Source organism: Megalops cyprinoides, chromosome 9, assembly GCF_013368585.1.
Source record: "Megalops cyprinoides isolate fMegCyp1 chromosome 9, fMegCyp1.pri, whole genome shotgun sequence".
NCBI classification, from domain to species: Eukaryota; Metazoa; Chordata; class Actinopteri; order Elopiformes; family Megalopidae; genus Megalops; species Megalops cyprinoides.
In genome coordinates this window covers 21,328,964-21,473,142 of record NC_050591.1, presented here as the reverse complement: position 1 = coordinate 21,473,142, position 144,179 = coordinate 21,328,964, and the positions used below count along the sequence as shown (strand labels likewise).

The following is a 144,179-nucleotide window of genomic DNA, read 5'->3' as shown; positions in this document are numbered from 1 at the left end:
GCATTCGAGAAGACGGCAGCGGGAGAGGGACTGTTCCAGGAGCCATGAGAGAATACAAAGTAGTCGTGCTGGGATCTGGCGGAGTCGGTAAATCAGCATTGACTGTTCAGTTTGTGACGGGATCCTTTATAGAAAAATATGATCCTACGATCGAAGACTTCTACAGAAAGGAGATCGAAGTGGATTCGTCGCCCTCGGTGTTGGAAATCTTGGACACCGCGGGCACCGAGCAGTTCGCCTCCATGAGAGATCTGTATATCAAAAACGGGCAGGGCTTTATTTTGGTCTACAGTCTGGTGAACCAACAGAGCTTCCAAGATATCAAACCAATGAGGGATCAAATCATCCGAGTAAAAAGGTACGAGCGGGTACCCATGATCTTAGTAGGGAACAAGGTGGATTTGGAAGGTGAGAGAGAGGTCTCTTCCGGGGAAGGCAAGGCTCTGGCCGATGAGTGGAATTGCCCGTTTATGGAAACTTCAGCCAAAAATAAAGGCTCGGTCGACGAACTGTTTGCAGAGATTGTCAGACAAATGAACTATGCTTCAGCGCCAAACGGGGAAGACCAGTGCTGCTCGTCGTGTGTTATTCTTTAAAACTTGTTTTAATTCTCTTTTAAAGTTTGCAATGGTGAGTGACTCTAATATACTTAAAACAAAAGAGAAAACTAAGATTGGAGACTAACAAGCTTGCAAGCAAACAAAATATATACATGTTCTGGTATTGACTGTCCATCATTATACGAAAGTGTCCTGCTGTCTTGCACACTCATCTTACGAAAAAAAGACAAAAACGTAAAAAAAAATAATTTTACAACCAGTGTTTACATGGCAGAATACTTGAATGTCGTAGGATTTAGAAAATAAAATGCAAATCTTAAACGGACACTTGCATTTTTGAAACATTTTGCTCGGTGCCTAGCTATGTGTTGATTTAACTGAAAAGAGGAAACAGACGTTTTATTTCATCGGTTTGTTTTTGTTCTGGAAGTGTGTTGCAGGGATTCTTGACTGAGTTGAGTTCTTCGCGTCTCCCGTTGGCCTGAGACGGAATGTGAGCACTGCTATGGGAGGGTCCCTCCTAGGAAACCTGGGAGAAATGTCTCTCTCTTCAGGAATTCGGCGTGATTGGAGTATCTTTGCAGTACTCTCAATGTATATCATTGATGTCTACAAAAGTGGCGAAGTTTAAACTCCAGTCTCAACTTGCACTCTCAACTGGAAGTAAACCCCAACGCGGATGTCGAAACTGAGACTTGTGCACCAACGTTTCTTCGAGGGAAGAAGAAAATAAGATCAAATTTATATTTTATAACTGCTGCATTGAATTGGGGTTGGAAAAATAGGTGGTATTTTTTCCCTTCATGAAAAGTACATTACGTAAAGTTGTATTTGTATTTTTCATTTTGGTGGTGACGTCAAAATATGAGACTGCTTCAGTTGCGCAAGGACCTTACTGTCATGACGTGAGGACGCAGACCGCCCCACGTCTAGTGCCTTCCAGTATCAGTCATTCTGTTTAGTGCCAATCCGAGTCACCACAAGAATCTCATTATATGGCAATCCACAGAGTACTTAACTGTTTCACTCTGGTTAATCTCATGGAGGTAAAAATCTAAACAAAAGGCCTATTGTGAGTGGAATGGCGGTTTCCCCATTTTCTGTGTTTTATGTCAGTTTGGCCTTTGAAATGTACGTTTTTATATTTGGTCATATTCTGACTGAATTTTAATTTAAATTCATAGGTACTGCAATCCCCAAGGTTGACTCAAACAAACCATGTCTTTTCTCAGACCAGCTAAAGTTTTTTTTTTTTTTTTTTTTTTTTTTTTAAACAGAATGTGATGTACCATTGAATTTCTAACCCAATTGTAATTTTAATTTCAGAACAGCCTTTTAACAGCTGTCTGTCTGTTTTAAGACTTTTAATACAAATTGCATTTTTTAAAAAACGTATGCATACATGATGTCTTCTTTTGGTCTTCTTAGTCACTGGCTCCATTTTTGTGGATTTACACATATTGTGCAAACTGTATGTGTGGTTCTGTATCCCTGTGGTGTTGAGGACTTTGTGGGGATTCCTGCTTTTTTTTCCTTTGTGGGGATTCCTGCTTTTTTGTGTTTGGGGGGGGGGCGGTGGCTGGGTTCGGGAGTTGATTTCTAAGCACCAGGGATGAGTGGTAACAAAAATGTTGGAGAGAGTAGGTATTAGTAATGGCACTGGTAAAAAGGGTATGCCCCAAACCTCCTAGCATGGAGCCAGTCCCAGATGTGGTGAATCAGAAGGGTTAAGCCTTCTCCATCATTCTGTTGTGTGTGTGCGTGCATGTGTGTGTGTGTGTGTGTGTGTGAGTGTGTGTGTGTGCGCGCTCGTCTGCATTTGCGTTTGCAACAGGGGTTCGAAAATGAAATGTCAGACAGGTATTCAACGACTATCCCATTGATTCTTTCTGCCCATCACTTATATCTGTAGTCTGCGTTCGCAAGTGTTGTGCGCCATTCCGTACAATGTGGGGTTCATTTTCTCTTGGGTCTCCTGTCTCTTGGTGAATTGGTATGCCTGTTTTTTCCCCTTTTTTCTTGGCCAATTTTGGTTTCATTTTATTCTTGTTCTTTGTTAGCTCTCTGCTGAAAAAGAACGGGGAAAAAAGTTCTCTGCTCCCATGAGTGGCAGAACACTCCTTACTGTCTGTGGGCGCTGAATCCCAGTTTGAGGAGTTGTGTTTACACTATGCAGGACTTGAATAAATCTCCATAATAAATCTGTGCCCCCCTCCCCAATGCACAGCAAGCAAGAAAGAGGGGAGAGGGCCTTCATTTGGCAGGCTGTTTTGTTATTGATAAACAGCCACAGGAGTTTGAACTCACACAGATGGATGTGTATTGCAGCCAGTGGAAGGTGCACTGTGAATGTTTCTGTGAGCCTTCCAGACTACCCTTGCTCTTATTTGTCGAGAAATCGCCAGCTCTCTGAAACTGAAAGAGCTGCGTCAGTGCATAGCAGTTCCTGTTTTTCTGTTTTGAAGGGCAGCTCTCAGTTCCTTCACTCATTACCAGACATTGACTTAATCACAATGCTCTTATGCAACCCTGGCCTTTAAGGTTTATAATATCTACCCATCTAAGTTCTGTCAAAGGCTAGTATCTCTGTTCCTGTGGGTGCAGAGTGGGTGGCATAGTTAGTTTCATAGGCCAAAGGTTACCTTTTTGATGAAAATGTAATTGCTTGAAGAGATTTCCTTAGAGAGAAAGGGGAAACATTGCACCATTTCCAGTGTACATGACATGCATTTTTGGTAGTTCCTGACTTTCTTAGCGATGAAGTATGTGTTTGAATTAACAAGGTTTGTCATTTACAGGATGAACAGTGGCACTGCTGAAGCAATTGAATGAATCATTTTTCATATGTGTGTATGTTTATACATATCTATGTAGTCCTCATTGGCACATACCAGTATGCACGCATAAACGCATGTATATTGTACAGAGGGCAAACAAAGCAAGCATTCATATGATTAGCTATGATCATCAGCAGTCTCTCTCGGAGTGTAGTGGATGTTCTCGAAATTGTGTTTTCTGTGGTACTGTGACCTCTGAACTGTGTGCAGCATGTAAATGTGTCCTCTGTTAAATCTCAGAGTCCCACTTTATACTGGCCCTTCATCTGTGAAGAGCTTTTGTGGTCCATAGCTCTGTTTAGGCTTGACAGCAGTCTGCACTCGAGCTGTGAACGGAGGTTGTGTGGGCGTCTCACTGCGTATGCTGAGTGTTTAGATTCACATCCTAATCAGCAAGCTGGTCCGTGAATTTTCTCTGCGTCTCGTCTTCCTCTTTTCTCTGTCTCCCGGTCCCCCTCCGTTGTGTGTCTGTATCCCTCTTTCTCTCTGTCGTTGTCTTGCTGTCTGTCTTTGTGTTGCTCTTTCTCGTCATCTATCTCTGTCTGTCTGTCTTTACCCTGTTCAGCTGATGGGAGCTGTTGTTTCACGGAGGTACATACAACAGTGAGGCCTGCCTCTTTGTTCTGATCTCTGTTCATCCTGAGTTGTCAGGAATGCCATTGCCCTGTTTGCTGTTCACCATTCATTTGGAAACAATGCTGTCACAAGAGCCTTATGCACAAGCATGCTTTTGACAGATAACGTGAGAGTTGACATTTTTTTTAAATGGCGGAGTATTGTTAACACTGTCATTAAGAACTGAAGTGTCGCCATGACGACACAGTTGCAAACCGTGACGATCTCTGTGTCAGACACGCCTCGGGTGCATGGTGCAGCTGATCATTGGGGCATTCTGGCCTCTGAGTAAACTACCAGGTGAGCTCTGACCTCAGTGTTTCCAGTCTGTGAAGGGGCCTGTATCTGCTGCTCTGCTCAATTGGGAGAGAGCTCTGCTCTGCTCTAGACTAGTTAGACTGTCGGGAATACCCTAGAATTCCGGTCATTTTTGTCATGCCTCTCACTTGACTGTCTGGGCTTGTCAGAGACACAGGCCGCAGTGCTGAGTGGGGCTTGTCTAAACACAGCACAGAACCCTGCCCCGTGACAAGATGGACACCTCACAGTACTGCATCAGCTTGGAATCTGCTGTGCCTAAACATGCTGTGTACCATTTGCTGCTAACCACACAGCTATTAGAGCAGTAGACAGCTAGTAGTGTTCTATAGGCCCTGGAGGGAGATGGAGAACATTATTTACTGTAACTTAAACAGAGTAGTCAGAAATCTACTGTATGTGTCATTATTGTCAGTGGTATTTGTTTGCTCCACCTGTGGGTGTACTTATTTGTATATGTCTAATATTGTACATATTCAGTTGTACATTCATACAGCTGAAATGACACACGAGCAATATCAGTGAAATACCTTGTTCATGGTTGACACCTAGCATTCACACCCATTACCTTTGTGACGAAGACTTTGTTTCCTCAAAATGGATCTCCGGGGTGTCACTGGGCTTTACTAAGGCTGTTATGTTGATTCAATGGTCAGTGTTTTGTCGTGCTTAATTCTCTCTACCTAGTGTGAGATTGCTCACTAGGTGCAAAAGTAAAAAAAATCTGTCCGAGTCCTGTATGCAGATGCTAGCTCCAGTGATCTCCACTTTCCCTGCTTCCCTGTCGCTTGTGGTTTGGTCAACTGCAGGAGCTTCATTGCAGATGTAAGGGTCTTTTTGTGGTTCAGTTGTGCCATGTGATGTTCTTTGAAATAAAATGGAACTCCGGGAATAGCTTTGGTAGAACCTACCTGGTATTCATCAGCCATCCCTGTAAGGGCTGTCCACTTGCTGTGTGCTTTGTATGTCTGGCCGAACACATTCCTATTGCTTAATTTGCCTTTGAAGCTTTTTTATTACAGGGGAGCACACCAAACCTTGCTGTTGTAAGAGAGGTCTTTTCAGAAAGGTTTACAGGAAAAAAAAAAGCTTGCTACCATTCGCTTCCTGCCTACAGAAAAGACAGTGGCCTGTGTGTGTCGGGGCCAGGGCTGGATCGGCAGCACAGGAATCTACAAGACAAGCATTCCTCTGCCCAGGATCGACCGCTAGGCACTTGTGGTACAGTGCTCCTTGGAACAATCCTGGGGAACGTTGACACACCTTCAGCTGGTGGTTGGTTTGAATCATTGTGCTAATCACATTAGGGAGTTAGGGCATATGAGTGACACTATCCACCCTTTCTGCGAATAAGTTAATGTGAGTGGGTGAAACAGCCCTGGGGTGAAGCGAAGTGGAATGCATCAGCGGTTAGACTCTCATCTAGAGGTACGCTGGCCGGGAGTTCTACCAGGCTGTGCGGCTAACATGGCCATCGTGTGATGGGGTTGGTCGTGTGACTTTTTGCCTTCACCTTGTCGCTGCTTTTTCATCAATATACAGCCCTGGTTATCAGAGTAATGTGGCATGATGTGCTCGTAGTCTCAAAACCCCCGCTCTTTAGGATATCTCAATATTTGCTTTTGATTTTATGTTTTCCTTAGGTGGCTGGTTTGTGTGATTAGACGATTTTCAAAAGTGTACATCATTCACATTTTATCACATGTTTAACTGATCAGAGAAGCTGCAGGTTGATCTCTAATTGTTGGATTATATGCAAATGAAACTTCAGTTGTACAATGGCAACTTTTGTTTGCGTAAGTGTTGCCAGCCTTTCAGAGTTATTTTTGGAAAGGTGGACAGGTTGGTCATGTGATCAGTAACAGGGGGGGAGAAATGAGTGCTGTTTGATTTGCCCAGCATGCTGGCCTCAATCCAGAGTCCCCCCTCTGAAGAACTGGCATCTTATCCCCAAACATTGATGAGGTAGAAGAGGTCTAAATATAGAATCACACCCTCCAAAAAAGCTGGTCACCTGCAACAAAAAAGGATCCTTCTGTCTTCACAAGCTACCTGGTGATGTCATTACCAAAAAGCAATGTTACTCATGACAATAAAAGGGTGAATCAGAGTTAATCATCAGACAGGGGAAGCTGGGGAGGTAGACATTTTAGTATTTTACACACTCATTGACAGTGATTTTTGAATAACTGTTTATAATTGGTGAATGTCATGGTGGTCAGGGCAGCAGTTTGGAGCTGAAGTCAAATGCTGAAATGTGACACGGTGCTCATAGCTTCAGTATCTTGACTTCTGCTACGTTAAAAAAATTCACATACATGAAAGATTTGTACTGTGAAACAGGAGGCAGTGTAAGTCACTGTGGGTAAGGACAATAGCACACAATTGAATTTGTTATAGTTATTGTTAAAACATTAGCGACATTTGCCATTGTGTGTGTGTGTGTGTGTGTGTGTGTGTGTGTGTGTATGTATCTAAGTAAGTTCAGTGCTATTTTATCGTGTAAGCTTGCAATGTGTAACAGTATGTGTGAGTTCACCTGCATAGCTGTGAAGAGGTATTTGTATGCTGCTGCTGTTTACCTGCAGTGTTATTTTTGATCAGCGTCTGTCTCTGTGTGAACATGCATGTGTGTGTATGAGTGTTGTTGTGCCAAAATGCAGAGACCTTATTCAGCCCTGACTACTGAAGTCCCTCTTTAGGTAGGGGAACATTATCTTTTGTGAATTTGGGGAAATTGCAATTGCAATCATCCAATAGCTATTTTGTGAATGCCAAAGATCCCCATTTTTAATCCTGAGGGAGACAATGTGAACAGAAGCCCAAAAGGTAAACATTTTGTGTTTTGTCAAACCGTTTGAGGAATTAAGTTGTTTGCATATACAGTGCTCTGCGATTTTATTGGAAGATAAGTTGGTTCTTTGTGTGAAAGGCAATATAAAATATTCATGTTTTCTTCAGGCATCTGTAGAACCACTAAAATCATCTTTTCACCTCCACCTTCCTGTCTCCTGGCATGGTTTTGCAGAAATGGAGAAGATGACAGCGAAAGTTAAGCTTGGATTTGTGAAGATTCCCCATTGTCTCTTCCCTGTGATTCTGTGAAAGTGTTTTTTTAGTATGAATACTTTATCAGAGAATAGTTTGTGGCTGCCTGGAAAAAACACACTTGCAATGCATTATGCAGTACGTATGCAGACATTATTGCACAGCGGTACTGGATGGTACTGTATTTTATTTGCTTTAGTGTAATATCAGCATAGTAGTCAAAACTCCACAGAACAAGTGGGTGATGACTGGCAGGCAGCATTCGTGAAGTTAGATCAAGCTGTGTGATAATATAATCCGTGACTATTCTTTTTTTACACCAGGGCTATGTGTGTAAAAAAAAAAAAAAAAAAAAACGCATTTTCTCAATTAACATTGTTGTGTATTATCATTGATTTGCAGACACCCTTATACAGTGACTTACATGGCTTAGGTTTTGGTATTTTCCATTTGTACAAGTGGATATTTACTAAAACAACTCAGATTAAGCTCTTTACTTAAAACAGCACTGCCCTACTCAGGAGTTAAACTTGCAACCTTTAGACCACATGCCTAGTGCCCCAACCACCAATCCACAGTGCTATTAATAATCTTCGCATGTATCATTTTGTCTGGGTGACTACATCTGAAGTGATTACATCTGAAAGTGCCACAATTACTGTGAATGTCTTTTCAGCCGAGCCTTGACTGTGCAGTCTCCACACGCACATCGGGTATGATGTTTATGTAAAAGTGTTTGTGGAGGGGTGCATTCTGGGTAGTGTCTCAGTGTGAATGTCTGGTGCGTGTTCTAACAGCTCTGACTCACAAGCGATGGAAACAGGAAAGCAGCAGACTTTTTTTTTTTTTTTTTTGCTTAAAACATGTAATTAATCTCTCCAAGACCACCTCCTCCTACAGCAGACCCATTGAGTGTGGCACGTTTTCAGATCGTACCTCTCTGGAATTAGCCCTGATGGCTGACTGGTTTTACTGGGTGCAAATGCATTGTCACACTCAGGGAATGACCACTATGATTTATAAATGGTCTTTGTTGAATATGACTTTTGATTAAGTTATGCATTCAGCATGTTTACCCCAGTAATCAGCTGATGGTTTGATGTTACAGTCCTGGGTTTAGGTCACAATGGAATGTAACAAACAGTAGAAAAACAAATTTCAGAAATGTTCAGAAACAGTAACATCATCCACGTCAAATATATCTTACAAATTAACATAAATGAAGTAAATAAATGCAATAAAGTATTATAGAGCTAGTAGCACAATACAAATTAATCTCCCTTGACATCTCAGAAGATTAGATTATGAAGTGATATTGTGTGATATTGAAAATCCAGGCCATGAGGAATTTATGTGTGTAGTACAAAATTAAAGGAAGAATGACTGCCAAATTGAGGTCTCCTTGTATCCGCTGTTTCCATAGTTGAGAGATGTTGCCCAGGTAACCTTACCTGCTGGTACAGATTTAGCAGGGCTTGCTCCTTCGGGCAGTCAGTGTGGGGCAGTTCTGTTGCTGGTGGGGGGTAATTCTGAACATGGGACACCTCCCTGGAGTTGAGATACTGTCTTCATGACCTCACTGACTTCCTGTCGGAAAGCACTTACACTGTCATCCCTGCGATGAGCCGTGCCCTTATGTGACAGCACTGCCAAGTACTTTTCACACTCCTGCAGGAAGTAAAGAAGAAAAAAAAAACAAAAATGAAATGCAGGCAACTGTGACAAAACCAGATTGTGCTCAGGTGACTCAGCCAAAATGTTTCTTTCAGGTCCAAGGCTGTAAAGTTTTTATCCTTTGTTCTCTTCGGTTTTGTTTTGATTTGCTTGCATTTTTTCCTCTGCCACAGTAAGCACTGCAGATGGGACAGAAGGTCTTTTGTTTTCTGTCATTCTCCAGGTCACGCAGTGAGGCCACAGTACTAATTTCCTTTGGGGCTTTTGAGAATTGAGATAAAAACCCACTGTATTTCCTTCGTAAGTGCAGGAAGAGGATGTAGCCCTTCTTATGACATACACGATCTCCAGTCGACTGACACTCATTAACTTCATTTTGACCTGGGAATAGCTCCTGTTCTTTAAAGTTTCTCTTTTGCTAAGCCTTGTTAGCTGCTCAGCTGTCCAGGTTTGTGAGATGCATATTATCAGTACCTTTGGAATTTTGCACATCCCATGGGGTAAACTTCACCACTGTACACGTTGCACTGGGAGAAATAGCCCACTGACTGCCCTGCACTGACCTCTGAACTCTGTCTGCTGCCTTCACTACACTGTGCCGCTCTGTACTGCCCTGTACTAAATTTCCCTGTGTTCTGTGTCAACCACTTCTGGGCCACACTGATCTGGGATCTGCTGTGTATTTGTAATATGCCCTTAGCCATTTGTGCTTCTTCCGAGAACTGGGCTGTCCCTATGCTCTATGACTGTGCTCTCCTGTTGGTGTTTATGCTTGGTGTTGTACTGTCCTAAGCTGTGCCCATGCTCAATGCCTGTGCTTTGTGTCATGCTTGCCTCTTTGAGCCCTAAACTGTACCATTGTGCTGTCCCTGCCATATTGCTAGGCTGTGATCTATGCTATACAGCTGTGCCATCTCTGTGCTGGCTCACTGTGCTTTATTAGGGCTGCCCTGCATAGTTCTAGGAGCACAGTGTTGCGTCAGGAAGGAAGGGTGGATCCATCTGAGACTTCCTGTCTCGCTGTGACTCAGCGCTGCATGGTGTGGCTCTCTGACCCCCCGCTGGCTGACTTGCTGTGAGCATTGGGGGACTGTGGCCCCCTTTCTCTGAGTACTCACAAGGGCCTCTCCTGCATCTCTGCGTACTGCTGCTGCAGTGTGAGGAATTTGAGGCGGCTAGAGGTGAGGCCCTTGTGGAGCGAGCTGGGCGTGGGCGCCTTGGTCAGCTGTGTCAAACACGTAATTTATCACAATTTTGTGAAATGCATGGATCATATCCAACCAAAGCACTTTTACACATTTTTACTTAAAGTGTATAAAGGGAGAAAGTCAACTTTTCTCATAAAAATGAACACACCAATTCTTTATTTATAAATCCCTCCTTCTATTAAACCCAGGTTGGTTCTAAGAGAGTGGAACAGTCTTTGTATGGACATACCAAGCATTTTTACTTCTCACATTGAAGAATCATTTGCTTAGTACAGATACTTTCAAATAAACACATTTGCAGTGTTCATCTTTACAGTTTTCAGGTTTTTCTAGAAAAAACTGGAAATCAATTTCAAGCTCCAAGTAGATAAACTTCTTAAATTGTGATTGTAAGGCAAATTTCTGATAACTTTCAGATGACCCTATGAGCACATTAATCTTTTTTCCATGCTATAGTTTGAAAGAAATTTTAACTATATGAATATATTTTTATATACAGAGAGGTTGTTCTTTTGGGAAATTTTCTGTACCAGTTAATCTCTTTAATGCTTCTCTTGATGGCATGCACTAAGCTAAGATGGGTCTACAAGGTGCTTCATCTGGAAAGGGAAGGAGTGTAATTGAGTTTTTTCAGAGGCCAAGAGAGAGAGGAGAGAGTAAACTCGAGAGCTTGCGGGGCGTTTGATATTTCCCAGGGCTGGTGGTGTAATTTCATTAAAGAGGGGAGCAGGCATATCATATGACAGTAACTTTGTTGCAACAGTTTATTTACTCATCCAGTGTGAAGCAGACAGTTTTTCAACAGGATGTCATCTAAAATATGGTCATGCCTTTCCCACACTGTACAAGTGGAGCCTCTCATTGGCTAAGTGGTCCTGCCCACCCCAACCCCCAAGCAAACACTTCGATACTGTGTTCTTATTAAGCCTCTGTTCCATATGGGTAAATTTGACTTAATCCCCCCACCTACCCCTAACAGTACAAGCCTTCCCCATCCCCAGGGCATAGAGAAGGAATCCAGCAGAACCACACCACCAGCCTAGCAGTTGCCTTCATGAAACAACTCTATCTGAAGACTGAAGTGTGCATTTGTGTGTGCGCACAAATATATGTGCCTGTGTGTGTGTGTGTGTGTGTGTGTGTGTGTGGTATGTATGCATCTTTCAGTGAACGGTGTATGCTGGAGTCCTAATGGTGTGTGTTGCATCATTGGAGGTGTATCTTGGGAATGTGGAAGAGGTTGAAGGCTCTGCAGTGCCTCAGGCTCTACCCCTGTTCTCTGTGTGCAGAGTATATGTGTTGTGTGTAGGGTGTGTGATAGAGACTGACAGCCCTGCAGTAGCTCACACTCTGATCCGGTTCTCTGTGTGGGTCTGTCAGGTTGGGACGGGAATGCCGCTGTGTGATCCCTACTTCCTGGGGCGCTGCCCGGGAATCAGAGAATTTGTGGATTCAGGAACAGATGGCGTCCCTCCGTGTCCTTAAAAAAAAAATGGTTTTCTGTCAGGATGCAGTGACTGCCAGCAGAGTAACGGTGTGATTGTACTCTGACATATATGCTGCCCAGTCTTATCTCTGGCTATTCTGTCTGTGCTATGAGGTAGCAGGAACTGAAAGAACATGTAAGATATACTGGGGAAAGGGGGCAGGGGGTCACAGTCAGCAAAGAGGCACGAGAGAGGGAAACTGCAGTAATACTCAGTGTAGCTTTGGTGCAATTCCAGTTTGGTGCTGGTCTGAGGAGTGGTCTGCAGCACATGCATCTGGGAAGCTTTAACTGGGCCCACTGTAGTACCATTGCAAGGGCCTGCACAGTCTGCAGTGCCTGAATATGTATTGTCACTAGTCTCTGTGCAGCAGCAGTCTTTTTCTAATGCCATGGTCTGTGTCACCAGGCTGGGAGTTTTCCTATACTCAGCAGGTAGAGCAGCACCATATGGTCCCCACTACCCAGTACAGAGAGGGCTGAAAAAAAACGTCTTACCATTTAAGACTGTGCTTTATTGCTTTGTCTGATGTTGTTGTTTTTTATACCCACAGTTCTGAACACTATGAGGTGAGAATTCACACATTAGTGGTAACTTCAGAACCCAGAGACAACTGTAGATTATCAATGTGAACGCGATATACAACAGCTCTGTACTACCAAAAACCCTTTTAGTACCTGAAGCACTCCTGCATTTTCTGTCTAGAATAGCCATATACTGTACAAAACAACCCTATATTGTCCAAAACATTCCTGAACCATCTTAATAGTCCTACAATCTAAAACAACTCTAAACTGCTGAAGCCAGCCTTATACTGCCTAGCAGAGTCCTGTACTGCAGATAGTGTACCTGATACCCACCATATAATTCTTGCTGCCTGAGGATGTTGTGAACATGTTTCTTCACTTCAGGCTGAAAAAGCGCCTACACACACACATCCATCAGAGTTGGGTGTAGAGTCTGTTCTAGGAAGCTAATATGCTCTCCATGTCCTTGCTTTCTGTTCCTAGTACAGACGGCACAGTGTTGGCCCTTTAATTTAACTCTTTTTGTTGCCATTTCATTTTCTGTTTATCTTCTGTGCGCACTGAAATTGCATTTCGGCAGAATTTAATTGAGTAATCAGGTGATGAAATTGTACCTCATCTTAACACCTTAGATGTTGAAGTGTGTGAGGATTTATGATTGGCAATCGCGCTTTCGAATTGCTCTATAGAGATTTTCTAAATCTTTAGAAATCTATGGGGGCAAACCCCCGAATAAATTAATTTATGAATTGCAGAAGCACCCTCTTACATCACTGCATGTAAAAAGCATGTAACACACAGCTGCAGAGCCATAGACATCAGTAACAGTACTGGAACGCACCCACTGCGCTTCAGTGCGAAATCCCCCAAATTGTGTAATTCATCAGTCCAGCTGCCAGGACTGCCCTTAGATGAAAATGTGGCCCTCCTGGTGCAGTTTCAGGAAACAAAACAAATGCATGAAGGAATCATGTAAGATGGAATTAAGAGTATGTTGGAAAGTCATGCTATATTTGATTAAACACAATTAACTATACAGTCGAGTTTGTGAAGACTTGTTTGAGCGGCCTCATTATGACCCTGAGCTCGATAAACCCCAGCTGCATCTTTTAATGCTTTTCAGAACACATAAGGATTCTATTAAGTTTTTTCCAATCCCTCCCTATCCCCTGGAAGCAGTAATAAATAGTTTGACAGATCCACCAGCGTTGATTAGAAAAGTGTTTTGTTCCTCGCTAGTTTTTGGTTAAACAAAGCAAAATAAAAAGTGGCCAGTGGGACTAGCAGCTTTCAACTTTCTGTGTTTCTATTCACCAGTGTAGAATTTCAGGTTGTTCCACTGTGTGCCTGCAACATTCATAACCTCTAGAGACTTCCTGGTTAAATAAAGGTCAATAAGTGTTTAAATTGGCGCATAATTAAGTGAAAATTAGAACAGAATAAAACTGCTCATATCCTGGTGGTGAGACTGCATTGCAGTTGAAAAAATGTATGTGTTTCTGGGTGTGCTGAAGAAAATGGGTGTCTCGCTCCATAAGGCAGGCCTAAACTGTTGAATGCTGGATGGGTAATTGCTAATGACATTATGGGTTTTGAAGTGTGGCTCATAGGAGGTGTCCAGAGCTCCTCAAACACATTGCGCAACCTCCAGCTATGGATTTCTCTTCCCATCATCCCCTCAGTGACAGATTCTTATGTCTGGTGCTCTGCCTTTTGAATATCTACTTATCGAATAGTACCCTTGAAAATCCTTTGAACTGATACAGTCCAGCTACTATGTCTGTTTTCCCTTCGCTTAAGAATAAGTAAAGAGCTGGAGGTAACACAGTTTAAGAAGTGCTGCACTTCACTTCCCAACAGCCCCTGTGTGAATCTTTATGAGGTGTTCTAAGTTTTGAATACCTCATCTCTACATTAGACAGGTAAAGCAGCCCTTGTTGAGTTTCCTCTCTTTTGTCCTGACCCTCCTGCATGCATGCACGCACGCACGCACGCACACACACACACACACAGTGTGCTGTTATCTCTTAGAACTATAGATTCAGCTGAGAGGAGCCTAATTATTTATTTGTTGGTATTTTTAAGAAATTCATTATATATTTGTCATACATGTAGTCATTTGGAGTTCTTTCGCTTGGTCATGGGCTTATTCTGAATTAAAGAGAGAAACGAAGGAGGTGGGGGGCATATGTTCCCTGAGATAAGGGAGTTGACATTATATCAGGCCCTCACAGATCAGTATGATAAGGCAAAACATGTCAAAACAATAGGATGTTTTTGTCATTGGAAGTAAGATAACATGAACACATTAACACCTTTTACAACTGTGTACTACAAGGACAAATTTCATTGACAATAGTTAAGAGTCAAATTCAATGGCGGGCAATGGAACAATAATATTGGTGTAAGGACTATTCTTCTGCTGAGTGCACAAAGGAACCCTTTGGAAAACATTTAAATAAATGATCAATTATATATGAGGAAGTACACCTGGTACCTTGCTAGCTAGGGAAAGCGGTGTTTAACTTCAGTTAACTAAATATTTGGAGTTCAAGGATTGTTTAATGGTAATGGCCTGCTGTCTAACTATTGCTTGCAATACATATTGATAGCCAGCTAGCCAGTAACAAGTGGGTGATGGTACTCAATTGCTGTAATGAGGTGTTCTGTGTGATAACACATTTAATTCAACATTATTTAGAACTTAAAGAAGGGGGGTGGTGTGGTTGGGTGCACTTGACCTTCCTTGTGTGTGGGTGGGTATAACGGTATAAGAATAAGGACCACATCCAGGTTTCCCAGAGTGTTTATACATTGATGTGTATATGCATGACCATTCATATGCACGGGCGTGCTTATCCTTTGTGTGGAGAAAATGTGTATGGTCATTTTAATTATGTGGACACTACTTAACCATGTGTAAATGGAGGTTGTGTGGGCATCGGAGCTCATATACTGATGGTTTAGATCTCTGCCCCTCAGTCTGTTTCTCAATCATTTGGTGTATGCCTGTTGAGAATGTTTCCTGATTATGTTAACAGTTTTCACTCTGACAATTCACCTGAGAGCATCTGAAAGCAAAGTGTAGTGTCGTTTTATTGGGAGCATTCTGTTGGTACCACCGATTTTACTGCGAATCTCTGTGATTGCAACAATTTTTTTCAGAATGGGGAGGTGGAGCGGAGAATAATAACAACTGTATTTAAAGCAAAATGCCAATTTGACGCACTTCCATGGTGGTTGCCATGGAAACTCCACTGTGACAGGAATACGCAGGCTGATGGTTTTGGGAGGTTCTTGGTTCTTTCCCTCCAGCATTAGCCTCTGTGCAGCACCCAGGACAGACAGGAGAAGAGTCTCCTGCCACCACCTGCAAGGACAATCATCTGGCTGGCACTAAGAGTAAGCCTATGAGTCAGTCACATTAACACACAGGAGTCCCACTCATCCAGGTCCCACACAGCATTGCAGTTTTTCGTGAGGCGTGAATTTGCACAACATTGGCAGATAACGTGATTTCTCAGGGGAAAAAATATAACAATGAATTCACTCCATGAAGATCCCTGCCCCATAATCTATCCAGCTAATACAGGTCTGCACTGCAACCCTGGGCTGCCTGCCAGCACTGTGTTCAGATGGGCATTTGTGGCAGTGTTCATAGCAATGTGGACAGGAGGACAGCAACTGAGTGCATTGTTTTGTAAGTGTTTGAATGACCCATGGAGACATTTCCTTAGCAATATAACCAGTTTTTTTGATTGATTTTTTTTTTCTTCATTTCTATACCTCTGGTGTACATAAGCACTTATGGGTGAGGCATTAAGTGGCCACCCATGCTGACGAGACCACCCTACATTCTCAGTTTAGGTAGAACTGGATCATTGTGTGCTGACTGGTTGGTGCTGACTGTTGACCCTTGTGTATGTGTGTTTCAAGTGTCTCTGTCTCTTGTCACATTGCAGGAGTGTGGAGTATATTCATCTCTGCACTGTTTCACATCTCTCGAGATTGGTTTCAAAAGCAGGTAAGTGTAGCCCTATGATGCACCCCTTTGTGGTATCATACTTCCTGTTCTCACATGATTAGTTCCTACTGACCGTGTTTTTCGCTGTGCTGGCACTTTATGCTTCCTCTTGCCCTCTGACCACTTGCTGTGTCAGAGCTACAGTGACTGGGTGCTTCTGGCCATGGTCTGTGAGATCAGGTAATTTGGTTGGCAGTCAGCCTCATAAAGAATGACTTACATCAGCTTGATTATACTGTTTAATTGTTTTGAAGTGTCAGTGGAGAAATTCAAGTCTGACTATCTGACTCAAGCCTAAAAGGGAGTGGTTCTCAGTTGGCTTTGTATCCAATGAAAGATACTAATACTGATTCAGGGCAAATTATGTTCACACTGCTGACCAGAAATTCAAATCATGAAATTGGAATGTGGATGAACCAACGGATGCAGGTATTATATCTGAGCAAAAAGACTCATGGTAGTGGCAGCTGTTACACCATCATCAAACATAACTGACTTCACATCTAAGGAAAGCCCTGGGGAAACTCTTGAAATAGGATCCTTTCCCTATTTCAAAAGTAGTTCCAGGGTAACGTGTGGTTCATATAAAAAACTGAAAATTATATGAGTAAAAATTAATGAAAAAAGATGACATATATATTTTTTCAAACCATGTTGCGCATCAGCAATTTAAACAAAAAACTCTGTAGACTAAAGGTGCCTGGTGCATTCATAAACTGTGACAGTTGCACAAGCAGGTTATATAAGGTCTAATCAGCAAAAAAAGAGAAGTTAAGCGGCACAAACATCAATTCGTGGATTTGACAACAATAACTGTACAGAAAGAGGTTTAAATGCCTCAGCCAAGTCTGTGTTTGAATCCACCTTCATTTAAAGCTGTGGGGATCCAGGGAGGTATCATCACAGAAAGTTCTCTACTTCACAGCTGATCGGCCCAGACCGTTTAACAAGGCAGAGCACAGCCTACCACTCTGGGTATTCCGTATTGCCTTATCTGATCATTTGGATCGCAAGGAAACTGTGAGGAAGTGATAGCACTCACTTCACCAGGCAGCAGGCATCTGGAGTGCAATTGAGGTGTTGCCACAGAGAACGAGCCCTTCAGCACAACGCCTCCTCACTTCCTGCTTCCACCCTCACACAGGAAGCGGTCAGGCAGCACCAAGATTTAATAATTAAGGGCGACAAATCCTCACTGAACTTAGGGTGAAGTATTGTAAAAACCTTGTGAAAATGGCACTCTTGTCAAACCGCAGGCTACATCACGGTGATATGTTCAGCCTTGCAGAGTCAACATTGCACCGTTATACCTCAGGAGGAATTCAAAGGGTAGTCAGTACAAGCTCAGCGGAAATAATTTAATTACTTCTGTAAGACACCTTCCACGCAAATCTCAGTTTACAACATCTTCACTAATTGGGTATCATTACAGAAAAACAACTGAGAAATTACCTGTTACCATTTGTAATATTTTCAATAATAAAGAGCAATTTAATAGTCTACATTTCAATAAAAATGCCACGTTAGAAAATATGCATACTGAGAAGGGCATTAAACAAAACAAAACTGATGCTGCTGGTGGCCTCTGAGCAAGAAATGTGAGAACCAAGAATCAACCTTAAAAGTTTTCACAGTCCTGACTACTTATGATTGATTGTTGTGAATAACAAGCTTGCCAATTTTATAATATTATGTGTTAAAGTTATTAGTAAGAATGATGTGCAGTATTTCACAATGTTATATAATAATGGTTATAGAGAACAGATGGCTTTGTGCAAACATGGAGATTTAAAATAAACAGATAGAAGCCTATCCCTGATAAATCCTCATCAAACTGGAAAGTACTGCTGTATGCGTTATTTACAAAGAATGTATAATTGTGTTTAATCACCACTTATTCAAAAACACACAAATTTAGTTCAGAAGAATCCTGATAAATTGTGATAGATTGTGCTGTTGTTTATTTTTACTCTTTCGATAATAAAATGTTTCATACAATTTAAAACGACAAAACAGCAATAAACCAGAGCAGACAGCATCTTTGGTTGTTATTAAATTTGCCTGCCTCCACGCACTGTTATAAGTGTGAAAATTTGTTCAATGGCTGTAGAAACAAAGGGGGCCGTTAGCTTGCTGTAATGTCTCTGAGTTGCTGACGCTAAGAGGAAAGTAAATTTTTTTCCCTCCCTGGGATTTTGCTCGCCATAAACAAATAACATTTCTGTGATGTGTGAAACAAAGCCTCCTATTCTCTATTATCATCTAACAAGCATTTCCTGCTGGACTAGAAACAAATACAATGGGATCAAATCAGTGCAAGAAGCACAGCTGAGGATACATGGATATTCTTAAAATGTTCCTTTCACACACTCAGGCAGACATGCACACAGACATGTGCATACACACACGCGCGCACACACGCACACACGCACGCACGCACATGCGCGCACACACACACACAAACACAGACACACACACACACACACACACACACACACACACACACACACACACAAACACACACACACACACACACACACAGTAAATCTTTGTAGCAGGCATTGGTTCTTGGCCAGTGACTGAAAAAAATCAGGATGACTGGCAGGCTTTCCAAAGGATCAGGAAAACGTGCACTCAGACTCTTTGATTTGTCAAAGTCCACTATTACAACAATTACTCTTCCCTTCAAGTATTACAAACAGCCTTCAAGAGATTTTAGAGCATGGTTAAATTATGGAAAACAAGTCAGCTCAGTTACTGTAATAAAGAAAAATGCTTTTTACATATTTAGCCAGCCCAGATCAGGTCTTTATTGTTGAACATAGTTACATATAGTCCACATTTGGTTTAAAATTCCTCCCACTCTTTGGATTGTACATTGGGGTGTCCTCTGAGTTCCATTGCCATATTATGCATGAACACATGTTCTTATCATGTTCACGTGTTGGTCTGGAGGAGGTTTTTGTGAGTATTTTACCACAAGGTTAAAAATGTCAGATTGTGACAGTGTTTAAAAGACAGGTAAATCAGTTAAAATCCACTGTCATGTTCCATCACGTCAAGATTTCATCAGAATTTGTTCTCCCAGAAAAAGGCAGATCAGATGAGGAACAAATTCAACACTACAAGAAATTCAAATTCATGTCGTTTACAGCACACATCACGGTCAAGACTACCAGGTGGCTGACCATTTGACAAAGCTAAAAATAGATGCAGGCAGCATAGGGGTTAAGGAGCAGGACTCGTAACTTAAAGGTTGGTGGTTCGATCCCTGCTGGGATACTGCTGCTGTACCCTTGGGCAAGGTACTTGAGCTAAAATTGCCTCAATAAATATCCAGCTGTATAAATGGATAATAATGTGAAGAACTGTACCCTATGTAAGTCACTCTGGGTAAGAGTGTCTGCTAAATAATGTAATGTAGATGCTTACAGTTGATGACAGATATTATGAGGATAATGCAAACCAATGGAAAAACAAACAAAAAGCCACAACAGTTGTTTTCATTATAGTTTAGTTAATTTCAATTTCCATGTACATCAGGAAAAAAATCAATCTCTTGTTAAAATACAGTCTCACAGGCAATTGCTTTTTATCATACTGCAGAAGTGTGGAAAGTTGCTCCATGCTTTCAGCCATGGGTCAGCTGTTAACATGTGATGTCTTCATAATGATGACCTCTGATCCCACTGACAGGAGAGACACCTCTGTCTTGGTTGGTCTCTCTGGTTCACTCACTTCTCTCTGCTGAATTTGACTGGTGTAAATTCTGGGGTGTGTGTGTGTGTGTGGTTGTGTGTGTGTGAGTGTGTGAGTGTGTGAGTGAGAGTGTGTGTGAGAAATGCCTGCTGGGGCAGAAACAGGCCTGGTGCACACTTCCAGTGTGTGTCTGGCTCTCAGCTGCACATTCCTCCGGGGTGGTCTCAGTTCTCATGGCTTTCTCATGAGACTGAGGATCCCCTCCCTGTGTTCAGCTGAACCTGATAACACGGAGCCACACCATACCAGATCAACCACAGAGATGAGACTGAGGGTGTCTGTGTGATGGTGTATGGGTCTGTGTGTGTGTGTGTGTGTGTGTGTGTGTGTGTGTGTGTGTATGTGTGTGTGTGTATATTGACCATTGTAACCAACCATCTGGACTCAGTCTCAGATTCCTGCACTGAGTGGGTACTTGTGTCTTCTCAAACACGACGTGTTTCCTCCCAGAGAAGGGAGAAATGGATCACAGCGATTCAATGGGTGACAGTGGGGTAAGAGCACTACCAAGCACCATTGTCCCAGTGCAGATAAAGACTCCATTTTCCCCTGTACACACAGAGGGTAAGGCCTTGTTATTCTTTTCTCCCAGTACAGTCAGGGCAATGCCCTGATAGTCCTCTGGGTAGTGGGACACACAGTGGTTCATTTGTCAGGATGAACCCTTGTCTTGAGAGAGAGAACCCCCCAGTCTGACCCATTCTACAGCTACAGAGAAGCAGAGTTGCTTCTTGCTCACCATGGCAGAACATTGTTCCATAAGCACAATGCATAAAGACGCAAAGACAGTCCCAGGGGGCTGCATCTGTGGGGACAATTGGGACAGAGTCTTGTTGTCTGGGGGTCACTGAGTGCGGATGTTAGGAGAGCAATGGCACGACACAGAGGACGTTTCAACACAGCCTGCAAAAACACCGCCCTCGATCTTGGTGCAGTGCAGACTCGAAAATATCTTAGTGTTTGCCCTCTTCATTTTTCAAAATGATGCAGTCTCAGGAGGAGGCTGCGTTTCACATTGTGTGCATATTGGGTTTGGTTTGGCTCAGCCTGGCTCAGTTCGATTTGGTTTTGTCCTGCTCTGGATTTCTTCTTTGAACAGGCCTGGAAGATGAGGTGTCAAATTGAAATCACCCTGAAAAAGGTCTTCATTCCAAAGTGTGCTTTAAAAGACTGTACACACTCTTTTGTAATTGGGTCAAGATTAATTTCTTTTGGTGTAAAAGGGAAAAAAAGACAAAGAAATAGTGTTTTTCATTTTCTTTCCCTGAGTCCTTGGAATTAAGAGTGTGTCAATCAATGAGTCATTCTCTGATTCTCCAGCAGCAGTCTTTCATTAGGAACTGAAATAGATTTCTGCTCCTTGTCTGCTGTGTGTGCGGAACATGGAGGGGGTGGAATCGTTGAACACGCAGTCACTGGAGTTCCTTTACAGACAGGGAGAGAGAGAGAGAGCTGCTTTCAGCTCCCACACTTATATGAAAAACACTCCTATCAACATCAGAGTAAAATGATCTATGTTTAATATGCATTTGCTGTGGTCACTGTTTCGGTGTGTGCATGCTTGTGTGTACCTCTGTATGTCTTTGTGTTTGTGTGTGTGTTTGTGGGTGAGTATGTGGGTGGATGAGCGGTGTGTGTGCAGTGGCCCTGCAGGTGGCTAGAGAACAGGTCACCCTGTCTTTGGCAAGCGTGGTTCTCCTCTCTCTCCTCTCTCTCCTCTCTGCCATTTCCTCTTCTCTTTCTCTGCTCTCCAACCTGTCTTTTCCCCCTCTTCCCTCACTTTCCATATCCTGAACTCTTTGCACAGGTCCATCTCTCTCTCTCTCTCTCTCTCTCTCTCTCTCTCTCTCTCTCTCTGTCTGTCTGTCTCAGTTCAAACCAGTGGTACATTATTGACAGGCCCATCAACATGTCTTGGTGTTTCTAAAGCAGTTATGCAGAATATTAAATGTAACTAGCCAAGTAAGTGTAAACTCTCTCTCTCAGTGTGAGATTTAAAATGGTAATTCAGGTTGGCTGTGTTGGTAGAGACAGCGGCACCTCTCCTGGTGCTGTGTGGGTGTGTAAATGAACAGGGATGAACAATGTGCTACAGCTCTGTCTGAGGGCCAGCTATGCTATTTCAGGACTAAAAGTACTGATTACGGTGTTCACAATCAACATCTCTCTCTCTCCCTCTCTCTTCTTCTTACTCAGCTCAGTTACAGGCGCTATATTGGCATACCGGAAATACATTTGCATTGCTGTGACATGGACACAAATAGCAAGCACATGAATCAAACAAAACATTAAAATGATAATTATGAAGACCATCAATAAATTTTCAAGTATCAGAAAAGGGTAATTAACTCTGAAATGAAAACTTAAAAGTTTTCTAATTGTGTGTGGTGCATTGTGTCACTCAGTATTTACTTGGGAACATGACTGGGAATGGGAATGTATTGGCCTGACAGGACCGTCAGACTCTGTCCCCTCCCCCCTTGGGCAATGGGCAATTTATACATGCCCTGCAGGGTAAGACATTTTCGACTATGCTCTTTGTCCTGCCGTGAGAATTCACCTACATTTCACCCACATTCATTATCTGTCCTGCAGACTTTCTTTCTGTGTGTCCTCTTGAGTTATATTAGAGAATACTATTAACAGTACTGGGCACAGCCCAAGTCATGCTTGTTTACATATAGATGACACCTGTTGTGATCAGTTTCAATGGAGACAAAGTTTTCCTGGGTTGTCTGACTCAGGGATACTCTGGCTGGTGTATTATTGCTTCTTTTCTTTAGATACTTTTGCTTGAAGGGAGAGGTCTCGGATTACAGGCATGCTTCCAAGATAATACAGATGCTTGAGTGAAAGGTTACAGCAGATTTGTTAGTGGTTCTCTCATCAGATGTGATGTCATACAACACGGCTGAGTTGCATTTTTCATTGAACACAGCTTGCAGCCCTTTCTGATTGGCCTGAACTTATCCTATACATTGTGTCAGGAAAACAAAGCAGCAAAGCATTGCTATTGATCTACATTTTGTTAGGTGATATCAGTGCTGCCATTATGTGCAGTGATTATCCAGCAGTGGCTCCAAACCAAATTATATCATACAGATGACATCATTTCCCTGCAGTATAGTTTTCCTCTGTATCCAGTGATTGGCTAGTGGTGGCCTCAAAATGAGTAATGTCACATAAAATGAATTTGTTGTTGCTCCCTATTTGGCAAGCTGGTCTGTCATGAATTCTTATTTGACTCAATGTGGATCAGAGGAGTTTTAGTTCAGTTACTGTGTCTCTGTATTCCTTTGTCTATCTTTGCAGTGCTGGTGTTGCTAATGTGTGGGACCACAAAGCGCCAACTTTGTACAACATGCCCACGCAACAGAAAATTTTTAAAACAGGGTTTTGGGTACTTCTCAGCTTCCTGACTAAGGGACTTTCCGAGACCGAAGTATTGTGCGTCATGACATAACAATGCAGACACTTATGCATTCTGATGATCAGTCACATGCCATAGCACAATAGCATTAAATTGCAAGTGGCTTCACAGGTGCTGTACATCATGTTCAACCGCCCACCTCCCACTCCATGTGACCTGTCCCTCAGGCAGGTAAGCATAGGTTAGGAGGAAGTTAAGAGTTTGTGTCCTGATGTTATTGACCAGGATACAAACTCTTGGAACCACATGATGATGGACTGGAATGTGTTTGGAGGAAGTTGGAAGTTCCCAGCATGACCAGCCTCAATGTGATGATGAAGGATAATTTAATTCAGTATTTTCTGTTGAGACTATGACTCATAGTTTTGGGGCAAATAGGTCATCACAGCAGGTTATGGCAGTTAGGCAGCATACCTAAATCTGGTGCCCCACATTACCTCAGCAAACATAAAGATCTCATAGCACACCTGTATCTTAGTAGTCTGCATTTGTTGGTATAGACTTGGATTTTTTCTTACCTTTGACTTATAAACCTAAAACCACAAATTTCAAGCAGTAGTTTTTTGCTCCTAACCCCCCAGAAAAATTAAAAATTTGGCATTTGATTCATGACAAGAGTTTAAATTCTTTTGTAATAAAATTTTCCGAAAGGATTTTTAGACGTAAAGACGGTGAATATGTATCTGCACTCAGACATATTGCTAACATTAGACTTGTTTAAATACATTCTTTTAAAATCCCCTGACTGCAGTGCTGGAATGTGTGCAAACAGAACCCTGCCGGGGTGTTTCAACACACTTCCTGCTCGCACAGTTCTCTCTGTGTTACCAAGTTGTTGCTCCATCTTAGGGGTGTGGCCAGAAATGGGGTCAAGGGTCAAAAGCTGAAATTGCAGGGCTTGAGTCAGCACTAATGAGAAAGAAATTAATACCATTTCTTATTTCAGAGTGAAATGAATGATGATGCTATATCTACTATGTTTGTCATTCAGGACTGGTGCTCGCTTATCTCTGAGATTCTTTCTCTATACACATTTCACCTGAGTCCTCCCTTCTCCGTATACCAGCCTTACATCATGATTCTAAGAGGTGTGATGATGTAACTGCAGACAGGTAAAACGGTAGACAGGTCTAGCAGACAGGGTAAACTGTGTGTGAAGGAGGGCCATGCTGGAAAACAGAGAATCTGCATAGCTGCCAGTCTATTGTTTTTTGGGTCATAAATAATGACAGTAATATGGGGCCCATGGGAGGATTTCAGTGAGATAGGTAGAAAGAAGAACTGCTTGAAGGTTAACTTGGTGTGAGTCAGCTGTGCGAGGTGTGTGTCTGTGTCTGTATTTGTGCATGTTACTGTGAACATAGGTGTGTCTGCTTGTTTGCCAATGTGAGAGTAGCTGTGTGTGTGTGTGTGTGTGTGTGTGTGTGTGTGTGTGTGTGTGTGTGCGTGCATGCATATGTTTTTCTGTCTGTCTTTCTGTCAGTGAGAGAGTAGGTATTTGTGTGTTCTGTTTGTCTGCCTGTGAGTGTGTAGATGTGTGTGTGTGTGTGTGTGTGTGTTTCTGTGTCCGTCTATTTGCCAGTGTGAGATTAAGGTTGTGTATGTGTTGTGTCTGAGAATGTGAGAGTAGGTGTGTATGTGTCTGTTGAAAGGTATTGTGTGAATAGCTGTGTGTGTGTGTGTGTGTGTGTGTGTCTGACTTTCTAGCTTTGTGATAGTATCTCCTGCAATGTCCAATAAGCTATAAGGCCAGACCCTGACTCTGCATCTGTCTTGCTTGTGACAGACAGGTGTGAAGCCCACCCCCCTCACATCCCCCCACCCAACATGAGCAAGTCACGGTGTCATGCCTCTGATTCACACATGGTTACTGTGACGATTCTCAGAACTGGCTAGCTGCCCCGTCAGTGTCAATAATTATGACTTCCCACCACTGTCTTTTTTGTAGTGCAGACACATGTCAGCTCAGCACGCCAGCATTACTGGAGATTACCCTCTTACAAGCAAGTTGTGGGTGGAGTTTTCAAGATACTGTGTCAGTGTGAAATGCTATGAGAAGATGAACATGGAAAGGAGGAAGGACTATGCCACCATTGCTGATCACAGCAAATAACCAGAGACATAAATAATATGGTGTCTGTCTTTTCAAGGAAATGGCAAACCGAGTCCAGACGGTCGCCTTAATCTGAAAAGACAGCAGCTTTAATGCCCTCCACATACTGTATGATTTTGTCCATTAACACTGTTTTGCACTATGATTGAGCACTATGATTGAGCACTAAACATAGCACCTTTCACACTACATGCTCAGGCATTGTACAATGTACCATACTGGCTTTTGAAGTATAGTTGTCATAGCAACACATTGACATGGCATCCAAGTTGGTGAATTAGCTAGTTATTTAGCCCACCTAATTTTCTCACCCACTCACCTGTTGCACCATCTTACCTTTCTGCTACGACCTTACCTGTCTCACATCCTCATCTCTTCTGCTCCCTCACCTGGCCTACCCCAGATCCCTCCCACCCCTGATCTATATCTGCCCCGCCTCATCGCCCCTCACACACCCTCATCTCACTTATCTCCAGTTACCTCTCATACCCCCTCCCAGCACATCTGTTGTTCTCATTCTGCGTCTTCCTTTCTCACTTCAGTGTGCCTCTCTGTGCAGATGCTGTAGCACCTCGACTTGCTGCAGTGCTACCAATGTGCCTAATCGCCACCCACTCGCTCTCTGAGGGTCCAGGGTGGGACGTGATTCCCTGCTGACAAACCCTACAGCTGGGAGCTGGTCCCACTCTCAGTCAGGAGAGAAGGGGGTGGGACTGTAGCTGACTGTTTGACCGTGACTAACATGCTAATTACAGAGGTATGCCTAGTGATACAGGAATACTGGCAGTTTTGGATTAAGAGGGTATATGTACTGTATGTATGTGTGTGTCTGTGTGTGTGTGTGTGTGTGTGTGTGTGTGTGTATATATAATAGATTTATTTTGCATTTTTGCATTATATTTCCTCTGCTGTGTTTGTCAGAGATGGAGAGATATTTCGCTCTTAGGGATGATGCAAACTGAAAAATAATAAAGTTGAGAACTGTATGCATAATTCTACCTTGTTTTCTTGGTCCCTTTTGGCTGTACCTGAATCTCGCCATGCCACTGAAGCCTACGTAATGATAAGAAGCTGTCTAACTGCATTTCACTTGTCTTTTTCCTGCACTCATTGCTGACCCCAGAAATGTTCCAGCCTTCAGAAGCCCCTGGCTCTACCCATTTCATTGTTTTCTTCAGTTGTCAAAACGATGTGGAATGTAGTTTCCATACTGAACTACAGTTCCCTACATGTAAATATGCTGCAGATTTGCATAACTGCTATGAGCAATAAGATCACTGAAGGCAAATAGGTTATTTTGTTTGAAAATAGGATTGCAGTAAAATCATACTACTATACTATGTGTCTGGATCAGCATAATGGTGCCAATACTAAATGTCTGGAACTGTAGGCTAATTCAATAGCGTGCATTAATTACAAACTTAATACAAAATTTTACAAAATTAATTATTATTATTCAGTACCTGAACAGCATAAAGATAATCCACAGCATAGACTCCAGCCATTCCCACTTTTCTGACACCAAAGAGTATTTTAATGGTAGCACATCAGGGAAAGCAAAAACCATGGAGTGCTTTTCAGTGGATTTATTGGATTTATCATTGCAGAATTTTTTTGTCAAATCATCTGTCTTGGAGGAGGCTGGAATTCCAGTGCTTCTCATTTGCCTGGATTTCACATTAGTGCCAGTATTCCTCTACTGAGTACAAAGGGAGGAACTTACAAATTTTGATTGCGCATGTGAAAGACCAAACACAACTTTTTCTGATGTCTGTTCCCATGGACTGGAATGAAAAAATTGTATTTCCCTCAAGCCTGTATTTGTTGTCTCTCCAGTTTCACATAACTTACTGACTCTTGTGTAGGGTAGAACGATCAAGTGTTTTGTTTTGGTTTTTGAAACATGGTAAAATGCAGGAGTCAGTCAGGTTAACAGACGGCACAGACAAAGTTCAAAAAAGTATAGGATGTAGGTGTGAAAGCATCGCTTGCTTGTCAACTTTAAAAACAGCTGTGAAATGTTTATCAGTGTTTAGGCTGGGATCAGCGCCTGTAACAGTGTGTTGTGTTCCTCTTACGTAACAGACAATTGGTTGGACAATTACCTCAAACAAAGAAATTGTGCAATCTGATGATCCATTCCAGAGTCAACACGCCCGATGAGCAGCCAAAGGTTTGTGCTGACGAGCAGGTTCTGAGAGAATGTGCGGCACGGTTGTTTCCTGTCCAATTTACCTGTCGACTTATGTAAACACGGTCTCTCACCTTTTGAGCAGAGAGTCTGTGTCTGCCTGCATCTGTCCATCATTTAGATAATCGGAGACCCCAGGGCTTCTGTTTCAATAATCAGAGTCCCTTGAGTGTCCCTGCCTCATTTATTACCTTTATTCTTTCTTTCTCACCCTGTCAGCTGCACTCTGGCACAGAGACCTGCCTCTCAGCGGGAGGTTAAGTCAAACCTGAGGGAGAGGGCTCAGCAGGATATGAAGATATACTGTGTAGATCACTCATACTGTTAGAGACTTGTCTTCGCCTGGGGGTGATGCACCCATCATACCCCTGATAATGCCAGAAGATGCAGCCTATTTTCACTATTCCACTATTTATGTATGTATGTATGCATGCATGCATGCATGTATTTACGTATTTATTTATTGATTTGTGTATTCAGTATATACACTGTTATGCATATATTTCCCTTCCTATGTCAGTTTGAAAGAAAATAGCCTGGGGCATATTGTTTATTCCATGAGTGTACAGTTTAGGCCCAGCTCTGATCATGGGACAAGTGCAGGAGATATACAAGCTCTTCCTCTCACACATACAAATACAATAATCATCCGCACACCCAGATGCAGGTCGTATGGAATTATTGTGACAGCTCTAAGCCCATTGAATGTGGCTGCCATTCTGCCAGTTGTTTGTAGAACACATTTTAAATGGTTATTGATTCATTTTTGATAGTCTAACTCATGAGCACCTCTATGAATCACTGACTCCCTGTCTAGCGCAACAGGGTCTCCTATGCAGACCCTTAAACTGTAAAATATTTTGCTGGCCAACATCAGGGCTACACATATTGCTTCTGTTTTTTTTAATCTAAAATGTTTTAATTGTTTTTTGCTTTATCATATGACCCCATTTCTATACTTGTGTTTCTACTTGTGCTTGTTTTGTTTTGTGCTTACATGCCAGCTGCTTCTATTTTTTATGTTTTAAATGTGCTTTAAAATGAATTTGCTTATTCGTATTTGTATTCGTTATCAAACAGATGGACCGGGACCTGTGGAACTAGTCTCTCCTCAGGAAATGCACATCACAGCTTGAGGGGACTGAAAGAAGTAAGTGCTGTTGAAAAAAAGTGATCTTATCTCTCTTTCTCTCCTCCTCCCTTCCTCAGTCCTTGGTGTTCTGGGACAGTCAATTAAGCTATGGCTATGGGAAACAGTCACCTGTACTGGCCTGAGACTCTGCTGATTTCCTTTCCCCTGTGCCCTGATTCAATCCAGAACTTTGATCTGAGTAGATTACTGCAGGATCACACACACACACACACACATACACACACACACACACACACACACACACACGCACATTCCTTAGGGTCCTAGGGCTTAGGCTGTATCAAGGGCATCATACCATTCCAAAACCATTACAACTTTTCTAAATGGCTTATTTCCTGACTTCTTTTTTTTTGTAAATTTTCCTTTGGGACTACTAAACTATAATATGGAGAAAATGCTCTATTGTTTAATCCAGTTAACAAAATAGGATAGTAAAAATAATATAGTTGAGTGGCTTTATTTACACAAATTCTGAATTTAAGCAGGACTCTGCTTAAATTCAGAATTGTGGAATTGTGGAAGACTTTGAAGCACTAGTCTTCCACAATGGCTTTTTGTGATTGTGTACGTTAAAGCTCTGGCAAGATGGCTGATGTTGGCCTATATAACTTGATGACCCTGGATCCTGCTGTATGCCCTGCTGTGTCAGTCATACTCTGCTGTTTGTTGGCCTTACAAAGCAATCTGATGGCGCAATCTGATGGCACAATCTGCAACAAAACCTGTGAGTCCACAGAGAAGATTTGCAGCTCTGTACAATACTGAAAAATCTAGCACTGCAAACCCTCAAACACAGTTGTTATGAGGAAGAATAAATGTGTGACCTGACCCAGTCTAGTCATGTGGCATGATCCCTGGGAAGTCATGTGACCTGTGAGCTCAAGGACTTATATGGACTGTATTTTTCTGTCCTGCAATAATGTAAATGGAAACCACTTAAAAAAGGAAGTAGAAATAACGTGAAGTATCGGTCTGCCTAAACAATACCTAGAAAGTTTAAGACAACAATAGCAGCAATGATTCTGCTGATTATGAGTACGATTATTGAAGAATGATAGCAGTAACAGAGAGTTCAGACTGATTCAGCTGAACAATTACCTTCATGGGGGGGGGGGGGGGGTGGTCTTGGATGGAAGTCATTCTCTGGTAGAGAGGATAATTACCAGGCCAAAGGGGTAGAGGTGTTGTCATAGGGGGTGATCTTTAGGGGTTGGATCTCAGATGAAGGGGTGAACATTCAGCAGTAGCAGGGTTGGGGCAGGGATGGCAAAGACATGATAGAGAAAGAAGGGGTCATTCTCTGTGGACAAGCTGGGTGGAGCACTGCTGTACATTGTAGGGGGTTCATGGTGTGTGGACACAGCACTGTAATTGATCTGTTGAACAGACTGCCTCGAACCCTGGGGGGTCAGGAGGCACGCAGAGATCCGGCTGAGACAGAGATGCGCAATACTGACACAACTCCCCAGCGGTCCCTCCCAGTGGACCCCCCCACCACCACACACGCATACATGCACACAAATGCACACTAGCAAAGAGCCACGATATGTTGCATATTAAGACATGCCCTCACAGCGTCCCAGAAAGAGCAGATATCGGTTTGTCTGCTTGGGAGCTGCATTCTCACTTTGCGCTGGACCACTGTCAGCTGAACCAGCTGTTGTTCAGTCCACAGTCGGTGTCTGGGGCCTTCTTCTGCTGCAGCAGATGCATTCATCACGACTCATTTTCCTATTAACACTCCATATTTTTGACCGTGCCCATTTCCATTCTTTGTCTCACAATAGTCAGAGAAATGTGAAATCCATCAGCTTCTTTTCGTGATTTCCCACAGTCACGCAACACCGCCCGCCCATTTGGAGGTTATCTTAAAGGATGTGATTTTATCAGCGTTTCCTGTGTGTATGTGCACATGTGCCTGTGTGTGCGTGCACATACATGCTGTTAAAAGAATACATTGAAATTTGCTAAATGATGCTATCAGTATTATTCTGTGTTTTCATTTATCACCATTAATAATATACTTTGTAATTAGTTCTGTTGATTTATCTTGTGAACGAAAACAGTCTTTGAGGATGTTTTTACCACCTCCTTTATAGCAGGTCAATCTGAAACAAGTTCACTGTGACTTAATGATTCATTATGGGCTCACATTTGAGGGCTGGTCTTCATCTCCCTCGCTAAATAAAAATTGGAAAGTTTGCCGGTTCAAAATCCGGAAGTGAGGACTTGACATCTCATGGAATATCTTTAAAATTAGCCCCTCGTCTCTGCAGAGCTTGACTTCTTGCTTGACAGTTTGAGGTCATGGGGAGGACACATGGGGCCTCGCTGTTCCCATCGTTCATTTCCATTGGTCATTTCAGCGGGATCTTTGATTTCACTGGCCTATCAGCCTAGCAAAAACAGGCTTGTTTGGGGTGCGGCCTTTATATCCTTAGACCCTGCACAGCCCATAGATGAAGGAAGCTGGTGGCGTATCTACAATAACATGCTTGGTATTCAATGCTATACTTGTGTAAACATGGGCCCCACATGAGGGACATGTTAATTTTGGTCAAACTGAGGTAATCAGCTGGGAATATCTAGTGTCTGTTCCTTTGAGATTTCCTAGATAGTATCTTAGCTTTGGTAAAGGACTTCTGTTTCCTTGACAAGACAATCACTGCACCATAAATATACCATGCTTACAGATATGGAATTCAAACTATACAAATTGTGCCTTTTCTGTATTGCATGTGTTGGGGCCTTGGGGTCCGCAGTGGACAAATGATTACTTTGGACATGGACTATTGTAGGTTCTAAACTCAATTTAAACTTTTTACATTTTCCTTGAGCAAAGCGGACCCATTCAATGATAATGTAAAAATCCAGTTGTGTTGGAGTGTCAGAATGAGGCTGTCTGCAACAAGCACACATCACTGATCTTGTGTGATAAAATGTCTGCAGGTTACCCTTTGAAATGCAGAATGTATCGGATGGTCAGAACCGACCATCACCTACCATCACCACAAAGTGATTTCCACATTTATGATTTTCCAAATGATCACTAGTCAGACAATTGGTATTGTGTTTCAGGCATGCTTATACATTTTTCCTCTGTATCTCTACGTGTCTTAGTGGGTCTCTGAGTCCTTAGGTGTCTCTGTTCCTCCTTGTCTCTCTGTGTCTCTTCGTACCCTCTCTCTCTCTGTTCTGCATCTCTCTACACCCTCTCTTTCCATCTGTGTTTCTCTGTCTCTGCCCGGTTTCTCCACTTTCTGTTTTTCTCTGTGTATCTCCGCATGCTCCATGCTGGCAGTCCTCTCCTGGGCCCCCATACGGAAGCTGTGTTCTGGGAAATCTCACACTCCTCGTGATCCAAACACAAAATGTCAGGAAACAGATCTATATGGAGATGTGTGATGTGGAGATCAAACACACCCACACTCTTTTGAAACTTTTGCTTTCTATAAATAAAAATGGATCGATCCATAAGGACTGTAAACTCTGCACCAATTGAGAACCACAGTTGCTTCCCCAGGTAAACAGTATGTTATACTTTTCAATCTATGTAGGCTTTCAATTGCAGCTCAACTATATTGCTACACACAAAGCACACCCCATTTCTCTTTCCCATTCTTTCTCTCTCAGTTTCTGTCTCTTTCTTCCTTTCCCCCTTTACTGGCATTAGTCAGGGAGACTTTCCCCATTCACTTCTCTCAGATTTGATATTGATTGTAGCCTCTGTTTGGGTATAGTGGTCAGTAGGACCCTCATTCTTCTGGGATTTTCCCACAGGTTTAAAGGTTACTGTAAAAAACGATTAGACAACATAACCTTATTCATGCCTTTCAGTTTTATTTTGGAATGACTGAAATATCTATAATGAAACATAATGTCGTGTAAGGCTTTGGTTCCAGAGTGTATCTTTCTCTCTTCATTTCAGTTGGTTTGAAATTGTAAGTTTTTTATGAGATGTTAACATTCAAGGGCCGGATAAGATACTGAGGTTAAAGGAAGTTTGATAAAGAAGGTGATGTTAAACGGTAGGTGCTGTAGTTCAGTGTTGTACCAAGAAGTGATCAGCACAAATTTCAGCCCCTCTAGAGCTGCCTTTCATCCATGGGTCAGCTGTCAGCTGTTAACATGAGACATTTTTATTTTGATGACCTCTGATCCCACTGACATGGGTGCATGTGTAGCTTTCACAGTCACCTCTCTTTCTCTCTTGCCTGCTTCTCTCTCTCCCCCTCCCCCTCCCTCTCCCCTGCTTCCCTTCTGTCCCCACCTCTCCTGCTCTCTCTCTCTCTCTCTCTCTCTCTCTCGCTCTCCTATCTATCTATCTCTCTATCTTTCCATCCCTCCCTCTCTCTGTCATTTTTGCATGGTGGACCAAATGAAGCATATTGGGCTACTCAGCCAGTGCCTCCTTCTCTTTCTTTGTGATTGGCTGTTCAAAAACGTGACTGACAGCTGTCTCAGGGCCGCTGACCAGTTGGCTGGGAACCACTGTAGCTTGATTTCACACCTGTGTGCCAAGTAAATTTTCCCCAGTGAAAGCATTGTCTGCAAAGGCAATCTACACAATCAGAAACTGAGTTCTGTTCTCCCACAGAGCAGAGGCTTCTGAATCAGAACCAATGAGAATCTGAATATAGCATCAGTGTACACATTGGTCATTTCATCATCCTATGTAAATGTTTCACACTTATATGACTGGTGGAAAAAATGCTCTTTTGTCATGGATGTAATGTGACATGTGTGAAAAAATTTCATCTCCTCATCCAACCAGCAGCTGGGCACATTGTTTCAACACAGAGGAGGAAGACACATTAGTATTCATGGTTTATGTAGAAATGTACAAAAAAGGTGCAAGCTCTGTGATTTGTCTGTGGTATAATCAAATTTGTGGGGCGTCCTCAGGCAGACAGAGAGAGGCTGGCGACCCCGGGGGAGGGGGTCGTCACAAAGGCGACAGGCGATTTGAGTGGGTAATTAAGAGGCTCGTTAAGAGGATTTTGAAGAGAGTAATTAGTTGTCTTGATGAGTGCAGTGGAGCGGAGGGAGGGCCTGAGTGAGACTGACAGCCGGCGACTGTCTCACGGTGAGGGGTCTCTATGATATACAGATCTCTATCAGCCATGTTAGCTAGCGGTTAGAGCAGCATGGGACTCAGTCAGCCATGTTGGTAAGGGGTTAGAGCAGTGTGAAACTCAGTTAGCCTCTCTGGGGAGGGATTAGAGTGGTGTAAGACTAAGTCAGCCATATTGGTAAGGGGTTAGAGTGGTCTGAGACTAAATCAGTCATGCTGGGGAATGATTACAGCGGAGTGAGACACAGTCAGCTATGTTGGTGAGGGGTTATGAGGACTTGAATGAATTGAGGGCATAGGATACAAAACTGTTAAAATTTCCTTTAATGGACTATGTTTTCTTGCAGCCCGTATACATATACGTATAATTACGTATATAATTTTTCTGTTTTCCTTAGTAAAATAGACTTTTACTGCAAAGTGTAATGCAATTATATCCTGAATACAAAATACAAGATAAAGGTAAGACTATAACAGTTGCCTGAAACATTAAACATTTTGAAGTATAATTATAGTATAATTATGGGTGAACCTTTGAATCCTGCAATGGGGTACTTATCTTTATTAAAGATGTTATAGGTTATAGAGTTTAGGTACAGTAGATGATTTTATCTGTCAATTTTAAGCAGAAAGTCTTGAGTGCCTTCAAAGCCTTGATTGAAGGATCATTATTTGGCCAGTACTGGTGAACAATAAACAGTTTTATCTTTGATTTGTTATGACAATATGTACATTTTACTCAGAAAAATGGTAGACTGTTCAACAGAAGATTGTCTTTTCTGTTCGCCCTCTGACCTCAGTATATCCGTGTCCAGGAGGTAATCAGAGATTCTGGTACTATCCACTCTGCTGTGCTAGCTGTGGATATTCTGTAATTTGACCACACCTCAGTTATTAATATTCATTACAAGTCAGCAAATAACAACACTTTTGACACCAACAAAACATCTGATCAGTAAATAGAATGTCTGTGTAAATTGATTTTCATTATCTTCCTTCTTGTTGTGCCTGCAAGGCTACTCTGTGTCAGAGAATGTCTGCAGATATTGTGTAATAAACACTGGAGTTCTGTAAACATGGTGCCGCCAAACAGAAGCATCTCTGGTTACCGAGGTGGCTGGTGACCTATGAGTCACCTCACTCGCTCTGATGGGCGTGATGCGTTAGCCACTACTTCCTACAGCTGTCTGCCTGAAGCATGGCCCTCGTTTTTCCTGTCAGGTTCCTCAGCGCAGGAGAATGTGATTAGACACTCTCACATACCTGGTCACTCAGTCAGGCAGCCAGTCACTCAATCACTCTTACTCTCTTTCTCTCTCTCTCTCTCTCTCTCACTCTCTCTCTCTCTCTCTCTCTCTCTCTCTCTCTCTCTCTCTCTCTCTCTCTCTCTCTCTCTCTCTCTCATGTGCCTGCAGTGAAAGAGCTGAGATTGAAAGGGGGTGAGGGGGCATTGAGGAGAAGGCACTGGGTATTGAGGCGAGGAATGGAACATTGAGAGAATAGGGTGGGGCTTTGGGATAAAGTGTGGGGCATTGATGTAAGGGGGCGGGGAAATCGGGGAAAGATGTGGGGCATCGTGAGGTTACAAAGGCAGAAGTGTCTTTATCGTGAGATGGGAACAATGGCACATTTCATAACTCTGCAGAGTGACCTTTCTGTGCATTTATTAGACTGTGTGTGTAAGATTTAATAGATTTAGTATATGTATGTCCCTTTGTGCATGTATTTATATGTGTCTGTGTTCATATTTTTTTCTGTATATCTGTATATCTCTATATCTGTCAGTGTTTGTGCACATTTCCCTTGTACATGTACATATCACCAAGTGAACTGTCAGTATGTTCTGATGTGTGAATTTCATTGATTTTTTTCCCCTCTTACCTATTCTGTGTTTCACTCCTTATCCATATTGTGAACAAGTTAATCAGAATATTTACAGTATAAAATAACAACACGTAAATATTTCTAACGTATAATGCACACAGCAGATGTGGGAGATTCACATATAGTCTGAGCAGGGACACCAGAACAAACCAAGTGCACTCAAAACTACAGTCACAATGCCCTCTGCACCCCCTGCTGGCAGTAAAGTACCACTACATCACCAAGGGGAAAGACTCAAACACTGACACCTGCTGTCATAGGAATGATTTTGGTGCTTGTGTGGATACGATTACTCCAGAAGTCAGCAGGTCATGGGTTCACACCCAAGGAATGTAAACCTCGTCTGCTAGGAATGACCACTAATTTCCTTAATAACTGAGCACATATTTCTCTGAGTCATTGCTGGTGATATTGTATCCTGACCTCAAGAAGTTGGGTGTATGGCACATTGTGATGGGCATTGCTTCACACAAGCATACATTTACAAATTGTATGATGGTGAGGCATGATATTTACTTTACTAGATGGCCTGATCTAGGCTTCAGTTGTGTACATTTTAGGTGTTACCTATGAATGCAACTAGAACTAGGGCAAACAGTAAATGGTTAGGAAAAACGTCCTGGTAATGTGACAGGAAAGGTTCTGCTCTCTGATGTCCTCCATGTGTTGTATAGGGCCTCAGTTTCCTAGCAGATTCCTGAGCGAACTGAACAAACTGAACAACACACACACACACACAGAAAGTGTCATATGTTTTTTGTACAAAATTGACATCAGCTCAGACAGAAACGTCTGAGCCGGCTTTGGGGACATAAATCAGGGAGAGCATGTGACGTATTGCCTCTTCTCTGTTTGAAAACAGATCATGAATGGAATGAATTTGAGTCCTGGTGCCGTGAGTTTGCTCCCATCAGAAGTGAAACAGGGCGTAATCTGTCTCATCTATGTATGTTTCTGGGATCGTGGATCATCATGGAGAAAATCCTCTTTTATTTACATTTTTGCTGGTAAAAACCAAACAGTTTAAGGCTCTTCCAAGCTGCACTGGGAGGTCCTGACACATCGGCATTTCTGCTCCCAGGCGAGGGGCTTGGCTTCTTATCTCAGGCATTCTCGTAAACCAGGGGTATGATATGAGAACTGTTTACATCACACAAGATTTGTATTAGCGTGAGTCCACACCAGCATCTAGATAACACCGTGCATAGGCTTTATATGGTCTTATTACTACTGTCATTATCACTCAGGGGGCTTTTCATTTTTGTTCCTCTTGGCTACGAGGGGAATTTTCTCTTCTTTTGAGATCTTGGTGATTGGATTTCTGTGTCTTTAACCTTGAGAGACCTCTGCTTTTCCATCTCTTCCTTCCTATTACCGGAGTACCTGACAGACCTACAGGTGTGACTCATGCTTCTTTAACCTTGGAGAACCTTTGCGTTTCCATTCATTCTGTGAGTTTTTTTACACTTTCTATGCTGTCAGCACAGACTTCTGGGCAGCTCAGTGGTGCTATGTTATTAATATTATTGTCTATTTGATTGGCAGAAGCCCTTTTATAGACCAGATTATATACATTTTTTACACAGTTTACATGCATTGATTCTACATTCTAGTCAGTCACACATAACATTTTGGAAGCAATTTAGGTTAACGTGCCTTGCTATATGGCAGTGCTAGAGAAGGGCTCTGAAGAGGGCCACGGAGTATCACTGAAGAAGGACTACATTTGTCTGGCTGGGCTCTGATAAAAAAACGAAAATGAAAAATGTCCCAGACGGCAGTTCTCAGGAAGCAACACAGTACTTCACCTGCGTGTTTTATTTTGAAGTTCGACAGAGTGAGTCACAGACGAATGACTCACCGCAGGGAAGAGAGCCACACAGCAGAGGCCGTCAGTGTCAGCATCACCTCCATTTTCCTAATAAGCACCGAAATCATTTACCCCTTCATTTCCAACATGTTTAAATGCAGATGGAGCATTCACAGTCACAGTCAGCACAAAATGGTACCATATTTTTCTCCAGCAACAAATGCTAAAAAAAGTTTTTTTTTTTTTCCTCCTTCTCTGACTTATATCATGAGGATAAAGGGGCAAGAGATCACATGTGGACAGCAAATTCACTATCTTGGTTTGCCTTTGCCTGTCCTGTCTTTTTGCCCCTTTTTGATTTTGATTTTTGATTGGTGTACAAATCTGATTGATCATCTGTGCGCAGTTGTCCTGATCCATGCGATCTTGAGCTTAGACCTCTTGAATCAGTATATTGACTGCTCTGTTGTTTGTTTGTGGATTACATACATGTGGTTTAACCTGACAATGATAAAATTACTCTGAATGTGCCTGTAGCAGCACTTGTGATGGTGTACTTGTGGTAGCGTATTTGTGCTAGTGCATTGTGTGTTACGTTATATTGTGTGATGGTGTGAGTTATGTTATCACTTTTACACATTAATTCACATAATCAGGATATTAACCTTCTACTCATGTGCATACCTGCAGGCACACATGCGTGCACATATAGAAAGGCTAGAGATGTCCTGATTGGGTACTGGGGGATTCCCAGTCCCTGAAAAGGGTGGGCAGGAGGGATGCTTTAGTAGAGTCGCTGTACCATTCCTGTACAGAGTCCATGGACAACCAATGATGGCCTCATTTTCCTATCACTAACGCTGGAATGTAAGGAAATGATACTACTGCCATTTACTAAAAAATTATTTCAGCCTGACACCCATATACTCCATCTACCATACACTACATAATCAATAAACATTCTGCTAGTTCATAATCACAATAATAAAACATGACATCATCCACCATGCACTGAGTGATATAAATAATACTCAGTACCCTCACAACATTTGTAAACAAACTGCAGCCATGCACACTCAGAAAACATTTGCACACTGACAAGAATGTAGTCAACATTAACTCATGCTAACCAACTCACTAACCATGTTGGCACATTTTGTCTTCCTATTTCAACAGCATAACTGTTGTTCGGAGGCACTATGAACATTTGGGCAGTGACTGCTATACACAGGCTTCCTGAAATGATACTACTAGCCCTGTAGCATGCAGGTAAGTAATGTTACAGTGTACTTGGCTAGCTATCCATCAAATTTCTGTACCTGAAATGAAATTAATCCCACAGATTCAAATTTTTGGTTCGTCTACCTTCTGGCATGTAAGGCCCACTCTAATTCACGTCTCTGAGGCAAATTGATTCATGACAGAGCTACAAACACTGTGAAGTGGTTCGCTGAACTTATTTTTCCTGTGGTGAACAGAAGATTGTGGGTCCAGTGAACAGTGGCTACTATCTGTCACTTTCCTTTGACATCTGTCCTCTCGCTCGTGGGCCACTTTTTTGTCTCGCTAAACAATAATAGTTAACTAGTGACTAGATGGTGGGTTTGTTTGTAGCTGTATGTCTAATGTGAATCAGTCTTAAAGAAGCAAAAAACAAACATGCAGCTTAAGCACTTCTTTGTTATTACAGCCAGTGTCTGTATTTCTCTTCTTCGTGGGTGGGATCTAGCATGATGTCAAGGGCCAGAGTTCCCATTTGGAAAGATAATTAAAACCATCAGAGCCTCCAGAGTTTGTGCTTAATTCCCTGTGCTGTGGCTCCAAGCAGCATGGAAAAGCAGCCATTAATCTGTTTATAATCACGGTAAAACAAATCTCAATTTATCCGTCACATTCTCGATAACCATTAATCTGTTCGTGATCTCTTGGTTAATGCAATCTTCATTAAAAACACATTATGCACAACACAAACCCACATACCGCATAAGCCCAATCAATAACAACCAATATCTACTTCAAGTCATGTGCACATCTCCAAAGCTCCCCATGAGCCATGCAAAAACAGAATTTTTAACAGAATTTTTGTTGTAGCATTCTCCACTTCTTGTGAGATAAAAATAGCTAGGAAATCCCCAGTTTATTATTTCTGATTGCATCCTAGATGGCTTTGTTAAATGAGTTTGTAGTCGTGTGTTCTATATTGAGGCATTGAGTGTGTACCAACCCCCTTTGCGAGTTTTTGTCAGGCCCTTCTCTGTTTTTTGGTAGTTTCGGGGGAGTTCCTGCAAAGAGGAGAGGTGCGCACTGCGGTTGCCAAGCAACCACAGAAGTCTGTTGCAGTGCTCTGTTGAATGAAGAGGATCCTGAGTAAAAAACATTTAGGAGATTTATTCTCCACTGCATTCTTACACTGGCATACAACTGAATGTGTGGCTCCTTGTACTCCCCCCCCAGGACACAGGGACCAAGGCTAGGCAGGACCCTCTCTTACGCATTCACCACTTCCACGCTTTCTATCTGTTTGTCTGTCTTTCTCACTCTCTTTCACTCTCCCTTTATCTGCAGTTTGAAGCAGCCACAAATAATTGTTTCAGGTCTTTCTTGCTCTCTCTGTCCCCTCCCCCTTCTCTCTTTGTCATTTCTCTCTCTCGTGTCCAGTGTGGCCTTGTGGTCACTGATTTACTCCCCTGACCCAGTGAGGTCTCCCCATTCCTATTCTGGTCACACCTCGCAACAGTGGCCTCTTCCTCATTTTGTTGATCTTTGTGTGGAAAACGGTGGCAGGTTAAATTAAAAGCTAGGGCTGGATCACCCTTATTGGCACAGAAAAGGGTCAGAGGTGGGCTGCATTCTGGTAGCAGTATTCTGGCAGTAGTATTTTAGAGGTAGCATTCCAGCTGCACTATTCTGGCAGTTCCTACATTTTCAGTGTTGCTCTTACATTTGCTTTTTTCAGGGTGCAGCTCCCACCAGCTCTGACTGACTGGAAAATGTCACTGGAGCATAGAGGCCATGACCTGGCATATCCCTTGAGGATTAATCTCTCCTCCCTGGGCTTACCTCACCAGGTGAGTGATATCTGATCCACCACATACCTTCTTGACTTCCAGATTTAGGTTTCACTCATATAAAATGGAGGTGAGTGACCAGGATGAAATGATCACGATGACAGATTTATGTATGTACTAATTCATTCATTTATTCATTCATTTTGACAGACACCCTCATTCGGAGTTGTTGGTTGCAAAGCATAACATTGCAGATGGAAAGAGTTTTGTTATAGTCAATTGTGTTCTGCCAATAATTATATACACTAACCATGTGCCACTAACCATATATATATATACCGGATACGTACACACTAGCAGGGTCCACCACACCCCTCCTACAATGCTTAGTCACTGTGTGTGTGTGTGTGTGTGTGTGTGTGTGTCTGTGTGTCTGTTTTTTCTTTAAAAGCTTGTGTGAAGGTGTCTTAGTGTTGAGAAATTAATGTTTACATTAGCTGTGTGTCTGTGTGTGTGTGTGTGTGTGTGTGTGTGTGTGTGTGTGCGTGCGTGTATATATTGCACCTTTCAAGGATCGCACAGAGCATTAAATTGAGATGATGTCATTCAGCTCAACCACCACAAATATGTATTAAACCCACTTGCAATTACAATCACTACTACTACTACTACTACTACTACTACTACTACTACTACTGCTAATAATAATAACAATTCAAAAGTATTTTGGATTGCGAGGTGGCTGAGAGGTGCAGTCTGTAAAGGCTTTTTTTCATTTCATAGAGGGCAGATGGGGACATGTTGCAATTCCACTGAAGTGACAACATAAAGAGGATCTCTCAAATCAGTCCTGACAGGAGTATCAACTGCTCACCACCTCCTGCGCCACTATGCTGTTTGCAATTGGCAGTTTTCATATCACTGTAAATTAGTAAAAGAGCTACCACATAATTACCAGCAGCTAAGCCACAAGGAATTATTAAGCCATAGCTTTGGGTTAGGGGCTCCAGAACAGAACTGAGGAATCTACATGCAAACAGTTCACTTTTAATATATCAGAAACATTTAAGCCTAAATTATTTTTCTGTTGTCATCATTTGGTTTCTTGGTGGATGCCCCAGTTCAGGGTAACTCATGCTGCTCAGAATTTTACACCTGACACATATTGTTACCCATTGTGTGTGTGTGTGTGTGTGTGTGTGTGTGTGTGTGTGTGTGTGTGTGTGTGTGTGTGTGTGTGTGTGTGTGTGTGTGTGCGTGCGCGTGTGTGCGTGTGTGTGTGATCTAGCCTTTTTCTCTTTTGTGGAGCAACTGAGGTAAAGTCCAGCAATGCCTTATTCAGAATTCCTACGTTATGGATTCCTAGGGCCCTGAGATGGCAATGGAGAAGAATCAAGAAAAAGAAAAATAAAAAATGAAAATAAAAATCCCACTTTGGTCAAAGAGCTTGAAATACTGAGTGTGAGATGTGAAAGATGTCTAAGCTTTTAAAAAACGTCTCTTTGGCATCTGTAACAACATCTTTCTCTTATATATATATTTTTTTTTTTACTGGTGAAAACCCAACAAAGTCTTTCACACTCTCTCACAGCATTAATTTATCAAGTGATGCTACAGTTGCTCTTAGCTATGTCAGATTTTTTTTCCTGTAATTTCCCCTTTATTTTCACATTTCTCATTTTCTGTCCTTTCCATGTTTTTCATTGAGTCATATTTTTCTTCTCATAACCAGCCATCTCTCAATGCCCTTACAATGACCAGGTATTTGAAGGGTGTGTGATAGAGATGTGTGATGGAAAATGATTCAGCTCTCTCTCAACTGAAGAAGATAAGGAAGCAGTCAAGATCCACAAGTCCATGATTTGTTTTGAGTTTGATATTAATGGCTAGAGAGTGAGAGAGAGCAAGATGAAGATGTACACATCAAAGTGCTCAGGTAGATGAACTCTATTATGCATCACTATAAAGAAAAGGGATCAATTCTGAGTGTGTATGGACTATATTTGTATCCTAAGTATATGCTTTATCTAGCTGTACATTGCAAAATAAAATCAAAAAGTGGGGCCTTAGTCAGCTAGCTAACATTATTTGTGTTGCTAGCAATTTTATTTTAGCAAGCTCGTTAGCTACCCAGTTCACTCCTCATGTTCAAGCAAATATATAGGCATGAAACAAAAAAAATTAAACAAAAAAACATTATTATGAGTTACCAATTTCCATAATTTTAAAATGCATTCAGAAAAAACAAACAAACAAAAAATATAGTCAGGTCCTAATGGCTCTGTAATTGAAAGTGATTGATAACAATACAGAAGAAAAATGTGCTCCCCCTGACAAATACCTAACTTGCATTGTGGTGTAACACTGATTTGTCATACAACTGTCACCAGCTTTCATACCTCTCTGTGTACATGATAGTATGCAAGCTGCAATCTGGAAGAGAGCCATTGTTCCATCTGAGTATTAGTCTGACCCCTGATCCTTAGCAGCCTGTATCTCAGAATTTTAGTCTGACCCTTGACCCCAGGGACCTGCAGTTCTGAGCATCAGTCTGACCCTTAAACCCTGGTGACATGCAGCTTAGCATTATCTTCAGACAGATGGCATGGTGGCTTGGACTGCTCTAAGAGTTCACTGTTGCCTGAAGGAATGCTTATGGTTGCTATGGTCTCTTTTTTCCTTTGTCCATACATTGTAGTTACCTTTGTTCTTTCCTACTACTCAAAAGGTAAGATTCTGTAATCGAAATCACTGAGGGCATGCTTTGCATGTGGAATGACAACTACAAGTAATTTATGACTTTTTAATTCAGTTCACTATTCAACTTTTTTATCACTACGGGGAAAGTCACCCTTTCATGGAGGGAGAAGTTGTTTTATACTTCCTAAAGTCAAGCAGGGTATCCTTTTTACATTATCTCTCTGTAATAGAGATAAAAACTAGTGATTTCTCTACCAAACTCCTACAATCTATTATGGGACTGACTGTAGAAAAGCAGTCAGCCCCCAAATATCATCACCATATTTACTAAATGGATTGGCTGAACAAACAAAATATTTGTCAAGTCATTTGTGTTTACGGTGTATAGGACAGGTGATAAAACACATCCCTCTATTGATCTTGCGCTAGTATGTGCAATTGCACATTGCGTGGTATTCAAACAAGTTTGTTGTCTCCCACTGCCAAGGATGTCTGGTATCTCTTGAATTCAGCCCTAAACTTCCTGGTCATTAGATAAGCCCAAGGTAAAAAGCAATAGGCCCACTAAAACCAACACAACAGCTAGTGTTAGCGATCAGATGCCATTTGAAGAGCACTTTTATGCATCTGTGTAGGCAGCATGGAAAGTGCTGCTTATCTAGACAGTTACTTGCACAAGCTATTTTTGTACACTACATAATATATAGTAGCATTTCATTGACATATAAGTTACCAGAGCTACCGTCCGCAGGTCACTCATTTCTTGAGGCGCCACATTTTTTTTTTTTTTAGTTATATAGTTATATAGTTTAGTTATATATTTTTTTCTGGCCCATTGGGCTGAAAATTTTGGGTCGTGAATGTAGCTTGCTCTACAGATATATTACGGGAGATGCTTTGAAGCAAGCCCTCCTCCTCAAATTATCAGACAACATTTAACTGTGTATATCTTGTTTAAGTAGATCAGTACAGCACATTTTATAATTAGCTAGTGTATTGTCTTATGATAAGGCTAAATATCATTCATTCTACAAACATTTTCCATATTCATTCCGTAATAATCCTGTCACTCACAATAACAGTGTGTTGAAGGTGATCTTCAGATGTTCATACACATCAGTAAAACGAAAGCAGGACTTTCCTTTAAAATGTTTTACATACTTTAGGTAAACATTCAAATGTTCTCAGCTCCGTGTTATTGTTTCTCTCATTTACTATTATTACTAAAACTATCATATTCAGAATTTTATGCACCATATTCTTCACTTTCTGCTGCCATCCCTATGGATCTCATTGTTCAAATGGTGAGTCCCCCCCCACCATGGATGTGTATGCTATATTCACACAGTAAGTAATAAACCACCCCCTCCTTTCAGGGCTTGGATGGAGCAGCTCATCAAAGGCCCAAAGATAGAGCATTGGGGAACACAGGCATTTCATGAACAAGCATTTCCTTTTGATAACTCTCTTTATAAGAACTCCCTGGTGCAGTGAGCCCATATTAGACTAATACATCATATTAAATGAAACAGGCTGAGCACAACTGAGGGATAATTAATGTTTTTCGCTAAGCTGCATCCCCAAGGGCATCTTACATTGTAAAAATAAATAAATAAATAAATTAGACTAAATAATACATGCTTGTGTGAGTCCTTGGGGCATTGAGGAGACTCCATTGATATTAGGGGGAGAGTTTTAGTTTATTGTGGGAATATGCAGAACCATAAATAAGAGTTTTGAAGGTGCCCTCCAGGTTTTTAGTGGAAGCAGCAATGAAGAGTAGAGACGAGAGAGGCTTGAAGTGAGTATACCAGGATGCACGTCTCAGAGCCACACTGTCCCCATACAGTCTTGGCACCAGGCACCTGCGACAGAGAAGGAAAAGGCCCTTTGCATGGGTGGAGACCTCACACGTCTGCGAAGTGTGCGAAGGTGCGAAGCATGCCTTGTGGTTTCTGAAGAGGGGAAAACGCTGATGTCACCTCTTCCGGAAAGGTCACACCCATGGCATGTTACAATATTATTTGAAAGGTATGCAAAGGATATTGGAAAAATACAATGTGTTTAACATGTTAAATGTCAGTACGTGTTATATTTTCAAATTAGCACTTATTTGTGTATTTAACACTGTAAGATATAGAGGATAAAAATGTTTTCAACATGAATTGGCTTATACTGAAAGAGGGTCAGCATTTTTATTTTAAAACAGGATATGACTACTGAATTCATAAATATGCCCATCATTTGTGAGAGTTTTCTGTCTGGTGACATTCTTAAAAAACTGTGTATTTTCACACTTTTGTTGTGTCACTCAGTGCTGAGACTAGATAAAGTAAAACTGACTTTCACAGTAGTCTTTTTTTCCCAAATGCCATCAATTTACGGTAAGTGTGAGTGTGAATAAGAGTGTTTATCTTGTAGGACTTTGCTTTATGTGCTGGAACTACTGCTCTTCAAGTTATCTAGAGTTTCTCCCGCAATGGAAATCATCCCTGTTGTTTCCTTTTTCAAATTTAAGCCCTTTGAAGCTTCTTTGAAGTGCTGTCAGCAACAGTACCCTTCAGATTGTTTAATGATCCATGTGGTCCCACCAGCCCTTCATTTGGGATGGATGGGGGGTGGCCTTGATGTGATAAGAGTGAATGATGATGAAGAACCTCAAAAGTGTGTCACAGGAGGGTATATTTGGGCACACATCCAGGGGGGAGCAATAGCTAATGAGGACATTTAGGTAACACCCCAGGGCACTATGAATAACTCCAATTTGTTTGGGTAGCGCTGCCAAACAGATGAACAATGTAATAATAACACAAGGTTACATTCACACAGCAGCAGTTGGTAGTGAGAAAGGCACTAAATGTGGTATAATATTATATTATATATGTGGTATAATATTTCCTGGCTGAGGTGGATGTGTTGGGGTTTGTGGATGAAGTGAGAATGTTCTGCACAGAGCAGACCTATAATAGAGCAGAGGATCTTTGCACTGAGCGGGCATCACAATGCAGCCCAGCCGTGAGCCGTGTAGATCTGCACCCACGCTGGGTCAGACTGTAACCACTTCAACACACACACGCAAACAAAGAGAGAAATGCGCACTTCTAAAAATAAAAGCCCACTTTTTAATGCCCGCGCAGACTTTTTGGACCCGTTACTATAACAACCAGGAAGGTCCGCTACGTGAAGCGAAAGAGATGCCGCCATTTGTGTGCACTGCAGAAAGAACGTTAGGTGAAGAGAGGGATGGTGCTATTTTGAAAACACAGGGAGTACAAAGGAAACAGCCATGTGAGAACAAAGTTCAGAGACTGCTTTTAGCATTGATGACAGCCATTCTTAAATGGCAGATTTTTAAGTACAGTACAGTTTAAAAAATGATGACGTGTGTTTATTTGAACACTTTTTTCCTATCTCTGATGTCTCTTTCTCCTCAGTTTCTTTGTACCATTGTATCTCCCACCCCTCCAAGTCTGTCTAATGCTGAGAGATCAATGTGCAGGTAAAAAGTGCCATTCACTATGTTTCAACTCCTTTCAAACATTATAGCTGTCAACATTACTGTGACAACACTCACAGCTATAGCCTGAGGAATTTATGACTTGAATGTGAAAAGGCAGTGTTTTACAGTGAGATGCAGTAAAAGTCACAGTGAATGGAGACAAGGAATGTCTACACAAGGCTACTTCCTGTCTCTCCAGGGATAAGCAAAAAGGGTCAGGGGGTCACACACAGGACAGGTCACATGCACCAGCAGCAGGATCCAGACAGTGTGATCAGATTATGTACCTCAACCTACAGGACAGGCCAAAGAACACTGGGTAATGGATATTGTGCACTGCAGGTAATGAACAAATACAGGATTGCCTGTCAATAAGTACATATGGCGGAAGTCCATGGTCAGAAAGACATTCAGTCCAGGGGGGGAAGCAAAGAGGATGTAGTCACAGGACATCAACGTCTGAGGGAGGAAGTGAAAAAGCAGGATATTTGAGACGAGTGACTGAGAGAGGTAGTGGAAATACCTAGACTGTGAGAGCAAGTAATTATACAGGAAGTTAAGAGTGAGCAAGGCCATTATAAATGGGAACTGGTGGGGAAGCAAGGGAGCCTTAATTGGGAGCCTCTCTGACTCTATGATGATAAGCACTGACAATAAGGAAGTGGACAGTGTGTGATGTGTCAAGGACAGGACTTGGTTCATTTTTACTATGCCAAACCTCTTTATTATTCAGCCTGTATTAGCTTTAAGTTAAGACTTGAAAGAGATCTGTGGATATAATTCATCAACCCATGAGGGAGTGCATAGCTGGTACTCATAGCTAAGGTACTTACTACGGTGGCATCTCTGCCTCCCTTGAGCCCATGGTAGCCATGCACTTGCTGGCTGTAATACTAAAGCATGCTTAATCAAATTGGATTAGATTTAGTCATGTTCCCATTATGTAAAGCTATAATCCCTATTGAGGGCCATTTAGTCGAGTCTCAGCATTGCCCAGAGCCCCTGGCATATGGCTGGATCTACAGCTTATCTACCTCACCACAACCTAAATGTGTGTGTGTGTGAGAGAGAGAGAGAGGAGCAATTGTTGGACTGGTGCAAACTAGCAATAATACACCCAACTCAGGCACATTTTTTCCCTTTAAACTTAATTTTGCCCTCTTGGATCTCAGACTTCATTGTAAGACTTTGTAGGAATGATTGCCACAAATGGACAGGATTCCAACTATTGAATGGTTTTATTGGTTGAAACCACAAAGAACAGGTGCAGACAGTCACCCTAGTGACTTGTTTCGTGTAGGCATGAGTGTAGTGTAGTGTGAGTTGATGCGAGACATAGTGTGAGACATGGTGTACCCATTAGACATTTACAGCACTCCTGGAAACAAAGGCCCACTGCAAACAAAGCTGAGTAGTATTCTTGGTCCACTCTCTCCTGCTCTCCTGCTGAGTCAACAGCTCAGGGAGGAGAGGCAATGTGGGCCACTCTTAAGCGTGCCCAATGCCTTGTGCTTAGGAAATGGACAGGAGATACACTGGATCAGCTCTCAAAGGGTCTAAAGGAGGCAGTTCCAGAGGGGAGTTCTAGGAAGCTATTCAGGTATGTAGTTAAGGTCAGCGGTAGAGCGCCCCTGGGGAACCAGCCTGAACCAGTGTGGGATGAAGGAGTAGCCCTTAGTTTAGCCTGAGGTACTCAAATATGAGGGGCTTTTTAACACTTATCCCCAAGTTTACAGTGTAAACCTACTCAACTGAAAATGACTGCAGAGTCTATAAAGGGGGCTCAGTGGTGTGTTGTGATCAGAAAGTGTAGGGATTTAAATCAGCTGGGAAATTGGTTGGATATAGACCTGGTCTTTTACTATGATCTTGACAGTCCAAATACATCCATCCATCCATACCAGGTAGGTCTCAGATCATACAGACAAGTGGCCAAAGCATTCTATACGTCAAAATGAATCTATAGTCATCACCACCGAGCCCTCTTTCAAGCCATGTCTTCTAGTTTGCCAATCTTGGCAGGCTTGCAGACCTTGGAAAGTATTTATTGACAAAATAGACCACAAATATGTTCAAGATTTCAGTCTTTAGCTGAATGACTTGGGGCAAGAAAGAGTCAGTGATCCCCCCTCCCCCCACCCCCGTACACACATTGAAAGCTAATAACTGGATTAGAGTATGTCACATCAGACAAAACATACCCTAGTGGTTCAGAAATGAAAACACGTTCCACCTTAACGAGGACAATTTGGAGCGCGTCTTCTGTAACTAGCTGAGCCCCTAGCATGACTAGAGGAGCTGTCTTTATGAATAGATCTCCCACTACTAGGATCCACCACAGTACGCTCATTAGGGGCTAAAGAGGATATTAACCCTCTGGCTGCTGATCCTGAAAGGTAAATTACAGGGAAATTAAGGTTTATTTTAGCTCCAGGTCTCTCCCTTGAACGTTCTGATTAACAAAAGTAGCTGAGTAATGTTGTGGCTAAGGAGCAAGGCTCATAATCCTAAGGTTGCATGTTCAACTCGAAGGTGGGCTGTTGCGATTATCCCCTGAGGAAAGGTGTTTAATCCAATTTGCCTTTTGAATGAGTTTGAATGAAAATGATAACCAGTCATGTATACCTGATTTAGGTATTTTTTATCTAAGACCTCTATAAAATGTTGATACGTGCAAATATTATAACCAGTAGAAATGAACCAATTCTACAGATGTGTGTCTGACTAAGTTAGTTAGCAGTGGAGTGTTGTGTAGACAAGCTCATCCCTGGATGCACTAGATACATTTAAATCATTACCAGATTATAGCGCTAATCCAAATATGTTTCAGAAAATTTCATACTATAATTGGGCTAAGGCTGACTGTCAAACAGATGGAGCCCCTTGTTTGATTCTACCATTCAGTGCAGCAAACCTGAAGGTCAAGTTCATGTCTTTCTTAAACATTGTGAGCATTTTATTCTGTACATGTATTTATGTATTCCTATTTTTTGGAGATGACTGTATCAGCAGTCTGTCTCCAATTAGCCTTATGGTCATTCATGCTACCACTGTCGGGGAGGGAAGTGTTAAATAAAACACCGCAGCAGTTAGTATAGTACGCATAGTACAGACTTGATGCTTTAGAGCTTGCCCTCTCAACCTCTTGTGGTGACAACCAAGTGAGGCTGTAGCTGTGAGAGAAGCTGTGTAATTTGAGTGCAGCATCCTAAGATGTTCTGCACAAGTTTCTATGTAAAGCTCAAAAGTGACATGAAGTGATGGATTGGGGTAACCTGCAAATGTTGTGCTCTCATGGTACTCTGACATTGATTACCTCTTGAGGCAGAAGCCTGGGGAGACTGGAGAAATAATCAGAACCGGGCTGAGGCCCCTAGGGGATTTCCTTAATTCAAATGACTGCCAGCTCTGTTTAATCAAGGTAACAGATTGTAAGTTCTGGGGACAAATCTCACCTGAATGTATCCCTCTTGGGATTCTTCCAGTACCATAAGAGGATCAACAGGCTTTTCTTCTTTTTAGAAAGTTATGCTAATAGACAAAAAATAAAAGACCTTTCAACAACAACAGAAAGTTTGTTAATTTAGCCAAATTAGTGATGCTAAATAATTTGCGTATTATCTATTTTTATTTCCTCATTTGAATTCCTCAGCACCAGGAGCAATTTTTCCTGTTTGCAGAGGCTGTCAGGTTACTGTTAGTCTCCAAACTGACTGCCTGTTTAACCCTGAGACTAATAATGATTAGGAAATAAAACACTGCCTGTCTGATCCATCTGACACTCAAACACACAGACACACGTATATGTGTAGACACATACACAGCTGCCTTGCAGGTGGGGTCCTAGCACAAAGGTCAGTTGTCCAACCCTCTGTAACACTCTTGCCTTTGATCCACCCTTGTTCTGATGTACGGCCAGGACATCTGACACAGAGTGTGGAGTTGGGCCAGACAAGTTGAGGGCTTCCTTTACACACTGGGTAATTGAACGAATGTTTGTACCTGTCTGCCACCATGTCATTCCTTCACCTGTTTCCTCCAGTTATTCATTCTATCGCCCCCAACCCTCTATCCCATGATATTCCACTTCACCAACCTATCCCTCTCAGCCTCTCCTCTCTACCCCCCCCCCCCCTCCCCCCCAAACTCCAGTCCCCTCTATGACCCCCTCCCACCCACACCACATCAAAAGACCTTGCCCTCTGGGGAATCTTCAGCAATATGAGCAGGTCAGTTTATTGAGGAAAAAGAAACACCACACCTGTTAATCACAAGTTATCCCCTGCCCAGCAAATCAGAGAAAAACAAGCTAGTGAAGCTAGTGAAAAAGAACATGTCACTCTCACTGAAACTAAGGAACAGGAAGGAAGGGTCTCTGGGCAAAGTTCTGCCCCTTAATGTTCTCTGATGCAAACACAGATGTGTAGAAACACAAGACTAACCTCTTGATTTGGATCTTTGTTAAACAAACAAACATAATGTAGTTTAGCCCTGTGGATACTGCATCCACATTAGCTCAGACAATTGAGTGTTCAGTTGCTTTTCACAAAAAAAAAAAAAAGAAACCTCAGTGGAACAGTGGTTTTGGTATTAATGCCTGTAATGCTGTAATGACGTAAGGATTAGGCAACAAGTGCTTTCAGAGTTCACTTTTTCTGTGGTATAAACTGTTAATGGCAAATACCTGTTTACTTGTACATTTCAACCCCCTTACACAGGAGTCAGGATGGTTTCAGGTGATGACCATTGCCTTTATGTAAGGAAAGCCATTTGCTGTCTCCTGCAAAGCCTGGGGTGTGTTTCCAGCTGACATGCTGGGTTGTCTGGATGGTAGCGTGGGAGTGGAAGTTTGACACTCCTCTGGGCATGAGAGCACTCCCATGTCTCTTCCTGAGAAAGAGCAAGTTTTCTGAAAGAAACCACAAGACCCAGAGGATTTCGTTGCCTTGAGGGATACACGCACATACAGTATGAAACTTGGGGGGTGAAAAGGTGAAACCAACACAACAATACTGACCTTCTCTCACTGGGCTGGTTTAGAGCTATGATGGCAGGGAGAAAGGAAAAAAGAGGAGACATTAGACCAGACTCACTATTCATGCATAAAAATGATTTTGTGGATATAGTGAGTGTAAGATGAAAGTGACTAACATTTTTTGAATTCCTCAATCTGTTCTTAGGTGCAAATTGGTCTCACCTATGAATAAATTTTACAACTGCTCCAGACCTCTTGTGCTGCAGACACAAGTACCTGTGTTTCAGCGAGACAACTGTTTTGGCCATTCGGATAAAACTGTACAGCTATCAAATTACGTGAGAAGAAAATGACCTTTCAAAGGTCAAATACAATCACACACAATTCAATTTGTAATGAACAAATAAATGTACTAAGCAACAAATCTAATCAGAAGATTATACCAGATACTATATGTGTGACCTGTGGAGAGTGACCAAACACATTTTTCATGCTTTGTCTCACACATAAAAACATTGTAACTTTGGGGACATAGACTTCATTCTCTGCACATGATGAAAAAAGTTACCTATGCAGTTTTGTTGTTGTGTGGACAAGTTAGAACACATTGGCATCATTTGCTTTATATGGTTGGTTTCACTGGTTTCACAATACTGTATATTGCACCACCAGCAGTGCATATCCCATGACCAGGAAAATCTCATCCAAAAATCTGATCCATGTATTTCTTAACCACAGATACTATGTACAAAAGGGTGAAACTATTCCAGGGTCAGATCTTCAAATTACAATATACCTGTACTACTCAACGTATTCTTCAAGTTCTTGCGCAACCAAATAGAACGCTCTAACCAGGAGTGTTATTCACAATCTTAGACTGTGCTTCCACCTAGTGGCAAATTTTGGCTCTGCAACAGATATCGATTGACTAAGAAGGAACCGTGCATCTTTCTTACGATTTTATAGAGGAGTGCTTCCGGGATACTTTTTTAAAATTCGTGTACAAATTACAATGTACAGCGAAAAGCTTGAAACGATTCAAGCAAAAACAAATGAATAGTTGAATTGTGCTTCCGATTATCTTACTTACAATTCAATCATTGGTCCCTCGCGCTTTAACAGCCACAGTTAAGGTCAATTTAGAACCCTCATCATCATATTTGGACGACATTTACATTATTTGTTTTTATGGGGAGATATAAAGTTCTGTCGCGTTCCAGCCTTAGATAGCCTACAATTTATTGGTGTATTTCCACGTTGTATCGGAAGGATTTGGTCAAGAAACTTGAGTGAACGAATAAATACACTTGTATATAGGAAAATAATGTAATTTTAATGCTGACTTTAATGCTGAATTAAACCTACAATACACATTTTTAAGCATTGCCCAATAACCTTAGCATTTATGTGTGAGGAATGCTGTTTTTGCTTTGGGGAACCAATGAGCGTCAGGATTGAGTGTGTGCAATGTGAAAGGCATGCACACATCAACCGCAGAATGCAGTAAGAAACTGCAGCTTACTAACGATCTGGCACGCTCTCATTAGGATGTTGCAAACTTCAGCTCCCCATCAAACAATTGGAATTCGTAGTAACACTCAAATATTTAAAGAATGTGTGTTCCTGCATTGACAAGCGTGCAGTCAGGTGAGCGCGTGATCACACATATAGGCTACACGATGTAGAATGATCCCTTGATGACCAACAGTAATTGCATAAATTGTGAACCAGAATTCACGGGCTCTAAATACTTTTTTGTTTTATCACTTTGATGTTCTTGCTGTAGAACGTCCCAATAAGACACCAGGTATTAATTGTTTTCAATTCAAAAATAACAGCTGTAGATTGTTAAAACAGTGTTTTCGCTCCAGTTCCTAACCATGGAACTGACTTCCATTAATCAAAAAGAACCGCGGAAGAAAAACACATGATTTAACATTTTAACTTGATTTAGTACCACTCCGATTACCCCGTCGGGTGTTCCTGTTGGTATTTTAACATCCTCCCTAATTCCCTGCAAGCTACTGTAAAATGCTGGTTTTACATTTAATGTCCCTCGGTTTAAAACATAAACATCTGTCGAGCCAGCTGCTCGTGATAACAGAAGTGGTCTGTTTAATCCTATGTGTTTCCATCCTGCGTCAATCTGTCAAGCACAATTCAGGTGACCACGGAATATATTACGCAGGAACAGTTAAACCCCTAACACAATACACGACTATATCGTCCCTGTATGCTACTGGAAGAACCTTGTACTTGAGTTTAGCAACACTGTAATTAGTCTACATATTTCATTCATTTCATTGGTACGTGTGCTTCTGGATAAGTAACTAAATACGATTAAATAAATAAATAAATAAATAAATAAAACATTTTTCAATTTGGAGATGCCTGACCGATAGTACTGACCAGAGGGGGGCACCAAAAGATAATAAACCTTTTTTGAAAAGTGAAATAGTTTGAAGAAACTTTCTAAACTTTCATTACTTCTGTTGCCCATCTTAGCTCTCCGCAAACTGCGGGTAACAGTGGCAAAGCTGATGTCACGAGTCTCGTAAGAGTTACTCTTTGACCCACCGCTTATCTCATCACTTGGGTTCTGTCCTTTTGCGCCCGCACTGCTGTTGTATTGCCAAAGTGCGGTGGACTCACTCAAGTCTGAGAGTGTATGACGTCACTTGAACTTAGGCAGGCTCAGGTTTTGCGCTTGGTCTCGTTTCACGCTCAGCTAAAGTGCGCTCTCCTAGTCCGCGGGGTGCACCGAGAACGCGGGGAAAGTGGATAGAGACCGCATTGGAACTACAGCCAGAAGAAAATTAATTGATTCAGTAACGATAAACTACTGGGAACTACCTCTGAAATTGGAAACAACTAAGGATAATGACCCGAGTTGGCCGCTAAACTTAGAGGGGAAAAAAGGTAATCGCTCACAGATTTCTCCTTTAGCCATTTGTTGGAGTGTTCATTTTCTGCTGCTTTGGCATTGCTTTGTTTACGTGTTTGATATCTTGGATAACTTTACGAACTCACGAAAACAACTTCACGTTCGCTGAATGAATTTCGGAAGCACAGTATTCTTTCCAAGACTCGTTTACCGCCGTACTTTGCACTCCGTGTTGAAGTAGCGATGGATACTGATACATTGGGATCAGTGTTGCACTTCACAGTGGCGGTCAAATTCACGTTCAAAGCTTTGACTAGCACCACTAGATCCTTTTTGTAAGGTGGAACAGGTAGAACACGCGCAGTTTTATTGGTGATTTGCAGTGATTAGAAGATATTGCGCAGTGCCCAGTGTTCGTTTTGATGCGTGTTTTATTGAAATGCAAGAATCGGTTAATATTTACACATGTTGCAAAACAATTTTAGGATTTATGCTTTGAAAGATTTTTTCCGTAGATAGTTCATAGATTAGTTCATAGGTTTGACGTTAAAAGAATAGCCAAAGGGGAAAGTTAAATGAATACATAAAATAAAGCTCTACATATCGTCTCGTCAAGAAGTCGTCCGCTTTTCTTAACATATTTATGCATGTATTTTAGCCTGAATTTTAATTGCGAATTTTCCAATATCATGTGATAGTTTAAGGTAATAAAGAGGGTGAATTCAACAGGTGTGCACCTTCAGAAAATGCTGTTCGACCAAGAGAGGATTCATATGTTGATGCTTTGGGGTTACCGTTGTCGGCTCCCTTAGTAAATACACCAATATCATCTTACAGTCTCTCTGTCTACACTCCAGAAACTGATGGTAAAAGGGCATGTAAACAACAAATACGTGTTAAATAAATAAACATTTTTTTTGCATCAGTTTAACTAGGGCGTCATCACAGCCAATGGTGGGATTGCAAGGCATGCCTTTTGAGTACCTTGGATTAGACGTGGATCTGCTGTGATTGTCAGAGGACGCGCTATGGAAGGCGGGAATGAGGTGGATCTTTCCAATAACAATATTATTCCACGGTGGAAAAGACGGTCAGCTAATGTACCGGACTCTAGCAAGCCCAAACCAAGACCTTTCAGCTACCAGACTGATGGTGTTTTAATGACAGACTTTCCTGTAGAGGATAAATGCGTCTACACCCTGACTCAACCTGCTGAGAAGATCATGCCCTCGCCGAACAAAACTGTGGTTCTGAAGCATGTTCTGAACAAGCCTACTCGCAAGACGCGGGTTGTCAGGAGCATTAGCATTGGACATTTGTCCAATGCACGGTTCTCTCTGTCCAAGTTCAAGTCAGACAGCGACAAGCCTGCAGTTGACAACCAAGTGTACCACACTGCTGGTGGAACCCATAACGGCAATGGGAGGACCCGCTGGGAGGACAGACACCCACCTGGTGACCGTCAGAGGGATCTTCAAAAGAGACTGTCCAGCCCAATCACCTTGACTTCTCAGACAGATCAGATCGTTTTTGGCTCCAGTCCACCAGAAACGCCTCGCTGGAAAACCAGCCCTCCACCCAATCGCAACAAAAACCACCTGTCCCTCTCCAAACAGCGCTTAGAAGCCCTGGAACGCCCCCCTGTTCTTCGCACTCCATCTGATCCCCTCCTGCCCTGCACCCCCTCTGATTCAAACTCACCCTGCTCTTCCTCACCTTGTACCCCCTCTGACTCTCCCTCTCCCCACACCCCCTCTGATTCCCCCCTGTCCTGCACCCCTTCCAACTCACTTTCGCCTCTCACTGCCTCTGACTCACCCTGGCCCCGCTCCCCTTCGCCTCGCACCCCTTCTGATTCAGCCTCACCTTGTACTCCCTTCCCCCCCAGCCCCTCCGATTCCCCCTCACCCCGCACCCCCTCTGACCCCCCTTCGTTCCGCACATCATCCAACCCCTCTACACCCCGCACCCCCTCCAACCCCCCAACGCCCTGCCCCTTGAGCCCAGGGGACAGAGGTGTAGTGCTTCTCCGTCAGTCCTCAGGAGCCTCCCAAGCCCCTGACAACAAGCCCCACCCCTCCATTGTCCTGAGCACCAATAGCCCAGCTGCCCTGAAAATGGGCACCCAGCAGCTCATCCCCCGAGGCCTGGCCTCCGATGTGCGGCTCAACAAGGCCGCCCACGGGAACCACGGCAGCGTGAACCTGCTGGAGCCCAGCAAACGGCCACCACGGGCTGTGAGCATGGTGGAGACTGGCACCTTCTTCTCCACAGGGGGGGATGGTGATGGTGACAATGACAGCCCTGGAACACTGAAGAGGGGGCTCCGATCCACCTCCTACCGCAGGGCAGTGGTCAGTGGGGTGGACCTGGACAATGACCATAAGTCCCATCGCCTATCCCAGTCAGTGCTGAGAGGAGTGCCAGGAGACAAGGAGTGGCCGGCCAGCCCTGGGAAGGGCAAGGTGGGCAGAGTAAGCTCTCTTCATCGTCAGTATGTGGCTTCTCCAAGATGAACAAAAATTAGGATTATTTTAAAATAAAGTATGTGTTAAGATATGTCAGTGAGTGAATGGACGTCTTTAGGTAACTGCTTATTAAATAAAATACTGCCCTTATGAAAGGCAATTTAATAAAAGGGCATCTTATATTTTCTATATTACCCATTTATACCCTTGCATATCTACTGAAATAATTCAGGCGAAGTGCTTTGCTCAAGTGTGCTACAGCGGTATTCTGCTTTCATTTTAACCTGCAACATTTTGCTCAGAGGCCCAGGTCATGACTCACTAATTCATGCTGTTGTGTTCCATTTGTTGTGTAATGGTAGTTGTTGACCTAAAATTCTGTGTGTAGTGATGGGAGAAGAGCTGATCATAGAAGACCGCAACGGCTGACTTTGACAGTCTCATGAGAGCACTGACATCTATCTCTACCCTGCATATTGATCCTTATCGGTGTGCAGACGCTATTCATCCAGAGTAATTTACTGACCCAATAAATCAGCTTAAGGCTGCACTTTCGACTGTGCTGCAAAGGCAAAGAGAGCAACCAGTTGGCAACTGGGCAATCTGAAAAAGTCAGTCATTTTCCATTTCTGCCTTTCTCCCCCAGCATAAGGAGAAGAAAGGACTGCCTACACAGAGAACATTTGACAGTGAAGGTAAGAAGGTTTCAAGATGTTGGGCCTGTGGTGTGTGGGAGACTTTATGCCTATGTAGATGCTCACACATGCACAAGACACACACAGTTTATAGGAGCCCATTATCTTTTTTGCCTTGCTAATAAGTGCTGATCTGAACGCATGTTGAGTTAATGAGGTTTGTCTCCATGTAGAACAATTTCACAGTGTGAAAGACTCTGATGATGATGTTGCGTCTTGGCTTTTCAAATGCGTGTATGATCTTGCTCCGCTGTCTTTCAGAAGATGAGGTTCTGTACCAGAACTATAAAGAGAAAGCACTGCACAATGATTCTGATGAGGATGCAGAGTCAAGGGAACCAAAGCCTGATGACCGCATTGTGGTTCAGTACAAACCCATTCGAATCTCCTGGAGCCAGCTCAGTGTGGTGAGACACTTGGCCAGGACACACCTACACACTCAACACATACAAACTGTTCACAAACATGTGCATTACATAGTACACGCATAACTCTTTCTTTCTCCTTCTCTCACACACACATAGCACAGGCATACACACATTGTTATGGAGGGGAAAAATGCCCAAGGACTTAGGAGTGTAATGCAGTCCGAGCCATGGTAATGGCAGTGTCCGTTGCCTGGCCATCTTGACCTTCCTTGCGGTGAGTGGTGGGGGATTGACCAGAGAGAAGCAGCCGTGTCTGATACATCCTGGATGGGGAAGCCATGACCTCCCGCCAGTCCCATAGGGAGCGTAGAGGATTGTTCCCTCTGGAAGAATGAAGGGAATGTGGAGGGAACACACTGTGGTGTCTCTGGCGTTGGCACATTACATAATCCAGTTTGGCCTGGAATGGCCTAGTTTTAATGCCATTTTCCACTTAGGCGTTCCATTCCTGTTGTTTTTATTTACTCCTATCTGGACCTGCTTAAATTGGCATGTGAGGACTGGGGGGAATGTTCCCAGACAGAGAGAGCAGTGATGTGGGCTGACCCACTTCAGCAGCAGGCTGGCATCGCTACAGCATAGTCCAGGAGAGGGTAAAAAAAAATGGAAGAAAACGCGGCATCTGAGCACTGTGGGCCCCCGATGTACCTGCGTCTGTTCATAATTCTGAGGCTGGAGGTTTTGCTGGGCTCTAGGGAGATGAAGCTGAACTGGTGTGTCTTGAATGTAATATTCTATGTCTCAATTTTGTAATTCTGCTGGGAATAGCTGTTTTTCCTTTCTCTGGCTGAGGGGAAAAAAGAGAGGAATGGACTTCGCCCTGGAATCCACCTCGATGGCTGTTTGCGTTTTCCAGAAATAAGGCAGGGTTACGAGAACAAATAGTTCCTTTTGGTTTCAGTTCTGGGGTGTAGTGAAGGGTATGTTTTAATTTTCTTTTATAAAGGTATGGTGTGTGGATGGGACAGAAAGTGAGCCCCATAGCCCTCTTGTTTTGCCACCTTGGCTGTGTCCCAAATAGAATACTATGTAGGGTGCTTATCAGTACAGTCACATATGATAGTCTGAATAGTGTAGTATCCTTGAAAGTATCTGGATATCATACCACAACCACTGAAAAAAATGAAGATTTTTTTGATTACACTATATCCAGGAAGTGTTTCACGTTTACTGTCCTAGAATCCATTACAAAATAAAAAGGCTTATGGAATCATTCAGTTTGGAAAGAAAAAAGTTGGTAGCAGATATTTTGAATGATTGATGTCTGGTCAGTTACAAGCACCTTGGTAGTGATCAACCATTAGAATTTAATAAATATCAATCAGATATTCAATCAGAGTTACACTAACATTATCCTTTGATATATTGTCACGTATGTTAAAATTCCAGTTGCAGCAGGTCAACAAGTCAACACTCATGCTATACTTTACAAGGAAATATATACATATGAATCCTTGTACAGTATGGTGTAAGCGAGTGTTTCAGACAATGCAGGTAAAGGAAAACCTTTGAAGGCTCAGAGTCAGGGCTTCTTTCAGAGGGGTCTGGACCTGAGATGCTTATGGGTTTACGTCCCAGACGGGGCACAACTGTGCCACGCTGGACTTGGGGCATGACTCTTGATGGGTTTCCCAGGTATTAACATAGCATGTGATTCAGCCAGTTGAAGTGTGAACCAGATATGAACCCTTGAATCAATTGTTCTTGGTACAAAGGCTGGCCTGGCTGAACTTGAATACAGTTTTTTTTTCTTTCTGGGACTTTCTGTTTGGCCTGGTTAAGAATTTACAGTGTATGCCTCAGGTGGCTCCAAAAGTATGAAGAGTGAAACTTGACACACACACACGCACACACACACACACACATGCAGACAGCAGGAAAGAATGGTGCACTGTCACTGGGCAGCTTAATGTTTTGACTGTTGTGTTTATGTTCATTACAGTTTTACACCTAGCACCCTCTTGCACACATCCCAACTCCTCAACGTGTAGAACTTCCTGACAGTTAAAGATTTTCAGCACATTTCTTGCATTGAGTGAATTGAAATGGAACTGACCCCAACTCTGGAATCAATCAGACGTCAACTCTCCAATATTCTTTGCTTTAAAAAGGAGAAGGGCAAAAATAAACATGTTAAATAAAGCACACTGTTATGGTTTTACCTGATTGATGAAATGTCTGCCCCTTACTTTGTGTCCTTAAGGTTAAAAGGAGTGGAGTATGTCAGAACTTATCCCAGGAGGAGCGGAAAAGACAAGAGGTAAAACTGACAATTTCCTGTAGCTCACTTCCTGTAGATCACCAATTCCAGACTTTAATATAGCAAGGTTTATACTAACTCGTTTCCAATATTTAGGTTGACCTGTGGCTTAGTGGCCTCAGTGTCTCGTTCTGAAAAATTACCTTTTTCAGTGGTTCATTTAGCTTCAGAAGGATGTGTCATGATATGTAATGATAAATATCTAGAAACTATTGCTGCTGCTAGCTCACCAGATTGCAAAAAATCTGCTAGTTTGGGAAAGAAAATGGTCCAGCTTGACCGGTTTTAATATCCTTGTGTATGGTTTAGTCATTTGCTGTTCTCTTTTCACCATGTTGTGACATTTTTATTCATTTGAACTAGCACATAAGCATGCAGGAAAGACTAGTATGAATGACATGAAAAGAAAAATTCCTCTCCCACATCACGTATGATGTCTCCATCTGACTGGACATGTTCAGTGTTTATTTAAAGAGATCAATTCCATTTGGGCAAGATTTCATGATGTACTTGATGTTGTGCCAGGCTTATTCGCTCATAATTTCCATAAACATGGTGACTTCAGCCAAAGGTAGTGTAACCTGAAGTGTGCTTTTAACCATACCTCACCTCACCTAACCTGACTGTAAGTAGAAAGGGCATTTTAAGCCTGATTGCTTTTAAGTGCACCATGATACCCGTGAGTGGAAAGCTATAAGTGTCACTCTGTACCACTGATGTCACCTGCACATCATCCTCATTAAGTATTGCTTCACTCTGGGGCTGGTTCTCTGCAGCCTAGTGCAGTAGTGCTGTTTGCTTGGGGCTGGGTGGTGCAGGATGAAGAGGAGGGTGGGAGGGTAGGGTGGTCTGTCTATGTTCTGTGGAGCCAGATTGGCGTCTTCACTGTGGGAACAGTCTCCCCCTTAGCCCTTAGGCAATGCACAGAGCAAAGGACACAGCACAGTACAGTGCAGCATCATGGGAATGCTCTGGAGATACTGCGTACATGGGCTGATGGGGGAAGGGGGGGTTAACCACTTTAGACTAATAAATAAACCCATACACAATGGATTGAATGGAAGCACAGAAACAGACAAATAAAGAATGTGGAAAAGAACAGCAAATGCTGTAAATGCTGAAAACATGAGAACAGTCCCAGATATTTAGATAAATAAATGTCCATCTTTGAAGCAATTTCCTTTAAGTATTGATAGTGAGTAAATAAATGAATGGACAGAGAGTGACTTATTGCTTGTTGTGGGTTCCGTGTTTGACACTGCCTTTCCCTGTGTCCACATTGGACCTCTCCAGGCCATCTTTGAGGTCATCTCCTCAGAGCACTCCTACCTACACAGCCTGGAGATCCTGATCCGGATGTTCAAGAACTCAGAGGAGCTTAGAGACACTATGACAAAAACTGAGCACCACCACCTCTTCTCCAACATCGTTGACGTGTGCGAGGCCAGCAAAAAGTAGGTTCTGCATCTCTAATCTAAAACAGAAAGTTCCCTCACCAAGCTGTTGTGTAAACCTATCTGTTACAGACGGGAGCAGTGTTCCACTGTTCTGTATTTGCCATTCTGATTGCTGCTGATTAAAGACAGTCAGACTCGCCTCTTAACACACATCTTTCTTGATGTTTGTACCCGCATGTAACTGTATGTGTTTACCGAGGCTAGATTCTTGTGGACCTTTTTGCCAGGGAAGTGCATTGTAGGAGATTCAGGCGGTGTAATTGGAGATGTCGGGGTGGTGTGCCTGCCCATGGGCTGCCATTGTGGAAGGGGCTGTGTCCTGGCTTGAACACCCACCTCACCTGCCCTGGTGTTGCTGTGTTTGATCATAAGTGAAGCAGAGCAGAATGAAGTCTGTTTCATGTTGAAGCCATTTCCCGGAGCCCTCACAATATCGAACCAAGAAACTATGCCAAATGTACAAATAAATGCAGTGCCTTATGTTTGTGCATATTAGTTACTCCCTTGCATTCTGTGTGGTTCCTCTTCTAGATGGAGAAGAATACTTACACATCAGACTTTGAAATTGTATTATCTACACACTGAGTTGCTCCCAAATGTTAGTGATTATATATGGCACAGACCAAAAAACAGATCATTCCTGTCTTTGTACGGAAAGTGTAGCACTAAAAGCACCTGTATAGATATACACACTACTTCCAGTCTCATAGGGGATGTTGTCCCAGCTCATAGGTAGCATGGGTTGTGTAACCCAGGCTACAAGTGGCTGTTCCAACCCCTGCTGACAGCTGGCAGACAGAACAGACATAGACTCAGGATCATAGTTAAGAAAGAAGGTAGATTGATCGTAACAGCAAAAACGAGTGAAGCACCTTCATACACAATGCAGTTACAGCAATCAGTATAATAAATACATGCAGTGTTTACTCAGAGATTACACTCCCTGCAGGGGAAGGTGCAGAGGCAGTCTGTCAATATTGAAATGTGTGAATTTGAGCAGAGCGAAAGTAAATATTGTTGGTGCAGAGTGGCGTTACTGTGGTTTCCTGGATTTTCCTTTGGCAGGCAGTGGGGGGTGGGGGGCAAGGCTGGAGTGCTGCTGATAGCAGTTTGTCATGGGTGAGTGGAAACCACTGGATGTGTTTGTGCTCCAGGTCCCAGTAGCTCTGTGAATGATACATTGGTTATATAAAAAAGGAACAGAGTTCCTGCTTAGAGTTGCCAGATGGAGACCTCTCCTATTCTTGTCTCATTGCTTCTCTTCTAATTTCTGACACACATTTAAATCCATCCGCCCAGCATTCAGAGGGAAGACTGGACAGAAATAGCTGTTTTTTTTCGGGGGCTTGGGGTTAAGAGTGAGAGGGTTGGAGTGTGTGAGTTTAAATCCAGCAGTGGGAATTCAGGCTGTCAGCGGAATAGGGAGAAGAGACCTGGAGAGTAAGCAGGCAGGGTGATGGACACACATGTCTCATGGCCTCGGGTCTAAAGCAGCTATTGTGTTGCTGTGGTGACAGGCAGAAAGCTTCCATCTTGGCCGTCAGCTCTAGTTCTCTCTGTGGAGACATTGTTCCCTGTCATGGCCAAGTGGATGATGCACTGGTCAGAGCACAAGAACCAGACCTTGCAAGAACAACTGCATCAGTGTGTCCCAGACAGTGGTGTTGTCTCATATGCCCCCCTCCTCCTAATACAGACATGTCATTGTCTGTGCTGGGTTGATATGGAAGGATTTCAGACTTCAATTTCTGCAGCCATCTCAAAGGGGAAGGATTGTTTTTTGGGGGGATGATACTGTCACCAGGGTGTGTCCTGGATCTGATGCGAGAGAACAACAAGAACGGGAATTGGCCTGGCAAGCCAGCAGCTGCACCTGTTACTGCCACTTCTAGGAAATTCTGACATTCCCTCCTGGGTTTTTTCTTTTGTCTGCAAGTTGTTGAACAAACATATAGATCTCTATCTGGGACAAGGAGAACCTGCTTGATAATAGTGCATATGTTGCTCACCCATACGGTGGTTTGCTTCTTAGACACACACTTGTGGGGATGTATGTCATTGTTATTACCCAGTCCTCATGCTGTGCTGGCACAGACTGGCAGCCTGTGGCAGTGATTGATTGGCGGCATTCCGACACTCTCATGCCCTCTGGCTTTTTGCGGTTCCTCGCCAACTCCCTTGCTGTTCTGTTTCCTCCCTATTTCCTGTTAACAGGCTGTGTGTATGAAGTTGTTTCGAAATGATGAGCATGATAATGATGATGATGATGATGACGATGACGATGATGATGCTAATCTGCTGTGAGTGCCACACCTTTCATGGGTAAAACGCTTCGGGGTGAAGAAGTTCTAGTTTCAAAGGCAAATTATGCGTGAACACTTACAGCATTCTACATGAAATGAGTTTTAAAGAATTCATCTGAAAGGGATAGGTGGATGAAAAATAGCAAAGTGACAGTGGAGGTTTAAAAATGTGATCAGAAAAACCTGACTGCTTTTTTGAATTGTGTATGGCTCTACAATGGAAGGGTCAATAGGTCTGTGCACCTGGGAGCAGAGAAAGATCACCATAAACAGCTCTCTAACACAGAGACAGCATAGCAGTACACACACACGCACGCACACACACACACACATACACACACATATACATACACTTACTTTCTGCCCAAGTCATGTCACCCAGCAACAACATAGCACAAAAACACCCTACCCATGGCTGTTCGAAAGAATACCACTTGCTGTGCACATGGTGTATGTTTTGTTTTTAACTTTTTTTTTTTTTTCCAGGAAGACATTCCTGAAAACCCAACACTTTGAGTCATTAGTTGGTCTGGTCAACTCCTCCACTGTAAATCAAGTTTCAGCTAACTGGGGAAATTAAATTCTAGCCACTTGCAGTTACTGCTATTGCTGAACATTTTTTGTTTTTGTTGTTTTTTTTAACTTGTTTTTGATCTGCACTCCCAATGATCAGTGTTAGTCATTTGAAAGTGAGCTGGAAGACGTTTGCTTTGAGGTTGAGACTAATCCAGTCACTGGGTGTTTTTCAGGGCTGGGGACCCACTGTGCATGCTAACCCTGAAACCTTAATTAGATATGATTGAGTGTTTGACTGAATATTGATCTGGATTTGACATTACTGAACAAAGCAGTTCATTTTGAAAAGTATGGCTGTTGTGTGTTATAACAGAGGGATACATGTAAAGGTGTTTCTGTAAGTGATTTCTATTCATTTTTGCTCTTTAAACAAATTAGTGATAATAATTTGTAGTCAGTGTGACATTTGCAGGTATTCAGTATTACTGATAAATGGTATCTTGTTCCATGCAGTTTATAAAGTAGTTGAAAGACTTGTCAAGTTTAGGTGAGACACCTATATCAGAAATATTAACCAAACTGTGTTTAAGAAACAACTTTTTTCGCTTCATTAACACATACACACCTCCTGCAGGATATTTCTCACACAACATTGCCAGATAATAGTAGCAAATAAATGTAGAGATGTACGAATAATGATCTGTATTCTATTAACAGTTCAGTCAAGCCGTATTAATTGCAATTAAGCTGGAATGAAAACCAGCAGACACAGGACCAGGGAAACACTGTTCCAATCATGCCTCATTTCTGCTACTCCAAATGCTGATCCACTTCAGCTGCATTTCCTTCAAAAAGAAATGTAACCTCATGTGAAATCGAAAGGGAATTTCAAGGCAAAGTGATTTGATACGCGTATGCACTCAACACGCACACACACACACATACACACACACACACAGAAAGATGGAGAGCGCATTCCTCCTCTGAGTTCTTGATGTGTCTCTCTTTTGTTCAGTCTTCAGCGAAGTATTATCAGAAATCAGATTCCCGAGAAACAACTTACCTTCCTGCCAAAATCTGTATTACTGGGGAGCTCCCCTGACTCAGTAGCTGACAGAACAGCTACTTTCATGATGTTTTATCTCTTTTTTTATAAAAATTGACAGATAAAGCACATGTAAGGGTTACATGTCATGAAAGCTGCAAGTTGCAGTCATACCAGGCTGGAGCCTTCTATGGACCAGAGCAGGAATTGTTTACAGCATGCCATTATCACAGATATACCACAGTACCAATGTTTCAGATTTAAGCTGTCAGAATGTGTCACCGATGAAACAAGCCATCTTTTAGTTGAGGTGCTGACCCTGCGGATATAGCAGTCGGTCCAGCTGCATATCTGATCTCATCCCTGGGTGACACTAAGCGTGTGCAGTGTGCTCACCTTCTCCAGGTAACTAATCTCAGGCGTGCTGGAGGAGGAGAAGTGCTGGGCTGGGCGCTAACTAATGCTTTACTAAGTTGTTCTGTAGACTGAAAACTGGTCTCACTGGACCAGTTACTCAAGGAGTCAGATTTCTGTAATACTTTGTTCAAGCCTATAGACGTGTGTGAAATGGTGATTGGTTGAGATACCAAATCTGTATGAAGTTAGCAGATACAAGCCTATGACAGCTATGGCTATTTTTTTTTAAACTGCCTGCTGATTTGATGGCTTTAATTTTTCTTGCTCATTCCATTTCCATTCCAGTTCTGCTACATTTCAGTTACTCTGCTGAAGTGCGCCTCCTCTGGAGCTGCATTCATGTTTTAGTTTTGTTGGTTTCTTTTCTGCTGGAGGACTTGTTCTTCTTATGGACACCTGTAAAATGGATATATGTTATTATGATGATTAGTACTTTTGTTGCCGTGCTGTAATGTTTGGCAGGGTCATTGCATCAATCCTTTCATTGTTCTGTTTAATGTTGTTATTATATAGCTGTATCAACAGTGTGCCTAACTGAGTGTGGTCTGGAAAATTCCTGTATGTTTATTGGAATGTAACCATTGCATTCTCTATTTTTCAGGCTATGTTAAACATTGAATCCTTTAATCTCTTATCTGTAATGCATTAAGTTCTGGTCGAACAGGGTGTTGGGGTGTGACATCATTCCACTTCTGGTTCATGTGGTGCAGAGAGTATGCAGTAGCATGTCTGCTGCAGTCTGGCTCATAGATGTGCAGATCAGTGTTAACTATGCTAGCCTGGGGCTGACAACTATTACGACTCTACGCTATTTTTCAAATGTGTTTTACAATTTGAAAAAAAAAAAAGAATACAATTATTTTTCCAGGAGGTAGAAAAGGAACCAAAAGCTTTTTTAGACTGGGTATTTCCTCTTTTTCCTTGAGTTAGTGAATTCTGGAAATACTTCCTATAATTTCAGCTAAATTGTGTACTTCAGGCAGAAACTCGTATGCTATTGCCAAATCACACTCGCCTGCTCTCTGATTGGCTCAGCAGTTAAGGGCTGATTGCTGAAAGCCAACCAAGATTCTACATGTAGAATCAGCTGCAGACAGCTGCTCACTCTGTCAGTTCATGACCAACTGCATGGTAGACTGGGCACATTTTCTAAGGTAACCTTTTAGTTGCTTGGAGTTGTTCCAGTCTGTACTGGCATTAAAAGGATAATAAAATGCTTACACAATCCTGTGGGAGTTTCGCCATTGAGGTGTTGGGATTCAGGTCTTTTTGGTTTTGGATTTTAGCATTTCTAGTTACCTCTTGTTGATTTGCTATAGATTTAGACCGTGCATGGTTTAATATGAAGCCTAATTTTACTATGAAGAGACAAGTGTCATATATAACAGCTCTTGAGTTTAATGTTAATTGAGTGTTCCCCACAGATGACATTTGTTCATGAACAGTTTTAGGGTTGGCTCTGTTCCTTGTTTGCATTGTGACCAGCATCAACAGCATTTGAAGAGACTCTTTTGATGCTGAGCTGGCAACTATTTCTTTGAATTGTTCACTTAGTGCTGGGCAAAGCTAATGAAACTCTTACTGAACTTTGGCCGAATTGAACAGACCTGTGGCTGCTCAATGTTTTTTTTAATGCTAAGTTTCTCCCCCAGAGTAAAAATAAGGTCAGCGCAGAGGTGTTTTTCTTTACAGAATGTACGAGTGTGTGACCAGGTTGCCATTGTGGAAGCTAAAGGGCTGCATACACCTTTAGGAAGGGTACAGGGCCGAGTGTCAGGGGAGGACAAAAATTTGGCCTCAGTGGCAGAAATACCAGGAATAGACACAGGGTTTTGATTGGTGGCCTACCAGACTGGTGCTCCGGAACAGCGGTCACTGCTAGGAGGGTCACAGGGTGGCTTTGCAGATGGCCCTGAACTTATAGAGAACGCCGGGATATGACCATGTGACAGCTTCCTGCCTGTCACCGTGGGGACTGGAGCTCCCTGTCCGGACATAAATGCAGCAGCCCTTTGGCATGTTGTGCTGTTTTCCGGAAGCCCTCCATCTATTCTGGACCTTTCCTGCTCTGTGATGTTTGGCCAGTGCTGGAACTGGGGTCTCATCAGCTCTTCCTGGCTTTGTGCGCTCATGTCCAATGACTGAAGCATGAGGCACTAGCTTCCACTGATGTAATGTGTGGACCGTTATGGCATCCTTGTCCCCTCTGTTGACGTTCTCCTCTGCCTTTTTCTTCACAGGTTCTTTAGTGATCTGGAGGAAAGGCATCAGCAGAATGTCCTCATTGATGACATCAGCGACATTGTTGCCAAGCATGCCAAGTCAACCTTTGACCCCTACGTGACGTACTGCTCCAATGAGGTGTACCAGCAGCGGACACTACAGAGGCTGGTGTGAGTACCAGGCTGCCTCTCCCTGCTTTGACTGCCTGTGTGGTTCAAGCCTTAGGTTACAATATTGTAACTGTAAAAAGTTGTAAATTTATGCTCCACAGCATGTAAGAGTATGAGTAAGAACATCCACAACCATAAAGCACACTCGTATCACAAAATTCACAGCAACAAATAGGCACCTACTCCAGTAAAGATGCTATAAGTGAAGCCCCTGGTATGGTTCAGGCATTCTGATATTGTGTAATGGACCGGAGGCACCGTCAAGTGACCTTGTATTGGGGTTTAATTATTAATCCATCTGTCACAGACGATGAATGATAGGATCAGTTTTACAGAAAAGCCCTGACAGAGAAGATTCCTTTTTTTCCTGCCAGCTGAGAGGTCTGTTTGTGCTGTGGCCACATCCCCTCACCCCCACTCCCTCCCCTTGCAGCACCAGGAGTCCAGCCTTCAAGGAGGTTCTGATCCGGATCGAAGGCCACACGGACTGTCGGAACCTGCCCATGATCTCCTTCCTTATCCTGCCCATGCAGAGGGTGACCCGCCTCCCGCTCTTAATGGATGTGAGTGTGACCCTGCCCCTGTACCTGTTCCCAACCCATCTCTGACTATTATTCATTCGTCTCTACTTAGATGCCACAGTCACATGTTTACACAGTGCTACACTGCTACACTGTCTAGACTGTGCTGCACACACCTCTTCCTATGAGAGTAAGCTAAGGCTGTGGCTGGGAGAACTGTCTGCACTCACGCTGCATGCTGACTTTACCTTCATGTTTCCGCTTTAAAGTTTATGGGAACTTCATAAAGGGACAATCCTGCATATATTCTTTATCCTTTTAACCTCCAGTCAGACCCTTCAAGGCACAGATGAGTCTCTTTCACTCTGTTCCCTGATACATGTATTCACAGCAGCTGTCTCAGGTGCTGTGCGGTCCCTGATTGCATGAGCTTCCTTGACCTAGATAACATGTTTGTGCACAGTGAATGAATAAGAATGTGGCACAGGTGTTATGGCTGATGTTGTGACAGAAACATTGGTGGGAAGTATAGTGATGTACCATACACTTCAGAGGGCACAGATAATCATTTGAGTTGTCTCGGGGTAGATACTGACTCTCAAGGGATAGATAATGATACAGCTTGTGTCACAGAGGACATATAATAATGTGACAGTTCCAGGGGACCAATAAAGCAGGGACAAAGTATACCAACCCTTGTCCTTGGGGTCTCACACAGACTGCTAATAAGGAACAGACTTTGTAGGTATAGGATGTGCAGGTATATGACAGAAACCAGATTTGCTGCATCTTGTAGCCTATGGCTGGAAAAACCAGGGCCATTTTACAACAGCTGTGATTCTGTCAGTCCAGATTAGTCTCTATCTGTCCCTCTATATATCATTCTTTCATTGGCAGCAGGTTTCATGGATTTATCAAGTAGAGTTTATTGGAGTCATATGCTTTTGCACCCTCTAAAGCCCCTTGCACTTTGGCCCCTGTATCTTACTTGCTGGAGTCAGTGTGCATAGGCCTGTGATGTGTGTGTTTCTTTCCCAGCCACTTGTTTGTCTGATTCATTTGCTCAGATGGAAGGCTGATAATCAGACCAGGAAGGTGTGGAAGAGGTTCCACAAACACTCTGGGAATTACTTGGGGGTCAAGGAAATTGTCGTCCTTTCCGTTTTTACATGTTATCCATATTCACAGCTACATTTTATTGGAGCAATTCAGTGTTTTACTAGTTGCTCAACAGATGTGGAACATTGTCCCTACAGTCTGACTTTTTTATTGCTGCAATTTAAGTCCTTAAAGGTAGCGCTTGTTCTGTGCAAGTGCCCTGCTAGGGTACTGCTGCTGCCTATCATAGATGTTTCCTGTAGACGATGCTCCATACTGGGTGAAACCCCTCCAGAATGGGGGGTCAAACCCAGGCTACTTGTGCACTACAGACCGGCAATTAATCCAGCAATTAATCCCTTTACATAACTTTTCAAATGAAAGATCGTGGCTGTCTTCCAATTCTGAAGTTAATGCCAAGGTGCAAGATCTCAGCCCCTGTGATTTGTAAATATACAACAATTGCTACAAATCCCTATGAACATTGCTGTTTTTTGCAAATGTGGTCAGTGAAATGCCCGGTGCTGCTTCTGTACACATTACCATCACCCCACACGAGACACCAGGACCTTCTCCCACAGTATCTTGCTAATCCTGTCAAAATAGACTTAATTCTGTGTCTTTGTTTATACAACACAAATATGTGTGCATCAGCACAGTGCCTGCTCTTAAACAAACAGAACAAACAGGACTCTCTCCCTCTATTTACAGACCTGTTGATCATGCATACTGTATACAGTTAAAGGGGATGGCTTCCTGTCCAGGACACTTAGCTGAATGGAAATCACCTTTTTAATCAAAGGGACCATCTGCATTTCCATCAAAGATCAAACTACAGTTATTCCTGCCTTAACCATGTTCACATATTCCACATGATTAACAAAAGAGAAGTAAGAGAAGCAATGAGAGTAAGTGAGATGAGAAGAAAGATAAGGCACTATTCCATTTGAACACTCAGTCAAAGAGAGTGACAGCTGAATCAGGTGGTCATGCACCGGCCTGGAACACGAAGGAGTCTTCTAGAACCAGGGCTCTGATTTAACACTAATGTCTACAGTTTTACTTCTGTCAGATCTCCTTCCAGCATAACTCCTTTTGTCCCTTTCTCCCTCTATCCCTTTGTCTCTGCCTCTCTCTATTTCTCTGTCTGTCCCTCTGTCTCTCCCTCTCTCAATGTGTTTCTCTGTCTTTTTTGCTCTGTCCTTCTCTCCTTATCTTCTCTCAGCTCAGTTCAATTTCTTTTAGTATTACACAAGATGAACCAGTTTGGTTTATAGGAGTACACGCAGTCCGAACCTTTTCACCTATGTTCGCCTCATCCTCACTTCCCAAGTATGTGGGAATTGTACCCTCACAGGAGTTGAATGAGAGGACAGAAGAGGTCTTAGGCCATCTCTGGAAGTCCCAGGATTTTCTGAATGGGAATGAATGGGAGTCTTGAGCAGAAGTACATTTTTGCAGGAACATGTGAAACCAGCATACTGATCAAAAATGGTTCCCATACACTGGGCAACCTACTGCAGGTGTTACCATTGGAATGTGGCGAGGGGTTAGCACAATGCCCTTTCCTTCCTGTAAAATCTCCTGTCAACAATGTGAACCTGATGAAGCACAAGGTGTTGTGCTGTTGTACGCATTATTCACAGCTGTATTAATGTCTTTTAAAATGAAACTAAGATCTATTGATCCAAGAAGATCTGTCTACTTCTCTGTCCAGAGTTTGCAGTAATCAGCCATTTTTTTGATGTTTTTTATTGATTGCTTGCCACTATCAGAACTTCATACACATTGTGCCTAATACAAGGATTCTTCCTCATCTTTACCCCCTTTGAATTAATAAGAGAACATTTTACCATTAAGGAATGGTATGCGGAAAGAAATGAAAAAGATACCGCCTTAAAGGTGCTTTTATGTCACTTTCTGTTCGTCAGACTGTGGCAGGCACATGCAAAATGGACGGCTGATACTGCACACATTTTTCTCGTGAGGATGAGTGTATGTGCTGTAGGACTAGGAATTGTGGGTAGACATCTCTCCCCCTGTGTCTGCGTTCTCTCTGTAACACTCTCTCTCCCCTCTTTCTTTCTCTCACTCGCATCCATTCCCTCGAGATTCCCTGAAGCTTTTAAAGCCGGTAGAGTATTTGTTGGGAGAGCTGTGGAGGAACCCCTTAGAGTTTTCTCTCTTTACACCCCCCACCCAAACCCCCACCCCAACCCCCACCCCTGTTGGCCCCATAACTCTTGGAGTAGGAGAGTTTACAGAGACTTTCCTGAATATCATCCAGACATGAGAAGAAAAACAAAGAAAAAAACAGCGTTTTTTATTGCATGTGATAATAAATATAGCCTGATATTTACTTGCATGTTTGATGTAGGTCTGTGTTCATATATGTTTTTGCTTCATTAGTTTTTTTTATCAGGATGATCAGTGGCCTCTAGCTCACTGCCTGAGATTGGAGTCTTAGTGTCATCAGTAGGATTCTCTCTTGTCTCATCCCTTACAGACCATCTGTCAGAAGACGCCCAAAGACTCCGTCCATTACAACACCTGCAAGGGGGCACTTCAGTCCGTCAGCAAGGTGAGTCATTGTTCCTTTACCTTCCTTTACCTTCTCTTCACTTCACCTGTGACCTGTGACACAACTACTGTCATTTAAAGTGCATGAAAAACCATTAATGTTTTTCACTGTTTTTTCACTGTGCGTGTCTGTGTTTGTGCATGTAGCTGGTACGTCAGTGTAATGAAGGGGCCCGAAGAATGGAGAGGACAGAGATGATGTACACCATCAACTCTCAGCTGGAGTTCAAGATCAAGGTACCAGCCACACCTTTCTCCCTACTCTGTGTCCGATGCCTCTTCCTTAGTCTGTGACTGCCACCTTTTTTCCCCCCTGCCTGTGACCGACTTCTTTTTCCCGGGCTGCGGAGAACTGTTGTCCAGGACCACACAGCTCACTGAACTGAATGTTCTCCATTCCACTGGTGCACAATACCACTACCGTCCTGCCTTAACGAACCATGGCAATCTTTGGATTTGTACCCAGAGCGAGGCGCTTCATTTGTGAAGGACACAGAGATAGACCAGAGGGAGCAATAGCATTGCTGTTCCTCTCTGCAGATATCCTTCCAAATTGACTCTAAAAGCATTTTTCCCCGCTCTGTGGTTCGACAAGGCCTTTCCTGCCTCCTAACAAACTCCAGGTGATGTGGAGTGAAGTGTTGAGAGGGGGGAAAAAAACCTTTTTACATAACTCCATTACAGCTGGAATTTCGGCGGCTCTGCAAAAACACTCAGCGGTGGCTCATCTGGAAAATGGTGGCACAAGGTGCAGGTCTGAGAACAGATCCCTGTAAAGTTAACTATCCCTTACATGGCACATGTGTTAGAGTGTTCCCCAACCCTGTGTGTGAACAATCAGCACACAAACCCCCTCTGAATCTCCGGCTCATCCGATTATGTTCAGTCAATAAGGCTCCATTAGTGGTCTGCGTGTGTGTCTGAGTGTGTGTGTGTGTGTGTGTGTGTGTGTGTGTGTGTGTGTGTGTGTGTGTGTGTGTGCGCGCGTATGTGTGGGCACTTGTATAAACAAACACACACTCACACACATACACAAACGCTTTCTACTGCCTCAGACATTACACAGGCTCTGACATTAAAGCCCTTTCTGTGAGCAAAGGCAAGGCCGTTTGTGTGAGAGCTGGAGAATGCACTTCAGTGTGTAGGTGAAAATGTCTGTGTGGGCGTGTATTTTAGTATGCATGTGGGAGTATGCCAGTGCTTCAGCATGGTTATGTAACCATTATGTGGACACTAGCATATTTAGTGGGCTCAATTTATTTTCATTATTAATAATAATAATAATAATAATAACAATAAAAGGTACAACTCCCATAGCTGGGATTCAAATCTTCAGTCATCTGGTTCAAAGCCCAGTTCTGTCATCATATGAATTTACAGTTCTCTTGTTCTGTTAGCCAGTTGTATTGGTTTTGTACTGTTTCCCTTAAGGACACCGCTTCCGATGAACATAATATTCCACCACCACAGAGCATACAGGTCCCAGTGTACCTGTACAATTCTTGCCATCTATGTATTTATTCATGTGTAGTGAGTGTCCTTAGCTCTTTGTGTGTGTGTGTGTGTCTGTGTGTGTCTGTGTGTCTGTGCGTGCCTGCATGTGCAGTCAGGGCTGCAGCTCTGTTCTGTTCCAGTACAGATAGAATGCTTCATTCACTGCTGTCTCCTTCTTGCTCACTGTCACACGCTAATCGATCCACACACGGCTGTTCCTGCCTCCAGTACATGCCCAACTCCCTCCACACACCAAAATGAGCCCTGCTTAATGCAGCCTTTGTTTGGCTGGGCCCTTTGTACCTTCAAAAAACTCTCAGTACTGGACTTTTTCAGACCAGGCCTCTGAGATCTCTAATCAGATTTCCTACCTCAGTCTCTGCCACATTTTTATTGTGTTTTTACCATTTAACCATACCTGGAAGGCAAGGCATTGTGGTAGAAGTTTACACTGGTGTGGCAGTGAGTGGAATCGGAGTGCCTGGTATGAGCTGGTAGCACACCAACGTCGCAGGAGGTTGAGCCCCAGAGCTGTTTTGGACTGCTCTCTCAGTTGCCCTTTGCCCTTTGGTCGAACGTCTCGATGAGTCATTGTGTAACTGCTCAAACAAGGGAGGAGCTGATAGCAGGATCTGCTGAAACCCCCTGTGTGCTTTGCAGCTGAGTGCTCTGCAAAGGGTGCATTATGAGGGGCTGGAATTGGTGATATCTCAAGAATTTTCCTTAGACTAAATGCCACACTCAGCTAATGGTGGTACAGAACGGTTTCCCATGTCCGCTCTGACACACACATTGGATGCAAACTCACGCATGCACACACTCACTCCTTCCCTCTTTCTCTTCTTCACACGCATATATGCACCCACACACACAAACACACACGCACACACAGACATACTTTCCCTTATCTCATGGCTGGCACAAGTGTGTGAGAGCAGTGTGGGAAAGTGGTGCTGGGCACACCTGGTGCACGCAGATGTCTGGAGGCTCGGAGAATGCTCATTGGGATATTCGAGTAGTTGTGAGCATGCTCAGTGGGTAGGTGGCCAGAGGCATGTGAGTATGCTCGGTGGACAGATGGCTGAGGAGTTATGAGTGCACTCTGAAAAAATAAATTCACCCAGCTGTTCCTGCCTGTCCAAGCATTTGATGGGTATTTGATGCTCAAAAAAAGGACAGAACCAGAACAGAACTGGTAGAAACCAACTGGTACAGAACCAGAGGTTTTAATATCATTTCAGACCTCAGCAAATATCATAATCTTGACAATACATTGGCTGCACATATTGTTTGGGTTTTATGTGGGTGTATAGATGTTTCCTATGTGTGTGGTCTTTTCTTTGCAACTGCATTCTCTGGTTCATTCTTGGCCAATTTGTTAACATATCTGAGTTGAACTTAACTAACTTTAATGGTTCCCCTTAGTAACTGCAGGATCATCTCTCCCATCAGCCCTTCCCCTTGGTGGTACATATTTGTAATGACAGGATTGTCTCTCCCCCTCCCTTCCCCCTGGTGGTAGTTGTCTGTAATGACAAGATTGCCTCCCCCTACCCCCCAGCGTTAGATTTTTGTAATGAATGGATTACAAAAATCTCCCATGTCTCTCTCCCCAGCCCTTCCCCTTGGTCTCCTCATCCCGGTGGATGGTGAAAAGAGGAGAGCTAACGGCTTTTGTGGAGGAGAACGGCATCTTCCTGAAGCGCACCTCACGACAGCAGGTCTACTTCTTCCTCTTCAATGACGTCCTCATCGTCACCAGGAAGAAGAGGTGGGTCTATCGCATGGAGTCATTCCTGGTTCTAGTCTCAGCTCTTGGGAATCTGAGCTCATGAGCATTTTTTGTGACATTAGAGAGGAGAGACCCGGGGGGGGGGGGGTTCCATTGTTTGGGGAAACCACACCAGAGGGTTGTCGATTTGAATACTTGTGAGGTACTCTTTTACTTGAAAACTACTTCAGCTGCACAAGTAAAAGCTAACCTCATCAAATGGATCCTGTTGTGAATACAAGTATCTGCTAAGCTAACTAATGTGTTGTAATGACATCATAAAATGTAGTAGTTGCTCTTCAGGTGAAGATGCCAGAGGGTTATGCCCAAGTATGTCTTGTTTCATGGTTGCTGGTTTGTGAAGGAATGTATTCATCCGTGCTGGAGGGTGTGCTTGGCAGTTTCAATTTTCTCGGATTGTGTGTCTTCCTGTCGGCACACGTCTGTAATAAAAGTGTAAGCTGGGGGCGATGGAGTGCACATGGTTTTGCTTCCTCAAAGTGTGCGTCATGCAAGAAATTTCTCACGTTCACTTGTTTTTTTCACTTGTTGTTTGTTAAATTCTTTTTTCTTTGTAAAACGAGCTTGAAATGTGCCAAACTTTAGCTACTCATGTGAGAATTCACTACGTCATTTATTTGTTTGGCAGACAGGCTTATCTACCTGTTACTCATTTCCAGCATGATATTAGCTCAGGTCCAACTTACGTGTGATACCCTGCTCAGATATGCAGTAGTTGCTTGAAGGCTATATCCCTCATTAATTTGCTTCCATAGCTTCATAGTATCATGTGCAGAAGGATGAATATTAGAATAGCTCTTAGTTTGTCCTACACACTCACACATGGATTCTGAATGATGGACAGGCAGCATGCATGTGTGTGAGTCAGTGAGTTTTTTTCTATTGAACTTGTTTTTTTCTAATCTTTATTTTCTGTGGAAATGAATTTCATCTACGTGCTATGAAATAGCATGGCTTACTGGAAGAGATATGGTTTTAATTAACCCGAAACCGGTTTTTCATCTCTCCTTTTCTGAGACAGTTTTGAGAGCGCTGCCACTTGTCCCTTTCGATTTCCTGGAAAATTACTGACAATTTGGAGTCCCAGTTCCAGTGTGATTAGAAGCTCCAGGTTTTGAAGTCGAGACAGAGTTCAAATATTGATGCGTTCCCTCCTGCTCTGGCAGCGGAGGAGTGTCACGCTACTCCGAGTAGACTTTGAAGAAAATAAAAACACACGCTCTGCTCAGGCTGCTCTGAGTTTGGGACAGTTACGTAACTTCTGGTAATGACCAGCTGGCTGTTTTTCCTCTGCTTGCCTTTGGTGTTCAGCCCCATTCCGTTTTGCAAGATAAATTCTTCTTCTGAGATTTGAGTGCAGATCCCGTGAGACAGCCCTGCCTATGAGTGCTGAGCTCTCTGTATCCTGTGTTTCAGCAGGGCTGTTTATTTGAATGGAAAGATATCCCTGACTCCCACTTGGCCTGTGATTTTCCAGGACTGTTTGAACTCCCCTTGACGTTTTACTCTCCACTGATGTGAGACTTCTTCCGTGGCAGATAGTAAATACACACACTGAGCCGAAAAATTGTGAAGTAAGTGCCGTTAAGTGTGCTTTAAATATATTAAAGCAAACGAGGCATGTCAGCATTTGCAGTGTGAAAGGCAGGGCTTGGTGTGTGTGTGTGTGTGTGTGTATATGTATGTGTGTGTGTGTGTGTGTGTCAGAGAGAATTTAGAATTTGTCAGAATTTGTGGCTCAGCTGGATACTACCGGCCTCCCTCCTGTTGGGGTGGTGTGTTTTTACTTGGAACAGCTGGTCTGAGGGCACGCAGAGGATGTCGGGTTTGGTACTCCTGAAGAGATGGGCAGAAGAGGTGAAGGGGTTAAATCTCCATGGCTTGATTGTGTCTGTGCTGTGTCAGTGGTGATCGAAATGGTTTCTGTTCTGTTATCAGACAGGAGCCGGAGCAGGCAGCACCGAGTGTTTCTCATTCCAGGGAAGGTGTGTCCCAGCATGCGCTCCCATGCTGTGTCAAGGGGGTGTCTGAAATCTGGACTACCTCTCAGAGGACGCCAAAAATGTTGTTAGACTCCTGAAGGTACCAGATGCGTGCCCCCACAACACTCCCTCATAAGAAAGCAATAGATAGACGTTTTCCAGATTCTTTTACAGCCTGGAGGGAAACTGTTCACATGTACTGTAAATAAATGCTGAAAGATGCCACGGTCTTGTTACAGTGCTAGGTTTGGCAGGTGGGGTTTAAAATGAGGATGGAGCCAGGCTGGAAGATCCGGCTGCCCGCCTGCCTCTGTCTGTCTGTCCCTCTGGCATCAGCAGCAAAGCATGGCATGTTACAGATGGCTCTGACAGTCCAGGACAACATTCTGAGCGTTATTAAAGAGGTTTTAAGGCAGTCTGTCACTCCCCTTCTCTGCTGTGTGGGACTTGTTTTAATGTGTGAGCACTCATGTACACACAGTGTGCTGATGGATATTAACCAGCCCCCTCCTGTTTGGTCCCTCTGTGGCTCTTTAGTCCTGGCACACTTCCGCCTGGCATGATCACTGCTGGCCCTGCCTCACGAGGGAGCTTTATTTTATTCGGTTCTTTTTTACATTTTCCTGCAGCGGAATTGATTTAAATCACATTCCCGGCATTTCTGAAATTCTGGCCTGGGGGTCAGTTTGGGTGGAGCTGACCAGTATTTGCTTACCGAATGGGTAACAGTAGAACTGCAGTGATGTCGCAGTTAAGGTTAATGTGTCTGGAACAGGATGTACTATACAGCAGTAGTATGTACATCACCGCCTACAGGCTCCACCTGCACACCGAGGGACCGTACATGTTAATGAATCTGAAGAAGCATTTGTGTATGTGAATCACTGTCACTGCTCTGTGTGTGTGTGTGTGTGTGTGTGTGTGTGTGTGTGTGTGTGTGTGTGTGTGTGTGTCACTCCAGAACATCCCTGAGTGAACAGGAAAAGGGGAACGGGCAGTTGTTCTTGTGACCTCATTAAATATAGATCTCTCTTCTTAATACCTGAATGCTTTAACTGTCAAAAAGTAGCTTGTAGATTGATGTTGCTTTATTCAGGTCTTCAGGTGCCCAGGGCAGGTAGAGATTATCTAAATCCTCTCTTTTTGGACCCATCTCCATGGTGGTCCTTGCCTAGTTGTGGTGCTACAGAGGTGAAACCATTCATGAAACCTGTGTTAAAGATTGGGTCTGGGTCTTGGGTTCCCTGAGGGAGTGATGAACCATTTCCTTCTTTTAGTAAGCAGGTTATTTTGGTTAAGGGTTCAAGGTGCACAGAATCTAAAAGTGGAAAACTTTGTCTAGCGGGCTGTTAAGTAGGGAGCTGACAAAGTCTGTCCTCCTCAGACCAGCTGAGGTCATTGAAATCGAGTAGGTTTTCCTGTTCCCTGAAGTGAGGCCTCTAGAACTGTGAGTGGGGCTGGGCTTGTAGAAGTCCAGCCTGTTCTAATGAACTGCACAGTAGCACGTGTTAGCACCAGCAACCATAGCTCTATGCTGTATGAGCTTGGTGTTTGGTGGGGAGTTGTGCGTACGAGTGCCAGAAGGAACGCTTCTGCTTTGCCCCTTGCGTGAGATTAATCTAGCTTTCCTTCTGTATGAATGAGTTCCAGATGTTGTGCATGAGAAGGGTGGAGGGTCGGGGGCGCTGTCAGACAAACGAATGAATGAACTGATAACAGGACCCAGATGCTCAAAGGGACGTGTTAACCCACATCGAGGCCTAATGTGGGGTAGAGGCGTGCACGCCTTCACCCTGTGTTCCATCACCACACACTTACCACAGTATCACCCCCCCTCCCCCCAAATCCCTGGCCAGTGAGGACAGCTACACTGTGATCGATTACGCTCTGCGGGACCAGATCTGGGTGGGACCATGCCAGGCAGAGGACCTCAACCTCTCCCCAGTCAGGACCACGGCAGGCATGCTGACCTCGCGGCAGAGCATGGCCAGTCACCTGTTCCGCCTCAAGTTCCGCAGCAACTATTCGAGAGAGAAGGTGCCCATGATCCTCGGCGCAGAGCTTCTGTGAGTATTGTGCTCTCTCTCTCTCTCCCTCTCTCTCTCTCTCTCTCTTTCTCTCTCTCTCTCTCTCTCTCTCCCTACAATTCTCTTCTCTCACTGTCTATCTTTTTGTGTGTGTAGATGATTATATTATTGGTTTCATTGCTACAGATCTGCAGGAAATTCATCTCATGTCCTAATTATTTCATTCAATGGTCATTCAGATAAAACCAGACATGCAGGTTTATATAGAGTCAGAATCAGAGTAACTCCACTCATGACATTGTCCAGTTCAGTTGATTTACCTGTTGAATTAGCTATAGCGCTGGCCTTGTGCCCTGAGAGAGATGGCTAGAAGGAGGGAGGGAGATAGTGAGAAATGGAGAGAAGAGGAGAAGGCCAGACAGCTGAAGCACCCCTTTATGTGTCTCTTGACTGCTCAAGGTTTTTTTGTGATTATAAAAACAGCTGCATGGTTGTGACATTCTCCACCCCCCACCCCCGGCCGCCTCCAGATTATCCCGTCACCCCATGTCTACTGCTTCACTTTTGTCTCCTCTTTTATCCTTTTTTAGTTCTGGACATGGGATGAAAGGACCATTGTCCATTTTTGACAGTGTCAGGATGAGTGTTAAACTGGGAAATGACTTCATGAAGTGCTCAAAGTACCCATTTCCCGTTAGCAGGACGCTGGAGTCGTCAAAACACAGCTGTCTGGAACTGAACAAGAACTAGAGCCGCAGGACTACTGTGCCTGTGGAGGAATATGTGGGATGCGTTAGGGGTGGCCTTAAAGAGGTGTGTCTGGGATTGCACATAGGGGTGTGTTTGGAGTTGGTGTGTAGGGGTATATTGGGATGTAATGAACTGGCTGAAGGTATTCTGCACCACAGTCACTTTGTTCATCATCCGTTCTTTTCTGTGAGCGGTATTGTTTTTCATCTTTTAAGACATTTGTATGAGAATATTGACCTCATTTAAAAATACTGAGAATATAAGTAACATACATAAGTCAAATGAGTAGTTTTTTATATTACCATTTTCATCCTCTGTATCATTGCCATCTCAGATCTGAAGGGGCTAAAATGTGGAAGTCCAGACTAAAACAGCCCAATTTCTCTATATTCTTTCACTGACGTTGAACCTCATAAATCTCAGCGGCTCCATCTAACCATGGTGTAGCTGTAGTCTCACCCTAAGCCTTACTGCGCGGCTCAGTGACCCTTTTGATAACTGGAGATACTGCCTGAAACTTGGAAATCCCCGGTGTTCCTGAAAAGCTGTCTGTCCCGCTCATCTGAGTCAGCTCTGTGACATCATCAGGCGCCAACAATATAGGAAAATCTTCCAGTGTGTGTACGTGAGTGGGATTGGGACAGTTCTCAGGCTTGGTTCACCCCTGCGGCACATCGTTACCGTGGTTGCAAGGCAACGGCCTTTTGTCAGAACCCCCCATTCCCACAGTGCCACCCACTCCTCCCCCTCTGTGTCTGTCATCCCTGCCTGGGAACACTGCTGCATTGTGGGGGAGGGGTAAGAAGCAGGGAGAAGTGGTGCTGGCCAGGCTGGGTGAACAAGTTGTGTATGGTATTAATTCTAGGGTCATCTTACTCTGGTCGCTCATGAATGAGCAGAAGGGCCAGATTGTTGGAGCCCTATAATCATATGGCAGAGCGAGTGAGAGCATTTTGTCAGATTCCTGAGGGTTATATTGTGCCAGTCAGAACTCTGACTGCAGTGGACTCATGCTGTCTGTCTGTCTGGCATATGTTAGCTTCAGCAGGAGAGTCTTCGAGAGAGATGCAGTCTGTAAACATGGCCCAGAGTCCACTTGTGACTCAGGGCAGTGTTTATATGACTGATTTTCTTGATGGACATCTTGTCTTCAGAATGTACATTGCATATGGGACACAGCTAGTTACATATACATTTTATTGCCAGGGTTTTTTTTCCCTGACTTTTTCAATTGTACAGCACAGCAGAGCCAAAGATATTTTGTTTCCAACCTGGGATTTGAATGAACGGCTTACTGATCAGAAGCCTTAAGACTCTTTGAAAAGTTTACATGTTGTGGTGTGGAGCTGCAGGGGTCACGGCCATCTCCATGCCCTGCTGCAGTCCTGAAGGAGCTGGAGTGAGGAGGGGCAGGAGCGGAGCAGCTGAGCAGGGCAGCTGCAGCAGCATAGATCGCCGGGGTATGCTGACAGGAGCAAAGAGCAGCGGAGATTTGAGTCAAGCAGACGAAACGCCTTCAGGGCTCTCAAGCAGAGCCTTTCTGAGGAAAAGAGAATCAGAGGAAGGGGGATGTAGTGTGAGACAGAGATGGAGAGGGAAGGCGGAGAGAGAGAGGCAGCAGGGATGACGCAGTGTGTTGTTCAGATTCAGGAGCTTTGTTTACCATCTGGGAATGACATGCGGTTTTATATTGTGTTTTGTGCCCTTTTTTCCCCTCAGGGCTGGATAGGGCTGCATTGTTTTGGAGTGTTTTTCTGTAATCTTAGTGTCTGCCGTGCTGCATATTTTTGCTGTAATTTTCAGCCACCGAAGAGGCCAGACAGTCGCCTTTTTGCTCATTATGTGAGCTGGGATCAGCGAGGCCCTGAGCCTGAACCCTGTCAGCTACAGGGACTGGGAGCCAGTTAGGCACAGAGACTGTTGGACAGTTAAGTACAGAAACTGGTAGCCAGTTAGAGGCTGGGAGCCAGGTTAATACAAATACTGGAAGCCATTTAGGCAAAGAGACCAGGGAGTCAGTTAGGTAACAGAGGCTGATGGCCAGTTTAAATCAGAGCCTGGGGGCTAGTTAGGCATACAGTGCAAGCTCTATTTGATTCTAATCTACATTGGATTAATTAGAGATGAGCACAATTCACTGCCTGTAGACTAGCCTTTTAACTGTTTTTTTTTTAAAAAAGAGGGAGTGAGGATTTTTGCCAAAAGTAGTCATCAGCAGTTGAAAGCAGTGATCCTCTGGTGTCTGTGATGTCTCCACAGGTGCCTCTCAGTTCACTCTGCTGGTCACTACTAATGTGCTAATGTCAGTTATATCCTGCAAAGCTCTGTGCTATTCAAGCTAAATGCTGCGTGGTGAGCACCATTATGGTAATGCTGGGACCACCTACACACATTCTGCTCCTCAGTATGTTGATTATGATTGGTTGGTTGTTCTGTCCCCAAATGAACTGTACTTGCTAAATTATGACAGATTTCAGGATGTAACTCTTTAGAAATTTACTTATATGTCTTAGACTCAGCATACTAATTAAAAATGTTGTCTACTTCTCCAGCCAGCTTTCTTGTGCCTTTTTTAAGTGTCACATTATGTGAAGAAAGCAGGAATTTGTTTTTACACAGTATCATTTGTGTGGAATGTTTTAGAGAAAAGGCTAGCAAGTGTGATATCTTCTGTAATTGGAGGCATTTGTCAGTGACACCCTCACAACTTTAAACAAAACACCAGAAAGCTTTTGTGTGTGTACTTTTGTTTCAAATCCTTGATCATAACTGAGTGGTGCATTCGATGGCTCTGATTGCATGGGAAATTGAATTCCCATGTCACCCTGGTTCTTACTGCTGGTTTAAAGGGCGAGCTCACTGAGCGTGGGCATGGTTTGTGGGACCTGGACTGCCCTTGTGTACCCCTTCGGGACCTCAGTGTGAGAGCCTCCCGTTTTGCCAGCAGGGGCGGGGTGGAGACACTGGGAGTCACGCCAGTGTCCTACAGCCAGGCCACCTGATCAGGATGTGCAGACGGAGGGATTCCCCCCCCCCCCCAGTGCGATTCTGTGGGACACGGTCCTACACACTTTTCCATTTGATGGGATTCCTCCCACATGACTCTGCCCAGTCCAAGATTCAGACAGAGCGGGTGGGTCATTTATGGGAAATAAAAATTAAAGACAGTGATGATGGAACATGAGAAACTGTTGGTCATTTTAACCTTTTAACTTGATGTTCATATAAGGGAGGGGAAATGGCTTTCTTCCGGTTCTCACTGGCTGAAACTTTTTAGGAATTTCACCAAAATTGATTACTAGTCTGCTCTCAAAAATGAAAAATACATTTTTGTGTTACAAATATCCAAATGAGTGTCAGGGTCACTGGTGCAGAAGTCCAAGTTTATTTGTTTTAATTAGCCTTATTATTATGTATCCAGAAAGGAAACCGAGAACTCTGAAAGTGATGAGTTCAGTTTCAGAATTTTGTTATTTAATATCCTTACACTTTTGATGAATGTGATGGGATGTGTAATGACTACATTGAGTTAGAACCTCGGTTTAACATCACATCAGACAGATGGCACCTCCTACTGCACATTGCCACACGGTGCAAACTGAGAAATTTGGTTGGATAACCTTTGTCAGTGTGTCTGCGTGCGAGGGTGTGTGTGTGTGCAAATGAGTGTGTATGTGTATAAGTATGTTAGCGTGTGAATGAGTAAGTGAGCAAGCGGGCAAGCCAGAGCATGTGGGATCGCTCACAGTTTACTTAGAGCGAACATGTCCAGAATAAGCAGAGCTTCAGTTGCACTGGGATGGACTGGCTGCTGGCCTTTAGTCACGTGTATCTTACTTAAATGTCTTTCATTCTTATTTCAAAAGAATTTGTCACATTTGTTTTGTGAAAGCATAATGTAAATGGTAGAATTCAAATGAATGCATCTCTATGCTAACGCAGCACAACAGTCAGGAGTACCAGGTGACACATTACCGTGTAAGTGCAAGGATGATTTGTAATTACAGTGTCAGAATACCTCTCCTCCCTGCCTGAGGTTGCTATCGTCACACATTCTTTACTGTGGCACTCCATTCCAGAGATATGCTGCGTGCCAGAGAGTGCGTGAGCCTATGAGAAGGAGAAATTGTGCAGATTTGAACAGCAGGACACACCTGCTGTTTGGCACTCTTTTACTGTGTCTCTCTTTCTCACACATAGCAGCTGGCTCCATGTGTGCATGTACTGTACGTGTACACACACACACACATACACACACACACACACACACACACACACACACACACACACACACACACAGGCAGCCAGCCTTGGGGCTTTTAACCTGGGCCCTGCCTGCCATTCCACACATAACCATTAAACGTGAACACGTGTGTGCACGACTGTATAAATACACCAACCCCTCAGCCAGCATGTGGTATCACTGGAATGCTACCTTCCATGATCTTCGTGAGTCTAAGCTACAAGAATGAGTGGCTGTCATTCCCACGTCAGCACCCGCAGACAGCCGTGCACTGAAGTGTATGAGCCTTTGCTAGCTGAGTTCTTGCATCCTAATCTATCTTTTTGGGATTCAGTGAGTTAGGGAATGAGGGCCTGAATTAATGAGCTTCAGTTGAGGTCACTTTCTACCTTCTACACTAGAATAAATTGACTTTGGCAGGATTGTAAAATGATATTGTTTACTCTGTGCCACACAATGAATTTCAGTGATGTTATAAAGTGCCATTTTGTACTATTAACAGAATCAGTGTGCTCTAGGTGATGGTTACATTTAGACACCGTTAAAAGCTTGCTGCTCTAACCTCAGTGATAGAAGAAAGACCCCTTTCTTCCACACCACAGGCAAATGCTTCAATGCAAAAGTGTGCTGGACCTTGGCGAGGTTCTGAGTGGATTGTCTTTCCCCAGTACTTGCTACAACACTAAGAATCTGAAATAATGCAATTTTTGATTATTCAACAGTACGGAGCAATATAATGATGTTTGCATTTAGATAATCATCTTCATGTCTGTATTCATAGGGCGGAACTGCAAATGAGGCTGAGACCCTAGCAACTGAAAACTGTTTCAAATGTTTTTGATTCTGGTGTCTATACCTGATTCAGGAGTCTCTCCTGCTGTCAGGGAATCATTTCTGAAATATTTTCCGAAGGAGGACACACTGACCCTGTTTTCCTCCGTCTCTCTCTCTCTCTATTTATCCCACTCACTCCCTGTTTCTCTTTTTTGATCTTTGTCCGCCAGTTCTGTGTCTCTGTTTGAACATGAAGGTATTTCTGAACTGCGCTGGGCAGGAACAAAGAGGAATTCAGAGAAATGAACAGTGCAGCTTTCCCCCTCTCTTTCATGAGCGGGGTCAGGTTTCCTCTGGTAACCTTACCTGCTGTATCACCTGGGCACTGCGTGGCGAGAGAGAAACGGAGGCAATATTGTAGTCCGTCACAGAGAAAGAGAAGGGGAGAAAACACCTGTGAGAACACAGAGGTCTTCCTGTGTTGAAACCAGGCTCATATTTCTCTGCATTCTCATGGGCTGCCCACTGCTCTCACCCAGCGGAGAGGACGTCTCTCTCTCGTTTTTTCACTTTGATGAAAGGGAAAAGCTCTCTGTTGACTTTGTTCCAGTGGACAGTTTTAGGTTTTGCGGTCTGAGGTGGGAGGCAGGTTAATCAGTGCAGATACAGCCCTCAGGCCTTTACGCCACTGACATGGGTCTCTGCTCTCACCGACACAGGAATGAGCGAGCTCGCTGGATTAGTGCCCTGGGACAGAGCAACAGTGACAGGAAGAATGCAGACAGAACCAGTGAGTGTAACCCAGACACAGCGACACACCACCACCTGGTGGTGAAACAGTGCACCTACAGTGTCTCAACCCAACCTCTTGGCACACAAGGGTGGTAGTCCAACTCCAAATCTGTCTTGTTGAAAATTCATTCAGACTTATATGTCAGCACCCACATGGAGCTAAACTAGTCTGTTGAGTTAATTCTTGGACATCTGAAATAAATGTTAGATTTTGTGTGGAAATAAAATGTTTTTGAAGAAAAAAAATTGGAAATTTGAAACTTTGACCACCCTATCTCATGATCTATGCGCAGTGCTGTTAAGATTAAAATTTAACACATAAAACTTAAGGAGAAAAATTATAATAATTATAATTATTATAAATAATAATTATAAAATAATTAAAAATAATATAAAATATAATTATAATACATGCATTTTTTACATTTATTTTTGTTCCTGACTGGGATATAAATACATACAGAGGGCTCTGTGTATATTGTTTAACATCAAATGATATATGCATAGTTCATATTACAGAATTAAATATATAATACAGACAATACACCTCTGCATACCTCAAGTGATGCTGACAGATAATTATGAGAGTCATGTTTGCTGAACGTTCTTTTGCATTTCAGATGTGATGCAGGTGGAAATTACGAGGACATACACAGCCAAGCAGCCAGACGAGCTGTCACTTCAGGTGGCTGATGTAGTGCTGGTTTCACAAACTGTGGAAGATGGTAAATATTCTCTCACCCCCGATCTCTCTACCCCTCCGTGTTCACTTTTCAAGACTTTGCAATGCTCAATTAAAAAAAAAAAAAAAAAAAAAAAAAAATATATATATATATATATATATATATATATATATATATATATTTTTTTTTTTTTTTTTTACACATTGCGCATGTCTCTGTGCCAGAAGATGTCAAGCCAAGATCCAGAGTTCTTTGCTTCTCTCTGTGTACAGTTGTAAAGCATGTAGCACTACTACATTAGGACATGTATATCCAATTTGAACATTTGTTTTAAGGCCAAAGACAATTCATGTATGTTCATGCTCAAATCATTTTATAGCTTTTTTCAAAATGATAAAATGACAATGTAATGACAATTCAAGCATCTCTTTGATCACTCAGAGCTCAAAAACGTTGCCTTTTGAAGCTGTCCTATTTGGTGTATCTTTGGTGCAGACTTCATTCTGCAAAGAAACGCTGTCTGGTTTTCTGTTTTGTTCTGAGAAAGAGTTGAAAAATGTACCACTGAGTACCAGTGAAACGTCACTTTCAGTGAAGTGGTGCATCAGACAGTTTTCTTTGGAGGATGTCAGTCTAAAGGTGAGAGAGAAATCTGGGCTCCATCCACACTGACCACCTTTCATGTGGAAAAAGGGCACAGATACAAGAATAGACCATCAAAAGACACCTGTGAATCCTTTATCACACATTAAAAATACAGCACCTAGTTGAAAGCTGTCATCCTGCTTTGAACGAGAAGCTTTCTGTGCATAGTGAAGCTTTGTGTGAAGTTATTTTTAGTGAGAGAATATTAAAAAGAAAGTGGTCACTGCACTCAGATTGTTAGACAAGAAAATTGTACTTGAATGTTTGTGTGTGTGTGTGTGACAGGATTCTCACCAATTTTACATAATTTTTACTTTTGTCTGAGTCCCTTTTAGGATCATCTAATACTCAAAGATTCAATTTCATATTCATGATTTTCCTTTGAGGCAAAGTATTTGAGATCTTATCCTCTATGTCTGCTCTCTGTGAGATGTGGGTGTCTATCATGGTGGAGTGTGTCAGTGCATTTAGTATAATGTCACTGTGTCCAAGGTCCTTTGTGTCACTGTAGCGTGTGTTAACTGTATGTGTGTCACGGTTGAGTATGTTTGTGTACATCTGTTATGAGATGTAGCTGTACATTATATGAACGTCGCGATACAGCTGGTGTAGTATGATAGTGTGAATGTAATGATGAGCTCTGTGTGTGTATCTGCTTTTGCCTATTTGAGTGTGTGGTAGTGTGTGTGCGCTGTACTGCAGTGTTTACAGACTGTGGCTCGTGTCCCACAGGCTGGTATGAGGGCGAGCGTCTTCGAGATGGGGAACGAGGCTGGTTCTTGGCTGAGTGTGCCCAGAGGATCACCTGTCAAGCCACCATCGAGAGGAACATGCAGAGAATGGACCGCCTCCAGGGGCTGGAGACCAATGTGTGAGCTGAATCCACCCACAAACCACAGATAATCACTCCCACCAAGCACTCTCTCTGCTCAGACTCTCCTCCTTAGGCTTTTGAAGGATTGTACATAGCTCCTGCAACCAAGTCTTGAAGAACTTTCCACGTATCACAAATAGGGCCTGCAGGGTCATAATTCAAGACCTTGCTGTACTGACTACTGTGTGAAATGGGCAGATTCACTGAGATTTTTAAATTTCTTACAAAGGGACAAATGAAACAAATTCTTTTTTATAGCCTATATGATTTTCTTTGTACAAAAATATGGCTAATGTACATTTTTTTTTGTATGTTTGAGTATACTCATAATTTCTGAATGCAAGCTACCCTCAGGGGTCCAAACAGATGAAAAATTTAATGGTTGTATTAATATGTAATTGATGGTGAGAAGGCTGTATGATGACTGAAAAGGGCCAAAGAGTGAACTGATGTAATGTCAAACGTGGAAAATCTCTGTACCTCTAACAATGTACTAATGTATCATTAGAAATATTCTGACATTTTAGACAAACGAGAATGAAGAAATGGTATTTTTGTTATAAAACTGGAACACAGGGGTCCAACACAACTGTAAGAAATGACAAGCTGTCACAAGCTGTATAATTGATCTGAGCTATCGAAATCAAACTTCAGTAAAATTATAGTAGTATGCATACTCTGTCATGAAACTTTGTGTAACACAATGCAGAAGACTGATTATTCTCAATATTTCATCTAAAGTAATCTGCACTCAGGGAAAATGTATACAAACAATGATTGTAAATCACAATGTAAATATGTATCAGATAATGTATTTTTAAACAGACAATCGTGATCTATACAGTTTTTATCCCCAATACTGGTGAATAAAGATGATGGCATAGGTGTCTGTGATCATTGTTTTTCCACATGCACTTCGGCAGTACACTTAAATATATTGTTTACACATTCAAACAAAATTGTGTGTGCTCTTTACAGCACATCTAGTCTGATTATGTTCTGACATATCCACACTTGAAAATATGAAAACTCAGGATCAGTCTTGTATCTGTGCCATCTTGGATTTTTTGACTTTTGGAGAAAGATAGCCTCGTCTTTCTTCAGGACGGCCTCTCCGATATTGCTTTCTGGGTCCCCTTGCTGTCACAAAACATAGGTATTTGTGATTTGTATGTTTGAGCTGTAGACAAATACTAGTTCAGCTTCATTCGTAAGACCTGTATTTGTTCTGTCAAATTCTACTGAATTGCCTTAGTCATTCTAAGCCACATTTGCATGAGACTGTTTTCTTTTGGATTCAAGGCAGGTGAACCATGCTGGATTAGCACAGTCAGAATGAGATAGCGTTAGCCGTGGCCGGGGGCGTTTTTCATACTTAATGCACTTCTGTCTGATACATCGGCCGTTCCTGCACACGAAAACTGATGCAAATGCCGCTTCCAGTGCGTTGGTGCACACTGCCTGAAAAGTCTGATACAAGTCAAACAATAGAGTTTATTTCTGGCTCTAATCACTCATTTTACGTGGTATGAGAGAAAGCTGCAACTACACAACGAAGCTGTGTTCAGCTCTGCTGAGCTCTAAACATAATGTGCATCACGAGATACACCTTAGCTTTATTTCCTATGTGGGCTTTAATGACGTTCCTCAGTATCACCAGGTAAAGACCTGAGATAAATAGCACCCCGCAGTGAGATTCACACATATTCATATACCTAACATAATGCAAGAGAGTGCACAAATATGCGGTATTAGTAAAACCTGAAAATTCTTTAGCACAAGTCCACGCTTACAGGAATGTTAAGAATACCACTATGTTTAATATGGAAATGATCACTGAAAGCAATGTCATTCAGCCGAATGGCATTTGTTCTGTCTGCAGTACGACTAAAATGAAAGACTGGGTTAGAGACTGTTTTAAGTCAGCTTTAGTTTTTGCATGGGTGGGGGAGGAGAGGCACAACGGTGCCACATTCTATTTTACAATGAAAAGCAATGTCATTGTGTGTTTGTGCCCTCTCAAATGAATTCATCAGTCTTTCCTGCATTGTTGCCGTTTAAACATGAAAACATCAGTAATGAATACTCACAGCTTTTACACTGGGTCAACGAAGACTATAGTACAACAGCTGCATAAAAAGCTATGCAAAACGTCTGACAACGGAATATAACATCCAATGAGGTGTAACACTTTCATGTCTGTATTTTGCATTAATCTTACAATCTAAAGAGATGCAAGTAAAAAGATACATTTCATTTTTTGACATATCCATTCACATAAAACAATTCTCAAATGTTCCATTTTTTAAATAAAGAAAAAAAAAAACTGAACAATGTTGGAGAATGTTATGGCTCTCCAGAGAATAATTTGTCAAGTCTGGGCTGTGGTTGGGTCTCACTCCAACGTGGTCTGGTTTTCAGCTTCTCAAAAGTAAACACAGGATCCTTTGGAACAGACACTACATGCCAAAGCTGGTACAGCTAGTCGTAATAACTCTCCCCACCTCTAGGGGCAGCACCTCTGCTAGCGTTGCTCTCCTGAGTTGTGATGAGGTCAATGATGGCCGAGATGACTGCACAGTCCTTGGACTTCGTATCGCTCCAATCAACAGGCTGTGGGTTTTTAATCTTCTCCTCAAGGAGGGAGTCAAGCTCCTTTTTCAGATTCTGAAACAGAAGTAAATAAAAGATTAAATGAAGCATTTTACCCACCTCTTTTAAAATCAAAAGCTGGGGAAATTGTGCCAAGCCTCAGTAAGAGATGGGTTTTCCTAATGTCATTCCTGAGGACTTCATTATATAACTTACCAAGATGCTCTCACCCATTCAGAAAAAACAGCTATTTATTTTACATATCCTTACTGCTGGACATTTACTAAAGTCATTTAGGGTTTGCAGCCTTCAGTTACAAGCTTGGTTCCACAGTGACAGTGCCACACTGAGCCGGTGAAGTCGCTAACATTACATTACCCCTTCATTAATTTCCTTAGCAGACGCTATCCAGGGTGACTTGTGTAGCTTGTTAAGCTTAACAGTGCATTTTGGATGTGCGAGAATGAACCTTAACAAGGTGGGCGATGCGGGCAGGGGACTGAAAGACGATCCACTCATCGACGGCAATGGTTTCCTGGTCTTGGTCCTTCTGGATGGAGATGTCTCCACCGAAGAAGAGCAACGAGAAAGGTGATACCTCGGTGCAGTCGTACAGGAAGATCTGGAGGTCAGAGGCGTTTAGGTGAAGCATGCTTCCTCGAGTGGCTCTTACAGACAGCAGTAAAAACCTCCATTGAGACTCAAGTGAGACTCAACATAGTGACACTATCCAATGTGTAACAACGTGAGATACACCACAGCTGACTCTAATGACACGTACAAACCACGACACGACTGTCCCTCAGTCAATTAAAGCTACTCTCCGAGCTGCCATCTCCACAATGGGCTCATCACTCACAAGTGAATCGTGTGGAATATGTCCTGTTTCAGCTTAAACGTAGCTGCTGATTTTCTGTGCGAACCATCAGTCATCACGCTGCCAATGTCCCATCTGGCCTGACGTGGCCGACTTGGTTCTGCTAACGTGTGAAGTGAACACATTTCTCATCCCATCTTTTCTGAAGTGTGAACGCCTCTTTCAAACGGAGCCTGCAGCCTGTCTCCCCTTCCCAACAGACATGGCAGAGCCCCTGTCAGGCAGCCTCTCGGCAATACAGAGAGCTGGAGAACGAGAACAAAAACGTGGCCTTTGGAAGCTACGAACAAATCAGTGCCTCAGATAATGAGGCAACATGGAGAAGGCTGGTAGAAACATCACAAACTCACTCTCTCCCCCTCCCTCTCTCACATACACACACACACACACACCCCTCTAATCTGTGTGCACATGCCTAGAGGGTTGGACCAACAGGGCAGCACTGAAGAGCATGAAATAGTGACAAGAGGGTCTCAGGTTCAAGTCCTGTTTAGAAGACAGCTGCTATGCCCCAGAGCAAGGTATCTGACCTCAACTGCTTAGGAGACAGAATGATAGAGGGGGGAGAAAAAAAAAAGAAAAGCATGGACACCATGAACGTGTCAGCATGGTGAATGAACACCGAATAATAAAGACCCAACGGCGTGTGTGTGCGTGTGTGTGTGTGTGTGTGGCGATTCAGCTCCCTGACCCTGACCTCTCAGATCGCCGCCGGCTTCCACAGACACCGCTGAGCAGCATTTCACAGTTTCTCACCTCAGCACAAAAACAACTCCTCTTTTCCTTTTTCTGACAAGATTCACTTCTCCGATGGCCATGAAACAGATCACAGACAGATCTGAGCCACTTTCACATCCAGAGAGACGGGCCGAAAACCTTGTCGCAATGGAACACTAAAGTTTCCCCCGAATTAGATATTTAACCGAAAGCCCTGCTCTAAGAGCCAGACAGAAGCAGAAGCTATTCGTAGCACATTAATTAGAAATGAAATCACTAATGAACCACTTATAAACCACTTTCTGCCTTGCCTGTAGCCAAGCCAGTCATACCATATATCTGCCCTGCTTGGAATGCGGTAATAAATGCTCAACCATGGTAAAGCAAAGCAAATATGACAGCTCCCTCGATGAAGCCACCTGTCTGCCATTAGATGAGCACAGAATAAAACAGCGCAGAGACTCTGCGGCGTTTCCACCTGAGGCATTCTGAAATGTGACCCACACAGGGCTCAGAAACAACCAGAAATTAAGCCATGCAAACAGCTTTCTGCACATCTGCGATTTATGAGGGCTTTTTAAGACAGCCGATATGGTTGTTTACGGGCTCAGGTGCACTCCGTGATGGGCTGGGATACACAAGCTGCATATTAAAGGCAGCGGACGGCGCGGATCCACAGCGGGAGGGAGGGGTGCGAATGCAGAACTCACGCTGCTGGTCTTCATTTTCAGGTGGTAGATCAGCCAGGTGTAGTGAAACTCCGTCTCCTCGGCGTTCACCGATTTAGGATGGATGTTCACCTTCCCATCTGCCTTTGTGTAAACCTTCACCCTGGAGTGAAAAAAAAAAATGTCAAAAGCATTTCACATCAGGATAAGGAATTCATTAACTGACAGTGTCCACGGCAACTCCCTGCTTACATTTGTACATAACATTACATTATGCTCTTAGTCAAAGTTACATAGGTTACAATTTTTTTTTTTTTTTTCATGTTACGTATTTATACAGCTGGATATTTACTGAGGTAATTCTGGGTTAAGTACCTTGCCCAAGGGTACAACAGCAGTGATCCAGTGGGGAATTGAACCAGCAACCTTTCAGTTATGAGTCATGTTCCTTACCACTATGCTACACTGCTGCCCCTATATCTATTCAAGCTACTGGATATTCTTCTCTGCTCTATGGTACTGCTGCAGAGGCCTCAGTAATGGAGCCCGAAGCCAGTTCCCCACTAAGTCACACCGCAGCCTCCTTCACACTCGGTCAGTGTCTACCAGCCCATCTCAGCAGGAGCCAACAAACACAGCTGGACTCACAGAAAGAGCTTACCGTTTTTACATGGTTTGGTGTATGTTTTCAGAAGAGAAATTAAAATGAACTCATCTTTGGTTCTTTTTCACATGTCCAAAGAATCCATCATGCCGCCCAGAGTTTTAAAATATTTCATCTGTATTTACTGTTTTGTAAATGAAAAGCCAACTCACGTAATTCTGAAATGTAGGATTTGGCCACCAGGCTAACCAGTAATGCACCGTGAATCTCAGTGGAAGTGTTAAAAGCAAGGGTTATAATGTGCACTCAGTAAAATGTGTTCACAGGACTTTTTTCCATTTGCTTTTCCCTTTCAGACGGTCCGAGTGAGTCTTTTTCAAGAGTAATACCCTTAAATGATGCTTTGCAAACTGCCAAAGTCCCAGTCCAAATGGCCAGAAAGAAGCTGAATTACAGACTCTGAGCTTAAGGCAGGGATCATTTGCTTCCATCAATCCCACCAGAAACCTCTACTGTATCCGAGGTGACAGCTGGCCCTGCATGGGGGGGATGTCACTGGGGCACTGTGCAGACTCACATGGGCCTCTTCTTACTGAAGCTGGGGCGGATCTTCGCTACTTTGGGGTACAGACCGGCCACAATGACCGCTTTGATGAGCTTCTCATTCTCTGTGGAGATGCAGAGAGAGATAAAGACGACAACCACCTGTGTGCAGGGGGTGAGATACAGCTAAACGAACAATGAACTGATGGCCACAGAGTGACAGATGGGCAGACACGAGAACAAAGAGACAGAGACAGACATGGGCAGAGACAGACATGGAGACAGACAGACATCATGTACATCAGAGGTATGTGCATATCTGCAGAGAGAGACATACTGACTGGTACACACAGAAATATACACACATCCTGAAAAACCACACACACACACACACATACACACACACACACACACACACACACACACACACACAAGCAGCTTGACAGGTACTGTAAAAGTGAGCAAACACACAGACTAAATGATGACAGGACAGGGTGCCCTCTTACCAGAGTTGATGTTGGAGCTGGGGTCTTTGGGGTTCTTGCTGCTGACAAAGCCAGCACCCAGCAGGTGCTCGGCAAACTGGCCCTTCATGTTGTGCAACATCTGTGAAAGTGACAGGACAGATGGTCACATGACATGACTGTCCTATGTACTGAAGTCACAGAGACCTAACACCATACTGTGCCATCTGAGTTTTATTCATCACTTCCTTGATCAACAGCGAAGACGAGCATCTGTCCTTCTGCAAGGCCAGCAACTGCATCTTCGGGTTTCTAACGCTTCCATTTTGTAATTAACTAGCTGATGACCTGTATGCTCTATATATTCAGGAAGAGAGCTTATTGGGTGTTTTACCTCTAAATTCACAAGCATGACAGCGAAGGACAGGCTGGTTGGGCAGTGACTCACCTGCAGTGTGTTAGCTGACAGAAAGTTGTCCCAGCAGTAGTCCCTCTCAAATTTGTGTCCCCGCCGCTTGGCATCCTCCCAGCCCTGACAGGTCAATATTTTAAGATGTGATAAAAATGGTAGATAGCACACAAGCCTCATTTCAATAATCTGAACTTCAACTAAGCGTTAAAAAAGACGTTCTAGCACAGGGTGTCCTGAGGAGAAAAATTACACAGCTGTGTAAATGAAGGATGGCTGCATGATCCCCTATATGCTCTTCTCTAGCCAAAATGAGCATACCCAGAAGGCATTGACAATGGTCAGGTGATCACTCTTGGAGTTTTTGGACAAAGATTTTCTCCTCATGTCTGCAAGCTTCTCTTTACCCTGAGGAGAAAAAAAGAAGACACAGAACACTTCACATGAGAGAACTTCCATTTGCGTGTGCGTCAGTCCATGTGTGTGTGGTTATCTGTGTACGCATGTCAGCATCAGGGGTATGAAGGGAGGGGTCTTTGAAAATCATGCTGGCTTTCAAGTTTCTGTCTATGTGGGTTTGGATGGGTGTCTGTGTTTGTGAGTGGGTATGTCAGTGTTTGCGAGTATGTGGTGTGTGTGTGTTTGAGTGAGTACCAGTGGTATGAAGAAGGGGTCTTTGAAGCTCAGGCTAGCTGCGATAGTCAGAACAGGGTCGAGGCAGCTCAGCAGTGCTCCAAACAGTATCATCTTCCCAATGTGGGGCTCCACCGGCAGCCGGGCGAGGTGGAATCCCAGGGGCGTCAGCTCCTCGTCTCGGTCCAGAGCGTTCTGACCACAAGCAACACCGCTGACATTCCAACCCCATAATATAGCAGCACAGCAGAGATCAAACGTCTACATGCCAACGAGGAACACCGTTAACCAAACACCCTCTAATGGAAACAAAAAAAGCACTAGCAGGTCATTTTAACATTGAATTTTTACACATAGCACAGCTCAGTCACGTACTAACCTTGGGTATAAGGACCTATCTACAAATAAACATCTCTCTCAAAGCTCTTTTCCTCACCCACCTTCTCTTTACCCTCTGAAGCCTTCATTTTCCTCTCCCGTATAAATGTCTCCCCCCTCCACCCCCACTAAATCCAACCCCTTTCCCATACACCCTTTCCATTTAAGACATACCCATAACCTCACAGTGTCTCCCCTTTCTAGCATATCTGTCTGTCTGTATAATCCCTGCTTTTCCCCAAAAGGCCCCTCCCCTTTCCACCACACCAATCCCCTCTCACCAGGTCCATGAGGTGTGTGATGGCCAGTTGAACAGCCTGCTCTGAGGGGGGGTCCATGGCCTTGCTCAGGAATGAGGCAATGCGCCCCAGCTTGAGGATCTTCACAGAAAACAAAGACAGACAGCGCACATTGGTGGATACTGCACTCACAGACCTTCTTCATTACACCCACAGCAGCAAGACAGGAATGGTAATTAGGACAGCTTTCTAACCATTACTGATTTGATGAACGGTTATGCATAAATGCACTGATTCATCACTTTTGCATTTTAAACGAATATCAATCCCATGTATTTATTTTATTCTGTGCATACTGCAACAAGCTGAACTCTATATATCATCTTGTACAAGATATATAGATCTAAACTGCTTCCTTGCAAACTGCTGACAAGAAATGCAAGATCTGAAAGTTAACTACCGTTAAAAGACTAAACTGTAATTAAGTACTGAATTTGAGTTTATTACCTTAACTTCATACGTGTGTATAAGCAAGATAGCCAACTGTGCATGTGCAGCTAAAGATATCTAGCTGTCAAGCAACTTCAGAATATGAAACCTTTTGGTAACATGCTAGGGATTCATTAAGGGAATATACTTTATCTGCATTTATCACAGCCTCTTAAGGAATTGAGAGGACCTATTATTTAATGGCATGGATCTTCTTATCCTAATGAGGCGTTTGACTCATCTCTCTTGATCAGTTTGTTAAAAATGGTAAGAGTATGCCGTTCTCGAACAATGAAGTATCACTTAAGTAAATGAGAAGGGTTTATTTCTAGCTGTAATTAGTCCATCATTTCAAAGATAATAGAAAACTTCACACAGCATTAAAAAGACGATACACTGTGTTCTTAAAAGGGCCAGATTATTTTTTTTGCATGGAGGCTTCCATCCAGCTATGCACAAATATGAATAAAGAAAAAAATGTTTATTTTATTTTGATCATTGAACTGATTGAAAAAAATGCAAAGTATCAATATATTTGTCCCAGCCCCTAACAACCAGTCAGTAATGTCACTTAAGACAGCAACACATTCTGCTCCACCAGAGCAGGTCAGAAGCAGTCTCTACCTCACCGCATACCTCACTGCGACAATATTTACAATTGAGGAATGCTGCTGTCAAACCTCTGTCACAGGCCCCAGCACAGAATGATGACTGGCACTGCGATTACACGGCCAAGATAGAGTCATTAACGCTCAGCATAATTCATTAGCCTGCCCATGAGGAGGCTGCAGTTTGACAAACTCACAAGAGAACTCATTCCCTATCCCCTGGATCAGTTCGTTGGCATGACAGCACTGTAAATGACAGGCAGGTCTCAGCATCACCTTCTTGTTCTGATGCCTGTTGCCTCAGCATAGCCACCCACTCTCCTACCACCTGGAGCCTTTGCCCTCCACAGACCCTGCCAGCCGCACACCTTGATCTGTAGGCACAGCTCCTCCAGTGGCGTGCGCATGATCTCTGGCAGCTGGTAGGCGTCCAGCAGACTGGCGCGAAGTCCATTGTACAGATGGTAGCACTTTCCAGGCGACACCCTGCAGACACACACATTTCACACTTTGTTAGCGATGGGCACTCCACACACACACCAAATACCTTAATGAGGCAACAAATATGAGAAATACCACGATGCAGGAACTGTTTGCTGTCAGACCTCAGTCATAGATCTCAGTGCAGACGGGGAGAGTGACAGTGCAATTATATAGAGTAATTAACGCTCTGTATAATCCATTTTGTCTGTTTGGGTACAATCAGAGTCACGAGCAGCAGTTTGTGAATCTCTCACGCAGTTAAGTGGGCAATTAACGAATACACGCGCGCACAAACAAGCATCCAAAGTACACTCTTCATTGTGGGTGGGAGGCCAGAACACAGACAGAGCATATCTATTACGCAGGGATGAGTAGTCAACACAGACACACACTGCACAGCAGTTACCAGTAGGTCAGTGGAGACAAACAGTTCCCTCTTGGGGAAAAGGCAGTCATCATATGCACACATACACATACACATACAAACACACACACACATACACACACACACACACATTACCAAGAGATCTATGCCTTGCAAACAGACCTACACCAAAGCACGGTAAACTGGGCTGACGCAGATAACGGAGCATTTACGCCTCTATGGGCAGGGCGATTAGCGATTAGCTGAATGGCACTGAGATAATGGACTGACTGGGGACAGACGGTAATTTGTGGACATTCAGCGCCTCTCCATTTCAGCCACCTCTTTCAGGGTGTGCTAATGCACGGGCTCCCATTAGCTGCGGTTGGTGCTAATTGCAGCTGGGTGCAGACTGAATGGGGGGACAGAGGGGCAGGGAGACGGCGAATCTGAGGTCTTGTCTGTTCCTGCTGGAGGGTGAGAGAGAGAAGAGCTACAGCAACAGCTGCGTTTTGGTCAGCAGATTCCTGCTACCTTCCACCCCCGGCACCCGCCCCAAAACGCAGGCACCTTACACACTGCACCAATGAACATCTGCATACCCAATTCAAAGACATCTGTATTACCATGGCAATGATGCAAACCACCTATCACAGGGGCGGCTGGTTCATTAGCGCCCGTCCCATGTGCACAGGAGGCTGTGTTCATGACTATTTATTTACGATGCGGAGACCAAAGGCCAAGCCCACCACCATCCTTTCACCACCCCCTGCACCCTGCTGCAGGGACTCATGTCCCAGCCAACTCTCACTCACAAGGTCCGAATCACCACCATCAATCTCACCCTGTGCCCGTTCCCACCTCCGGCCCTGCCCCTCAGGATGGCCATGGCAGACTCCGCACAAACAGACAAACACACACAGCATCAATCATAGACACACACAGCTCGCCCAGAATGCTTACAACCGCAAGGATTCAGCGAGAAAGTGTTTCTGCTTTAAGAGCCCAACTTTTATGCTAATCTACTTTTTCACCCCAGGACCCCGAAAACGTTTACCAGCCACCACAGACTGCAAACGTAAACATTTACATTTACATTTATTTATTTAGCAGACGCTTTTATCCAAAGCGACTTACAGAAGTGCATACAGCAAGTATAGCGAACAAATATATAATAAAACAACCCTAAATAAATAACCAAACAAGAATTGCATTTAAAATCTATTTTAAAGATGTTTTTCAAACCATCATGTTATTTTTATGAAGGCTTTAAAGAAAGGGTTACCACATGATGAATTAATTGCATTATAAAGGAAGAATTAATTGTGTGTTCAATATTTTAATTATACACAATACTTGTGCATAAAAGATTACCGATGGCCATTTTTTTCCATCTTATCAAGACCCAGCACAAACCTGCTAGGGACCCATTTTAGATTCTGACAATGAGTGTCTGTATTTTCAATGCATTCAAACTTTAGAGAGAGAGAGAGAGAGAGAGAGAGAGAGAGATAAACATGAAAAGGTGGCATTTAGGAGGGCAGCAAGCAAGAGAGAAAAAAGAATGCAATAACAGAGAGGAGAGAGAGGAGGCACAGGGAGAATGAAATCAATACAGAGGAGTGAACGAGATTGACAATTACTGACATACAGAGGGAGACAGAAAGGGATGGTGTGAATGATATTGGGATAGGCTGACTGGGTCAGTGTGAGCTTGTTACAGGAAGACATACCTGCCAGCCCGACCCCTCCTCTGCTTGGCATTGGCCAGGCTGACCCACTCCGCCGTCATGGTGCTGATGTTGTTCTGAGTGTCAAAGTGTGTCTCTTTAATTTTCCCCCCATCGATAACATACACCACATCATCAATGGTGATGCTGGGGGACAGAGAGAACAAGGTAGAGACAGAGAGAAACAGCAAGAGACAGAAGCAGAGATAAACATCAGACAACCCATGCTTCCTTCAGTTTCACAGAGACACGTTAGAGAACACAGCAACTCAAAAACAGATCTCAAATTCTTTCTAAAAGGAAAAGTTTTGCTTCTAAAATTAAACACAGTTTTTTTTTTTTTTTTTAGATTGGCCATGCCTCTTTAAGTGCTACGGTATTGTTGTGAATTAATTAGCAGCCTGTGTGTCATAGCGGCTTGTTAAATCTGGAGTGATGACAGCGATGGTTACAGGGCTGGTGACAGTATGATAATTAACCAATCCGATGAGTCTGTTTAAGCCCCCCGAATCTGTGTGACAGCTCCTGTTTTAGATTCCTGGCAGGAGCCGGAGTGAGACATGAAGCGAAACGAGCAGACGCTCTCGAGAAAGACACGTCGACAAACCTGGTCTCGGCAATGTTGGTGGCGATCACGATCTTGCGCACACCTGGAGGCGGCTTTTTAAACACCTGAGAGGACAGGGGAAGGGAAAATTATTCAGAGCCACCATATGGCGTTTTCTAATCACAGGCAAAATCTGAAGTGCAGCTCACACTCTAACTATTGAGACGCAAGAAAGCTTACTGCTGGCATGTTTAAAAAGGGCATATTCAGAGAGCAAATGAGGAGCTTACCTGGGTCTGACTGACAGTGGGCATCAAGGAGTGCAATGGAATGATGACAAAGTTTTCTGAAAGACAAATGTCAGAAGGTCCTCAAAGATAGGCATTACCAAGACTTTTTTGACACTGAGCTACTTAACTATACTGGATAGAGGAAATGAAGTTTGAGCTCACGAGGGGCACTGAAGCTGATGGCTGGTGACAAGACAAGGGACACTCATAAAGCAAAGCTGTCCTCTTCTAGGTAGGTGATAAGGTGTATAGGCATTAATATTACAAGTAGGCATAACCCCGTACTCCTATAACCCAGCTTAAAGATGCCTAGTTACATGCAGCTGAGAACTAAAATCAAACAGTAAAGACTCCAAACTGATAACGTCATATTCTTATTTCCCCTTTTGATTTTCTGTTGGCATCATTCTTTAATATATCCACGAGCATCACTACCCTGCACCACTGTTCTGGACATATGAAGACTATCACATGACCCCTAAACCCACTCTCCGACTGAGAACGAGAACCCCTGCCTTCCTTTCCTCTGGCCACCTTCCTCTGTATCCAGGAGACCGATCAGGGCTACTGGGCATACTCCTCATCCCTCCTTCCCAGGATCCACCCTTCCATGGCAACCAATGCACTGCAGATGCTACCTTACACCCCAGCAGATGCTGACCCTGACTGAAATCATCCTTAATTTATAATGCTACTTTCTATCCCTGTTGTCTATCCCTGTCTATTTACACAGAGCAACCCCCCCCCTCAAAGATGCCCTAATAAATGTGATTGTAACAGCTTTCACAGACGCCATCTCCTTAAAAACAAACAGGCCGAGGGGGACAGCTCTCCTACTTTGTCTGGTTCATTCTAAGGTTTTGTCCTCCTTCCCTTGCTGAAGGGAAGCTGTTTGTTACTGTTTCCTTTTACTTGCTTTGTAGTGGCTCTGAGATTGGGTTTAGCATCACTGTTCTTTCAGACTTTTTAAATGTCTAGATCACCGTTTCAATTTCACCTTTGATACTGTCATACAATACACAGACCTGAACTACTACATGCTGCCTTGATCAACAAATGACTAGCTGATCTTCTGCTTATAATTTCTTTTCTTTTTCCTTGATGTAAAATGCTCTCTGACAAACAAAAATTTTCTTTTGAAAATGACCAAGATATCCAATAAAATAAGGGTGATTGAAGCCAGTGATGTGCACTGTAGATGTGGGATATTGCTATGAAATAAATTATAACTCTGCTTTTCTGCATTTGGCTTTTTCATATATTAGGGCAAATAACAATGACAAGGATGAAGTAATACATAAAATATAGTGAACAATAAAGCAGGAATTTGTACAGAAATTCAACAAGCATAGTCCAGTGTGAGAATCATGCTTTTGAGGTGCTGGCAGTCTGTTGACCCAACAGAATCCAGCCCACCATGCTGAAGGGGTTAAGACATCATTAGACTCTTTCTGACCTGTCAATTACTGAACCTCATTATTGCATTGTTAGTGGGGGAGATCACCAAATCTGAAGTCAGAGACTCACTTCAGGCAAGCAAGGCTATCCTTGAACAGGCGTATGGTGTTGGGATGGAGGTGTGTGCTGTAATTACAGAGGTGTGGTTACCTGACTTGAACATCTGCTGAGCCATAAGGAGGTCATTCAGGCCACTGATGTTGTCCCAGCCAGGCAAGAAGACAAGGATGGCCCCTTCCTGAAACAACACCATACCATCAATCACACACTCAGCCACACCACTGGCAGATCTATCAACACCCCACACACACAGGCACACAGGCACACAGGCACACATACACACATACACACATACACACACATATTAATGAGAAGCCTATTAATAACACACACTAAAATGAGGACCATCAACTCATTCAAGCGCACACACATACACACACACGCATTACCGGGCAATCAATAACAAATACATGCACATGCAAAAAATAAAAATGCCAGAGACAAGAACATGCACATGAACACTTATGTCGACAGCATCAACCTCTCTCTCCCACACACACACACCTTCTAAAATGTGCATACACTCATTTCAAAATGGATTCAGTTTTTTTTTTTTTTTTTGTTCTAGGCTGCCTGGGAAAATTGATGTTTTTTTTTTTATTATTTTTTTTAAAGTTAAGTGCACAAAAAATGACTGCAGATTGCAGCACTTTCTGACTATTGTGTCAAATGTGACACCGAGATTCACTGAAGAGGACGCTTTTGACATAATTAGCGAAAGGAAAAAAACAACAGAAATATTTAACTTGGAAAAAAGGTCAAGCTGAGTCTTGTAAGAGGACGACAAATGGATTCAGGAGAACGGCGTGTTATGTTCGCTCCAGCAGCCACAGAGTGCTATTTTCGGTACGTCTGCCACAGGGAACGGAACCCCTTCACAGGCCTGCTGCAGCAGCATGCTCCAAGCCCTGTCCCCTCTCTCACCGCCTCTCACTCCCGCCCCAAAGACCACCGAGACCATCCAGGACGATCAAAGGCATTGTAACCTTAAAGTTGTTTTCATTTCAAAAGACAGATGGGGTGAAGTGGGGGGGTTGGCGATGCTGCTGGTGTGTGAGCGTGGTCGTTTCAGGAGGATTCATGACCCAGATTCCTCTCGCTTGTGAAACCAGCCTGACAGACAGAGCGCGCTTGGTATTCCCAAACCTTATGGTTAATTAATGGTAATTAATCTCAGCTTTCCACTGCTGAGACTTTCAAGGTGGCATAAGTGACGCAGAAAGTACGTCACCTCGACGCCCCCCACCCCCCCTGGCAGCAAGGAGGGGACAGCGAGGTAAGTGGCAATTAAAATCAGATGTAATATCTGGTCACAGCATGGCAGTGACATCTCATGTGCACTGCTTCCTTTAGCAGTTCCAGTAAAACTCCAGCTCCATATATCAAGAGTTATTTAAAAACACAGGCAGTTTCATTGCCCCATGCCAAGATGAGGACATCTACTACTGACATAAATAATGCAGTCTATGCGAAGACTGTAAAGTAAAATCTTTTACTGACGCTTTGGATAAAAGCGTCTGCTAAATAAATAAATGTAAATGTAAATGTAACAAGGTGAGAGGCCTAAGGTTCTGAGAAAAAACATGATGGTATCACGATAATCTAGCTATTCATACTGGAACCTGGCTCTTTAACACAGAGCCAGAGGGGTATAAAGGTATCAGTGGACAGAAAGGCTGCCATGTTCCCGAGATAAAGTCAGCGAGATGAACAGCCCTCAGAGGAGATGGCGATAACAGCGGTACGCAAATACAGCAGGGCGCTGCGCCTCCATCAGAAAGTGCAGAGTGATGTCAGATCAAGCTCAAACCACCAGGAGGCTTGTGGGAAACGGAGTCTGTCAGACATGCAGGCCTGAGTGCCTTTAATCAGATTATCCAGTGCCAGCAATGATCCAAATAGAGGAGGAGAGGATGGGAGAAAGGGAGGAGGGGAGAAGAGGAGACGACAGAGGAGGAGAGGGGAAGGGATAAATGGGGAGGAAGAGAGGGGGAGGAGAAGAGAGAAAGAGACAAGTGAAAGGAGGAGAAGAGGGGAGGAGAGGGTAAAAGCACGGGAAAGGACACAGGGTGGCTCCTCCACAGATGCAGTTTAGCACTCATCAACCTGCAATCCTTACAAGGCTCCTAAATCAATGAAGCATAGCTTCAGTTTAAAACTTGGATCAATGAGCAATTCAGGTCCCAACTAATCTGCTGCTACTAACGCTGGGGAAAAAAAATCCATCTATTCAGTGAAGTGAAAATAATATTAATGGTGAAAATATAAATATCTTTTCTCTTAAACAACACACCAAGCCTCTGACCTATTTAGTGAGGGAACGAGCTCCAGGGGGAAAAATGAAACCAAGAAATTGGAGATTAGTTAAAGTGAAGCATTTTAATGATGGAAAAATGAAAAAAAAAACTGGATCTGCACCTTTTAGGAACTCACCAATAACTGTGATTTTCTTGCCTTTTAATTTGATATACATTGCTCTGTGGCATCTTTTGAAACAACCAGGCAATGAGTTATAAACCCATGACAGCTATAAATAAGCCCTTCTAATTTACTTCCGTTTAATTTTCATTCCTAAGAGATATATTACATTTTGCTTTGAAACACAGGAACCAATCTGAATAGATAAAAACTGAAAGGCACACTTGGATTTGCAAGTCCACACCACTACTGATGTTTCCACAGCTGAGATACAAGCAGCCAAATTACATTACCTTTAAGAGACCATTTTTAAGATAGGAAGGGTTATTATTCCAAATACATCTTAACAGTTACGTAACCTGTGTGTTAATTTGCAGGACGGCTTCACTCCACTGTACCTCTACTGTCTTCTCTGTAAATAACAAAGTAAACTAATACTGACTACACAAGAGGAATCTGAAGATTTACACCATGTTTCAAAATATAAGTGTTAAAATGAGGTTTTCTGCAATTCATGCTGCATTTCACATGTCCAAGGTTTTAACCTGACTGCTTCTGTTGTACTCCTTAAATAAAGTAGGGCACTGATGCATTAGTGGTTGCTAGTGTCGAAGTTCTAATAGTTGCTATGCCCTCGGCTCTATGGACTTCAGAATCACGTAAACAACTCACGTCTTCGTTCAATACAATGTATCGGATCAGCTCCACTATCAGTGCTAGGTCAATCTTATCATCGTCGTCCATCACCTCCAGGACATCGATTGTACTGTCTGAGTACCTGGGGGAACACAATAACAATGACAAGGAGAGGGACGGAAGTCAAATAAAGTGCAGAATAAGTCACCGTGTGATCAACTGAGAACCAAGGGTAAAGTCGAACTTCTTTATGGAGTGATTCAGGGACAGGAACCTCTAGCTGCGCATCGGAACTAAGGTGAAGGCTCTGAGTGCAGCCATTTCCAATGTCAGTTCAAAGCCGTGTCGCTCCGCTCCCAATGTCCAGAGCCCCCCCCCCGCGCCTCGTCTCACCTGTCCCGCAGTGTGCGAGCGTAGCAAGGCCAGCTCTCCCGGTACTCCTCCTCCTTCTGCTCCTTCTCGGGCCGGGACATCTGGCCCTGCATGAAGCGCCGCTTCCAGCGGGGTCGGCGGTCCTGGGTCTGTGGCCTGTACCTGCCAACCGGGCGGAGAAGAACTTTCAATACTGCCAATGCCGGCTCTGCGGAAAGCAAACCTCCCCACAATCGGCTGCCTCGGTTTTAAATGCCGTTATCGGTATGCCGATTCAATTCAAACATAAGGCAACTGACAAGCCTGGTCACCATGTTTTCCCATGGTGCAATTGTTCCGCTGGTTGTTGGTCTCACTCGATAACACAGCCCTGTCTCATTCACTCTAACGGCGCAGGACTAGATTTGACCAGGTGAACTCACTTGACTGTAGCCTCCTCTACACACTACCTAGAGGTTGCAGCTACATAGGTTAGCCCTCACCTAAGCATCTCCACCACATCCTCCAGCAGGTACTCCTTTACTGGGTAGGTGAAGCCAGGGATGTGGATCATGGGACAGTTGCCTGGGGAAGGACAGCACTATGTGTCAAAACATGTCAGAGCACATTATTTTCACTTCCCCGTATGTGTGACTAGGATTTTTCTCATCTCACACCCACGAAGCTCTCACCGAAATATTTGGAGAACTTCTCAGCGTTGAGTGTGGCACTCATGAGGATTATCTTGAGGTCATCCCGGACCCGGGTCAGGTCTTTGACAATGGTGATAAGAACATCCGACTGCAGGTTCCGCTCATGGATCTCATCCAGGACCAGGTGACTGATGCTGGATAGGTGGCTGAACAGGAGAGATTGTCCAGTGAGAGAGGTTACTGCATGTCAGACCTGACGGCACCAGGCTTCAGCAACGTGGATGTGTATTTCAAAGAATGAAACAATTTTTAAATGTGAATTAATTTGTCAGGGTAAGCATTGCCACTCATTCACTGAGTGGTATGCCTTTGTCCAGTGCAAATTGGAAAACTGGAGACAGATGAGTAAGGGCAATAAGACTTCATACTGGTTTACCACAGGTGGCTATTGCAACATAGACTGACCAGTTATTTATTTACAAAAACAAAACAATTTGGTAAATTAACAACTACAAGAGTGATACCAGGGTACACCATCAGTACAATCCAGTTCTGTGCATCCTCCCAATGCCCTATGCAGCCAGCCCAAATGCCTATTTAAAGTAATGGCCAGACATCCTGCTTGAAGAGTTCATTCAATGTTTTTTTTTCATACCTTCAACTCATTTAAGAGTTATTCCTAACCAATTTTCACTGTTGAAATATTTAAAATAATTCAGACACACCTTTTGCACAAGTCAATCAGCATCTGCGTTTGTCAACTCAGAACAGGGCTCTAAACATTTTAATAGTTCCAACTGACAAAAAATCTGACAGAAACATGTTTCTCGGGTGTAACAACTTCTGAGCATGTAACGTTCACGTTTCTCTAGCGTTCTCCTTTCATCCCGTCTTTTCAGACCTATGGCAGATGCATCTATGTGTGTGTTACATCCTCAGTGAGCTCAGCAGGGACTGTGTGAAGTGGAAGAGCCTCGCTGATATAACAGCAAGAACAATGTCTGCTTGAAGTCTCAGGGTCCATTCCCATTATCATGCTTCTGCTCAGCCTTCCTGGTATAAAAGGACTGACTAGGAGAACTATTTAGCTGTTGTAAAGTGAGAGGAAAAAAAATATTTCAAATCCTTTCTGTATACAACGTCTGTCAACAGGGAGGTATTGTGTCAGCTTTACATGCAAGTATCAGCGGTAAGCAGCCCCTTCGCTTTCCATAAACATGAGCGTTCAGAAGACCTTGTGTCTTTGTGCAGCTGTGCCGCCGTGATACTGCTGTACGCTGATACAACACATAGGTCCCATTCAATTGGGAGCGGGGAAGAAAAGACTGAAAGGTAAAGACAGAAAGCACGAGAGAATGAAGGGGGGGGGGGATGGAGATGAGCGAGGCGGGTGCACACTCACGGATCTGAGCGGAGCCACTGCAGGATAATACCCGTCGTACAATACAGCACGGAGCCTTGTTTCCGTGGTAACCGGCTGGGAAAACAGAACAGACAAGTGAAGAGTTGGGTGGGAGAAGGTAAGAGCAAAAAAAAAAAAGAAAAAAAAAAACACAGAAGCCTCATCTGTAAAACTGCGTATTCAGGTCGTTTCAAATAACCATTTTTCTTCCTTTAACTGCAGAATTGTAGTCACTTTGGACACTCGCTACAGATGAACCATGTGTAAATATCAACTGTCCTACAGTCATATTTATGGTGAAATCAACAGGTACCATTTACCACAGAATCCTTAGTGGAGAAGTTCCGATGGTACCAAAAACAAAAGCAATTATCAAAATAACTATTAGTGTATCCAACTACAATATGAAGGGTTCTGCCAGAACAAGACAAGCGGAATATGCACCATTCCAGCACCACCCTGGCATTGAACACTATACTGTTAACATCTCAGCTAACCTCTCCCTGTCTCTTCTGAATGAAAATAATCCCTCCCTCCCCAACCTCAGTCTCATCCCTCACTCCTAAGCCTCACTCTCCTCAGTCTCCTCTCTTGTCTTCTCCTCCCCTCTCCTACCACAGACGCATCCTTCTTTTCCTTCCTCCCTTCCTCCCTCCCCAGCAAACTGTGTCATTCCAGTCTCCAGATGAGTGTCTGTGACCCTGTTGGGCCCGGGAGAAGAGTGACTCAGACAGCGATGTGCTGATAAATAATACAATAAGACTCAGTAGAGACTCAGTGGAGACCTGATGGTGCCCCCCCCCCCTCCCCCAACCAGCCACAAGGAGACCTGAATGAAAAACATCCTCACATCGGTTTCAATAACAACATCCATTTGCAGGAACAGAAACAGTAGTTTTTTTTCCCCCCTTGCTCGCTGCAGCGCAATCTGGATATTACTTCCCTGCCCAAGGGACCTCACAAAAAGGCTTTGTGAGCCTCAGCTTGTTCAGATATGCTGTATCTGTAAATTACTAATGAGGATCAGGGAAAAACTAGGCTGGCCAAAGCTTTTCCGTTGAAGAACACTAAGGGACAACAGAGGCTTCCTCCACAATTGACAGAGTGGCAGGTGTTGCCCTGCTACACCACTGCAGCACCGGTTTGGATGCAATAACTCCCCCCAACTCTAGGGAGCAGCGTTGTGGAAGCCATCTCATTACACACCAAACAAGCCATGATTTGACAGCACGAAGAGCACCATCCTTTCCCGAAACAACGCGAGCTGCCAGGACTGCTGTGTTCAGCTGAAGTGCTGAGGAAAAACAAGCAGGTAAAATGTGGTCTCTTAGCCTCTGCGGCCCAAACACAGCTCTGTTCAAGCCCAGCTGCTCCTCTGTCTGCGCAAAGCCCTTGTCATGCTCGAGACCGTCTGGTAATTACAGCAGATCCCAATGAGGGAGCAGCAGCCCCAGGGTGGCATGAGGGAGGGAGGGAGAATAAGCGGGAGCCAGTGAGGTGGAGAGTACATCTGTCTACTCCAGACCCTCTCCTCCAACACCCTGCCAAAAAAACAGACCCAATTATCCCTGGTGAGACGCCCCTGCGCCTGCACGCTCCACCAACCTCGCTTAAAATTGCACTCACAGAGTGCTTCACCTCCACTTAAAACATATCCAAATTCAGGCAGCAGATTCGAAAACAACAAGCTGTTTCACTGGGTAAAACTAAGAATTGAATCCCCCCCCCCAACTGCCATCTAGATTCAAGGTAATTTGCATAATTGTTTTAAATGTATTTTCCATTTCAAATTTGAATATGAAAACACACATACTTTTTCTACTTTTGCTTTACTTTACATACCCGCACACTCCACCACCAACTGCACTCTGACAATGCTTTTGAAAAAGGCACTATATCAAATACAAATTTGATTTGACTGACACAGGCTAATGGGATCGTTCTTCTGTGTAACACTATCCAAAAAAAACAGAAGCACAGTCCCAACTTTTGAGAAGGGAGAGGGGTGCTCTGCAGTGTTGCCACTGGATTGCTTTCATGTTAGACTTTTTTTTTTTTTAAACACAATCACTGCATTGTCCTGTACTCCAGCTCTCCATCGCAATGATTATTGACGAGGTGACTGACAGTTTGAATCTTCTTACCTCTGCAGACGGATCTGGTACCCGCAAGAGTTCCCCTCCCCCACTGTCTCCGCCCTCTCCGCAGACACCCTCTCTGCCACCTACACAGATAACACACAATGCATCTGAAATAGCTGAGAACACCTGAGAAAGGCCAGAGCACACCTGACACAGGCATGAATACAGCTGAAAGATCAGGACACACTTGGGACAGGTGAGCATATGCCAGAGAGAGATCAGAACACACCTGACCAGATTATACATATTAGAAAGTTCTTAAAAAGTCAAAAACATTTGTAAGATTTAACAACATTACAACCACATCATCTGCTTTAACACAATTCAAGAGTCAACTGTCCCTGCATACTAAGTCTCAATAACCATTGAGACTGCAGCGCAGGAAGTGTACTTACAGAAATGGCACTGATGCGCCGTGGTTGGGTGCAGACCACTCTACAGATGGAGCCCATGCCCCTCTCAATGTAGTCATCAAGAATGAACTGGGTCACCTGGGTAGTCTTTCCACATCCGGTCTCCCCACTCACCACAAGCACCTGGTTTCCTCGAACTAGCTGGACAAGCTCCTGATCAAACACAGACCACCCCAAACAGGCACAAGTTAGATACGAATATCTTTACTTCCAATGTGCTAAGTTCCAGTCATGCTAACGGTGGGCTGATCCCTTCAGTTCTCAAGAGCTCAGCTCTGGTAAGAGCTCTTGCAAGGGTAAAGCGGTGCAGGCTTACTTATTGGACTTCTTCAAGAGTCACAGCATTTGCAGGTCTATTCTAATGTAGTCTATGACCCTCTAAACCCAGCGGCCATTATCTTGATTATGTGAAACTGATGCTCTTGCTGTAACTGAGACTTCCTGTAACTAAGATTTAAATCACATAATATTAGTTGGACAGATGCAGCACCCATCACAGAGGAAAAATTGCTGCAGTATGGGCCATTTCTGGGGAAAATCTCTCAGCTCTGGCTATTTTTCTCCATTTCAGAAATCTATCTCTCTCTAAATCTCTATAGGCCATCAGGGCTCTACTCAACTCTTCAAACACAATTGATCCAGATAGAGCCTTGGCTTTTTTTTGGCAATTTTAGCACGTGTGTCAAAAGGGGACACAAACTCTTCCAAAAGTGCTTTCAATCTACACTTGATTCAATGTACTTTATCCAAAAAACAATTGAAACTACTTGTATGAACAATCATACACTGGACTTAGTTAATTCAAGGGAAGGAGACAACTAGACGAGTTGTCACTAATAACCCTGCTCAGTCTAGCTCTTAAAGCTACTGAATAAACTGCATATGCCATTACTCCATCACATCAGGTTTACTGCAATGCCTTAATGTCTGGCAGGTTAAAGTGCTGTCTGTCCACTGGCATATTAGTCCAGAATTCTGATTATAAACTAAAAACACATAAACCTTGTTTGCCTCTTTATAGTCTTCCTAAAAGATACCAGAACTACTTCTCCTTACCAAGACAAAAGAGGTCATTATTCTAAATAACCCTGCTATACCCGTGCAGTGGCAGAACGATGACTACATGCTCCTCTTGTAGCCATTTTTCTACAGGGTTTCAAAAGAAGAGAATGATTTACCTTATGTTCGGACATCTCCCAACATTCAAATCTACATTCTATAATCTATCCAAGGCTGGAAAATTGTGAAAGTGAAAGTGGGTCAGTGACACTCATTTGGTGGGCATTTGGTGATGAGTAAGAGGTACCTTTGGTTTTCATGTCCTTTCAACAAAATAGATTTATATACTGATCTGACCTATGTACAATGTCCAGCTGCAGCTGAATGAGTGAGCAAGACAACTGTATCACTACTCTGATAAAGACATCAATGAAACAATCAATGTAATATATATAACAACTATTTGTTTTAAATAATTATGGTCATGATATAAGCATTTGTGATAGGAAAGGCTTGAAAGCTCAGAGCTTATAGGAAGACGGCAGGTGCCATATCTGATCAATAATGGAAAAAGACATTAATGCAACATGGATTAATAATGCTCAAATGCCTAAAATGACAACAGCCTGGGTGAATTTAACTGTTAAGTAACCCAATACTTCTAGTAGCTTGAAAATGCAGGAAATGATTAACAAACACAAAGGTAAACACAGCACATTTTGGTGGATTCCCACTATCAAGAGTCACATTATCTTTTGTAATTTACAGCTCAGTTTAGTAATTTAATCTGATAAACTGAGTATTTGCTTTTAAGACTTCTGCTGCATTAGCACAACTGCTTCCCTGGCTGCTGATTTTTGTAGTACAACCAAGCACGGTTAATGGTTATCCATGAGTGCTGTTGTTAAATTTGGTCATGAAAACCTATTACAATGTGTTTTATTTTCTTAAACTTTTATTAAAAGATATCATTACATGGGCACCAGTACAGTCTCAGGCCAGAAGACTGTTCACATGGAATGTGATCTACAATCAAAACAACTTACATTTTCCTGCTTTGATCCAAAGAATGTCAGTGGATTGAGATGAGTTGGAAAGCCTGGGGAAGGGTAGTCCCCAGGACAAGTCTAACAAAGTGCAGGGGTTTAGGATATGCTTCACCGTTCCTGCACACAGTGTCATGCGGTAAGTCGAGCTGATGGGATGGAGAGAGGCTCTATGGAGATGGGTCCATGCCCAGTCCTTCTGGGGGGGCATACTAACTTTGGGTTTTCTTATCTTCCTAATGAACTGATAAATGTGATTCATTGTTTGTTTGAGTCTTTTACCCCTGCTCAAGAAGTTGCATTGAAGCAGAGCTGTATGCCCATCAGAAGAGTGGCTTAAGTACCTGCCTGGCAGTAACTTGTTATGTCTGGTGGAATGCTGGGAGCAAGAGGTGCAAAGTGTTTAAGGAACTAGGTCTGTAACCCAAGGTCGAATCTGTCACTGTACCCTCAGCCAAGTTACTTAACATGTACTGATTCAGGAAATAGCCAGCTGTTATAGAACATTATCCTACCTCTTTCATACTGTACGAGGGTAGCTTCTCCCGGAATTTCTGGAAAATAAATTGAAATATTGAAATATATGTGCAGTCAAAATGATTGCATACATAAAGATTCTTAGGACCTCAAGACATGAAATAGCATCAGTGCTGTAATAATACTTGCACTTGTACAATTGTAACAGCTTCTCACCAACATCTCCAGGTACTTTGGGTCATCTCGTTTCTGAAGCAGATCTCTCTTCAGCTGCTGGTCTAGACTGGACTCTCGGACAATGTCCTGGGACAAATACTCAAGGTCTTTGTCCTTCTCTCCCTCCTTAAATTCAACTGGGGTTGTTTTTTTCGGAACTTCTTGAGGAGGCTCTTCACCATCAAAGTAGCTGAAACCCATAAGCAGTTGTAAGCATGAGACTACAGTGAATGCAGGCATGAAAAACAATTTCCCTTTGGATAATTCAACAAGCTGATTAGCTATTTGCCTTTGTGAGATACAACATAGAAATATGTAAACTGTTAAACAGACAACTTACTGTACAAACAGTTAAAATGCCTCGTCATGTACATTACTCAGCACACATTCTCTTGGCTATTACATCTTGGTATGTCAAAGAACATTTCATGGGTTTTCGCAAACCTTTATATGAGTTGCCATCTTGATATTATATAGATACTGCTGCTCCACATGGACTTAGGAAGAATGTGATGCTGAAGAAGGTCCAGTGCACTCACCTGTGTCCACTTGTGTCAGGTGCTGAGCGCCAGCTCTGGGATGTGGAGGGGTCCGCATCCCTGCCAGGATGGTGAGATTCCCTCTGGACTGTGTTCAACAGCCTAGTGATGTGCTCCTCCCTAGACTCGTCCATCTGCACTACCGCTCTCTGTAAAAAGTACATGATCAATCAGTGGTCAGCTATCCATTATAACAGACTCGCACCACCTGTACTCATTTTAGCTTTTCATTTTGTCACACTCCATTTGCCAATAGAACAGGGACGGATCAATACTCACCGATTTTCTCTCTTCTTCTTTCCTCTTCATGCCTCCCCTCTTTGCGTACCACAAGCCAATCTCTCTGCCTTTTAGGTGGCCCGGGTGCCGACCCCGTGAGCCACCGCCGCTTCCCCGATCTTCTCGTGATTCCCATCCCGAGTTGCCCTGGTATCCCCCACCGCTTGACCCAGCTCCTCTGTCCCACTTCTCATCGTTTCCATTTCCAAATCCTCGACCACCTCTTCGGCCTCGCCTATTGCCATATCCATAACTCATACCGTCCGCTAAAATCGCGTGAAAGCTCCTTTCCTTTCCTAACGTCAAATATTTGTGCAATTGTTTATCCAATTTATATGCAGCCCAGCTCACCCTGAACTCGAGGTAGGTGGTCTAACCAAGACAACCCAGCACTTGAAGCTAGCTAAAACTAGCCAGGTAGCTAGCTGATCGGTTTTCGAGAACTAACCTAGCTAGCCAACCAATCAGCAACATAAAATCTGCAAGTTAGCAAGCTAGCACAATATTTTCAATATATCACACATATAAACAACTGAGGACCTAATACTTACGAGCAAAACTAAATGAAGGCATTTTGGGGAAAATAGCTTTTCAGGCTACCCAAAGCATCCCATGTATAAAGCCGACACATCCGGCATGTCGCGTTTAAATGACGACATCGCCTATGCGCTTGATTCAGGTTCACTCATCACGTTTTACGAAGATTGGTGGACAGAGGCAGACTTGTCTAACCCAATAATAATCGCATGCGTTGCATGTACGTTGAAAAAAGATACGCCTGAATTTCATCAGCTTTTAAATTGTTTGGAAGTCGAGCAATAGATCCGTCATATATTTGGCGTTTTGAAATGGATGGGTATCTTAGTTATTGAAACATACGTGTGAAACTATATCAGCTTGACTGTCTAAGTATTCAATAATTAAACTGGAGAACATACTGTAATGAAATCAACAACAGCAAGCAACGTAGCAAGGTAATTTGTAAACCTTAACAGACACCTATAGGCTATGTATAACAACTGGGAAAAAAATCTCAGAAGACTTCAAACAAGGTAACATTTCATCAGTATGAAGGGAAGTTCTGTTGATTCCGGAATTAACATGTCATTTAATATGCATCTTATACAAAATATGTGAATATGCCATTAGAGATACAATATGTTACTGTAGAGTTATTTTAGAGAAAAGATGCATTATACGGGTGAACATGGATTACAATGATAAACAAATCTTTTTTTTCAAAGGTCACAAAAGTTAGTTAAAGTTACTTTCAGTTATTATATTTGAATTTTCAAAAAACCTTTAACAAAGGACTTCAAACAGGTTATCAAGGTTATAAAGCAGATTCAAACTATCTTCATTTTTAAGGGAAATTAATTAAGAAAGGGAGTGATTGCTAGACCCTCCATACTCTGTGGCAGGGCAGATGAAACCCTTATCTTATAGAATCTTATAGAAATGTGGTGAGATAAGCCTAAAGTACAGCTGGTGATTTCAAAACAGCATTGCATAAATGGAAAAAAAAGCATAAAAAGGTTTCATGACTCATACTAATTGCATCTGAGAGGGTTGTATAATATCAAAGATTATTTTGTATGGTTCTGCACAACTTTTGTGTGTTATTTTTGCATGTAATTGTATATTTTGTGATTGTACACAATGCATTCTCACATAAGTAATTGAGCACAGAATTTGTCAACTACACTAGGTGAACAGAATGTTTATATGAGATTTCAATGTTCATTGTCCACAAAATGACTCTTGGGCATCAAAACCGCATCTGTGTTATCTCTATCTGTGTTATGTGTCTCTGGGATGTGTGCAGACAGGTAGGGCACCTCATATGGTAGTCAAGCAGCCTGGAACATGTGTGCATTACCCATGCACTTTCAGCATGTTTGAACAAGAAAGCCTCCAAACGGATTATCTATCTTTTTATCAAGTTTCAGGCATGAAGTATTTGTTGGTCAGTTCATGAATTAGTTTCTTCTTGCAATGAATGACAATGATATTGGTGCCATATTTGCACACATACTGCCATTCAATGATGCTCAGTCATTTATCATCTAAATGAGTGAAAATTATTGGAAGGTCTCAGAATGCAAATGCATCATGCATCATATTATAATATGAGTAAAAAGGTAGTCTGGTCGGTCAGCAGGTTTAAAAACTGAAAAACGGTGGGAACTTCCAGCATCAGTTCTGAACAGTAACAGTTATTCATGCCATTGGGCAAATCCTGTATGCTTAAAATGTGCCTTATCACTCTTTCCATTAAAACTTTATATGTATATGTAAAATGTTCAGTATATTGACTGTATTGTCCTTAGAACTTAAGCTCATATCTGATTATGTCATGAAGGCAGTCATTGAGACATAGGGTTCATATGCAAAATATCCCACCCTTACAACTGTGAGCTTTTTCAGACAGACACAGGTACCATTCAATAAACTCTGAGGTATCAAATGCAAACCTATATATATCTTTCACTAGCATCACATGGAGTGTAATGTACCTAAATATGATAGTCAAATCAAAGAAAAGAGCTCAAAGCACGGCATGTATTCTTACTTTCTGATTGGGCCTCTTTGTAGCAACTACCAAATGTCCATATGGGTGGGCATTTTAGTGCTACTATCTTCTGGGATTTCTTGTGAATATGCAAAAGGTACTCTCCAGATAATGATGACTCATAAAAGCCAGACATTTCACATAGAGAACTAGATCAGAGATCCTCAGGAGAGGTAAGTTGAACATCTTTTCACCTTTGGCTGCACTCGGTTGTTTTGGCATAAGAGACATAGCTGTATTACTTTTGCAACTTTCCTTCAGGTATACAACATTTGTCTATGTAAACAAACTCTTTTGAAAGCAATTTTAGCAAAAAAAGCAAAATGTGACATTTTCATAAATTTATAAGCTTTAACTATTTTCCAGAAGGCTGAAAGCAACCATTCAAGGTTTCCAGTTGTATGATTCAGTTCTATGTTGAAGAAAAGCAGATGCAGTAAAATACAGTAAACAATCTAACTTTCTGAACACCTCAGTCTTTCTTTTACTTATTATATTCCACTAACATCATTGTACATATATTTTCTTCATATTCAGCTAAGCAGAAAATGCAGTGTGAAATATGAGCCTTTACATATCATTGAAAAGATGTATTTATGCTGAGCTATTCCTATGACAGTAATATTTCAACTCAAAATATTAGATAAAACTAAAAATTATTATTTTTTAATAGACTACCAAAACCACCACTGTAGCCATTGTTAAGGTATGTGTTACTTCACTGGAAACTAAAAAAAATATTAGGAGGTGCATGAAATAAAACGTGAAATAAAGCTACTAAGGGAAAATTTGTTCAAATTCAATGAATACAAGTTCACTACAAACAGATTTAGCCTTTCAAGAAGGTGATTGTCCCCCTCCCCCCGCCCCTCCAAGGGGTTCAGAGGGACATAACACAAAAAATGTTTATTCAAGGATCTCTTAAAAAAAGATTTAAATTATTTTATTTGGCTTCATAATATATATGTAGTACTTGCTGTAGACAAAAATTGACTGAAATGGGAGGGGAATTGGTTTAGTTCTGATGGAACATCCCATTAGTCAATAACAGTATCATAGGCACAGATCTGTTGTTTAACTCGTTCTTATTGTTTTTTTCTTGACATTCATTCCACGTTACATGTGTAACAACTGACAAGCATGTATGAATGAATTTTTACATGCTTACACACTTCTTAATTATTTTTGTTTGAATTTCTAATTTACAGTATCACAGTATTGCATGACTTGTGATTGCTTATAAATCATACATCCATTTCTTGTATATTGACAGGGAAGCCATGTCTGACAAAAAGACGGCGATCTTTTTGCTTTACCTTATGCTACATGGCACTGTCTGTGGAGGTGGACTGAAGCCTGCACCTGATGGCCTGAGTGATAAAGTCGACAAATCATTAAATGCTGCTGCAGCATTCTCCCAGTTTGTTCAAGTTCTAGCCAAAGCCACAAAGGCGGCTGAGGCCATCGAAATATTTGTTCCTGCCTTTGCCTTTGTGTCTGCTGCACTCAATATGATTTTAATTTTCATTCCACATGAAAATGAAGTGGTGACCGAAATGAAAACCCAATTTGCAGATGTGAAAAAAAAGCTGGATTCCATCAAATATGATCTCTCTTCCTTGGAAAAAGATGTGGCTTGGGCAGCTTTTTCTAGCATGTACTCCAAAGACGAGAGCACTATCGAAAACACTTGGGACAAACTGTGTGATTATGCCACAAGTGCTTTTGAAGGGAAAGCAGATCAAAAGAAAGCAAAGGCAGATGCATTCATGTCTTTCTACAAGCACTCAGCAACTGAGAACAGCATTGCCAGCTTTTACCGATACCTTACTGTAAATGAAATTTCTCTTAAGCAAAACCTTTTAAACTTGGTGATTGACAAGTTTAATGGAGATCTAATGGTGTTGAAACAATTCTCATCTCACTTCACACAGCTGATGATGAAGGGGTTCCTGACAGATCTCACGTACCAAGCTCTGAAGACCCCTAACACCAAGCCAGACATTCAGGGTGCCAAAGAAAAACTAAACAATATCATACTTGCTATAGAACAAGCCATCATTAAGTGTATTTCCAGATTTGAGGAATCAGTACATAACATCGTGGAACAGATTAGTGGCAAGGAGAAATGGTCAAAACCCATTGATTTAGCAAAAATGATTAAGGAGCAGCTGCAAAAGAAATTTCACTGGCATGACTGGGTGGTTATTGTGTATGAGGGTAAACCTAAAGGCACATTTGTTGCTGGGCGACATATAAAGCACAACATCCGAGACAAGACAGACATAATAATATTCTACAGAATGAAAGGGGATCAAGTGGATGCAAGCATTATAAAACAATTAAATGATTTATATGTCTCCAAAAGGCCAACAACATCTAATGGAAAGGTGTCACTGTCACCCCTAGCAGTATTCAATTTTATAATGGGGAAGGCTCCTGAGAAGGGGAAATATTTGGCAGGATTCTATGGGGTCAAGCATGTAAAAGATTTTGCGATAACAGATGACAAAGGTCATGTGGACCTTTACAATGTACCCCAAGACGGGCCGAGTTCCTTCTTTTTAAAAGGCAAACAGGAAGTTGAGAAGCCACTTTGTTCTGATAAGGCTTGTCAAAATAAAATGTGCCATCCAGTTCTGGAGACGATGGGAGAATATTGTGTCTGCAGTCAAATGTTATTTGACCCACGATGTACAAAAAGGCTGTTTGATCCTTATGGCTTCTTTGAAATGACAGAGAATGACAATAGTTCTGCAGCCTGAGATGGACCTCCCCCCATCATTCCTTCAATAACTCAATGCCATCCTAACGTTGCATATGGATGATGATGCCAATGATGAAATCATTCTTTTTTGTTACATATAAACGTAGCTAATCACTTACATCATTACTTATGAATTATGAATTATGCTTTGATTTATTAAAAATGTATGCATGAAATGTTGTGTAATATTAGGGATGCTAGTGAGCTAACTAGTGAGCTGACAACAAAAGTTAGGATTGGTCCAGAAAGTCCTAGAATAAAATCAAAATAATATAAAAGAGTGATCTAGATGACAGGTCTACTCATTGTGTCCACTGGCCTTCCAGCTTCCAGTCTGCTGCCATTTAAACACATAGTTTCCTGCTTGAATGAATCTGGATTCATTGATTCATGACCTCAATTCATTGATTTGTTCTGTTAGGGCTTCAGACATCTTGTTCAAAGTATTTATTTCTATTTATACTATTTTTCTAATATATATAATTAATAGGTATAATTTACCTAAATCTCCTACCTATTGCAGCTTCTTTTTCAAAGCAGAGGATTCCCCAAATCTGCAGAAGCACAAATTCTTAGACACGTGTAACATGGACCTCATATTATGGTGTCTGTTGGGTAGCTCAGTGCTGGCTTAGGTGCCAGTCATGTAAAGAACACTGAGTGCACAATGGCACTGAGAGGCTTGGGTAATGGGAAGATATACTGTATGTCTTGGCTTGGCTGATATATCAGGGAAGCAAGTATGGTAAAATTAATGAACCTACATTCCATATTTGCAGGCAATGAGCATCTGTCATCCTTACTCCACAGGCTCCATGTGTCTCCTATTTCTGCTTGCATGACAATAAATGAACAAATAAATTTAAAAAAATTAAAAAGCATTAAGCTGCACTGGGGATTTTTATGGCTTCTACCCGATACAGTTTAGCATTTTTTCAATAGAATCTTTAAAAAACACACACACACACACACAAAAGACCATTTTGTATTGTTAGAGAGGGTATATAATTCTTTGTTATTGTTTGTCACCAAATCTTACAATTGATAATTTGATGATTTTTGAATGTGTATGTCTTTCAGGTGCAACTAACAAGAGTCAAAAGTATAAAGAGCCATAAAGCTGCAGATGCTCCCTATAATTTGTTTACTTTTTAAGCATGAATGTCTTTAACTTTCTAGTTATACAAATATTGGATTTAAAATGTCAAATATAATGGAAAAAATGCCACAATGGACTGTATGAATTGGTAATATCAAAAATGAAGGAAATTCCGAAGGGAGTGCAACAACTCAATTTATGTAATGCTGACACATTATATCACACAGTTCCTCAAAGTGATACTGCGCCATTCATTGTCTGGTGTAAACAAAATGTGTTGCAAAATACATTTTGCAAGGGAATTCGTATTATTCAAGTTTAAGGATAAAAGACTGGAAGAAGTAATACATGTGACAAGTGAAATCATATACAGCACAAGTATGGATAACATTTTATCTCCAATGCTGTTGTGAAGATCATCTTTGAGGCTGCCTGAGGGTACTTTTGAATCCTCAGCAACCCACACCATAGAGTGATGAACAGTCCTACCAATACATTTAAGCTCTGCTTAAAGAACCACACAAACCAACACACACTGTTCTTATACCAACAAAAAAAAATAGCAGTCAACTGTACAACACTTGCCTGAACACTTAAAACTCCATAAAGATAAATAAATAAAAGCTTTTTTTCAGCTAGTTTTGTCATCAGTTCAATCACACTATAAATTTTTAGATAGCTACTTGGTCAGCTAACACACCAGCTATTGAACTAATTCTATCTCGGCAGCTAGGTATATTGCCTATTTTGCTTTCTACAATTGTGTGAGATTTTGTAAGGGAGTGTGAGATTGAGACTGAAACCGTAAGAGTCATGCCAGACGAGTGAGAGTAGGCAACCATATTGTATAGATAATGTGGCCATAATATTACCACTGGCATATTAGCTATGGACACAAACAATAATCCTATAATCTTACATGTCCATGTTCCACATTTCTAATTGCCTACAACATGTATGCTGACCAACTCCGTCCTTGATGTGCTTTGAGCTTGCCATTGTAAATGGAAAAATGGAGTAACCAGTTGTAAAGGATGGCTGACAAGGATGATCTATAATAAACATTCCAGCACACTCTTACGTGGCTCCATGCTTCACTGTTGTCCTGTTGTGAGAGTTGTGTTAGCTGAGCTATCAAACCTGTACTTTTAGCATGTCTTTTAAATGCCCTCCCATTCCTGTGTTCAAAGGCACAAGTCATCCTGCTTTCATTTTGATGTGAAAATTTGAGATTTTGGTCCATTGTGTTCCTATCTAAACTGCATGCTTAAGCATGCATCTGTCTGTGTGAGTGCATAACAACTGCCGAGCATTTATAGGAAGGTGATGTTCTTTTCCTGTTAAAGCTTGTTTTATGGGACCTGTGTGGAAGATGTTGGATTTAATTGGCTCACTGTGTGCTTAGATGGCCAGTAGCTCCTTGTTTTCAATCTGTGAGGCAAAGCCATGGATTAATACATTTGTGAAAACTGTTTTTCCTTGGTGAGAAGAGGATGCTAATTAGGCCCTGGCATCCAACAGCCCAGAGCAGAGAGTCCTTCCTGACAAATGCTCTAGAGAAGGGGCTAATACTGTTCAGAGATGCCCTAAGTCTCCGCCATTAAATGCATATCATCTGTACATGTACACAAGTCCTTTGAAATTTACTTATGTATGTCTGATAAATCCAACAAAATGCTTATCAGAGCCACTTAGTGGCAAGGAGTAAGACATTTGATTTCTAGATATGTATGGCATGCTAAATAAACAAGAACACAAACAAACATTTCTTTGTGTAAAAAGAGGTATTTATAAGGAAGGTGGCCTATTTTAAGTTTATACAGAGTGATGGCTTTCAAATCATTTAAAATGAAAATGTTAGTCTTGAGGATTTTTAGGTCTGCATGAGCCAACATGTCCAAATTCATTCCAGTCATCTGCTTTTCTAACATATCTATGACTGTCTGAGACAGCTTTAAAGTAGACAGAAATATCATCAATAAATAATTGAAATTGATCCTTCTCAGTCTGATAGAGCTCCTGAACCACAGCGCTGAGATGTGAGGATCTGAAACTAATTTTCATTCCCAATAAAACAAAACACCTCTACCCCCCAGCCAATCTGCGTAACAGCTTTTCTCTCAGGTTTCACTTTATTGGAAACAAGAGAACCAATTAACGGCATGTGAGGGAGTGCACTCAGAAAGCGAAAGCACCTGCCTTGGGTAACATCGTTATGAAGCTGAGTCTGTAGCCAAGTGTCTCTTCCTCCTGTTGTACCTACAGTACAGCACAGAATCTCTCCTTGGTTTTCACTCACTGCAGACTTTCTGATGACTCTGACTGACAGTCGGCCTTTCTTTCATCCTTTGGATGCCTGCCAGCTCTTTGACCTCTGCCTTCTTAAATGATTAAGCAGATAGCAAAAAAATATATACGACTTTTTAACATTGCTATTTTTGGTAAGGGTGTGTGTGTGTTAGGATCCATTTGAAACTGTTTCTGTCTGGTTTCAGTGGACCATTAACTCTTAATGAGCCTCCCATAAAAAAAATGGTGTTTTGCATGTATCCATGTCTGCTTCTACACTGCAAGGGAAAGATAGCCTCTAGAGGGCTATGCTCTTGTGTGACACGTCTGAACCTTGGTTGGAAGTTGTGCAGAAAAAAAATTTCCAACTTATGCAGCCCTCAATACAGACACACTGCATCACTTGTGTAAGTCAGGTCTGAAACAAGAAGAGTGTCTCGGTGTTTAGACACTGTGGTGTGGGACTCAGCCATTGCCTCTGTATGGATAAGCACCCCGTCTATGTCTATGCCCATATGAGAAATTGTCTCCTATAGTTAGTGATGTCTTCTAGGTTGATTATGTGCTCATCTGCCCCCATGTGCAGTTGTTTTTCTCCCTCTTCCTTCACATATTTGTTTTTCCCTCCCTCTCTTTCCTCTTATAGTCTGAATGAGATTCACAGCTAATTGTGGAGATGAAGGCTGCCATAAAAAAAAAAAAAAAAAACAGCAACCCTAAATTTGCAATGACAAAGTGGTGACAGCACAGAAACTCTTTCATTGGGGGAAAACAGGAAGAGAGAAAATGTTGCTTGTCAAAAATAGAACCTCACTAGTCATATGAAGAAGAGCAGGAGAAGAAAAAGAAAATTAGCAAGAACAAGTGAAAGAAGAGAAATTATTAACTAGATAATAGGAATGCTGGAAACACGGGGGATTGATAACTTGCTTCCTACCAAATTTTCGACAGAGACCCTGGGGCGCCGAGACTGGCTCAGACTCCATTGTCACGGTATCTCTTTATAATCTTTTGATAAACAGACAGTCCATTCCTGCTGGGCAGATTGGCCCATGAAGTCTAAAAGCAGACACAACAGCAGAATTGAATTAGTCAGGATCTGAACATGTAGCCATCTAATTGCAAGTTCAGTTCACTAGTCTTTACACCACAGTTGTACGGAGGATCTCTACAGTGATGGTTACATGACGCACATACAGTGATTGAGCAAACCAAACTGAAAGATGATGCTTTTGGACCAGGACACTGTGTTGTTTAAACTTCAAATGCAGTGTTTCACAACCCTAGCCTAGGAGGCTTTCTTTTTTTTACCTGCAGTTGATTTGGTTTGATTGAGCTGTAAATTGAATACTGATCTTTATTTAATATCACTTGTCTGTTTATCATTTGTCTCTCTGATTTAAGAAAGATGTTAGTCAAGGTATTTATTTCACCCCCTTAAACAAACCAGTAATACAGTATAACAGAGTATAACAGATAGTAAAATAGACTGGCCTAGATTTAACAATTGAGCAACTAATACAATTCAACTGAAACAGCTTCCCTAACTTTATTCATTTAAAATGTTTAATAATTTCACTTCATCTTTATAAAAGCAGAAACATACATCCAAGTGCACATTTCACATAGAATTCATATTTCAAATAAAGATCAGTATTCTAAGTTGATCACTGTTCTGAGATGAGAGTTGGACTGGAATCAAGTCCTGCGTACACAGGGCCAGGGTTGAGACATTGATCTAACCTGTAAAAAGACCTCATCACCCAATGACCTGGTCTCCTGAATTGCCTGTTTGTACAGACCACTAAAAACAGAACATTAGAATTTACATGATTTATTTGCTCAGCAGACACCCCTATTTGGGGCAACGTACATAGCTTACATTTTCACAAAGTGTCCATTTAAAGAGCTGTGTATATACTGAAGCAATTTGTGTTAAATACCTCTACCATGGTCAGGGGTACAACAACAGTGCCCAACCTGGGAAATGAACCTGCAGCCTTTTGATTAACAAGCTGAGCTTCTTAACCATACTGCCATTAAGGCAATAAAACCACCAGATAAAACCAGTTAGGTATACAGTCAGGCTCAGTGTTAGGAGAAAATACAGAGGGATGAAACTGCAATCCACAGGGGTGCACAAAAAGTCATAAATACTATGTAGACATCGGGATATAAGGAGACAACTGGGGGTGCACTGAGATTTGTCCGGGGTGCAATGCACCCCTAAGCACCCCCATAGTGCCGGGCCTGTATACAGTGTTTTGAACAGAGGTGCTCCCGCCAAGAGGACAAGAGAATGGAGATGTGGCTTAAGATGAACTTTCTTTAGAACAAATAATAATTCCATAGGAGTGACAGTTAGATTGGCTGAAAGAAATTCACTGAACTGAAGGCCTGGGTTGACCAAAGGTTGAACTCAATCCACGAGGACCGAAATCTTTTCATCCTTTGTGACAAATGGCCTTTACATCATGCCTGAATGAAAAGAAATCCCTTTCTAATATGACAAGGTCTTTGCATAACAAAAGAGATTTAAATTGTCAAAACACTTTGAAAACATATTACATCTTGTGGTGAACTAATCTATTGAAACCCATCTTGGTTTTTTTTTTTGCAGCATTGTGAAAATAAATATATTTAGCCATGCTGAGAGGTATTATCTGGAAATATTGATTGGGCACATTCTTACAAAGAACCAAAAACTCTGACGCAGAGAACAGTCAAAGCGATTTCTCTGCTAAAAGGCACAAAGAAGTGACCTTGTCTAAGTGCGTGTGTCTGTGTGAGGCTGTAGTTTTTAGCTTCCTGAAAAAAAAAAACAGTTTTAAAAGGAACAGAATTCCATTTTAAGTCATATTCAGTTTGGTGAATATTTATTACTGTATTAAATCTTCTTTGAATATTAAATTACTGAGCTAAATTATGCACTTATTAAATGTACCAGATGGACGTACGTCACACTTACAAATGTGGTCGAGTGAAACGAAAAAGAAGAGGGTCTTTAATTAGCATTAATTTTTGTCCCCACCAACAATAAAAATCCACATTATTACATTGTTACTCATGTAAGTCACATTTCTGGATTGCAGATGAAGCAGAAATCAATTTCATATGCTCCCATGTTCATGAGCAGTAGATTTTCATAAACAAATATAAGTCACACAATGGGGGAAATGTATATCTAAACAACCACCCACACCCAAATCTGAGCCACACAAACACACTGGGAGTTACTTTATGCAAGAACTTCCTGGAGATGCCCGCTGCATCACATGACAGGAAGCAAAACAGACAATCACACAGAAATCATTTTCATGTCCGGAATGAGTGAGGTATCTGTCAGATCCCCCTCGTACACCTAACTTCAGCCCACTTCATCTCATGCACACTTATGCATGCGCGTGCACGCACACACAGACGCACGCGATGACTCAGACACACTACTTGTCACTGTGATGAGTCACTGGGTGGCTGTAAATGAAAGACCACATCTGAGTAATATTTCTAATCAGTGATAAACCTTGTATGTCCATTTGCCATCTACATTCCATTTGATTATTTAGATAAAATTGCTGTGTGGTGCAGGCCTAATTACGACTACTAAATTGCTTTTTTTTCTATACACCCTTGATTTTCTCCACAATCTCTCCTTCTCTATTGCCCCTTTTCCTTCTTTCTCAATGGAAATAGTGTAAGGTAGGAGTATGTAAGTGTATGTATGTGTGTGCGTGTGTGTGTGTGTGTGTGTGTGTGTGTGGGGGGGGGGGGGGGGGGGGGGTGGTAGGATGGGGGGCTGTCCAGTATCTCCAATGCTCTGGACTGTAGTAATCTGGACTGCACTTCAGTCCTGGTGCCCTCAGTTTTCCTGATGTCTGCTGCTCTCCCTCTGATCCTCAGCTCTCCTGGTGTCTGGAGCTCTCCTGCGGACCCTCAGCTCTCCTGGTGTCTGCTGCTCTCCCGCTGACCCCCAGCTCTTCTGGTGTCTGATGCTCTCCTGCGGACCCTCAGTTCTCCTGGTGTCTGGTGCTCTCCAGCTGACTCTCAGTTCTCCTGATGTCTGATGCTCTCCCTCTAACCCTCAGCTCTCCTGGTGTCTGGTGCTCCCCCTCTGACCCACAGTTGTCTGGGTCTCCTTCCTGCTTCCTATAGGCCTCATTCAGCAGCTGGATCTCCTCCCGGTAGCCCGACCTCTCCTGGTGCTGCCGCCTGCTGTTCTGGCGGTGGGCCTCCACAGTGTCTGGGATATGTATGTTGATGTCAGAGTCAGGGTTGCTGGTGGGGATGAGGAGTGAGTAGGAGGCCGTTTCCCCCAGGTCGCAGGACACGAAGCGATTCTCCCGCCGGGAGTAGCGCAGCGAGGGCGAGCGAGCGTGCGTAGAGGACTGGCTGATGTTGGAAATGATGGAGACGCTGTCCATGGCCTCCTCGTTGTCACAGATCTCCAGCACCTCCAGGTGAATCTTCACATTGGTGTCACCGCCCACAGCGCTGGGTGGCTCTTCCGCTCTCGGTTCATGCCCCACTGACTTGGAGCGGTACACCTCCACTTTCTTGCCATTTGGGGATATCTTCAGGCCATCGCTGCTCACCTCATATGTGGAAAGGGACAGAGTCTTCCCTGTGGGGGCGTGGAGAGACACAGTGCCCTGGAACGCGCACAGTGGGATTGCCAAACCTCCACTGGACCGCTGTATTGGAACAACAAACATAACCACAAACATTAGACCATACAGTTAGTTTCAGTCCAAAGGCACATACAGCTAGTCTAAAAAAAATCAATGTATCAACTACCATCTAAACAGAGCTAAAAATTGATTTCATATACTTTAAAAAAATATGTAGATATACATATTTTCATAGAACGGCTACAGTACAAAAGTAGATGTCCCATACAGCATTGCTTGATAAATGAGGGACCAGCAGTGCATGTACAATGTGCTGGAAATAGTACTTCAGTCCTGTTAGAAATAGGACTTGTGCAGTAAAGAGTACCACCAAATCAGTTGTCTGAGACATGCAGTAATGAATAGGTCCACTAACTTCTAATAATTGCATAGGAAATAATTTAATATATAATGAGGAGACTCATGATTAATTCACTGAAACACAGCGCATGTCAAATATGTTATGTTTTCAATATATGTGGAAATGTTCTGTATTAAAGCAAATGTGAATAACAAAAGAAATCCATATAAAAATTTTATTCATATAAAATATGCATTAGATGGATTGGGGAGAAACATACTTGTCGCAAGTGACGGAAGAGGATGAATTATTTAGATGTTGTGATTTGATTATATCTGACTCGTTCCGTGGATAATGAACTCCGTTTTGCATTCATAGGAAGAAATGAAGAAGTGAGATGTCAATAATCTGCCTTGCCTTCCATCAAGCTGTGCTGAAAACACTGTGTCAATCGATTTAAATAATTCACACAACTCGTCAGCTGCCATGGAAATGGCGTTTAGAGCTGGGTCTTTAAAGCGCCCTTCAGTCACCCACAGGAAACATTATGGTGCCAAGCCACAGGCGCAAGAGAGAAACACTTTTTTTCCCCTTTGTCTTCGTCAGGGTCACCGAACATCTGAAGGACATGAGTCCGGACTGATAACAGCTTTCTTGCAGCTGACTGAGTGTATAAACAAAACTGAGTAAAGACACCCTCATGCATTGTGCCACCTACACAACTTAATTTGCTTACCGAGAACCACAGGGTATCAGGGTGAGAGGATGAGCAACAGCTATGCAAGGCGGAGAACTTAGCCTAAAACTGATCATGGTCAGGAACATGGTTTTCTGGTTAACAAACTGTGAGTATAAGCTATCAGCACCTGATTAATTTTTACTTAATTGTGTCTGATGTGATAGCATTACAATTTCCATCATACCAATTTTTCATAACTTTTTTTGGTAACTAAAATGATTTATGTGATGCTCATAAAGGCAGAGCCGATAGATAAAGCAGAGCTGATAAAGCAAAATGGAATCAGCTGTTAATTTATGATCCTTATTCAAATTGGCATGCTTTCTAATCAGGCAAAACAATCTAAAACATAATCAGTATAATTATCGAATAAATGTCATCTGCTGCTCCATTTGCAGCTCACTGGCTGCCACTTCAGACAGCGCTGGTGCTGTAATTCAAAAGGAGGTCTATCCCCAATATACAAGAGCAGGGTGCTCCGCAGGATCTCACTTCACACTGCCTCTAGTCAAGCGCCCTAATCCCTGCCCTGCTCTGTTTCCTGGGTTTGCCACTAACAAAAGACAAAACTGTGCTGCCTCCTTCTCCATCTCTTCTCCAGAAGGCTGGTGAACAGGTTCAGGGTAAATCCTTGCCCTTCCCTCTCCACGCTGGGAAATTGGTCACAGGAAACGCAATCGCACGCGTGTGGAGATGGCCGTCACGGGATCATCCTCAGGCTTTTTTGAAGCAACAAAGGACCCTTCAATAAGAATCTTCCATCATGTGCAAATCATTTTTCTAATCAGAAACACCCTGGATTGTGTGGACCATGCACTATTTTCAATTTCAAGAATAATAACAATGACAGGCTTAACAGCATGCAAATGGCCATTTTGATAACGAGTGTTTGGTGGTTTTTTCCATGTGAATTTGGAAAAAAATCTGTTAGGGTCTTTAACACACATCGGCTACTGGGAAGTTTTAAAGGGCATGAAACACAAGTAATCTGTGTGTGTACAGAAGGGGGTTATTTTCCATGCTATTTCTGTAACTGTCATGCCTGTACTTTATGTAAAATGTACTTGCATGTAAAATTGAGGCAAGCTACATCATTTCAATTCATCTCCTGCTGGATATGCAAAGCTTGTTTTTGATATTGAGAGTTTCATTTTCCATCCCCAAACATCAACCACTCTGAAGTCAGCACATAGTATCAATGTGTAATACAGCAAAATGTGTAATACAGCAAAAGTCAAATACTGTATGATAAGTGAAGTTTTAGGATTTAATTTAGAATGGGTTCCTATAATTCTATTTTTACACAGAGTACCTTGGTTGTTGTTGAATTACATTGTGAATCTTACTATTTAAAAGTACCCCAAAAGAGGACCCCAAAGACACAAGCAGTGTCCACCATTAAAATATTGTTATTCCTCTATTGCTTTTGTACATTGTGCTTTTGTGCAATGTACATTTGCGCTGATATGGCTTTAAATGGCTGTGCTGCTGTAGCAGGTCACTCAGAGATGACTATAACCTCTGCAATTTGTGCTCCTCAGTTCAGAAAGAAAACCCTCTTGATGACGACAGACAGGAGCGCATGAGGATTAGACAGATGCATTGCATAACCCCTGCAGGCAGTGAGCAACAATGGATCATTTCCTCTGACCATAGTGCGCACAGGGCACGGTGATGGAAAATCTGTCCTATCTGTGGTCCCATTTCCTATCTTTATGACCAAAGTATTTAGCACTGACGCTAACAAACAAGAAATAAAATACTTTATGAATTGAATTATATATTACATACACTGCATTGTGCTAACATTTTAATTTACCTGTATGTTTGCTTATCAATTAACACACTGTTAGGACTGCAGCATAAGAGTAAACGTTGCACAACAGGTTTTATATAATGCTTATGGAATTGTTCTTGGTCATGGCTAGGTGCCAGGAGTGAAGGACCGGTGTCTCTACCTGTCGTGGAGTCCTTTCCGATTTACTCCGACACCACTCCCAGTCAGTGAGCTCGATGTTGCGGCACTCCTCGTGGGACAGTCTTCGCTCTGGGCCCTCAAATACCGAAGAGGTATCTAGATTATGGTCCTCCCGGGCGGACACGGGGGGCGAACCGCTGCAGAAGACGCCCTGTTCGTCGTGGCTGTTAGCAAGGCTGTCTGCCCGTGCCTCGCATGTGATAGCTCCGAGGAGATCCCTGTGCAGGGAGCTGTCCTCGGAGGCCGTGGTCCTGAACTCAAGATTGGCAAGGCTCGGGACCTGACCGCCCTCTTTGCTCTCCGTGGAATCGCAGTTGAAAAGATTGTGGTAAGGCGGTTTCTCGACAGCGGGAGTCTTCCCCTGAGAAATTTTGTAAAATCCATACCCTTGCTGGAAGGACAGATTGAATTCAAAACCTCTTTTTTTCGCTGCGAAGAGAGCAAACATACGAGTTGGGTTTTTGATAACTCTGAAACTCTTCACTCAATATTTACATTCACACATAAATAAATTACCAAATTGTCTACTGAGAACCAATGTACCTGAACCAAAATGTACCTGAATGCACAATGCAGTTGTTTTTACATGAATGGAGGGCGTATTCTCGACAAACAATATACATTTTCAACTCAAATAATTGTATGTTGGCCTACATAAACAATTACAACTTGTGAACACCCGTGCATTTGAACACCTGTGCAAAATCTTGATTTTTTTTTACTTTCACTGTCCAGATGCATTTCTCCACAATCACAACGCGCTTACCCGTGGAGGGCTCGCGGCGGCAATTGATGAAGCAGCCGCACGGGAGGTGAATGAAATGTTCGGACAGCAGGAATACCGGCGTGACCGCAGCAGAGAGCGAGGTCAGGAAAAAGCACAGGGTCTCGAGGGACGAGCTCCTCATGTGGACGGTGTGACTCAGAAAGATCTGTATCTGAGAATGAGATAGATCACAAGACATCAGGATTACAAAAAGCGATCCATGACCATAACTGTTGGGGGTATAACTGGAGTGAGAGACTTGGTGCATCGCCAGACTGAGTTAATTTAATGAAATGTTAAATACACCTTTAAAGTCCTTTTCGAAACGCGAGAATGCAATCTTACTGTCCCAACGTTCACTGTCGAATTTCCTCTCGTGTCTGCAGGTGCGTGTTTTTGTTCAATAAATGGGCATAATCTATCACATATTTCGCGGAAATTAGAAATCCAAAAGAAACAAAGCAAGGGGCTCTTTCATTAATTCCATGTTTACCATCTGCGTTAAATGCATGATTACGTAAGATATATGTAAACGGTACTTATCTTAAAGAAAATAATTAATTATCATTAATTGATTCACATACTAACCACAAGATTGCAAAGTTCAATGCATCAGCTTTACATAGATGCAAATTAATTTGGTTCAGTGCTTGGGCCATCTGAATATGAGCGGTGAGAATCTGATTGATTCCAGCATGCCAGAACAATATCAGAAGCTATTAAAGAATCAGAGCACGAGGAATGTTTACATTTCTCCTCATCATAATCATCGATCATCTTTACTCACCATCATTGGCATCCACAGAACGACTCGGACCATGGCCACGATCAATGAGAAACGCTTCTGTGCGAAAAACACCGGTGAGTTCCTGTAGCTTTGGGGAGTATCAGCCTGACGATTATGAATAGCCGGAGTCGAGCAAGTGTATATCTCCACTTTGTTATTCAAGCCAGAGGGATCCGAATTAATTTCGCTGTAAGTCCCAAAACTTTTCTCTAGGCTATCCCGAGAAAAAGATGGCATTTCACACAGAGGGGCTGATCCATCCGCATGAGTTCCCCCCGCGATGTCAAAATAGTTGGGGTAAAAAGTCTTCTGAGGGTCCCCGAAACAAAGCAGGCGATACGTGAGAGGAACTGAGAAGACGACCAAGCCACAGAAGCACAACAAGTATAAAACAAAAAGGAGCAAAACGTAAGAACTCGTGCTCTCTGCGAAGCAACCTAAAGACGTTGGAGAAAAAGATCCCCACCCGCACACGGGCAGGATGCTGACGGCCAAGGCAACTATCCATACCGCGGCTATAGCCCACATCACCCTCAGCGGCCGCCGGGCGGACTGGAATGCTCCGAATCGTTTGGTGATGTAAAAGGTGTAGGCTACAATCAAGGAAGCTTTCAAATTGCTCGATACCCCCTGAAAAATGTAAAGAAGTCCAGACAAAGTGCACCGTGTGCTCGACCTGTCCGCGTCGTCTCTATCCCACTGCACAAGCAAGAACAAGGATAGCGGTATCACGCTAATAAGGTCGTCTATGGACATTGAAGCCACGATGAGAGACAGAGAGGTCTTACTCCGCATCTTTAACAATGACAGGAGCGAATAAATGCCTCCTACTAAAGTAACAGTGGCAATGGCAAGACACAGGCAAAAAAGAATCAAGTTAATTTGCCCTTTTGCTTCAGAGGAATCCATTCTTTCGTAGCTCTCCGTAAAAACACTGGTTTTGTTGAGCGAAATCGAGCTGTATGTTGCCGGCATTTTCATTCAAGTTTTCCTTCGTGCCCTTTTACCCTTTATCTGACTTCTGCCTCACAATATATTACCACTAAAAGTTTGATTCACTCCCAACCCACACCGCTCCCAACTGCAGAGAATACCACCTGCAACAATCTAGCCGCCAATTAGAAAAAGAGAAAGGCTACTCCCCGAATGTCGTGGTAGCCCATCGCGCGAGTAAGGCGCTGGAACAGACAGTCCGGTTTAATGTTCAGCAGAACGTCCCATCTTTTGTCTCCTGCTGGTCTCCTAAGCGTAGATCGTATCATTCGCTTGTTTTAAGGCGAGAGGGAGGGTGTGTATGTGATAGAGCGTACATTAGTGCCAACCCGCAGCCTCGCTTCTCGCAGCATATTGATATACTGTAGCATGAATGAGCTCGCGCGCCGCTCCTGCCCCCTGTCTCCCGTGCTGTTTGTAGTGGGAGGAGTACGTTTCCTCCCATCCACTTCCTTCAGAGAATGCTAATGTGCCGTGGAACTTCCAGAACACACTAGATCATCACAGAGGACAGCAAACATGCAGTAAGCCTCAATATATGGGTGTTAAATGTTCAATTTGAACAAATGAACTCATAAGGAAACAGAACAAGCAAACCGTGACATGTGGATAATGGAACTGAATGTACCGTAAGCACCTGATTCAAAGAAAGTATTTTTCACGTCAAACATTATGCTTATTTGGGCATCATACCTGACTGGATTAATGTAAAGACACCATGCTGTAATCTGGGCAGACCTACAACACATTTTTCACATCTTGTGCATTTTGTAACCCATTTATTTTCCACAGATTCTTCACTGGAACAGCTGAGTGCCCCCATCTTGAATATTTTTATTTAACTGGTTTTGCCTGACTTGCACATAACACATAAGGAGATATTGTTTTCTTTAAAACAGGATAGTGCAGTTGTACACAACAGCACAGTCCGTTCAGTCATCTGCAAAATATTCCCATTCAGGGCCTACTGTAGATGTGAGATCTGAGAGGGTTATAGAAACCCATGGTAACCATGGTGCCATCAATGTGACATATCAACCCATAAACATCATATTTTACATCTCAGTGCTTGCTTTGTATAATCTTCAGATTATACAAAGCAGACACAGTTTCATACCTCCCAATTTAGGTGATTTCAACTTTTGAACACAGATGTGAACAGTCATGCAATGTACACAATAATGTACTTACAGCACACAAGCAGGATTGACTGATATGTGGTAAACATGTTATTCGAATGAAAGAACAATTGATCAGTTCACAAGGAAGAAAAAGAAATCGACAAAGTTGATCTTTGAATTATTCTGCCCTAAATAGGTTTGAAAGCATCAGCACTTTGGGCAGTCGCAAAAGCTTTACCCAGAATGCATTGTTCAACTGGAAGCTGCGTGTCACATGACAGACAGGGCAGAATGGCAAGTTGGTTTGGAGAAGAGAGATAAGACTGCTTTCTGCTCGCACAGCTGTACAACTCAAGCGCCATGACAGATGACAGTGCCTTGACTGTCTTGTATTCTGCATCCAAGGTCAACCAGTAAAATGGATGGATGCATTTCTACAAAAGAAAGACCTTGTCCCTGCCATCCTTGCACAAGTATTTTATAACGTAAGATATGACCATTTTCACAAGGCCTGGACTGAGGGGGTGGGTGGGGGTGATGTCCTTCATTTACAGGCTCATGGCTCCACTAACAAAAGTACCTTTTTATCTCCTGATGAAGTTGCTCAGTTTATCTGTTGGTAGCCTCAGCCCTTCCTCATTGTAGTTCTAGCTGTTTTGCATGGTGCATTTGTGCAGGGTGTTGCGGAGGTGACATCCACAGTTAGAAAGTCCACTTACATGAGGATCACAAAGACCTATCAAAATTATTTTGATTAATATGTTAAGGTTAACAATAAATCTGTGTACCATGAGGGACTGTGGTTCCATTTAACCTTGAATCTATTTATCTAATAGATTCTAGAATAGAATAGAATCTAATCTATCATCCTAAAGAAACTATTGGGTACTGTAATTTTACTGGGGGTACCATATAGTGGCATTAAAAAAGGGGAAAAGAAGTCTGAAATGCACTTTGAAATCAGGGTGTGGGAGATGCAATTCATTTAGAGGCAGCAACAATCCAGTCTGAGTTATGTTAAAGAGAGATGGCAATTTAGTTCTAACTGTTCAGATGTGATCTGGAGTATTGCTCATCTTCTTTTAACAGCTGTCAGAATGTGGCCATTTGAATGAGAATGAGACAGATGCCCATTCTGCCCAGACAGCTGGTGTGCAGTGAGAATGAGGTCCCTGCCTTTAAAGAAGAGACAAACCCAGCCTTCTGATGGCAGAATATCTGCATTCATACTCAGATTGATGCCACATGAAAGCACGATAATCTTGTCCTCCTGGAGGAAGTTTGTTTAAATATAGACAAGGTGCTTGTCATTGATTTTGTGCCCCTCTCCCTCTAACTCCCTCTCGCAATGCCTCCCTCTGTTTCATGTTTGCATTACATATTCTGCGTTGCTCCTCATGCTGTCACAGTGGAGGTGTCTGAGGCATTTAGGGATGTTATTTTATCGTTTTATCTCCACTGTGCCTCTCTCCCTCCCCCTCCCCTCTCTCTCTCTCTGTCTCTCTCAACCTCTGTCTTTCTCAACCTGGAATCAAGAGTTTGTCTTTGAGATAACACTCCTCTAAAATAATCATACCTAAAAACACACATTTGTACAGCTGTACAAACACACACACACACACATACAAATGTACATTTAGAAGATGTGCATGAATCAGGTTTGAGAGATGAATCCAAAAGAAAGTAGAGAACATGAAACTGATAAATGAAAGGATTATGTGTGAAATGGAAATGAAGCCGTTCAGATCCAGTTTCTCAGTTATCTTTGCTCCTGGAGACCTATTGTCCCTCCAAGATCAGAGCCAGAACAAGAGATTTGATTGATGCTGATGGAATAAGCCTGCCTGTCTGAGTACTGGGCACCTTGATCCTGCACATACACATACACAAACACACAAACTGGCACATATACACAAACACATGCACATACAGTAACACAGACACACATACTTGCGTACTCACACACATGCATCCAATCACACACATGCGCTACCACCCATTCACATACGGTAACACAAATGCACATGTTTGCACGCACACACTAACACATGAGAGCACACATGCTTGTGCACACACACGTGCCTGCAAGCAGTAGAGACCAGTCGGGACTCAGGGATTGGGCAACACATATCTGCATTTCAAGAGCTTTGAAAATAAAGAGCAAATTCACAGCAGAGATCTCACCACAGCCAAATCGTTCCTGGGTCGGATTGTTGTTTTTGATCGCTTCTGACCTGCTGTATCAATCCAAAAGGACTGAGCTTTTAAAAGCTATTCTAGTCACACTTTCTCTCAGTATGGTTGTTATATAATAACATAACGTTTTCCCACTTAGCACAACATTAGCAAGGCCACTCGACTACTCAATCCCATACCTGTGGGGCACACAGTGCCCACATGACTACCCTACTTTTGCCCTGGAGGGCCTCAGTGTCTGTTTGATTTTGATGCATTTCTGCCCAAAAACGACCCAACATCTAGATGTCCTCTCAACTTTGCCACTCCAGTTGATATTCTTTTTACACAAAGCAGGTAAGAAGCTCATCACAAAATAAGCTTGCCCTCCTACAGAGGATGTTGTGAGGCACAGCAAAGGTTCCAGCAACGTTTCAGCAACATTCCCTATGAACATTTCACTGGAGGCATTGGGTGTTGCCCTGTTTGAGATTCCATGTGGCAGACAGCTGCACTGTCTACCACATACTCAGCATGCCAGAGCCACATCTGCATGATATTTCCAGTAATATTCACAGATTCCAATGAAATAAATGGAATATTCACATTCTCATCAACCAAACCTCCTGTCCTTCTGGGAACACATTATGTTGCTGATTCTGACCAGCTGTTCCAAAACTTCAGCTCATTTCTTTGTGTATGTACACAAGGTATGGTACATAGTACTAGTACATACACTCATAACGGTAAAAGTATGGTAATAATGCATTGTCCTGTTACATTTTCTCAGACCTCTTACCCTGATGAAAGCATATTTTTGATAATATCTGCCTTTATCAGGAAGAGGTATTTAAAAAACCTGAACTGCCATAATGTAAGGATGTCATAGAAAATTCATGTTATGCCAGTTATTTTAAAAGGCATGAGATAGTTTCATTAGGGGCAAATTCATTTAGAGAAATTCTGCAAGTCGACTTCAATTTAGCAGAAGTGATAACTGGACAATCAGCAGACTGTGACCTTTTCATTTTCATACTGCCCATGCGCACACACACACACACACACACACACACACACACACATATATATAAACACACTTGCCTGTGTCTGACGTCAACGAAAGCTAGTCTGTGGCACGTCAGTGATTGTGACTGATAGGGAGAGGTTTAATCACACAAAGACACCTGCTGTCATGTGGACTCTACACACGTGACTTCTTAAGCATACTCACACACACACATACACACACACTCACACCAACATGCCCTGCCAGCACAGTGTGTGCACTCTAATCTGCATGTGCTATGTCTTTTGACCTGAAGTTGCTCCTTCCTGTATTGTAGTTGGCAGCAGATTTCCTGCCCTGAAAACAATCCTTGCACTCAGGTATCATGGAGTCAGTCACATTGTGTAAAATTACAACAAAAAGCCAAGCTCATCTCTTCTTATTTTATCAAATCCCCTAACCACTGAAAGCGAAGGGGCCAGCAGATCTGTTTAGACATAAGTGATTGTCCTTAAAATGCTTTTAAATTATTTGCAGCTTCATTCTCAACTACAGAAGCATTTCCTTCACCTGGATAACAGGGAAACTGTTTTATCAGTCTGGACCAGGATTCACATACTACAAACAGTCAAAATCTGGTTTTATATCAGGGATGGTTGTTATGCATTTCATCTTCGGATTGAAAAGCGTGAACAGCCTCTTTGCCTCTCAGAATGCTCGTGCAACCCCTTACTTCTACTGTAACATAAACCCTGACGTGTCCTGATGGCACAATACATAGACTCCGACCAAAGCTGACAAGCTCAGTGACGGCTCTGCTCCTGTCGTATTCCACTATATATGGAATTTTCATTGGGCAGACTGCAGAGCGATGACGCGGACCGTTAGACTGACGTCTGTGGCCTCACCTGCGTGTGTGTGCGTGTGTGTCAGATTCTGCATGAGAATGAAGAAACGGAGTTGTTGTGAGCAGTGCTTCGCTCATCACAGCTTTGAAATGCAATCACACAGCCCCCTCCCAACCCCTTTTTTTCACCACGGAAAAAAAAAAAAAAATCAAGATGAAAACAAGACCCTCAAAGGTGCCGCCCTGAAGTAGAGGATCAAAGAGTACCGCATCAGATAATACACACTTGTGCAGCCACAGAAACACACACGAAGGCAGTCACACACAGACACATGCACAAGCACACACACTGAAACATAAGCATAGACTGACATAAAGACACACAAACACAAAAAGGCACACTAATACATGCACACACATGCAGAGAACTTCCAGTAATATAACCATTCAGCCTCAAATCACAACCATCTTTCACTTGTTTGTCATTAAAAAGGTGTCTAACATTGGTCTGTCCTGTGACTGAATTTCTTCTGTTTTTCATTATTTATACATGTATGAGAGTGTTTTTTTACACCTCCACTCATCTAAGATGCGTTTGAGATTGGTGAACAAGGCCCAGTCTGTGTGTGTGAGTGTGTGTGGAGGTAGAGTCCCTGTATATAACATATGCTTGTCGGCTGTGAAAGATGCAGTCAAACCAATATCAAGTGCACCCCAGAGTAAGGCCAGGAGCCCAGTCCTTTTTGTGTGTGTTGTTGTTGCCTTGTGTTTGTGTGCTAGTGTGCACATGCATACAGAAGTCTGTGTGTATTGCATATGTCTATGGTAGTGTGTATGGTGTGTATGTGTATGTGCAGTATATCATGTGTTGTCAGTTTGTTTGTGTGCAATGGTTTGCAGGCGTAGTGTGTGTTTCCCTCTCTCTGTTTAATTATTAATTTATATTTAATAACCCTCCTCTGTGCTGACGTGGTTGGGTCGCTATCAGAACAGTCTGTCAGGATCCTGGGGAGAGCACACCTGCTCCACTCCACTAATTCTGCTGTTGACAGTTTCTGCCCCCAAGCACTGACCTTGGATCAGTTTCGGCTCTTGTCATGTAGCAGCTAGGGTTAAGATGAGGGCTGGGTAAACTGATCCTGGATTTGCTGGTGGCAGTGGACAGCGACAAGAGGGAGGGCAATGGTGAGAGAGGTGGACTAACAGCAGTAAGGAGGAGGGGAGGGAATTGCAGGAGGGTGGAAGACGGGGCACATACTGTTCAAAAAAAGAGAGCTCCTTTCCTGTAAAGTGGACCTGAGTGACCCTCCACCCTTGCTTCAGACCACTTGTTCCTTTAACCAATCATCAGCAATCTCATGAGTATGTGCGTTTCAGTAGTCAGTGCTTAGAGGTTGATGTGCATGTGCTTGTATGTGTGTATTTCCGAATTTGAATTTGTGTGTGTGTGAACGTGTGTGTTTGTGTGCACACATGAGTTTGTGCCAGTGTGGTGAATGTGAGACGCATGCATACGTGTGAGTACACGTATCTGTGTGACATTCAGACGACAGTGTCCCCAGCTTTTGCAGCCTCTGTCATGAGACTGTCCTCAGCAGAAGTAAGAGGCACTCTGCAGCAAGGCACTTGAAGATGACACTCCAGCAGATGAGTCTAAGTACATCTTCCTCGTTAACACTGGACCGGTTGCTACGGAGACGGTGATTGAAGGTCACCTATGGCAAACACAGGGGAGAGGAAGGGGAGGGACCCCTCTCCTACGCACCACGCGATGCTCAGAGAAGGCGTCCCATTCATCCAGCCAGTTGGCAGTTGGGACAGACTCCTTCCCTCAAGTATTTCCAGCATATCCCCAGACTCAGACAATATGGCCGTTGGTGCAAACTTTGCTTAGGTTAGAGTTGCCAGGGGTAAACACTATCTGCTGTTAATCACTCTGGGATGTTAGTCACAACTGCTCTTTCTCCCTGGTGCAAACTCACCAACGACCCAGAGGTCATCCTTTTCATTGCGCCTAACATTGCTGTATACCCTCTGAATTGATCAATACGTTATTGAGGGGCTGCCTGATCTCCCTCTGTCAACGAGTATTTCAAATATTTTGATCAAAAAAGGCTGAGCATTTTAATTCTGGTCGTGAACAAAAAAGATGCTGTTTGACATCTAAAAAAACCAACCTGCTGCCACTAGAGGGGACTGTTGGACCAAGCTGGACCATGACTTCTGTTTTTATAGTACGCATGCTCAGCCATTTCAGCTAAATGTTTACAAATGCCCAGGAAAAAGGTACATCAGTGTCCATCTGTTTGTTCTTGCATTGCTAGATCTAAGTCTGTCACCGTTCCAGTTCCCCAGGGGTGAAACAAACTGCCTGTCAGCATTATAAGTGCCTCATTTCCTCTCATTTCATGGAGCCTGAAGACAACACCTCTGCATTTCCCCATCTCTGACTCACGTTACTTGCCACTTGCATCCTTCAGACAACCCCTGTTGTGTTTCCTCTGATAGCCCCCATATTTTTCCCTCAAGCAATTCTTGTTCCTACGCTTTCGTTTAAATCAGAATCATTTTTAAATCACTCCATTTTTAAACATTTTAGTCAGAAATGTAATTCTACCACAAATTAAAAAACAATAGTAATTCTGTATTGCACTTTCCTGCTGATCCGAGGTAATCACAATGTTTTTTGAGACTGCTGATCTTGTGATCATGCCATACAATGTTCACTTTTCACTGTTGTGAACAAATTGTTCACTGCTGTGGTCTGCATCTCTATCAGACGAAGGTGATTTCATCATCATGACTGGATGTGCCAGCAGCCAAACTTCCCCTCTGGGCATTCATAAGAGATACATTAGATTTGGTTTCAGTTATGGGGGGGCCAGAAGGAAAGTCACACCCCAACAGAATGCCTGTATGACGTCAGTGCTCAAAGGCCCCCTCGAACCCTATTTCTCTCTCTCTCTCTCTCTCTCTCTCTCTCTCTCTCTGATTCTCCCCTGGGTCAGCTGGTGCAGAATTAAGAAGCAATCTGTTTAAGTCCTCACTGATAACAGTAATGTATTCATGCACTGTGTGGCCCTTAATGGAATCAATTACCATGATAAACATCAAAGGTACAACAAAAGACAGCATTTCCATACTAGATACTTAGAGTGCAGTACATTTATGATGCTACTGTACAAAGCACTAAACTAAAAGAACAAATCGTCCATTTTACAACATGCATACACACAGACGCCTGGGGACTCTGGTCACTCTCTGGCATCTGAAATGGAATCAAACAAAAAAGATGGGCTTGGTGACACAACACAACGGATGCACCCTGATGTGGGGGGTCTTCTAGATCCCCCTCCCACAAAGAGTCATGGAAAAGCCCTGATTTGAGTGTGCATGTGTGTAGATGCATGTGCTTCTTGGTGTGTCTGTGTGCATGTGTGTGTGTGCAGTTGCCTTTAATGAGTGGGCTGAAAATAATTAATTAGTCAAACACCTGCACCTCGTGTGAGTGGTCTCTGTACAGCAACACCGAATCCCTGCAGTACAGACAAGCGGCAATTACCAGAGTGAAAAACGCACACAAATAAAAACAAGCGCAAGAGAACAGGCACTTTGTCAGCGTGCAGTTAACGCTGTTTCACACCTCTTCTGACTCAGCCAGGAATCTGCTGCGCTCATTTAACCTTCTTCAACCTACTTTGTTTGCTATTTGAATTCTGTGTCTGGAGCTACAGATAGTATGGCAGTTTAAACAAACTATCAGCTGGCCAATATCGCTTGCAATGGCAGGGTAAGCCTCAGCCAAAGCTGTCTCCATTAAAAATATTCAGAATTATGAATTATCAAAACTGTAAAATGCATGACTTATGCATAACAAATGGATTACATACAAAATGTGGAATGTGTACATTTTTGATTCCTGAATGGAGTAAGATTCCTCAAAACCTGCAGAAGCCCAGGCCTTATGCAAACTGTATGTCTTGCCACATTCTCTTCTTGTGCCTGGAAATATCAGAAGTGTTAGGAATACACACCAAACCATGTTTTGCACACTGAAGCCATTTACACAGCTGCCGAGCTGACTAAAACCCACCCAAAACTACTTATTCTGGCTGTATGTAACAGAACATTCAAAATAATTCCAGAAGACAGAAGAGAAAAAGAATTTAATTTCACATTTTTCAATTTTTAGGCTGTAAAATTTTTTATTTAATTGAAAAAAAAAGAAAAAAAATGGCATGGTTAAAGAATGTAAACAGGCAGGCATGATAAGCTAGGGTTTGGTAACTGGTACTGTGGTATGTAAACACTAGAGGGCAGTGGTTTTGCATGATAGCTAAAGTACTGAAATGAACTGTTCACAGAAGCTGGGGTCATGTTGTGTCTTTATATCCTTTCTCTATTATTAAGATTTTGCTTCTTAAGTTTTGAGAAATAATTAAATGAATTTATAGATGAATGAATGATGTAAAAGCAAAAAGCATGTAGCTGTAGATTTATGCTATTCATTGACCAACAGCCTATGCCCAATAACATTAAGGAATAACAGAGACAAGCAATTCAACACCCTACTGATCATTAAAAAGCTACTGATTATTACGAACTAAGATTAAGAAAACCCACTGTTGAGAATAATGAATTTCCACTGGTGAAATAATGTCTTTTAAAAGTGTGCACTTCAAGCTTGCCCCAGATGTGCATTAATTTATAAAAACAAAAAAAAAAAGAAATATCAAAACCCACAATGCAGACACATCACCCAAAACACCATCATCCCCATCTTCCCAGGACAGGAGCAAAACTTTTTGAAAAAAAAAAAAAAAAAAGTCAAAATTAACAACAAAAAACTGTCTCTTCTACTGATTGTGTATGTATTGTTCTGGCATTTGTCTTTTAAGTTTTGCCTTCCCTCCTGGGACAAGTGACGGGGTTCCTTCCTTTTTGATATTCCACTAGCAACCAGATGGCTTTAGTATTCCAGGATGGCCTCTGTTTCACAATCGCACAGAACCCTGTCTGGTCAATTGTGGAGGTGACATTCTGTCCTTTTCTCTCTCCCAGGGCTCATGTGGTGGATGGAAGGGGCCTGTGGTTGCTGTCTCAGTGTGCTTGGACGTCATGTGGACTGGGAGTATTGGGTTTCTGTCTTTTGGGCATCTGGAAATAACTGAACAGAAACGTTAATTAAACTGATGACGGCCCAACAAACAGTCACATATCTGCTTGTCTCTGTTTGTCTGTTCTCTGCAGTTGTCTCTCGTCAACAGGGTACATGACTTTGGCGTCTGAAAGTTTTTTTCTGAATGCTGCTTTTTTCCTCTGTCCCACAGAAAG

The 144,179-nt window shown here is 42.7% G+C and overlaps 4 protein-coding genes across 5 annotated transcripts in view; 2 read left to right on the top strand and 2 right to left on the bottom strand.

Annotated features, from left to right (window-relative positions):
• LOC118783398 (ras-related protein Rap-2b) overlaps nucleotides 1-1,792 on the top strand; it is a 2,095-nt gene extending 303 nt beyond the window's left edge. The window contains exons 1-2 of the mRNA XM_036537257.1: nucleotides 1-630; nucleotides 991-1,792. The exon at nucleotides 1-630 is cut by the window's left edge and continues 303 nt beyond it. Coding sequence (XP_036393150.1) covers nucleotides 45-596 — 552 coding nt within the window. The 5' untranslated portion in view covers nucleotides 1-44 and the 3' untranslated portion in view covers nucleotides 597-630; nucleotides 991-1,792. The remainder of the gene's footprint in view (nucleotides 631-990) is intronic.
• Nucleotides 1,793-54,615: 52,823 nt separating this feature from the next.
• LOC118782866 (rho guanine nucleotide exchange factor 26-like) lies at nucleotides 54,616-89,884 on the top strand. Its single transcript, XM_036536475.1, has 16 exons — nucleotides 54,616-54,813; nucleotides 55,705-56,583; nucleotides 56,848-57,243; nucleotides 57,893-57,941; nucleotides 58,206-58,348; nucleotides 60,573-60,629; nucleotides 61,923-62,083; nucleotides 68,608-68,760; nucleotides 69,194-69,323; nucleotides 72,886-72,960; nucleotides 73,107-73,196; nucleotides 76,070-76,224; nucleotides 80,084-80,293; nucleotides 86,741-86,811; nucleotides 87,434-87,538; nucleotides 88,874-89,884. Exons 2-16 carry the CDS (start codon nucleotides 55,807-55,809, stop codon nucleotides 89,014-89,016), a joined length of 2,715 nt encoding a protein of 904 aa, XP_036392368.1. The 5' UTR covers nucleotides 54,616-54,813; nucleotides 55,705-55,806; the 3' UTR covers nucleotides 89,017-89,884.
• A 104-nt stretch (nucleotides 89,885-89,988) lies between these two features.
• On the bottom strand, nucleotides 89,989-115,285 carry dhx36 (DEAH (Asp-Glu-Ala-His) box polypeptide 36). 2 transcript variants are annotated; one of them, XM_036537456.1, is made up of 26 exons: nucleotides 114,739-115,285; nucleotides 114,460-114,608; nucleotides 113,921-114,110; nucleotides 113,743-113,781; nucleotides 111,165-111,335; nucleotides 110,773-110,852; nucleotides 108,629-108,703; nucleotides 107,266-107,432; nucleotides 107,077-107,158; nucleotides 106,616-106,756; nucleotides 106,259-106,364; nucleotides 103,259-103,346; nucleotides 101,651-101,706; nucleotides 101,421-101,485; nucleotides 100,817-100,960; nucleotides 98,605-98,722; nucleotides 97,182-97,280; nucleotides 96,544-96,717; nucleotides 96,211-96,297; nucleotides 95,929-96,012; nucleotides 95,523-95,622; nucleotides 95,051-95,141; nucleotides 93,912-94,032; nucleotides 92,077-92,229; nucleotides 91,520-91,682; nucleotides 89,989-90,155 (listed from the first exon to the last, which is right to left on the bottom strand). In XM_036537456.1, exons 1-26 carry the CDS (start codon nucleotides 114,994-114,996, stop codon nucleotides 90,052-90,054), a joined length of 3,105 nt encoding a protein of 1,034 aa, XP_036393349.1. In that variant the 5' UTR covers nucleotides 114,997-115,285; the 3' UTR covers nucleotides 89,989-90,051. The 2 variants fall into 2 exon arrangements, with proteins under 2 accessions (XP_036393349.1, XP_036393350.1); XM_036537457.1 differs by lacking the exon at nucleotides 89,989-90,155 and having other exon boundaries at nucleotides 91,461-91,682; nucleotides 114,739-115,284.
• An 11,967-nt stretch (nucleotides 115,286-127,252) lies between these two features.
• Nucleotides 127,253-134,086, bottom strand: LOC118783548 (probable G-protein coupled receptor 149). The gene is made up of 4 exons (XM_036537474.1): nucleotides 132,704-134,086; nucleotides 131,917-132,088; nucleotides 131,131-131,579; nucleotides 127,253-128,156 (listed from the first exon to the last, which is right to left on the bottom strand). The coding sequence occupies exons 1-4, from the start codon at nucleotides 133,682-133,684 to the stop codon at nucleotides 127,473-127,475; spliced, it is 2,286 nt and encodes a 761-aa protein (XP_036393367.1). The 5' UTR covers nucleotides 133,685-134,086; the 3' UTR covers nucleotides 127,253-127,472.
• Nucleotides 134,087-144,179: the final 10,093 nt, after the last annotated feature.

Coding starts and splice junctions, on each gene's coding strand:
- LOC118782866 (XM_036536475.1), top strand. CDS start 55,807: ATGGAAGGCGGGAATGAGGTGGATCTTTCCAATAACAATATTATTCCA. Junction 58,349..60,572: donor CCTGGAGCCAGCTCAGTGTG/GTGAGACACTTG, acceptor TGTGTCCTTAAG/GTTAAAAGGAGTGGAGTATG. Junction 80,294..86,740: donor ATCCTCGGCGCAGAGCTTCT/GTGAGTATTGTG, acceptor TCACCGACACAG/GAATGAGCGAGCTCGCTGGA.
- dhx36 (XM_036537456.1), bottom strand. CDS start 114,996: ATGAGTTATGGATATGGCAATAGGCGAGGCCGAAGAGGTGGTCGAGGA. Junction 113,782..113,920: donor CAAAGTACCTGGAGATGTTG/GTGAGAAGCTGT, acceptor TTTATTTTCCAG/AAATTCCGGGAGAAGCTACC. Junction 94,033..95,050: donor TTCAGTAAGAAGAGGCCCAT/GTGAGTCTGCAC, acceptor TTTTCACTCCAG/GGTGAAGGTTTACACAAAGG.
- LOC118783548 (XM_036537474.1), bottom strand. CDS start 133,684: ATGAAAATGCCGGCAACATACAGCTCGATTTCGCTCAACAAAACCAGT. Junction 132,089..132,703: donor TTCTGTGGATGCCAATGATG/GTGAGTAAAGAT, acceptor TCTCATTCTCAG/ATACAGATCTTTCTGAGTCA. Junction 131,580..131,916: donor CCGCCGCGAGCCCTCCACGG/GTAAGCGCGTTG, acceptor CTCTCTTCGCAG/CGAAAAAAAGAGGTTTTGAA.